We start from the raw sequence: 137,218 nt of genomic DNA on the forward strand, positions 1-137,218 counted from the left end.
CCAAGGACAAGGAAATGGGCTGCTTGGCAGGAATTGACATTGGCCAAAGACAAGGAAGCAGGCTTCAAGCAGGAATCTGACATTAGGCTAGAACAAAGAAGTAATTTCAGACAGGAATCTAAATCTTAGGCTAGAACAAAGAAGTAATTTCTGGCAGGAATCTAAATATTAGGCTAGAACAAGGAAGTAGGCTTCAGACATGAAAATGACTTTGGGCTTGGACAGAGAAGTTGGCTCAGATATTTTGGTCATTCTGATAAGCCCTTAGAAACAGTGATCACACCGGGCGGTGGTGGCGCACACCTTTAATCCCAGCACTCGGGAGGCAGAGGCCGGGGGATTTCTGATTTTGAGGCCAGCCTTGTCTACAGAATGAGTTCCAGGACAGCCAGGGCTATACAGAGAAACTCTGTCTTGAAAAAACAAAAAACAAACAAAAAAATAATAGAAACAGTGATCACAGGAGTGTTCATGGAATTTTGTTTATTGTCTTGCTTGTTTCTTGACTATTTGCATCTATTGTATTGCTAGTCCCTCAACCTAGAACTGACCTTAATATTTGCATGTAATTAAAATGATATAAAAGGAAAAAGGAGGAGGGGGATATGATGGTGGGCTCTAGGGAGGGGAAATGGGCAAAGAGGATGACATCTGAAATGTAAATAAATAAAATATCCAATAAAAAATATTTGACAGAGCTGAAGAAAAGTCTCAGCACTGAAGGGCACTTGCTGTTCTCAAAGAGGATCTGAATTCAGTTCCCAGCACTGACATGGCTTCTCACAACCACTAGTGACTCCAGCTCCAGGAGATCTGATGCCCTCTTCCAGCCTCTGTGGTTACTGCACACCCACCCTACACATATATGCATGTAGACAAAATACCCATACACATAAAGTAAGATAAATAAATCTTTTGTAAATCTGAAAATGTTTCCCAAGAGTAGTTTTTCCAAAAGTAAAGGTACTAACAACCTTTTATTCAGAATTTTCTCCCAGTTCTCCCAACTATAACCAGTTACTAAAATAACAGAGTATAACACAACACTATTCATCTCCTAACTTGAACATGTCTATGCTTAGAACCTGTTTTTGAAAAGCCTTTAATTATTATGTTTTCTTTTTTTTTCTTTTTTCCCCCCTTCCCTTCACCCTCTCACTCTGGCCTTGCTTGCTCTGGCCCAAAGGTTTTTATTTATATGTTAGATGTAAGTACACTGTAAGTACATCAGATCTCATTATAGATGGTTGTGAGCCACCATGTGGTTACTGGGATTTGAACTCATGACCACTGGAAAAGCAGTCTGTGGTCTTAATCTCTGAGCCATCACACCAGTCCAATTATGGCGTCTTCGATGGTGTACGTTTTGCATCTCTGTGAATACCTACTGCCTGCCAAGCCCAGAATGCCCATTTTGTATAACTTGCTATAACATAGAAGAAGGTAGGACACATGGCATGTTCTGGCTTTATTACCTGTAACTGTTCACCTGATTCCAAATAATTTTGCCTGTTATATGTTCTGATATGGCCACCAGCCTAAGGGGGTCAGGGATTGAATTGTGGCAGTTTGAATAAAAATGCCCTTCCCCCCACCCCCAGGCTCATAGGGAGTGGGACACTTGGGAGGAGTGGCCTTGTTGGAGGAAGTGTGCCACTAGGGATGGATTTGGGGGGTTTCAAAAACCCAAGCCAAGCCCAGTGTCATTCTCCTTCTGCCTGTGGATCCAGATGTAGAACTCTCAGCTACCTCTCTTGCACCATGTCTGCCTGCATGCTGCCATGCTTTCAACAAGCTCAATGATGACGATGAACTGTAAACCAGCCCCAGAGAAATGCTTTTCTTTGTAAGAGTTGCCATGTTTATGGTGTCTCTTCACAGCAATAAAACACTAACTAAGACACCTATGTTGTTATGCAGTCTGTATGCATCTGCTCATGGTTTGGACTTTTTTTTTTTGAACTAGAAACTCAAGTGTTTCCTATATATTCCTATCCCAGAGTCAGATGCAGGGCTAGTTTATGAGTCTGAATGCACACCATAGCAGCCAGGTTGTTCAGCACCACTAGAGTTGTATAATTTCATTTTCTCTAACTAATTTTAACTGTAGTTCAGTGTCTACCAGGCTGGTGGGAAACCCTATTTTCAATTTTATTTGAGGAAGTTCCTTCCCTTAGATTATGCAACAATTGAGGAAGCATAGAAGTATAATATTGAGAAAGGTCAGAAAGTCCTTTAGGCTTTGATTCATCTTGATAATTACATTTGCTTATGCTTAAATCTGCCTGATAGCTTGAAAGATCCTCCATTATGATGAGGTTAGAACATGCTGATCCCAGAGACCAGCCTTCCTTATATTCTTTCCAAAATGCTTAACAGGGTAGACCATAGGTCTCTGCCCTCACATATACAAACACACACACACACACATATCACACTACACACATACCACATATACACACTGTATACACTGTACACACATATACTACACATACATACTACACAAACACACACCCATCACACAACACACCCTGCACATACACACTACACACACATCACACACACAACCACACTGCACATATATCTCACATACACACTACAGAAATACACATACACACATTACATAAACACACATTGCATATACACACTATACACACATCATACACATACCCACGCAGATATTCCTCACCACACACAAATCACACACATGCCACACAGAGAGATATTATGCTCGAATGTGTGTACACACACACACACACACACCCATGAACTTATGATCTACAAAGGCCTTCAGAAGCCTGCCTCCTCACTCTCCCCAGCTTCTCCCCCAAACACCATATCTTTTCCATCACATTAGGAAGAAAGGGGCCTAAAAATTTCTCAAATTCATTGTTTTTAATAGCTAAGTAGTACTTCATTGTGTAAATGTACCACATTTTCTGTATCCATTCCTCTGTTGAAGAACATCTGGATTATTTCCAGCTTCTGGTTATTATAAATAAGGCTGGTGTAAGAGGAGGTCCTTGTTCCCTTGAAGGCTGGATGCCCCAGTATGGGAGAATTCGAGGGTGGAGAGGGGGGAGTGGGTAGATGAATGGGGGCACATCCTCATAGAAGTAGCAGGAGGGGGAATGGGATAAGGGGTTTCTGGGGGGGAATGGGGAAAGAGGATAACATCTGAAATGTAAATAAATAAAATATCCAAATGAAAAAAACAAAGGAAGAAAGGGGCTAGAGAGGCTGGCTTGGTGTAACTTTAGTCCCTAGGGACAAGATCACAAAGATGTTGTCCTCACATAAAAATGGGGAAGGGGAAATGCAATCAGGAAAGGCTCTCAAAGGCTGACTACATGACTTTCCTAAAGCAGCTGAAACAAGATACAGATGAATATTTGCCAGCTGAACACGAAAAGTTCAAAACCCAGGTTCAGGTGGTCCAGGGTGGTTGGTGAGTACTAACAAACTCTCTAAGTGGAAAAAAAAAAAAAAAAGCCCAAAGCACCCTCAGTCTATGGTGCTGACAAATTTCCATGGTATGAATGCTTCCGTTATGGGTAATTTTATTTTTATGTAATTACTTTTTGTTTTGTTTTTGAGACAGGGTCTCACTATACAGCTCTGGCTGTCCTCAAACTCACAGAGATCTGTCTGTCTCTGCCTGAGCGCTGGTACTACAGGTGTATGCTACCATGCCCAATCCCCATTACAGCTAATTAAGCCTCTGATTTGCTTGCAAATTTTCTGAATGCAAACCCCTAGGAACTCTTTGACTGCACAACACTGATTTTTTAAAAAAGATTTATTTATTTATTTATTTATTTATTTATTTATTATACAACACTCTGGCTTCATGTATGCCTGCAGACTAGAAGTTTATTATAGATTATTATTTATCTCATCATAGATGGTTATGAGCCACCATGTGGTTGCTGGGAATTGAACTCAGAACCAGTGCTCTTAACCTCTGAGCCATCTCTCCAGCTCTACAACACTGATTAAACACTTGTTAAGCCCAACACTTGCCACAATGCCTGTTTGACTAAAACCCTCACCCAAGTACATTTCACCTTCGAGATTCCATAAATATTATTTATGGTCTTAGACATTTGGTCAGGAGAATTCAGTATAGATGCATAACAATCATACAATGTTCTCTTTGGGTCTTAAGACATTTCTTATGCCATGCTGTGCCTGTCAGGGCTCTGGCTCTGGAAGGCTATCAGCCTTTGGTTGCATTGGACTGCTTTCCAGCTCTGAAGGACATCTTTATTATAATTCTTTGTAAGCATGATACCTGTCACTCTGGCATGTGGCTTTTCAGCTCCAGCTGTGTAATATTTAACCGTTTAAATTATCTAATATTAATACTTAAAGACACAGAGGCATACACTGAGGTAAAACCTGCTAGCTCAGTGAGGTAACTTTATTCTCTTAACTAATACAAAATGTCCACTTACAAGCCGAATCCTACAATTAGCAATCTCTTTCTATCTGTGTCATTCTACCGAGCTAGTCTACCTTTCTCTTGAGCTCTTCCATTTCCCAGAATCCTGTTTTACCTGTGTCCTCTCAGCTGCTCCCCCTCTGTAGTTCCTGCAAGCTCAAAGAGAAAATCCCTATCTCTTACTCTGTACTCCTTCCTTAAATGTTCTTCCAAGCCAAAAGAGAGCATTTTCCTATCACAGATCTAACTGCTTATCAAAGAAATCTCGAGCTCCTCCCTACACCCTTGGCAGGCCGAACAGTCTTGGTGGGAAGGTTCCAAACCAAGTCAGGAGGGACCGAACCTTTATGGTGGGGTAGCTCAAGGCCACCCAGCTCTATGAGGCCAAGGCCACAAGACCTCTCTCAAGGATGTTGCCTTAAAATAGGCAGAAACTTTCCACTCTTTAGCATTCTTATCTATTGAAGCTTTTCAAGGCACATCCAAACTGCCTCTCTTCAGGACACACCTAACTGCACCTGACATCTATTTAAGCTTTTTATATTTTGCTAACAATTAGGTTTTATATGTACAATAATCAAATATCCTAAATCAGAGATGTATTAGAGATGAACATGCTTACGTGTAAGAAGGCCCTTCAGACGACTGAGGGAGAGTCAGTCTTACATAGTTTCTTTATGTTCCTGTGAGTTATTTTTAAAATGAAAAGGAAAGTGGCTCTGGCTGCTTTTCCTGTGAATCATCTAAACACAAGGAGAGTGAGTTAAGGAGTGCTGAGATCTAGTCCTGGATGTAAGACCTAGTCTTCTAACATCTTGGTTAGGGACCTCTGGGATATTTCTTAGCTCAATGGGTCCAGATATACAGAGGAATTGTGTTGCAGAGTGGATTAGAACAGTGTTGCCTAGCAGTTTCCTGCAATATAAAAGCTTTCATCTTGGAGGAAATCTTAAGGCACAGTGAAGCAAAAAAATTCATCCTATTGGGACACTCTTTAGCCTTAGCAAGTAAATATCTCAAAGGTTTCAGGAAGTCCCTAAAAGTGAGCAGATATACTAGATTCCTTCCACTCCAAGTATATATAAGTATTAATGATTGTTGAGAGATCCTCTCAGACCAGCTGAGCCACCTTGAAGGGGCTCGGACCAGTAGGGCAGAAGATGGTGAAGACTCAGACATCTGAACTGCCTGGAAGAGGCAGATGGGGCAGGGCTGTCTGAAAAAAGCCAAGACCAGCCAAGCTGCCTAGAAGATGCTCAGACCCACTGACCTGCCCGTGGGCTGTGCAGTGAGCTCCAGGTTCCTAGCTTTTTGTGACCTGTCACCCATGGTGGGGTGGGCTTTGGATGACACAACTGTCTTTGGGTCACTTCTGCCTGTCAGGAACCCCTCATCCACATTCCTGCAAAAATCCCAATAAAACTCATTGGTTCAGAAAGTCGGACTTGGTCCTTACTTTGGTCTAGTGTCAGTTCCCCGTCTGGGGTGAGAAGATGTTTGTTCATGTTTCCTTAGGAATAGTGTCACATAACAGTCTTTCTCGTACTTACTTTGAGATTTGGGTAAGACTTTTGGACTTTGAAATTATAATGGATGAGGAGGAGGCCTAGTCACAGTGACTATGTCTGGCATGTGAGGCAGACTGGGCTCACTGAGGACCAGAGAACAGACTGGAATAGACAGGAGGGCTCCCTGGCCAAAACATTAACATCCTAATGACCTACTAATGCTACCGTCTGTGGCAAAAGATATGATTAAGGGCAGAAACTTGAGATGGAGACATCATCCAATCATGAGACCCTCAAGTAGGATACGGAAGTGGAAGGTAATAGATGTGATGATGTGTAGAGGTGAAACTGCCATCGCCAGCTTTGGAGATAGAAAGGGTCAGTCAGGAGGCTGGGGAACTTCAACCACAGTTCCTACCCAGAAACTACAGAAAGGGACAAAGTTCTGATTAACGCCATTAGACTGTTAGACTTCTATGACAAGAGCTGATAGCAAGCTGTACATCTGCATCACTTTAGGCTATTATATATATTTTATATATATCTTAGTGTATTCCATAGTATGTATATGTATATTGTAGCCATAGGAGAAAAGTAATAGCATCTAATATACTAGGCCTTGCTTTTCAGAATGAATAATTGTGTTATGCCCAAGTAACTTCGAATAATTTTTACTATGGGGTAAACATTCAATAAATATTAATATCCATCTCAAAGTTGAGAGGCTTAATGTAAACACTTCTGGAGTGATGGGTCTAGAAACTATTTTCAGAGAAGCTTTCCAAGAGTCCCAAGATTGCCTACTGCAAGATGACAAGAGACATTGTAAAGAAAACTGGTCTAAACCTGGGGCAGCAAACTCAAATGTGTATGTAGACTAGGCGGGGTAACATAAATAGAAACAGGTGAGTTGGGGCTGCAGCAGGCTGGAGTCATGGCCTTTTCAGGAGGAGACCTCCGCTGAGCTATTAGATGCCAATAGAAGTGCACTCCACCCTGATGGTGCGAGGTAACTTCACGGTTTGAGACGTTAGAAATCTACCTTTAAAACATTTTCAGTGTTTAAATGTTAGATATCAAACCCCGTTTGAACACGTGTAAACAAGGACACACATTTTCAGGCAAGAGTAACCTTGTGTTGATATTCTTGTCAATTAATGAGAATAAGACGCTGAAGTTGCTGTGAATGTAGCTCCCTTGGCCTTCGCAATCCTGTATCACAGAAGCATCTTTTAGGATGGGGACGATGCTCAGTGGTGAAGTACTTGCCCACCATGCAAGAAAACCTGAGTTTGACCCCTACCACACACCACACACACACCACACACACACACACACACACACACACACACACACACACTCAAACCAAAATATCTTTTTCACATTGCTTCAGTAATTTATCTAAATCTAAGAAAACGATTATTTATATGATTTTTTTAAACATATGCATCAAAAAGGAAATGTGTAGTTCTTCTCAAATCCAGTTTTATTAAAGTTGTTTGGCAATTGTGGTGGCAGCTCAAGGTGGAGGCACACATTACATATGAGCTCCAGTTTTTGTTTTGCAGGAGGGCTGGGTACACGCACGTTTCTAACCCGCTGCCGTTCACTACCAAGCACCAAACTGCTATACTCGTCCCTAGTCTCCACGGCATAGCAATTTGTCAAATAGGGTTGAAAAATAAAAACCCAGACTTGAAAAATTCTTGTCAAATATTAAGAACATACAAGTATATTAAAGATTTCCACACTTAGACTTCCAGGTGTGAGAACAGACATGTGATAGTTTATGGTTTCTTATTTTTACTTATTGATTATTAGAGTTCAGAGACCAGAGTGTTTCCTACGACTGAAAAAAACCCCACTGAAACCCCCCAGTAGAGTTTCCATGGAATTAGAGGACAGAAGAACCCAGAGCAATGTGATTTGACCATTAAAAATCAAGTGACTTTTTCTTTAGTGGGATTTTTTTTCCTGCTCAGGGCATCGTTTGCTTCCTTAGTACACATACTTTGCAGTAGAACCGAGCATGGACTTATTTAACTGTGTAACTGGACAGCAAATGGTGGGTGGTCTCTCTGTCCAAGGTAAAACATTCAGAGGACGTGGAAGCAAAACTTTGAAGTGCTTAGTAGGCCTTAGTTGTTCTCCAGTGAACCTGAAGTTGGCTGTAAGAGAGGAAATGAGAAAGCTGTGTAAGAATTTTTGCACAGGGCTTATAAGCTTGTTCTAGCTCATCAGTTCTCAGCTTATGTATGGGTCATGGCTCCCACCCCCAAAGACCATGGGAAGACTCATATTTACATTATAATTCATAACAGTAGCAAAATGACAGTTATGAAGTAGCAACAAAAACGATTTTATGGTGTGTGTGTGTGGGGGGGACGGTCACCACAACAAAGGGTCACAGCAGCACTAGGAATGTTGAGAACCACTGCTCTGAGTGGTTTAGTTTTCTTTTTTTCTTTTCTTATTTTTTTAGTATGTATGATGCGATTTATTTATTTATTTATTTATTTATTTATTTATTGTGGTTTAGTTTTCTGAGCAGAATTTGAAAGCCTGACCTTGGCAATGTAGCCTAATGGCTTTCTTCTTGTGATAAGAAAATCTTTTGGAATTCTGAATGTGGAAGGCAAAACAGGTCAATAAGATACCTGAGGATTGAAGCAGCCTATTTCCATGTACTATTTCTTGACAAGTCTCCATGTACTTCATTCATGACTAAATGAAGCCCCTTCCAATTTATTTCATCAATGGCAGAAGACTTTCCTACCATAGTAATATTGGTTGCCCTATGGGGGGGAAATGCTTGCTCTTCAAGAAGGATGTCTTAGCATATCCCAGTATATTTGTGGTCTAAGAACATCACATCTCAATGAAGTGGCACATGTGCCAGTCAAAACACAGGCTTCAGACAGTCTAGAAAATGCAATTTATTGATGTCCCAGTAAGCTAGTTTTCTAAACATTGTCATATTAGTGAGAAACAGGCCAAATAAAGACTTCATTCCAATTTTCCAAGTGAAGAAAACATTTTCTTTAGGAATGAACATATATATTGAAGTTCCTCAAAAAAAAAAAAAAAAACAAAAACAAAACAAAACAAAACAGTCTTTGTATCTAATTTAATTTTTAAAAATAAATTATCTTCAAGGTTTAAGAAATAAACAAGAGAGACTGGGCTTTTATCCTGTGATCTTATCCAAGAATATCTTAGATTTATGATATTTAATTAATGCTTATTATTTTTATTTTTCAAATAATATGTACTTGTGTGTAGGTATTTGCATGTGACTGAAGGTGCCCCAGGAGGCCAGAGGCGTTAGATTTCCTTGGAGCTGGAGTTAAAGGCAGTTGTAAGCTGCTGCACATCCATCTGGGAACCAAATGTAGGTCCTCGGCAAGGGTACCATTAGCTCTTACCCACTGAGCCATCTCTCCAGCACATTAAATAATACTTACATCAATAAAAGCCTACACACAGTGCACTACTGCCAACTCCTGAGTCATGTATTTTTTTTAGATTTATTTTATGTTTTGCTTATATGCATGTATGTGTACAATGTGCATACCTGCCCATAGAGATCATAAGTGGACATTGGCATCAGGTCTCCTAAAAATGGCGTTCATAATGATGTGGACCCCATGTGGGACCTCTGCAAGAGCAGCAAGTGCTCTTAACTCCTGAGCCATCTCTCTAGCTCCTTCTAAGTCATTTGAACCCAGGAAACTGTACTTACGAATGGAGTCCTGATTCCAAATTTGCTGTGGAATGTCATGGTGACTTTGTTTTTATGCCCTGTTCTTTGATCAAAGGCATGGCACGTATCGAAAGGTGGACTGTACAAGTGCAGGCTCACGGCAGGCTCTGTGTGACTGACATTCTCTACTCGATGCAAGCCAATGGAATCTTTACAGACAAAAGAGGAGAGAAAACAACGAAGGAATCAAGACGGCAGCTGAAGGCCAAACGTTCGTAATCACCCACAATCTTTAATTGATATTGATGAATACGGAATGAATGCACACTAGACTTAAACTGCTGGTTATATATAGTAAGTGCCACGCAGGAATCGTTCCTGAGAACTCTCTCACATTACAGTTACAGATTAAAACAAGAGCAAATAAAGTAAGAAAGGAAACATTCATAAGAACTTGAAAGCTTAAAAGATAGTCTCATTAAGAGAAAGAGAGAAAACAAAATTCCAAACCACTCAAGAAAAAAGCCACCCCCCCAAAAAAAAACCCAAACAACAACAACAAAAAACCCCAACCCTATAATCTGAAGTTCTTAACTAGCTCAGGAATAGGCAGTACCAGGTTCTGGAAAGGACTGAAGACTGGGCTGAAGACAACTGATTGGCTGAAAGGCTATTTAGGAAGTAGGGTCTCGAAGCTCATTTCACCATTTCCCTCCCCTCCATGCTCCCAAGCCCAAAAGCCGGAGATTTGCTAACTAGAACCAGAAAGAATGCAACAGCAGGGCTCAGGACTGGTAGATACCATGTAAAAAGCAAGTGAGTGAAGCCACAGGCTACACACAAATGCCAAGAGTCCTGCTTTCCTCACCAGCCAAGCACCATCCAGGATTTCTGTCTCCAGGCAGAGATGGAAACATTCTGCCTCTTGGCCTCTATTAAAGGCCTCTGCCTGACCCTCAGAGAGAGAACCTGTCAACAAGTCCCATCCTGTGTTAAGGGACACCAAGTAAAGTTTTTTTGTCCTTGGATTTTACACATGAGCACACAACAAGTTAGGATCAGAAGTCAGAGAGTGGCCTTGAGCAGCCTGGAAAAGCAAGTTACAACAGGAGACCAAGAGGACCTGGAAAAATCTATTAGCATCCCCCGGAGACAAAATACCCAGAGGGGAGAGCAAGAAATCGAAGGGTTTTTGTTTTTCTTTATTTATTCCTGGAGAGAGTGTGTCATCCAGACCATGGTCACTTTGTACTTCTGATCCTCCTTTCCCTATCTCCTAAGTGCTGAGCTGGTTTACAAGGGACCCGGGGACGGAAGCCAGTACCTGGTGCACACATGCTAGGGAAGCACCAGCTGAGCTACACTCCTGGACTTGAAAAGGCTTCTCAAAAGAGAAGGACAGTGGGGTGTGGTAGTGCACACCTGTAGGAAATGCTGAGGAGGCAGAGGCAAGAGGATCGCCAAATAAAACAAAACCTCAACAGAAGGGCTGGCAGAAAAAGTTGAGCTAGGCTCAAAGAATAAAAAAAACCAAAGATTAAAATAATAGGGAAGAGAAAAAGATCAAAGGGGAAGCTCAGGAAGCTTAATATCCAGACAAGAGGCCTTCCAGAGACAGACCGCACAGGAGCAACAAGAGGCCTTCCAGAGACAGGCCACACAGGAGCATGAGGAGTTTTTCTTGTGTTGATTGGCACAAGTCGACTGTCCAAACTGAATGGAACCAAGCAGCTGGCTGAACGAGGTGTCCCTAGGTATCCTTATTACTGTGAAACAACATGGGACAGAATAAAGGCAACACGTATTAAGATTCCAGATACTTCCAGAAGGTCTTTCAGTGAGAGGGGTAAGAGTCAGAATGACAAAGGACTTTGAATAGGAATAGGATACACTGAAATGCAAAGATACAGACTTCTGAGGGGCCACAATCCACACCCAGCTACTTCACCTGTCAAGTGGTAAGATTTGAATACAATGCCTGTTGTTTTGTTGTTTTTAAATATTAGGAAGTCTCAAAAATTTACTGTCCATGCTTCCTTTCATGAAGAGACATTGGAAGATATGCTGACCCAAAAAAGGGTGTGAAGCAAGAACAAAGCAAGCACAAATCCAGGAAATCAGTTACATCACAGGAAAAAGCAAAGAAAAGGCGTGGATGATATCAAGGGGACTCGTAGCTTGACTGTGAGCCTGGCCTAGAGAAAACCAGTCAGGAAGAACTATTTCCAGGGAGATAAAAACAAAAAATACAAAACAAAACAAAAAACCCATGTGTTTTCCCTCTCTGTCTCTCTCTGTGTCTCTGTCTCTCTCTCTCCCTCTCCCTCTCCCTCTTTCTCTTCTTCCCTTCCCTCCCCTCCCCTTGGCTCCTCTCCTCTCCCCTCCCCTCTCCTTCCCTCTCCCTTAAAATAGTCTTTCATGACATGGTCTGGCTGTCCTGGAACTCACTCTGTAGACCATGCTGGCCTCAAAGTAACAGAGATCCACCTGCCTCTGCCTCCAGAGTGTTGAGATTAAAGCCATGCACCCCTATCCTCTGCCCAATGCACCTTTTTTGAGACAGGATTTCTCTGTGTCTCCTAGGCTGACACTGAAGTCATAGTGTAGCCCTGGCTGGCTTCAAACTTGCAAAATCCCTCCTGTCTCAGCCTCTTGAGTGCTGGAATTACATGGCACACCAAAACTTTGTACCAAATAAAACCAAGATGATCTAGCACCTGTTGCTGCACAACTAGATCTAGTTACTCATTCTTTAGAAGAACCCAGGGCTCATACATGAACCTCACTGTTCCGAGTCTGAGTGCTGTATCCCGGTCTCTTGTTCTTTCGTGTGCCTGGTACACCCTGTTACAGTCTTACCTCACCTTTCTTGATGACTTTTATCAAGGTCAGTTAGCCAAGTCCTGTGAACCTTCTCTCACTGGAAACAGGCTCCTGTTCCAACTTGCCTCTCACCTCCACCCTATGCTGTATAGGAAGGTTGCTACCAAGTGGGTAAAGACATTCTGAATTACAGTTCTGCTGATGGGGAAGAGCTCACCTCTCCACTGTTCCTGGAGGCTCATATCTTGAACCTGTTTATAGCCTCCTCCTAACTCCTGTCCAACCCCATCTTCCTTCTTCCTTTCTATTTGATCCTACCCCTTCCCCACCCCATTTCCTCAAGGTTCCATTCTCTGCAAGGACTGCACCCTTCCCTGGACTGGGAACCTCCCTCTGATCATATCCATGCCCACTGGTGATCTGTAAAACCAGAGGTTGGAAACTTGTAGCTTTTAATTTATTTGAAGAGTAATTAGTCTACAAAAATATTCAATATAGCTCACCTCATATCTTACTGATTGGCAAAAACTAACATTAAAAAAACAGAACTTAACACTTTGTTGGAAAAAGAATCAGGACAATCTCACTGGGTTGGCAATGCTGCTGTCCTTTTTGTATGCATCAGGTCCTTACCAAAGCTTTTTCACCCCAAATCTGCAGCTTCCTCCTTCAATTTACATGATTGGCTTCTGAACTCAAGATCCCTGATAAAGCTCTTTTTCATATCCAATGTACATTCTCAGAGACTCTCATTCCAACCAAAAGTAATTATTCTAAGAGGCTTTTAGCGTTATTGTGCTATGGTTCAGGTGACAAGTCTGTCCTCATAACGGTGGTGTGCCTCCTACACAGCAACCCTCAGCTATTTGAGAAAATAAAAGAAAATGTCTATGGAGGAAACCACAGCCTCTCGTGATGTGAATAGAAGAGAAAACGTTTCCCATCCAGTCGGATCTCTGTAAGCGATCTGCATTTCTAAACTAATAACCTAACAAGTTTAAGCCAAGAAGCAAGGCCAATTCTAGACTTAAGATATATGAAGGAAGTACTGTGCTTGCCAGAGAAAGACTGTAATATTTTATTTTATATAAGCAGGACAGCATCCTTATTAAAAGCATATGTTTGGACCCAAACTGCTTGTTTGGATTCAAATACTGGCTCCACATTTAAATCCTGAGTGACTCCAGACAAGTTATTTAATCTTCATATGTACTGGCTGCCTCATATATAATTGAGAATAAAAATTATGAATCTCATATGTTTCCATGAATCTTTGGAAAGTTATGATCCTTCTTAGAAATAGAAGTAAATGCACTGCCTCTCCTGGGAAGCATTTGGAGCTACTCCAGATGACATGTAGGAGAAAGAACAAATTCTTGGTAGAATATCTTTAAGTCACTGCCCAACAATATACATTACACAATTTCCCTTGAGAAAAGTCTTTTGGTGTATGCTGTATGCTGTTTAAAAAAATAGGCACTAGCTAATGTTCTTAATCATTTCTAGAACATGTTGCATTTTCTAATACAAACACACTGTATGTTTCCCAATTAGACATAACTCTTTTGCATAAATTCATATCCCTCTTTCTCTGTTCTAAGCTTGGGCAGATAAATGACTTCCCAAGGAATGGTAATCTTCATGCATATGTTTTGAATGAATGAGTCCAACCCTACTTTTAGGTTTTAGAAACCCATTGCATTTAGGCCATTTTCCATCAACATGCATAGCTAAGAGTTCAGTGTTTCCCACACCCTCATAGACAAGAGTATAGAGTGTTACCATTAATGTAGGCACACTGGTTTTCCCTCAAGGTTCTTTCAGACTTCTTGATCATCTCGTTGGATTTTTTGTCAGGCCAGTCAAACAATGTCTCCTTTAGATTTCCTTGCAGCAACTTCAAAAAGCAGTGGGAGTCCGTGTGATCGTGAATACTGCTATATATACACAAGACAACGGATGAAGTCAGTGGCTGGTCCAGCACCCCATCGGTTGTCCAGCACCCCATCGGTTGAGCTTAAATGGATACACTGTCCAGAAGCTCTCTGGACCTAGTTCATTTCAGATGTTACTTAAATCTATAAATTTCCAATTCAGCATTATTATTCTGGGCACAATAACAACACATCATGCATATTAAGGCATGTAACTTACAGCTTTGATGTAAACTCCCACTGAAGAGCAGCTTACATTTTAAAAGTGTTGTCACAGTAACATGGTAACAAAACACGAACTCAGAAACCTTTCCTTTTATTTTTGTTTCCCCAATACAGATTTTTGTCTGTTTGTTTTTGGTTTGGTAATTTTTTAAAATAATATTTGCTTTGTTTACAGTTGTCTTGGAGACACAGCTTCATTATGCTGCTAGGACTGGCCTACAATTCATGATCTTCCTGCGTTAGAAGGGAAGACTGCAGGTTTGCTGGGATTTCAGGTGTGACATAATGCCCAGAAAAAAAAATGCAGTTTTTAATAACTCGTTTAAGCTGAGCTACAGTTTGATAAAGAATATTAGAAGTGGAAGAATGCTCGAAGAGTGTGTGAGGGCTTGGATTCTATCTCTGCCATCACACACAGACACACATTCAAACACACTAACACACACACATACATATACACACTCAGGGAGGGGTTCGTGAGAAAAATTTTTAAAAGAACAAAGTAACACATCTATAATAATTGACCACTTTGGAATCATTGAATATTTTATGTTTTCCCCATAGGGGTTTCCTCTTTTCTTCTTTGTGTGTGAGGGAGAATGTGTATGTGAGTGTATGCATGCTTATCCTGAAATTAGGTATTCTTAGTATTAACACCTTACAGACTTGGAGCTGCCTACCTGTGATGATCTTCTGATGCTGGTGGGTGAATGCAGACTGTATATTAAGTAGAAAGTATTCATGTGATCTTAGAGCAAACAGTATTTAGGTATTCGAAGTCATACTAGCTGCAAGAATGATTAAAATACCTAAATGTATTTAACTTTTAGGATTTACATCATGTTGAATTCTGCTAATGTCTTGACGTACCACAGAAGAACTGTTTCCTGAGTCCATATGCTCTAACCCTAGCCTTGCTAATCTGTTTTTTAAAAATACTGAATGAATGAGTGCTTCCCTACCCCATTTCACCAACTGTTCATTTCAGCATTTGCTCCCTAGAGATCTAACATCCTAAAGCCTTGCAATTTTTCATTTCTTTTCTCTCATCAAAAATGAGTTTGGGTTATTTTTTGAACAAAATGTGGTAAGTCTTGTTTAAAAATATACTAATATTCCAGCGGTAACAAGGCTGACAAATGGACGAGCTACAGACAAGGAAACAAATGTGAACGCTTTAGCATTTAAATTCCTTTCTTGGTAAAGAAGTTAAACAATAAACTAGAAGTAGAAAGACTTTTTCTGAATTTCTGACATGTTTCTCTATCTCCAAATCTTGCCGGGTTGGTCTTTGGTCCCACAGTTGTTGACATACCTCACACACTACAAAGGTCAGGGTTAAGCAGGGTTCCCCAAACCGGTTAACTCCATAGTAGACAGAGAGGTTAAATTAAGGTGAGCAGTTTCTTCCTTTGAAATAGTACTCATTTGGGAAAGGGTCTTGTTCCTGATTTTTATTAATTAATTAATTAATTAATTAATTGTGTGTGTGTGTGTGTGTACACAAGAGTTCTTTCTCTTGTGAGAGTTGGTTCTCTCTTTCTACTCTGTGGATTTCGATAATTGAACAGAGACTAATTATTCTTGGTAGCAAGCACATTTACCCACTGAGCTGTCTCACTGCCCCTGGGGTCTGGTTTTAATGTATATGGTGCATACTTGAAACCTCAGCCCCCATGCTAACTTCATGCTGAGATTAGGGGACAATATAAAGATAGAATTCTAAAATGTGGATTGCTTGTCTTTTCAAAGTTCTTGGTTAGCCTGGCAGTGCTTACTGCTTGTATGCTGGGCCAGACACTATAGGAAATACCTTGACTGGGAATGGTGTGCAGCTTGGCATTAGAAGGTCGAGTGCTCGCTTAGTGTACAGAGACGTGCATTTGATTCTCAGCATTGCAAAACATCATTTTTTAAAAAAAAATTTACTTATTTACTTTTGAGAGAGTGTCTTGGTCCATAGCTCTTGCTGTCCTATACCATAACTTAGACTAACTGAACCCTGAGGTTATCAAATAGCCATTTAAAAACACATTATAAGAGCAGTTAACAGTTTGAGAAGTTGAGAAAACGTGCAAAATAGAAGTGTGTGTACAACCTCAACTTCGTGAGAACGTGTCACAAGCACATATTCGCTTTAGCGTACAGTACACACCAAAATGTGACTTCATAGTAGTGACATAAATTAGGCTTTTTATAACTACCCCAAAGTCACAGACATCCATCTGCCTCTGCCTCTTTTGCTGGGATTAAAGGTATGTGCCACCATGCCTGTCCAAAACATAGATTTATCTAAGAAAAGAGAGTAGGAGGAATACCCAAAAGAATTTCTGGAATGAGTGAACTGTTGCTACGTTACCTGCCATGCCCTTCACCCCAGCACAGAATCATCAGATTAAACTTCCCATTTCCTTGATCCACAAGGTTTCGAGTATACCTAAAAAAAGCAAATATATTCCAGTTTGAATCTGTCGGCAGAGGTAAGTATAACAAAGTATCATTTAGTGTATTATTACTAATCATTATAAACAGGGATCTCATTTAACCCAGGCTGTGACCTCACAGTGTAGCTGATGACTTTAACCTCTGTTGCTCCTGCCTGCCCTGCAAATGCTGGGATTCCAAGCATCTCTATTAGGTCCAGTCTTACTTTCCACTTTCTGTTTAGTAATCTTTCATTCAAATGTAGAAGTTCAATAGGGCTTAGGGTCTGTTCTTGTAAAGAATTATTAAATATTTAATTAAAATTTTATTTTTTAAACTTATTTTTAATTAACCAATTAATTAGTTTTTATTTCCTATATTACATTCCGACTGCAGTCTCCCTTCCCTCCTCTCAGTGAAATGCAAAACAAAACAAAAAACAAAAACAGCAACCAAAAAACTAAAGCCAAACCAAAAAAACCAATCTTTCACTTTTTTAAAACATCCAGAACAGGATAGATCACAGAGCCATAAGACCTCATTTAAGCAAATCCATTTTCTCTCATCACCAACAGTTCACACCCATTTAATGTTATTGCATATTCCAGAATTAAACCTATAGTTCAGTTTTGCTCACACAGCCACCTGAAAAGAAAGAGCCCCAGCTTACTTCCTTAGAACCCATCAAATTTTGAGCTACTTCAATATGCATTTTTTTGGTCTTTGTTTTTGAAACAAGGAAGGCATTATTATTAAAAAGCAGGACTCAGCCTCCAGATGCATTTCCTGGAAATAGAAGACACCATTCAAAGGTCCACTTGGTCTCGTGCTCTTGGGGTGGAACACCTACCTAGCCTGCATCGGAGCACAAACCCCAGCCCTTGATAAAATCTGAACACAGTTTTCAAATTCAAAGATCAAAACAAATGAAAACTGTCTTTAAGAGCTGAGTTTTGACTTCTCTGCATTTTATGCCTTTTTTTCCCGGTCCAGGAAGAATGACGGGACCTTTCTGAATTTCGAATCACTCACTGACTTTACTGAGGCAGTAGCTCCGTCTTTCCTATCAGCAAGAATAGATAAGAGGGGAGAGATAATGCAAATTTCATGTTTCTCCATGTTTATCAGTCCAAACTAATAAAAAGTAGCATTCTCAGGGAAGGTATTTGGAAAGCCCATCCCGACTCCAGGAAAGAATGTTGCCATTGTGTGGGGCATTTTCCCCATTTCTAGTAGCTAAAGTAGGCTTTGAGGACTGAGGTTTCATTAAAGGACTGTTCTAGAATTCTGCCCAGTTTTACTACTAAGGCGCTGACACAAACGCATTCGAAAGCACTCATAAGGAAACGTTCTGCACAAATGAGGCGAGAGCTGAAATAAGACCCGTAACAAAGGCTACATTAGGTCAGAATACTAAACCTTTTACTATTATAATTGGCAGGGGAAACAAAAAGTCCAAACCAAAACAACCATCTTAAGGATACTTGAGCTCTCAAGTTGTAATTTGGTCCAAATGGTTCCGTTGTTAGCATCTAGCCAGCAAAGCCGGCTGCTTGTGACATTCATTCTAGACTGCCGTTTCTAAGGGTAAGGAAAGGCTTGTTTGTTCACTTAGTCATCTGTTACCTCATGCCCTCTGGGCTGCTTTCCTCCAGTCTTGTCCTCCCTACCATCCCCCAAGCTCAGGGACAGGTGCTTGCAGGATATAAGTCCCCAGAGAGTTGCTAAGGACTATAATATTCATTATTATTATTATTGGTTTTTCAAGATAAGGTTTCTTCATGCAGCCCTGGCTATCCTGGAACTCTCTGTAGACCAGGCTAGCCTCAAACTCAGATCTGCCTGCCTCTGCCTCCCAAGTGCTGGGACTAAAGGTGTGCACCACCATTGTCCAGACTATTATTTTCTTTTTAGCTATTTGTCTCCCTTATATTCTAGCTCCTTATGACCTAAGAGGAGGCTGTACACACAGCCTTTAAATCATAGTAAGCAGGGTTCCTGTACAACACAGCACTTCTCCAGAGGACTCAGTCTGGATGTACTAGAACACATATAGCCTTGCTCCCAGTCCCCAGATCACATATAGGAATCCTTCTAGGCACTAAGGATGGCAATACCATAGGATTCACTCCTGTTCACCCATCTCTCTCTCTTCTTACTTTCTCTATAGCCCACCCATATCCCATTCAGGATTTCACCTTATCTTAATGAGCTGTGCCTTGGGTCAAACAAGAAGTCCTTGGCAACGCCATTGTTCTAGAAGCAGGAGCTGCGTGTAGCACACCTGATTACTTTTGCTTGGACAATGGCATATCTAGCCAGATATGCTACTATAATGAATTTCTTACAGGCCTAGAGCAGTGGTTCTCAATCTTCCTAACACTGTGGCGCTGGAATACAGTCCCTCATGCTGTATTTTTGTTTGTATTTCATAAATCTAGTTTTGCTACTGTCTTGGATTGTGATGTAAATATGTCTATTTTCTGATAGTCTGTGAAAGGTTCGTTCAACCACCAAAGGGGTTGTGACCCACAGGTTGAGAACCACTGATCTAGAGGCAGTTGCTTAGCAGTTTAGAACCTATTTTCCTAAATTGTGCATGTGCATTGCATAGTAGAAAGTGCAATCATAGAAAATTGGAACAATATGAGATTTCAGCCAAAAATTAATTCCAAATAAACTGGAATGTGAAATATATTAGTACCTGACAGCACTTGCCTGTGTCATCACAGACTTCATAGCAATCTTGGTTCTTTAAAAAAATTATTTATTATTAATGTGTGCATCATGTGTGCATTTGGGCATATGTGTGCCGTGGTGCTGGTATGAAGGTCAGAGGGCATCATTTTGGAGGGTTTTTTTGTGTTTGTGTGTGTGTGTGTGTGTGTGTGTGTGTGTTTTTCAAGACAGGGTTTCTCTAATAGCCCAGGCTGTCCTGGAACTCACTCTGTAGACCAGGCTGGCCTCGAACTCAGAAATCCGCCTGCCTCTGCCTCCCAAGTGCTGGGATTAAAGGAGTGCGCCACCACTGCCTAGCCTTTTTTCTTTCTTCCTTCCTTTCTTTCTTTTTTTTTTTTTTCATTTTGGAGTTTTCACGTAGCTCAGGCTATGAGCTGGTTTGCCCGGCTCACCTACCTCCACCTCCCAAGTGCAAGCATCATGCCCAGCCTCTACTGTTTTTCACGTTTAAAAATCTTTCATTCAGATGTAAAATCAAAATAGCAAATACTCAGCAACATTTCTTTATGTAAATGTAAGCAATCCATCTTGTTAGTATGCATATTTGCTTTAATTTTTAATAAATGATAAAATTACATGTATGCCAATTTAAAAAGAAATTATGGTTGACTTCCAGGAAATATTTTATTTTATACAATATACAAGGAGCTATGTAAAAGATTTTCAGGCCAAAGGGGCTGCAGGTGGCCCTGGTTCAGTGTAGGCTCCTAAACAATAACAGGGGAACAGATCTTGTACGGGGTGCTTAACTCTTTTCAGGCTGGTCTTTGCTGGTAAAACTGAGATAAGAACAGCTTTGTCTCTCTCTCTCACTAGGCTTAATGACTGAAGGAGCACTTGGCCCACAAACTGGCCATTACCTGCCAGCATGTAAGAGCTACATACATCAGGTGGACCTTTGCAGGACCCCACCTGGAACTGAGTGACCAGAATCAAAGGAAATTGTTTAGGATCACTTCCCAAACGCAAAATGCCACCCTCTTTGTCCTTAGTTTTTACGACTCACAAGTCTCAAAATACAGTTGACATGGTCCTTTCTGACAAAACTTTATTGTATATGTTACATGTTAAGAAAACATGATATTCAAGGAAAAGCCCAATTTTTCGTCATCCTTTCCACCAGCCAGTTTCTGCCTGCTAGCCTCTCTAGCAAGCGCAAGCACTGAAGCTTGCTTTCTTCCCTACACGACCTCTCAACCTTCAGGTGATTACATTTTCCTCTGGCCCCAGAGAGCTGACGTTCATTTTGACTTAATCCCTAAGTCAAGGCTTCAAAGGTCCCAGTCTACCAGACACCTCATTCAAGCAAGCCCGAAAGTAGCGGTCGGTCTTTATTTAGTTTCCCCTTCCAGATTCTGGAAAGCAAGGGCAAGAGAGGACCAAAGGTTTGGGGGGGGGGCCTGCAAAAACCACGATGTGCCCATTTTGCAAAACTTGACAGTAGGTGAGCCAACCCCAAGTGGGGCGGTGAAAAGTGCTTGGAAGAACTGGGTGGTAACAGCTGGCAGAACTCTGTTTTACGTTAAAGCATTCCAGGGTTGGTGGGTTAGGAAGGACTGACTTGGGGTTGTGTCTCCTACCACCACTCTTCTAAATGTTTGGTAGGGTGATCTCCTGGAGAGTCCTCTGACCTTCTGCAGTCAGTTCTAGGCGGCTGCCCTGCGGGACCTCTAATGTGCCAGGTGACGGAGGGGTCCCCGTAGTGCAGTGCCAGCGGCAGCTGCAGAGGTGGGGTGTCTCTTGTGTCTGACGCTGGGGGCCAGGGTGGTGGGGTTTTGCGAGCTACAGAGCTGAAAACCTGAGAGGCGTGCAGGGATGGGGTAAGGGCTCCCTTTCAACCGAGGGGACCTAGCTTTGCAGAAGTCCTAGCGCGCTCACCTGTATTGATCGAATTTGGCATACAAAGCCCACTCGGCGGGATTGCTCTCGTAGGCTTCCAGCACAGCCTGCACCTCCTCCACATTGACTTCGTCCCCCGCGAAGAGCTCGTGCAAGATGCGGATGAGGTCGGTCAGGGTCCGGGGCTTCAGCAGCTCGGTCCGTTCCATCCCCGCAGGGCTAGGGCGCGTCTCTTCAGGGCAGCTGCGGAGGACGCGAGAGCGCCAAGGGCCCCCGGCTGCAGGCTTGACAACAACACACACCCGGGACCCCGAACACCGGGGACTCACCGCGCTCAAAGCTCTCGCAAGGGTATCAAGGGAATAGGAGTTACGGGAGACCAGCCTAAAGCCCTGGACTAGTCAAGACCAAATCTGAGGAATCCGCCCTCCCGGGCCCTTTTTAAGCTCTTGGAGTCATCTAGAACGTACCAACCGCCTTCAGGGGGTGGAGTGAGGCGAGGAAGAGACCCGAGAAAGAGGCCGGAGGTGGAGCGAGCCAGAGGGAAGGCTCTGGCACAGCACGACGTGTGCGCGCCAGCCCTCAGAAGCCCCACTGCTGCCCTTGCTTCATACTTGCGGTGAGCCTCGGGCAATTTCTCCCCCTTCCTTAGCGGCGGATTTTGGCCGCCCATCCCAGACCCCACCTCCGGGGCTTGGTTTTCAATACACGTCTGTGTGTTTTAGATCTCTGTGGGAGATGCTGAGGAAAAGAAGCCCATCTTCTAAATGCAGCTCAGATGCATGGGGAAAAGAAATCAACAATGGGATCCATTCCCAGGCTAGAGTGACTGTTCTGTGAACCTAAATGGTCCACATATGTGCCCCAGGCTTGGTGAAAATTAATCTTTGAAAGTCACTTTTTAGCTCTGGCTGACTGGCTGGTAGGAGACCAGGTCGGTCTTAAACTCAAGATCTGCCTGCCTCTGCCTCCCCAGGGCTGTTTCTTCCTCCTCTTCCTCTTCTTCAATGTAAATTGTACAGTAGTGTATTGATTAAATTTTGACAAAGAACACCTGAGTTTCTAGTAAGAGTGCCTTCCAGGTATTTTGCTTTGAAGCACTGCCTGGTAAAGTCTATCCACCTTAAAGAGCTGAAGGTGCTAAGAGATGGTGAGAACAGGCCTTTGGGTGCTGCTGGGTTTGAGTGGCGGCAGTGTTTGCCACTGTGCAGTCATTTAAGAAGATCCTAATTAGATGATTTCAATTCAAGGCACATACACATAGCAAACAGGTCTATGTCCTGGCACTTAGCATGTTTTGGGAACAGCATAGATTACATATGGTTGAAAAAATCCTAACAGACACAACTCCAAGTACATATTCCTTCGTTCTATTATTAAAGGCATAGACTTCGGCATCCCTTGTCCCCGTCACTTCACAGACATATAACATGACATTTATTTGGGTTGCATAGTTTCACTCTGGAACACCTCTGCTTAATGTTATATCGTGTATGTCATTAAGGAAAACCATGGCTGTTGGGAGACAGACTGGTCACAATGGCTTAAACTCCTGTAATCCTAGCACTTGTCTGGCAGAGGCTCAATTGTAGTTTGTGGACAGCCTGGGCTATATCCTTAGGCCACGTCTCACAGCCCAAACAAGCAAACAAAACAAACAGAAAACAGAAAAACCAAAGCAAACAAAACACAAGCGGAACACCTTTGTAGAGTGTTCTGGAGAGTGGTTAGTAAAGCATCTGGGATCAAGTTAACATGTAGTTCTAATTGGTCACTCAAAACTTATTCTTGCCAATGTTTGTCTTTGAGCCCATTTTACTTGATATTTGGAATATAAAATTAAATTGCTGTCTTTGCATTTTAGCTTGCTTTATGTCCTAAATATTAAAAAAAAACCCTATGAAATCCTTAGCATAAACTATTTTAAGGGCAGGCATGGGATATTGTACTTGTGTCCTACAAACTCCATGTGCTGCTGTGCCTCTGCACAGTGACATCAAGTGTGGCATTACTAGACTTGTACCCATGGAACCTTGAAAATAGAAACTGAAGACTCACTTCCCTAAAATTGCATCTCAGAGACTTTACGTAGTCCAGTCACCCCACCACTCCCAGGCTCCCCGAGTGTTATAATGTCACTGCTAAAAATTATTTAGGCAAAGACCAATAGGCAATGTAAAATAGTCTGATAAAATTTCCTGAGTGCTAGACAGACAGCTCTACACAGTCCTCAAAAGCTACTGGGGAAAGAAAACAAATACGGTATACATATTTAGTTAACTTTTGATTTTATGTGATAGTAAGTTATTCTGATAAAAATGTTTCAAAGTTTATTTTTGATTTCATAGAGGTAATAAGCATTATCTCGAATGAATACCAGTCAACAATAATTCAACAGATTTCTCCTGTTAAATGTCTACCATTATGTTCTTTCAGTCACCTCTTACCAGGCAAAGCTAGAACAGATCTTTTCCCTTCCCAACTGACATCGTTCATAAATCAGTATGTCCCAGCTTTCAAGGTAAGGTGCTTTCCTAAGCCTGTACTGTGCATAACTCACTGTCATAGCACCCTGTGAACTATTATCTGCATTAACTCACTGTAAGGGTGCTGGGAAATGGGATGTCCAGAATTCACATTCTTGGGCAGAAGACAAGATGTGACCAGCACTGTACCGTGTTGTTCCACAGCATCTACTCTGAAGCACTCTAGGGCTTAAGAGTTAAAATTGAGCCAGGTACAATGGTGCACAACTGTAAGCCTGCTGCCCAGGAGCCTGAGGTAGGTCAGCGTGAGTGACACAGCCAACTTCAAAAGCAGAACAACAAAAAAAGGGTAGCACTTCAGGTTTTCAAGGTTTTTCTTTTGATAAAAAGATACTTTGCTATCCTCACCTTTGAAAGTGAACACTTGGAATCTTTATATACTTCAAACCTTGTAATCCTCTTAGACATGTCATTTATTAGAATATTTTTTTTCAGAGGCATTAATTTCATGTTTTTTTTTGTTTTGTATTTTTGTTTTTTGTTTTTTTTTGAGACAATCTTATTCTGTAGCCCAGTCTTAAACCTTCAATCTTCTTGCCTCCACTTCCTCAATCCTAGGTAAGAGTGCAACTAGCATTGTGTGCCATGTGTGCTTCTGGATGGAAATCTTCATGACTCCCATGGAGCTGGGTGAGGTGGTCTATCCTTTCAGTCTCAGTACATAGGAGGCACAGACAGGCACATCGATCTCTGTGAGTTCCAGGCTAGGCAGATCCACATAGTGAGACTCAGTCTCAAAAAAAAGTTTGACATAAAATGTGTAAGGAAAAGGTTAAATGTTGGCTCAAGTAATGGCTAGACTAACAACACCACCAGTGACTGTTCCACACTTTTCCTGTGATAGCATGAAATACACATAAAATTGGACACTATTTTTCAACCATTAGCTTGGAATGCTTTCAATTTGGAAAACACATGAGGAACACTCAATGAATGCTGGAGATGCAACCCAGCAGAGCCTGTGCCTTGAATGCACAAGGCACAGAGAAGGATCCCCAGGCTTGCAAAAATACAAACTAAAATTACACAGAGAAAAGAAATGAGGATTGGGATGAAATGGGAAACTTGGTGCTGCTTGGTTTCCCAAGTCAGCGCCTCTGATACAGAAGCGACAGTGGGAACACACTGAGTAGGGCTCTAGAATCTTTTTAGGATAAGTTCTTTTGCAGTCCAGTCTAGCTGTGGACTCCCAGGCCAATCCTCCTGCTCATGCTTCCTGAGTGCTGAGATCACAGGTGTGCAACACAATGCCCTAGGATGAGGCTGAGGAGTCATAAATGAGATGACTGAAAAGAGTTGAGACTAATCTGCTCACAATTTGTAAAACTGAGTCCCTGCATGATTAATTTTAAACTATGCATATCCCCTAAGTCCTCCGGTCTGTCAACACAGCTGCTTTCTAGATTACACATTAACTAGAAATTAGGTTCAACAGTCTTTCCTCCAATCACATGGCAAAGACTTGAAAATTGTCAAGCCTTTTTGCCAACTGGCTGCCCTCTACTGGACACTTAAGATCATTGCACTTTGTTTTACAAAGCAACACATAAATGTTAATATTCTACATCCCAAACAGAGGTCCCCTGAATAAGTTAAAAAACTAAATTATCTCAAAACACAAACCCTTCAGTACATTAGTTTTTATCATGGAATAAACACAGTGCCAATCCCACAAGTAAATAACTTCAGTCATCCTGAGACCCCGTAGTACATACGGAATTCCAGCCTCCTTTCTAATCTTGGAACAGGAGTGTGTGGGAGTAATGGGCACACCCTAACGGCAATCTCTCAGGATGATTTTATGGTGACACAAATCTCATTCGTTAGTCTATTCACTCTATGATGTTTTCTACACATAAACACAAGTCATCACAGATTCATGCTGAATATTTGATAGTCATTAAGTCTCTTCCCACAGCATCGAAACTTCTCTGATTTTTTTTCTTCTGTGAAAATATTAAGTTGTTCATTTGTGGCTCATCCCCACGCCTGTGATTTGCAGTAATGTAGGACCAGTTTACCATCACTGCCAAAACACTACAAAAAAGAAAAAGACAACATATCAAAACACTGATTCTGTTAGATTAACAACTGGGTTGGTGAGACAGCTCAGCAGTTAAAGAGCACTGGCTGTTCTTCTAGAGGTCCTGGGTTCAATTCCCAGCAACCACATGGTGGCTCATGTCCATCTATCTGATGCCCTCTTCTGGCATGCAGTTGTATATGCAGACAGAGCCCACAAACATTTAAAACAATACATTAAAAAAACCCAAAAACTAACATACTACCTTTTTCAAAAGATGTCTCTTCTTATCACATATATCAATATTTATAAACATTCAACCAAACCAGGGTGCCTTGGGTATGGCTTAAATACTTTCATTGCCTTCACAACCTCTCCAAACATGAGGTATTTTCAGCTCTTTCCCAGCAGTGCTAGCATATCTATTACTGATTATTGCCAGGAAGCAACACTGTTGAATAAATAAGGTCATTTTAGTACATTTTAATCAAAGTTTTTGGAGTGCTCGACTATAGGCAGTAATGAATAATGCAGAAGTGATAGAGTAGACAAAATTTCTAAAATTTTCTAAGAAAAGAAAAAGATGACTTTTAAACAGAACATATTCCTTGACTGTTTAAGCTTAACTTATTAAGACTTTACTCTGAAGGTGTTCACAATATAACAGAACAAGATTCTCTTTCTCCATTGATAATTAAGATGACATGCTATCTGTTAAAGATGTGAATTAATAACTCACACTATATAATAGACATGGCACCTGTAGGGTGAGGTTACTCACCTCATATAGAGTTCCAACTTCTTGGTCTGGGGAAGGGGCAAAGGACTGATTCACATAAATAAACTATAGGGAAGAAAGAAAAAAAAAATGGATTCAAAATGGTATCCTAAAATACAAGTCTTTGTTCCCAGCTCTTTGTAGCTAAGACACTTTTAAATGATGTGTGTGTTTGTGCCAGAGATGTATTGACATGGAGTGTCTTTCTTGGTGGCTCTCTTGCCTTATTTTTTTGAGACAGAGCCTCTTTCTGAGTTTGGAGCTCATCTAGTGGCTAGAGAGGCTACCCAGTGAGATCCAGGACCTACCCATCTCCCCCCAGGCCCTGAGGTTACATATACAAATACGGACCCCAAGTTTATGTAGGTGCTGGGTCCTGAACTCAGGTCTTCATCTTTGTAAGTGGAAGGCACATTATAGACTGATCTATCCCCCCAGATAAATACATTTTAAGTAACTTTTCACAAATAGTTTTTGAAAGGATATTCAAAACACTCTACCAAAATGCACAGGATTACCAATGAGTTCAAGTCCAGTCTACACAGTCAGACTACCTCAAAAGAAGAAAAAATCCCAATGAATCAAAATAAAGGATAAAATTTCTTCTACTTATTTCATATACACAGGTAAAAATTAACATGTTTGACATTAGGTATTTTCTTTGGGTATCTTACATACATTTTTCTTTCTTTTTGACCTTTACTACTTTTGAAAAATTTCACAGGTACCAAACTTCAAGCTGGACACTACTAGTATTAAATTACTTGCAGTCAAAAAGGATTCATTGTTCCAGACTTTAATCTGTTTTAAACTGAAATATTTCTAGTACTTAAAAAATTCCTAAAGCTATTAAAGCAAAAGGTCACAGTACCAGAGATGCTTTTGATTGACTTTTTTTTTTTTTTTAAAGAAAATAGAAGGAAAATGGAAAGCAAAATCCAACATTCACCTCAAGATCTAAGAATAAAATATTTTAGGCTTAACAATCTTGTTTTTCTCTCTCTCTCTCCCCCCCCCCTCCCCCCCCCTCTGTGTGTGTGTGTGTGTGTGTGTGTGTGTATGTATGTGTGTGTCTCTAAGAAACAGTATGTTATTTATACAACAATAAACATGGGTTAATTTTTTTCTCCTTCAGTACTGAATGAGGCAGTTAAGAGTCCTGGCCCTAAATAACACTTCAAAGGCTATCCTATGTATATGAATGGTACTGAAAATAAAAGTATTTGTTTCTCACAGGACAACTCAAAAGATAATATACATACCAAGTAATAGATAATGCCAAGCATAGCTATGTGTTTTAGTGATGATTTATTACTGAGGGACTACATAGCACGGCCCTGTAAGATCCTTCATGGAATGTACTGTTTTAGTTTGTATAACCATACTCTAAGATGTTCACATAACAACAAAATTGTTTAATAATGCATTTCTCAAATGTTTCCATTGTTAAATGCTGTGAGTGCTTGATATGCAAGCACGAAGAGTTGTGTTCTATGCCTCATATACTGCACAAAAAGCTGAGTATGAACATGCTTGTAATCCCAGCACTGTGGAGCTAGAGACAGGTAGACCCCTGGGATTTACTGGCTGGCTAGACTAGCCTTCTTGGTGAACTTTAGGCCAATTAAACTGTCTCAAACAAAACAAGATGAATGGCAAACAAAGCATGGCACCTCAAAGAAACAAATCTGTTCCTACAAACACCACCCCAATGAAGTGCTTGTCATATACTACACTGAAATAGGTAGACACCTATTAGTTCTTTCACAGTATGTGAAAGATATATTGTTTACCTGAGAAACAGGGGAACAAAAGTAATATTGAATCAAAGTAAATTAAACCCCAAACTTGACTAATATAAAGAGACTATAATGCTCGATGACAAAATATTTTTGCATGACTATTCAGTGACATTTTGAGAAAAGTAATTAAAACCCCAAGCTTTAAATAACTTTCCTGGACAGCAGTGATAGTAACAATAAAGATACTGTTAAGGGCCATTGAGCTGACTTGACAGGTTAGTGCAGTTTCTGATGATCAGAGTGAGAGGTATTTCCAGAAACACGGTGGAAAGAGAATCCACTTTCAAGGAGTGTCCTCTGACCTCTGTATGCACATCCCAACCCAAGAGTCTTAAAAAGCTTGAGATAAACATTAAATAATAAAAAACAACTTTCAGGTAGCAAAGTGAATCCAAATGTATCTCATTCCAGAGCTTCTCAAACAATCTTCTGATACAGTACATAGATCTCACCAACAAATGAGAGGAAAGGAGAGAACAAAAGCAATGTGTAGCTTTGTGTGCACATGTGTTACCCACGGCTGCCTGGATGCTATTGTGACTTTTTATAGGCAATCAATCATTACTGTCTTCATACCAACTGTTCTGTGGCCACCAGTTTAAGGAACTTTTTGATGAAGTCAATGAGTCCTTGGATGGTCCGAGTTCGCTCCACAGCCCATTTCTTTGTTTTCATTATAGGCGTGTCTCCTACCGCCTTCAGCAGGATGTCAACTTAAAAAAAAAAAAAAAGACAATTGTACTGAAACAAACATCTGATGAGAATGTGACAACCAACAGTTCGGAAAGCTTAAACCTTTTATCTTCATAGTTCATGTAATTAGCACTCTGGAGCTACTACGTCAGAGACATAAAAGTATTAGACTCTTTCCACTATTTTCCCCCTCGATCCTACAAAGTTCTCCCTATAGGATTAAATTTTAAGACACACTTTAACAAAGCAGCATTCTAAAGATAAATAGAACTGGCCTATGACACAAAACAATACCCCAACAACCAAGAGAAACAAATCCCGCACCCTTTCTCCCACCTAACTGGTGGTAAAAGTAGGGTGAAGGTTCAGGTGATCTTGCTGTGGCCACTGTGACGTGGCATACCTTTCTGGAGAGCAATATGGTAATATATAACATATAGATACACTTGACTCAATAACATACTACTTAGAGTCTTAAAAAGTTTGAGATTCATAAAGATTCACTTAGAAGGATGTCACCTTCATCAAAGCATATAGTTTTACAGGATAAAGGAGTAAATTTATATACTCAAGCTGCACACGTAGATGGGATAAAATAAAGTATGAGATACTTTATGACAGAATTTATAAAGAAAAGACACATTCCAAACTGGGTCCAAACTGTGGCTCTGTCATTTGTTAGAGCTACAAACTTTGTAATCTTTCACTCTCAAAACCCTATTAACACACCTACCTCCTCACAAAGTAAGTTAATGTATATACACAACAGTACCCAGACCATGACTTATAGTCACTGAGATTTAAGATTACAACATAGCTGTTTGAAAACATATAATAAAGGCAGCTAATAGTTTAAGTTGACAAAATGTACAAAATAAAAATCATGTATATGCAACCTCAACCTCATTGACAAAGTATTACAAACGCATACTCATTTTAGTATTGATATACATCAAAATATTTTCATAATAGTGACATATGGCTTTTTGTAAATACCAATTTTTTATACTTAATTTTATAATAATAAAAAATTATTATTATTTAAAAAAATACAATCAGGGGCCCAAAAGAAGTTTCAAAGACTCAAAAAAAGATATGTGAGCCAAGACTGGTACCCTTAATTAAGGTTATATCCCTTTAAGAGATATCTACAACAGCCCTCAAAGAGCTGTACTACTGATACCACACTTGCTCCACTCGTTTGTATCCACAGTTGGGGTCAAGTTATCCAAATTTTCTCCTGAAGTCAGGCGTGGTGATATAGGTTTTTAATTCTAGCCTCAGGAGGCAAAGGCAGGTTGGCTGGTCTACACAGCGAGTTCCAGGAGATCAAGTTTCCTCCAGAGATAAAATACAGGCTCCTAGAACATATGATGCAGCTTATCTTCCTAAAGAACAATCTAAGTATCTTTTCATTATTTGGGGAACACTGGATGAGTTAGAAAGGAAGAAAGATGATTTTTGTTAGCCTATCTTTCATACCTTGGTCTCCAGTTCCCTCAACCCCCTGGAGCAATCAATAGCTCAGTAGCAATTAGGTGCCAAGTTGTACTACTGAAGAAAGAAGAGCCAGAGGGCAAGAAGCTAGAGAAATGTTTATAATAATTACAGTTGTAGTCTCCAAACGATTTGCTTATAGCTCAGAAGCCTGGCTTCATATTAGCGTCAACTAGAGAACAGTAAATATACACAGCAACCAAACTGCAATCTTTTGCAAAATAGGATCTTAGCACTAGTATTCAAAAGCTTGGTTAGGAAAGCCTGTTAATACTGTGCCACCAGGGCCCTTCTCATCAAATTCTCTGCAAAAGAATAAAAACAGGAATTCAATCTGTGTTAAAAAAAAAAAAAAAGACAAAAAAGTAAAAGAAAATATAGATCCAAATAAACAGTCATCTCAGGCGGTATCTTGGATTATGGGTCATTTTCTAGTTCTTGTTTTCTCTCTCTCTGTCTCTCTCTCTCATACAGCAATCATCAGGATGAAGGACAATTTTGACTTACACATTTATATTTTTATTTGTTTATTTTTTGAGGGGGCACAGGTTGGCCTTGAACTTAAAGATCTGCCTTCTTCAGGCTGGTGAGTGCTGGGATTAAAAAATGTACAGCATCACCCAGCCTCTGGTCTCCATCTTAAAGGAAACCTCGGAAAATCAGCTCCATGCAGTTACCTGAAGAAAAAAAACATTGGGACCGTTTTTTTTTGTTTTTGTTTTTAAAGTTAACAGTGGTGGCTCCTTTCTAAATATTCATTGTAGTACACTATGAATACATGACAGATTTCCTCCAAATGCAAAGTCAGACTTTTTTTCTTTCTTTCTAGTTGAGCTGGGGATTGGACTCATGGACCTTTTGTAATGATCTACTACTGGGCTCCATGTGCCTGCATCTCCCAGCGTGCTGGGAGACAATTCTCCTCCCAGGCAGAATAAATAAGGTGGTGAGATTAAGGGGCAGAGACCACACCCAGATCTACATTTTACGTCTCTGGAAGGAGAACAGATAAGGACAAGGTTTACTTTTTCCTTAAAATGTGTTTATGTGCTGATTTTTCTTATAGTCAACTCTAACTCCACAGTGTTCAGTGCAAGTTAATCTGAATTTCCTTTACTTTCCAGTGGCAAGCGCAACCCTAAGACAATACAGAGGTTGAGGACAACTAGTTCAAGTAATTCAATGATGTACGTAAGACATGAAAAGTTCACGAAAACGTAGCACCTATACCTTTAGTTTTCCCTTAGCATTCTTCAGTATCCAAAGCTCCAGTTTTTTGTTCTTCTTGTTCTAAAGAATGAACCCCTAGGGAACTCGCCCGAATTCGTGGACTGTTACTGGTTAACCCTGTCACCTTACATTTTTATTCCAGTAACCAGTCTTATGTTAAGTACCTGGAGCTACTGAGATCCCACTTGGCTCCTGCCTTCAAAGCCCAGACTCTGTAAAAGGTGGGAACGATGGGGAACTCGGGCATCACCCAGATCACCTAAGCACTCAAAAGGCGTGAAGACCAGTAAGCACTTTTGTGAAACCCGAACAGGAGCCACACCGTTACACACTGTTACTGCGTCTCCATACCTTACAGGAATAAGTCTGTTTTCTAAACCTAATGTTTCCTGCGAACCATGATTTTGAATCTACGCTGACCTTGTAACCCCAGGACCTATACATACCCACATCTTTGTCTTGCTAAACTCTCGTGGTTGACTCCCTTTCCTCATGATGTATCTTTGCACTTACCTACCCCACTCGTGGCCTTGAGATCTGAGTCTCCTACTCTTCTGTCTAGATGCTAACATCCAATTATCTTGGCAGTTGTTTTCAATCAACTCTAACCCTTCCCCATAAAAAGGACCTCAAAAGCCAGTGAGGGGTTGCGCTCTAAAACCCCGATTTAGGGAGAGGCAGTCGTCTGGGCTGTCCCTCGTGCAATTCTAAATACAGCTTGGTTTCATCAGACAGCCGTGTAAATGCCCCCGCCCCGGTCTAACAATTTTGCTCAATTCTAAGAGTAGAAAGTGCACCTCTAGGATGCGCCCTTCTTTAGCTTTTGCTTCTTTACGGGCCATCACTCATGCCTCCGCCCACAAACGGATGTTGACATTACTTTTTTTCTTGGTGTCTCCGGGAGGTTCCTCGGTACCGGGCGAAACGGCAGTCGAAGACGGGGGCTCTGGGGTGGCTGTTTCCGGGGAGAGCTCCGAAACGCTCTCGCCGCCGGCCGCGGCCGGAGCCGCGGGGAGCTGCAGCACTGCCTCTGAGTCTTCCGACATCTTGAGTCGATGGCGGAAGTGATGTAGCAGCGTAAAGGGGTTGAGCCTTGCTACACGAAGCGTCGGGAAGCAGGTGGGACCCGGATTGACAGTGAACTTTGGGATGTTTAGAGAGCAGTCCATGTTGGTAGTCTGTTGGAAACACGGCAGTTAACGAAGTATCGAGTGTCATCTAGTTCAGGCGAGTTCTGAAGGGCTTCCGTGACGAGCCTCCGTGAGAAACCATGTGAACACGTACCCCTCCGGAGAGTTGGCTGGCCCCGGGACGCTTCCGGTTCCTTTTGGCCTGCCCCGCCCAGGCCCCGCCTCCAGGCCCCGCCCCTCGGCGCGGGAGCGCGCGCGCGCGTGCGGGAGGGGGCGGGTGGGGAAGCAGCGGCGACAAGCTCCCGGAGGCGAGGCTCGCGCGCCCGCCCCCGCCCTGGCCTCAGCGCCCACCCGGTCGGCCCGGCCCAGCCATGATCAAGGCCATCCTCATCTTCAACAACCACGGGAAGCCGCGGCTCTCCAAGTTCTACCAGCCTTATGTGAGTATGCCCCTGCCGCGGAGCCGGGCGAGGGCGAGCGCCGGCGCAGGGCAGCGCCCAGCGGCTTCCTCAGAACGACCCTCGCGCCGCCGCGGCCCTCCCGGCGTCCGACTTCTCGCGCCGCTAGCTGTCAGGTCGGGCGGTGGGGAGCCGCTGCCACTCCCCGCCGGCCGCTCGCCGTCAGTGGGCGAGGCGGTCTCTCCGCCTCAAGGGGCGCTGCCCACCTACCCGGTACCTCAGCCCGGGTACCTCAGCCCGGCCCCTCAGTCCCACACCGCGGCCGCGCTGCTGTTTCCTGTCGGGCGACCGCAGGGGGTAGTCGGCGCCCAGTCCGGTTCCCGGTCCCACTCGCCGCAGCTCAGGCTGGTCCGGGTGGACTGCTTTCTGTCGTCCGTGGACAGATGGGCTACCGTGTCCGCCCTAATCCTCTCCGAGCTCAGCAACTTTGGCTCGCCGCACGCCCTGGCCAGTCTGTCCAAGGTTTCCATACGGAAGTATCGGAAGCCCAGTGTGACTTCCAGGTGGCTATTGAAAAAAGAAATTAAGCGGGGGCCCTGACGTTTCTCTTGGACTTTTAACCTACTATATGAATTTACTCTTGAAATAATTGGCAGCATAGGTGGTTGACCCATCAGAAAGGGATTCTGTATCTGGGAAATTAAACGAGTTCATTTTGTATGGCTTTTCTTTTTAAACCGGAACATGTGGACATTTACCCTAGGTTTTAGTTTAAACCAAATAGCATCTGTGAAAGTTCTCTTCTAGAACTGTGAACATTGTTTAATATTGCTAGGGGCAGGTGACTTTAAAGTCGCGAAGATAATTTTAAGCGTGTGAGGAGAGGTAATATAGGTTTCTATGCCTTACCTGAGGGCAAAACTAATACCTAGGTCATATACTGAACTGTCATTTGTAGGGTGAATGGGAGCTGTGTAGATGTTGTGCTGTCTTGGGGCGTTTTGCTTTTATAGCTAGACATGGACTTTCAATTTAGTGTTGAAAACGTGCCAAGACCAACACTTTATGTGGATGGCCCCAGATGGAAATTATTCCTGCCATTAAAAATGAAACGTGAAAATGTCAGTTTGCCTAAAGTGATAATGCAGTCTGTGGAGGTGTTGGTTGAAGTGAGAAAAGGAGCTGTCTCATTTCCTTAAGTTGCTTTGCTTTCCCTAATGACAAAGAACACTTTGCTCTACTTTTGTGTGGGTTTTAGTGTGGTATAACTTAAATGTTAATGGTCTGTTTAAAAATTCTAGATCATTCTTGAATCCAAAATAACATTCGAGTTGTTCCTTCTGAAGAAAACAATGGCATTAACTTGACATCATTATCTGATTATCTAAAATGTTAACGAGCCCTTGTTGAATCCTATGCAGGTAATCACTGCATAGATAGAATTAAATCATGAAGTATGAATTTAACTTCAAAGTCTAGAAATAGAACTATCTTTTCCCTTTAGCTGTTAGGTAGCGGTGAAAGCCCGTGTGGGAAAAGGCAGTTGAGGGACCCGTAGAGGTACTGTTTTGGCCATTGCCTGAGTGACAGTGCTGCTGGAGGTGTGAAGATGGAAGGTTTTTAGAAAGTGTTCTGGCTATGTAGAGGTGGTGCACCAAAAACCATTTCTTTGTGTCAGTCTTTACAAATTGGATTTCCCCAACCTTGTGCTAAATTGTCTCTCAGAAATAATTGAGAGTAATTTATTTCTTTGCTTCCTGTGCTAGACTGTAACCCCTGTGAGGGCAGATAGTATTTTTCATTTATGTATTCCATTGTCAGTCTGTCATGGCATGTGCACTGCATGTCTGCCACATGTGGGCACTGTAAATGAACAAACACCTTCTGCTTTGTGGGTGTAACCATAGCTAGTAAATAACCTATATGATATTTCAGGTTTTAGTAGTAATAAGTGATGTGGAAAAAATAAAGTAAGGCAAAGTAGAGAGTGTGAGGATGGAAATTTTAAAATACTTCAGCCAGTTACTTTCTCACCAAAAAGTAATTTTTAAGCAAAGTGTTGAATGTGGTAAGAAAGGTAACCTTGCAGAGAAGTACCCAGGGGAAAGGGCATTCCATGTGGAGGATGCAAAAGTTGAATGTTTGAAGAATGAGCATCAAGAATACAAGCATTGCAAACGGAGGCTGTTGGGGAAGTAGTTTTTGGGTATGGCATTTGTTTGTGTAGGTCATTCGAGTATAACCCTTTTGCATTGCCTGAAATTCCTTTCTTCGTGAGATGTCTAAAATAGAAATTTGTTCATTGCCTAGCCTCAGACACCATATTTATATTTTCTGAAGGAATTTACCTGCTGCTATTCTTATCTTAGAATTTTATTTTTTATTTTTTAAGACTTATTTATTTATTTTACTGCTATTCTTGTCTAGAATTTTTAAATTTTTTAAAAAGATTTATTTATTTATTTGATGTGAGTACACTGTAGTTTTCTTCAGACACAACAGAAGAGGGCGTCAGATCCCATTGCAGATGGTTGTAAACCACCATGTGGTTATTGGGAATTGAACTCGGGACCTTTGGAAGAGTAGTCAGTGCTCTTAACCACTGAGCCATCTCTCCAGCCCAGAATTTTATTTTTTACGGTATGGTAGTCTGTTTCACTGCCCATAATTCCTCAGGATATCTTATAGATTTTTATAGAAGTTATAATTTAAGTATTTTTGTGTTACCTCCGGCAGTCAACATTGAGTCTTTAATGTATTAAACTTTTTTAAAAATTAGTTTTTATTTATGTGTGTGTGTATGTGCATATGTTTGACATGTCTGTATATACTGCATGCATGCAGGTGCCTGCAGAGGCTCGAAGGAGTGGGTTCTTCTGGAACTGGAGTTTCAGTTGGTTGTGAGCTGCCTGAAGTAGGTGCCAGGAGCCAGACTGACTCCTGCAAGAGCAGTAAGCATTCTTAACCCAGCAGTCTTCTCTAGCTCTTGTAGTAAACCAATGAATTGCTGTTGAATGCATTACTTTGGGATAAAATTTGGATTAAAAATGATTTGTTAAATTTCTTTCCAGCTGTTAAAATCTAGTCCTTCATTAAGCAGAGATTTTCTGAATCTATGTATTTAGCACAAAAATACTGAAGTTACTAAAGTAACTTTACCCATTCCTGGGCTAGGGTGAAGGAAGCCACTAAGATGTGTTCATCAGGGCTGGCAGGATGGCTCAGCTGTTGAGACCTTTACTGCCCAGCCCTATGGCCTGAGATCCCTCCATAGAACCCATGTGCTGGAAGGAAAGAACCACTTTTTCATTTTGTCCTCTAACCCTTTGGTGTCTCCCTCACACAAGTAAGTTAAGAAAATGTTCCTTTTTTTTTTTATTTATTTAAAAAGAGGTATATATTCAGTAAGACTAGCAGTTTCAAGTTAAGTAAGTTAAACAGTATTTAGGGATATTTCTAGGCCAGCAATTTCAAACCCTGGCAGGATGCTGAGGTCTGAGCTCAACATTTACAGTTAATACTAACAGTTTGAAAATTGCTTAACTTTAACATGTTTCCCTACTACGATGGGTTTTTACTCAATGTTTAGGCTTCTTCAGGTGGTTATCTCTACTCCTTTGTAGTGTAGATGTTGTGCTGTAATAGCCTTGGTCATACCTGTCAATGAGTGTGTGTCATTTGTGTCACATGAGGTAACACATGTATTTTGCTCGTCTTTGGTGAGCTAAAGTTTTGGCTCATTCTGCTAGAATCAGATACTAAGAAAGGGTGGACTCAGTACTTCCCTCCCCCTTTTTTTTGCCTTCTATATCTTTGAGATTGTCACTATAGAAGTTCAGAATTCGTGTGTGTGTGTGTGTGTGTGTGTGTGTGTGTGTGTGTGCATTTTATCTTTCTAGGGATGCTTAGCCACAGTAATCTTGCAGTACTGACTTTTAATCTTAATTTACGTAGAAATTTTTAGTATATTACTGACACTTGAACCAGAAGTATTCTTACATAGCTATTAAGCAAGAATGCAACAAAACCTCCTTGAACTACATGATTTCTGTTTTATTGGTAAGCTATAACATATTCTTTAGTGAGTCATGTTAATAAAGTGGAAATATGTGAGTTGTCATTGTTTCTACAGATATTAAAGATTACCACACATTTAAAGTACAAGCAAGGCATTTCTAAACTGTAAAATGCATGAGTTATCTCACAGTGTCCTTGTAACTTGTGTTTAAGTATTGGGTTGTTTAACAACTTCAGATTCTAGAAGGGACTCAGTTCTTTAAGTCCTTAAAATATAAAATAGGGGATTTTGAATGTATAGTTTGTTTTGTTTTTTTGTTTTGTGAGACAAGGTTTCTATGTGTAGTCCTGGAACTCACTCTGTAGACCAGGCTACACTGGCTTTGAACTCAGAAATCCGCCTGCCTCTGCCTCCCAAGTGCTGGGATTAAAAGCGTGCACCACCACTGCCTGGCTTATTAGTTTCCTTTTTAGTGACTTAAGAGTGTTGCAGGTAAGATAGTTAAATGCATTGTTTTCCATCTCTCTTACTTTTTCCCAGGGCTGGGGTGAAACCTAGGGCTTTATGTATGCTTAGATGTGCTGTACCGCTTAGCTACACCCCAGTTGTTAATCAGTGTGGCACCCAGCTGTATTCCCAGTTCTAGGGAAGCTGAGGCAGGTGGATCACTTAAGCCCATAAATTGGAGTCTAGACAACATAGCAAGATCCTGTTTCAAAATTCAGAACAAAATGAGATTGAAAAGGTATAATTATCAATGTTTCTTGAGTATTGGCATATCAATACATTTTATTACACATCTCAACTTTTTAAAATGATTTATTTGATTTTATTTTTTATATGCATTGGTGTGAGGTTATTGGATCCCTTGGAACTGGAGTTACAGACAGTTGTGAGCTCCCAGATAGGTGCTAGGAATTGAACTAAGGTCCTCTGGAAGAGGACTTAACCACTGTACCATTCTCCCCATCCCCCACATTTCAACTTTTTAAAGAAAAAAGATTCCATATGATTTATTTTTTAAAATGTTTTTTAAAGATTAATTTTATGTGTAGGAGTGTTTTGTCTATATCAATGTATGAGCGCCATGTGCATGCTTGGTACCTATGGAGATCAGAAGATGGTAGCATGGTGTTAGAGATGGTTATGAACCACCTATGTGAATTCTGGGAACTGAACCTGGGCCTCTGTGATAGCAACAAGTATTTTTTTTTACCACTGAGCTGTTTCTTCAGGCCCTCTACATGGTTGTTTCTCTTTAGTATTAATTAGAACTCTTTGGGTTAACTAACCTGAGTCTTATGAGATTGACACCAGGCACTGTTTGAACCTGGTGCATATACATACATGTAGACAAAACACTAATATGCATAAAACCAAACAAATCTTAAAAAGTTTTAAAAAATAACCTCATGTTACTGTGTTTCGTTGCATTGTTGTACTTTACACAGTAGGACTGAGGAGATAGCTCAGTAGATACATCAATCTTCTGCACAGTTCCTGCAGGTTAAGTAGTACAGAGCAGTGGATGGGTTTCAGCGCAGAGAGTCAGTGACTTCTTTATAGAGAGCCTCTTGATTTCTTTACTTGACATAAAAATTAGTTATCCAAGGGCTGATTTTCCCCTTAAAGTTCAATCCAAAGTGTTTTGTTCCTGAAACCTAGAATTTGTCCCTTGCCCTACCCCCTCAAAACAAAAGAAAAAACCAAACCAACAATCTGGCTAGACATTCCCAACCAAGACCAACAATAGCTTTCTTTCATCGGGATCCAAGCTCGGGGCTAATAATGAACATGGAAACAGATTAAATGGTATTGTTAGAAAGCTGGAAAACAGGAATGTGTGCTGATTAGCAAACTAAGGGTCTACTATTGTCTATTTAAAAAAGAATCTTATTGTGAGGGTAAAGAGATAGTTCTGCAGCTAAGAGCTTGTACTACTCTTCCAGAGGTCCTGAGTTTGTTTCCCAGCTTTATTTGGTGACCGACAATCGTCAGTAACTCTATTTCCAGGGATCCAGCACCTTCTTCTGGGCTCACCAGGCACTGTTTGAATCTGCTGCATATACATACATGTAGACAAAACACTAATACACATAAAACCAAACAAATCTTAAAAAGTTTTAAAAATAATCATGTGTTACAGTGTTAAGTTGTATTGTTGTACTTTACACATGAGGACTGAAGAGATAGTAAATACACTGATTGCCGTGTAAGCATGATGACCTAGATTCAGATCCTGAATATTTATGTTAAAAAACTAAGTGCAATAGTATGTGCCTCTAATTCCAGAATCAAGGAAGTAAAGACAAGAAGATCTCTGGTACTTCCTAGCCAGCAATTTGAATTGAAGAGGAAGCTGAGTTTCTGTGAGAAACCCTGTGTCAAAAATTAAGGTGGAGGGCTAGAGTGATGGCTCAGGAGTTAAGAGTACTTGTTCTTGTTGACTTCCAGTTATCCATAACTCCAGTTCCATTGATTCAGCACCCTCTTCTGACCTCCACATGCATAGGCACACACATGCGCATGCATGCATATATATATGTGTGTGTGTGTGTGTGTGTGTGTATGTGTATATATATGTATAAAACATCACAAAATATAAAATAAATCTAAAAATGATTTTTAACAGAATTGAGGTGGAGCACAGTTAAAGACACCTGATGTTGACTTCTGACCTCCAGATGCAGGACCTGGCATATATGTGTGTATGTGCACATACACACATGTACACATTCATAAACAAAATGCATTGATACTTATTAATGGCAGATTAATAGTTTGCATGTTTTTTTCTTTGTGTCTTTTTGTTTCCTTCCAGTGCTGGGGATTGAATCCCGGGCTTCCTACAGGCGCTACAGGTGCTTTACCAGTGAGCTACATCTCCAGACCTTGATTTTCTCAGACAGAGAAAACTGTGTCACTGAACCTGGTCTTGAACTCATGATCTTGCTGCCTCTGCCTCCTTGGTACTGGGTTAGATGGCATGCATGCCCAGTGTACTTCATCTTTCTGCTGCTGATAATCTCAGTGATGGGCATCTAGAGGGTTTGGTTCATGTACAACTTGCCTATTAGGATAAATTGCAACTATTCTTTCCTCACCCATGCTGCTTCATCACTCTCCCCTTCCCCAGTGTTTTCAACTGAAGTACAAGTAAAAGACTCCCTTCACTGAAGGATCAACCAGCTCCTCAAAGGGTTTGTAGTGTAGGAAGAATAAAAGGGCATTTCTGGTTACCAGGAATTTACCGAGACTAAACCAATGCACCTCTAGAGTTGAACCTTAGAGAGGAAGAGCAACTTGTCTAGACTTCTTTCCATTGTACTCTTCTTCCCTTCCCTTCCCAAATCCTAAGAGGTATATTGTTTTAAGAACTAACAGCATAATGTAAAAACAAGTCTCACCACTCAATGAGTTTACATTCTGGTGATAGGAATTAATAAAGTACATGTGATTATGGCTAGTTAGTGAAGACCATGACAATGGAAGGGGGGGATAAAGACTGATGGAGGATGGTAGAAAGGTACTAGAGTAGATAGGTTCATCAGGGAAAGCCTCTGAGTGCCTGACATTTGAGAGAATGAGAGGAGGGAGTTCAGGAAGAGACTGTACCTCAATACGAATGGTAGGGAGCAACCTAGGAAGACCCTGTCCTCAACCTTGGGAATATGCACACATCCATACACACACCACACATGTCATTTAAAAAAACAAGACCCTAACTGTTCTCTAAGGTATATCATGAAGAGGAACACATACATCAATGGCTGGCACAGCATGCTAATCCTAAGGGTATACAATAGTGGCACAGATACCTTGGCAGTAACCAGTAGCTTTCTAACTAAAATTAAGGCTTACCCAAAAGTGGGAGACCATGCCTGATATTGAAAACCTAGCTAACTACTTATTTCTACTGAAGTCATGGTTATTGGAAGAGAATCTACCACCACTAATTTACTAAACCTGCATAATTCCTAACAACAGTCTATAAACATTTGTCCTTATAAACACAGATAGTTATAATCTTTATCAAGGAAACTTCTCTTTGCAATGGAGACTATTAAAGAAAACCACAACCAATCAAAATGTGCGGCCCTGTTCCAGTGGATAATCTCCAAAACACTCCCACTCTAAAGGTCCAGGGAACATTTCAGAAAGATTATAGGAGCCAGGGATAAGGGAATTTGCTGTGAGATTATATTTCCTAGGAATATCAGAAGCTACACCCATACAGTCTTACAACATGATTATGCAGATGTGAGCTTGAAGGAGGACACCAATGAATTCCCAAACCAGACAGAGAAAAGAGCCCATGGGGCTTCAACCCTACAGAAGAACCAAAAGCAACAAAGGAAAACAGAACAAGAAAGGTTGCCTTCCCCAGGCAAAAGCACAACCAAGTGGTTGTCCAGTGGCAAATGGTTAGCCCCTAAAATATACATGCAGGTAGCATTATACCAACTGAACAGGCTATATCTAGGAATGTATATGTATATACATGTACTTGTATGTGTATAATAATAATAACTAGAAACTGAGTTTGAAGGAGAGCAGAGAGGGGTATATGGAAAGATTTGGAGACAGAGAGGGAAGGGAGAAATGTAATCAATTTGTAATCTCAAAAATAAAATAAGAGCCTTTTCTTTGTTCCCTTTCTCAAGGTTTTATCTGGTTTAGTACTTTCTGGTTAAGTTTTCATTTGTAGAATGATCTACAAATTCTGATATTGAGAATAATTATAATATTAGGAATAATTATTTAGCTCTCTCTTACAACATCTGAGACACAGTCCCTTAGAGCTATCCCATATTTCTGATTAGATCACTCTTGAGTGCCCACATCAGTGTTTTATATAAATCGTCTTAAGCTGAGCTGTGTTGTAAACTTCATTTAGTTTTTATTTTCCTTCTGGCATTTTATCTTCCTGGAAGATAATTGCTTTTTCTTTGAACTATTTTTTTTTAATTTACTTATCTCTAATTTATATCTCTGCCAGCATGTGTTTAATAGTTCCTTGTTTGTGAAGAAATCTCTCTTGGAACCTTTTGGCTAGCATCAGTCTGCACCAGTTGCCTGGCAGTCATATTTGGACTTTGTTGTCTGAGGGATTCCTCTGTCCTATTTTCTGTGTTAGATCTTCAGTTGCTTGATTCTTTGTCTCTTGTCTTACCAAGTGGGAGCTAGTAACTTCTTGATTAAAATGTAACAAAAAATAGATTTTATGAGACCTTACAGTTCTTGGGAGCTGTGGAAATTGAGGATCCCTAAAACCTCCTTTGTAGGATGCCCTCTAAGAAGTAGGGATGTCACCACACTTCTACTTAAACTTTCTAACAGGAATCCCTTCACCCCACCTTGATATTTATTGTTGTAATTTATTGATCTTAAAAGACTTCTCTTTGGTCAAAGAGAGATGGTAGAGTTCTTCCCCATCTCCACTTGCTGGGGTCCTGTGGGGCCAGCTGCCAAGAGGAGCCTTCCTCTGCTTTCTATTTCACTTATCTCTCTTTCTACAGTGGCCCCAGGTTGGGTTCCATTCCATCGGCAAGTGCCTCCAGAGGCATATCTATTTCATTTAATTGAAGTTGGAAGGGGATCGTGTCCTACTTTTTCCAGAGCCAGGGAGGGATATGGGCACATTGAACATACTTCTCTAGTTTGGATACATTCAGGTTGGAGCTGCAGCTATGCAGCAGCCTCCCAGTGTCATAGAAAAATCATTTATGTAGGACCAATCCACTCCATTCAGAAGCTTTAAGAATTTATGTACAGAGATGAGAAACTATTACTTTATGATCTTTTCATTAAAAGTTTGATTGAAAAATAAGATAAATAACATGAATTTAATTGTTGACTTTTTCTACCTAGTTGTAATTAGAAAATAGAATTTTTATGAAGCCATTCCTTTAGTATTTGTTATTCATCCTTTTGATTTTATTGTAGTTTGATTATGTTTTTAAATACAAAGTCTCACTGTGTAGTCAGGTTATCATCTGACTTTCCATTTAGTCCAGGGTGACCTTGAAATTTGAACCATCTTGCTTCAGTCTCCTACATATTTGGATTACAGGCATATGCCACCATTGCTTGCAATAGTTTTGTTTGTTATTTGTAATGTATGTGTCATTAAGCAACGTTTAGTCTTGCTTAATTTTGGGTTTTATGCTAACAGAATGATTATGTATCATTATGATTTATCATTATGCTACTTGCTCTTTGTATTCCAGCTGTGGACTGAGGTGTATCTATCCCAAATCCAATGTTGGAGCTCTAATCCCAATGGAATGGTATTAATTGGGAAAAAACTGAGTTTAGATGAAGGCATGGCAGTGGGGCCATCTTATGGGATTAGTGTCTCTACAGAGAGCTTCTTTTCTCTGTCTTTGCCTCATGAGGACCAGTGAGAAGGAGCTGATGCACAGGCTAGGAGAAGCACCTTCCACCAGACATGGCTGCTGGTATTCTGATCTTGGACTTCAGCATCCAGGACTGCCACAAAATAAACATGCTACTTAGGCTACCTGTCTGCATGTGTTGTCATGACAGGTTGATCAAGGCACTTTGGTTTCTCACATTATGATTTGAAAATTGAAAGGTGTAAGGGTAAGAGAATATCACAGTTTTTCCATTGTGTGAATGGAGGAAATGTGAATTAATTCAACTTTTTAAAGGGTCATTTTATAACTTTTTTATTGGACTTATTAAGAGTTTACATGTATACCATTGTTGATAGTTGTCTATTGACCTCAAAAAAACTGGTTTCAGAGGGGATAGAAGAGTATGAGGAGTCAAAAATGTTGATAAGTGGAACTTGTGACATGGCAGTGTCACTTACCCTTGCACTGATGGCTGAGAGTTTCTCTGCATCGAATTTTTGCTGAATCTTACACCTGTGCTATGGTGGCTCCTTAGAGTGTTGACATTGTTACTTTACCTGATTGTTGCTGAATTACTTTGAGGCTTAATATCTGTACATTTGTTTATGGACCATGATATTTCCTTTCCTCTGAAGTTTTTTGTTCATGATTTTGCTTATTTTTTTTAATGACTTGGGAAGCTAGTTCTTTTTTACTGGGATGCGAATTGCTTAGTTGAGTTTACAGAATATCTACTGAAACAGTTCTTGAGTTGGGGGCCTGTTTAAATAAAGATGAATATGTTGGACTCATAGCCTCAATATTTATTTTCTAAAGTTTCAGTTTACCTGCCAACTTCAAGTTTCTCTATTGTCCCCACACTCAAATATAGTTGATGATGTTTCATGAGGTAGCCAATGTTACTTCCCTGCTCAGTTTAGTCATTTGTAAAGCAGCAGTCTTTGGTTAGCTGATGTCTACTTTCCTTTTTTACAAATGTATCTGACTGTTCTGTTTCTCATTTGGTTTTGAAGATAGAAATAAGTTACTTTCATTGTAGTAATAAACTATAATGATTTTTCCCCACTTTCATCAAAAACTGTTAGTTTTTGCTTCTGTAGTTTGCATCTTTTTTCCAAGGACCCTTTCCTCCTTTTTCAGATTAAAATTACTATCTTTTATTTTCAGAATGTCTTAAAATACTGTTAAACCTGTAAACTTGATGTTAATACATATGAATTATCCTTCCTCAGAGTGAAGATACGCAACAGCAAATCATCAGGGAGACTTTCCATTTGGTATCTAAGCGAGATGAGAATGTTTGTAATTTCCTAGAAGGAGGATTGTAAGTACAGCAGTTCATGGGTTTTTCTAATTTCCAGTGTATGATGACAGTGTATATTGCTAGCCAATTTATGATGAAAATTCCTCATTATAATGAATTAAATTAGGCAATTTCATTGCTACCACTTGTAGGTATAAGTCTAATCTATTCACTTTTTAAAATATGCAATCTTTCTAAAAATTTTATAGTGTTATTTTATATAACAATATATTCATATAGTAGAATTCACTTATTATAGGGAAATGTACATTTTTAAATTACTTTTCCTCTCCCAGTCTTAGTTCTTTCCCCCAGTTTCTTGTCTATTCCTCTAGAAAGTACATATTATATTTACTGACATATAAAAATATAGCCTTAAAGTATTTACTTATGAGATCACATTTAATGTTTATTTGCATGTTGCTTTTTTTTGCTTAATATTTTGTAAAGTTTTATCTATAAGTCCATCTGGAGAAATGAAGCCTATCTAGTTAAGGTGTGTGCTGGCTGCTAGTCCTAATGACCTGAATTTGATCCCTAGGAGCCGTATAGTAGAAAGAGAGGACTTACTCCTACAAGTTATCATTTCTCTCTCCCTCCCCCACCCCACCCCTCTCTCTCTTCCTCTCCCTCTCTCACATTCTCTTTTTCCCTCTCACATTCTCTCTCTCTCTCTCTCTCTTTCTCTCTCTCTCTCTCTCTCTTTCACACACACACACACTCACAGATGTAATAAATTTTTAAAAAATATGGAATAGCATTCTTTATAATGGCTATTATATTCCTATGGTGAATACACGTAAAAATTCAGATCATGTCTTTTATTTTATTATAAACAGTGTCATTTTCAATTATATCTATGTATCTATGTAGCACTAGCATAGATTCAGCCAGTAGATGTTTCTATTTTTAAAATGAAAAAGGATATCTTGCTAAACTAAGTAAATATTATAAATGTCTTTTTCTTTTTCATTGTTTGCAACATTGGTAATCAAACCCAAGGCTTTCTGTATGCTAGGCAAGTGCTTTTCTATTGATATCCATCCCTAATTCTAAATAAATACTTTAAAATGGATTCTATTGAAAACAATTTACCTCTAAATATTTCTAGAAATACTTCCTCCCCAATTATATAATTAATGCACTTAATATTTTCTCATTGAGAATTAAAGCTAAGTATCAGCTAAGCCTCATGAGTGATAAGATGCATATTGTAAAAAGAAAATAATTGGGGCAACAGAACCCATTTTTGTCTGACCATACATTGTTTTTTAATCATGTGGAAAGTTTATTTGCATATCAGCAGCTACCTTGTTGTTTGCATTTAAAAAATATTATATCATGCTGCACTTAACATGTAATGCATATGTATGATTTGTAGATTTTGCTGTTAACCCCCTCCAGACTCTAATTTAATGGCTGAGGCAGCCACTTGTGTTTCTGTTAGGTCTCTGTAGGAATCTGGTTGTCTTTGCCATAGATATTGCTTCTCTCTCATCTTTGTATTTTATCTCACAGACTTCTTCACCTTGCATGGTGCATTGCATGAGGTAGACTGTGAGAACAAGACTGATACAAAAGGGCCCTGTTTGGATGGAAATTATACTATTATACTTTGAAATTGAGATTCTTTCCTAACCGTATTTTAAAAAATGGGAACCAACTACTGTGCCTATCTGTTCTTGTTATGGCTCTGAATCTGGCTAGCCAGTACACTGGGTCAGATTGTTCAAATTCTTGAAACTTCATTTTCTTCTCCAAAGATATTTAAGAAGGTATCAAAAATTACCAATTTCTGTTTGTAAATTTTACATACTGTATAACACCTCTGTACTGTCTAGTGTTAAGTTAGCTTGACAAAAACTAGAGTCCTCAAAGAGGAGGGAGCCTCAATTGAGAAAATGTCTCCATGAGATCCAGCTGTAAGGCATTTTCTTAGTGATTGATGGGGCAGGGGGACCCAGCCCATTGTGCATAGAGCCATCTCTGAGCTGGTGGTCCTGGGTTCTATAAGAAAGCAGGCTGAGCAAGCCAAGGACAGCAAGTCAGTAAACAGTGTCCCTCCGTGGCTTCTGCATCAGCTCCTGCCTTCTGGTTCCTGCCTTGAGTTCTTGTTCTGATTTTCTTCAATGATGGACTACTATGGAAGTGTAAACCACCTTAACCATTTCCTCACCAACTCGTGTTTTGGTCATGGTGTTCATCAAATAGAAACCCTAACAAAAACAGATTCATACATGAATTTGTATCAATATTAGACCAGTTTAAAATGAAACTGTATTTTCAAGGCCAACTGTATACTTGCCTTGCAGAGATCCTTAGTTTCTCTGAGCATTAATGGCTACTTTGTAACATATTTTTCAGAAGCATGGTCTTCTTTTAAGACTAAACCAAACCAAACCAAAAAAGCCTACAATGAAATTGCTGATATGCTCATTTTGCCCCTTCAGTAAGCAATTGTAATTATTGTCATAACCAATCTCAGAATATTTAAAGTGTACATAAACACTTTTAAATTAAACCCTGTATAGACAAGAGTAACCCAGCATAGTAGGAATCCTTCATTTTTATCATGCAAGGTCATTTCTGCTTTTGCTCTTACAGGACAAGCAAGTATATGTACTTAGAGAAGTAGTTTCTATGTGTTTGTGAGTTTAGTGTTATTTTTACGGAATAGGAAAAATGTCACATCCTATATTGTTGAGAATGTTCTCTTAGTTTTGGTTGTGTTTAGCCTGGTTTTAAATTATGTTAATGTTGAAGTAGTCTTGAGAAGGTGAATTTGCTTTTATTAACTTGACTATTATGTACCTAAGTATATTTGGAAAAACATAATGATGCTTCAGATGATTCCTAAATTATTTTTAAAATGCTAAATTCTAAATCAGTATGAATATATGAATAAAAGAATTTATGAAAATATTGAATATTCATTAGCATGTCATTCTTACATTTAGATTTAAGAAAAATGTTTTTGGAGAGCATCTTGATGCCACATTTATTTAAAGCTTAAAAATACTTTCTTTTTTTTCTAGCTGATAATCAGTCTTAAGCTGTGTGTTTTACTGTGACCTATGAAGTTATATCTTGTAAGCACTTGCACATGCCCTGTGATCTGGTTTCTGCCTGTTCCTTTAGTCTCATTGTTTACTAATCTCTTGTTGTCTCCTAGCCTCACATCTCATTGAAAGTGCATATTGTCTTGATGAAACAGACCTTTTCAGTCATTGCTATCTTAGCCCAAGGTGCTCCTGATCAGTCTGGATATTACTGTCTCTCAGTGTCCATTCTGAATTGGGAACTCCATGGATATGCTATCTTTGTTCTCTGTGTTGACACCCTCCCCTACCTGTTAACTTTCTTGACTCTTTACCTGCTATCAGTGCCTGACACACAGTACTTACTCAGTGAATACTTTAATGAGTAAACTAAAATTAAGCACTGGTTTCTTTTACTTGACATTTCTGAAGAAAATTGGTATCATAATTTACTTAGTTTTGTTTTTATAAAAGTTTTTAACAAATATGATTTTGTTTGAGCTAATGAAATGTTCTACATTTTGTTTCCTACACCATTTCAATTATTTTGTTTTGTCATTTAGATTAATTGGAGGATCTGACAACAAACTCATTTACAGACATTATGCAACATTATATTTTGTCTTCTGTGTGGATTCCTCAGAAAGTGAACTTGGCATTTTAGATCTAATTCAAGTAAGTTAACAGTTGCATCTTACTACTATTAATTAGTTTTTTTGATTCTGTTTTTATAAGCTTAAGATTAAAATTTTATAAAATGATATTTGTTTGATAGGAGCTGTTCTATTGTAGATATTTGGTGGGTATGCTGTGACATAGTACCACATAAATTAAGTTAGGGGAAAGATTTATTTTGGTTCACAGTTGTGGAAATTTCAGTCTGCCAGCTGATCCCATTGCATCTAAGTCCATTGCAAAGGAGTAGCATAGTGGAAAAAAGAGCTTGGTAGAGGAATGCTGCTGGCCCCATGGCAGGTGGGGAGCAAAGAGGACAAGGGGCAGGGACAAGATAAACATGTCAAAGACACCCCCAGTGACCCCTTCTTCCGACTATGTTCCACTTCTTAATAGCCTGTTTAGCTATGAACTTATAAGTAGATTAATTCACTTAGAGAGACAATCCCATCATGATCCAGTTCAAAGCTTGTCAAAGATTGTAAAAACTAAATTGATTAGGACTAATTAAAACTAATTTCATCATGCCTTCTCTGTTCATGAGAGTTACTGCAAGGAACCCAAGACTGTGAATCTCTCTGCATGTGTCTAAATCTGACCTAAAGACTTAACTCTCCTGAAAAGCTTTTGTAATATCTATAGAACTCATCAGTTATCAGAAAACTCTTATTTTGAATCTTACCTGTTAATGTTGCTTCAACACTTTAAATTTTGCTTCTTCTTCATCATTGCCTTCAACCTTCACAAGTAACAGTTTATGTGTGTACCTTTTGTGTTTACCTTTTCGTATCATTGAGCCTAGAGATGTTCTATTTGTTTCTTCCAGGATATTTTCTTTTAGAACATCTCCAGATTTTATCTCATGTTATCAGACTAGCCATCTTCCTACATGTTTAGTTGTATCCATCTCTGTCTATCTCCCATTTTGGAGCTTTTGTCAACAACTGTAGAGGGTTAGAGATTAAACTGTAGTTTAAAGGGTAATGGCAGAAGATGAGACAGGTTTCTTGCATTACTAATAACAGAAGCATTATCCACAAAACAAAACACCCCAAACCATGCTAACATTTGCTTGCATTAGTTCTCAGTTCTAGAAGGGTGCTGTGAAGGAGTCAGGTGATGCCCGCACCACAGTAGATCCGATCACACAGGGGACAGACCTCAGAGTTAGGGAGCTGAAATTCTTTATAATGGGTGAATCATGTCTGCTCTGAAAAGGATGGGGTGCTCTTTAAAAGAAAAGGTAAGCTTATCCTTTTCTCTTAAGGAAGACACTATTTTCCAAGGCTGTTTGTCAGTGTGACAGACTTGAAAAAATAGTCCAAGACACAGATAGCAACTGCCTCTGTTCCCAGGATTCTAGAAACCTAACGATCTGTAGACTTTTCAGAGTTGCTTCTTACTCAGTGACATTCAGTAGAAGACTGAATGTGTGATGGGCCATGGGGGACTTCAGTGTTCACATGTGTACTGTTCAGTAACCTCATGTCTTCAAACTTGGAACTACATTCCTTTAGAGCTTTGCCTTCTGGCCCAGCTTTCTGTCATGTCTCATTTTTATACAAAGTACTAGTCAGTCCATAATTTGTTTCAATTTCTTCTCTCAGCTGCCCTTTTATCTCTCTAATTTACTGTTTCTCTTATTCTAGGTCCCTCAGGTTTCAACATGTCATTTTTTCATTTTCCCTGATCCTACTGAGGTCTGGTTTGTCCTTGTTCAGCTTGGATTCCATGGGTAGTCATACAGTGTGCCTATGCACTTAACTCCTAGCCTGTTCTCATACATCTCAAAATATGTAGAAGAAAAGCACAGTCGTGTTTCCTGTCCACTTTGGATCCATGAGCATGGATCTCAGGAAGTCCTTAGTGCTGTCCACTGATTACAGTTCATCTCTGTGCTCCATCTCTAACTCTAGCATCACTTCTCTGCAGTCTAGCTAGACCTTACTTCTAGACCATCACAAGCAAAACTGAAACAGTCAGGAGAGAACATGGCAGGTTCCTGCTATCTACCTGCCTGTCTACTGTGTGTTGTATAAATGCTGCACTCACTGTGCTGCTAGCTGAGGAACTAGGCTGTTTGAGGTTAGCTTTCACTTCCTCCTGCTGCAGTACTCCTCACTTTATAGCGTTTGTATCCTCTTCTAAATCACCCCCTCAGACAGTACTGCACTCTACCACCTTCGCTCCCTTTCTACCTCTGTCTTAATTTCTTTCTCTCCATTAATATCAAAATATTTTGGTACTGAAGGAATATCTGAAACCGTTTTTGCTCTCTTGCATTATTGTTGAATGGCTGATTTTAAGGCCCAATTTCCTGCTGGACGTCTCTGCTTGGGTATTACATGAAGATCTCACACTGAGGTAGATCTAAAATTTGTATTTCCTGCAGTTTTTGTCTTATCATTCTAACAGCTGAACTCTTCAAGTGGATGAGTCAGAACCTGAGTACTTGCTTGTTCTTGGGTCTTACTCTTTGTGTTCTTCTGCTCCATCTTAAGCAAATCCTTTGCCTGACCTCTTATTTCTTCACTTTGGTCCAAGCTACCAACTTTGTCTGTATTCTGGCAGTTTCCTGACTGGTCTGTCTCTACTGTTTTGGGTCTTTATTTGATGCACCAGTCAAATGCCGTTGTAACATGCTGCATCTCATATCTTTTGTTCTAGACTCTTCATAACTCAGCTTTTATTGGAGTAAAAGCCTTATTTGTCATAGGCTACCCAGGAACCTATGTATTCTGACCCCCTCCTGTTGTTTGTCTTCTGTCTCCTCATGTGCTTTGCCTCTTGTTGATGCTGCAGGCATTTGCCTACTTCAGACTTTGTACTTGCTGACTTTTATACCTCGGATGTTCTTTCACTTGGCAGGCTCCATTTCATTCTTCCAGATTTTGACTAGAAACTACCTTTTCAATACAGAATTCTCTAGCCATGTTTTCTAAAAATCCCCTCTACATTTCTAACCATTGATCTGCTATATTTTCCCTTTCCTTAGCACCTGTTATCATTTTATATGATGCTTTATTATCATTTACTGCTAATAGAATAAAAGCTCCATGAGAGTCTAGAGTTATTTATTGACTTATCTATCATAACTATATATTGCATTGCATTATTGCTGATTTATCTCATACAAGGAATAGTAGGTCTTCAACAAATAATTGTTTGATACATGAAAAAATGAACAAATTTAATGCTCATATACTGTATTTAGTATAAAATAACTGACAATAAAGCCAAAAAGTTAGTTAGAATAGTTATGGAAAGTGTAGTTGTCACTACATGCTATTGACATTTCCTTATCTGAGTTCTTGATTTGCTAATTATGAGAAGCATTAAGTCATATATATGTATATAAAATATGTGATTTTTATATTTTCATCTTACATGCCATACCTTCTCTAAAAGCTAAAGAGAAAAAGAAGAAAAAGAAAAGTAAATTGCATTCACAATTGTAGTTGTAGGCCAGGGAACAGGTAAAAGCACTTGCCTTGCAAGCCAGCTAACTTGAGTTTAATCTGAGAACAAAATCCACATGGTAGAAAGAACCAACTCCATAAAGTTGTCCTGTAACCTCCACACGTGTAGCTGTGTGTGGTGTGTGTATAAACAATAATAAATAAAATTTAAAAAATAATTATTACAAATAATTTGTATTGGATCAAGATTATCAAGAAGAAGTACACAGAATTTTTTTCCTTTCTGAATAGTACACAAATAGAGATGTGGCATCATTAAGTTGTAAGCTGGGAAACGCTGCATGTAAAAGGATTTGTCAGATGAGGTATGGTTTTAAATCTGCAGGAAGGAAGCATCCTTTGATTTTAAGTGAGAAATTACTAAGTAGAAAGCGTAATAATAAATTCTGAGTGACCAAGCTTAGAAATATAAATGGCAAGACTAAATAAAGCTTTTGGTATTGCTTTTGTTAGTAAAATAAAAACAGTAAGTGCCAGTGGAGCTGTTAGTATACCACTTTACTCTTAAACTTTTAATGCTGGTTTTCTTCTCTCTGTGTTTTTTTTTTCCTTTTTTTTCTTTTCTTTCTTTCTTTCTTTTTTTTTTTTTTTAAAGAAAGGATCTTATGTAGTCCTGGCTGGCCTCATACTTATTATTCAAGGTCAGGTTAGCCTTGAACTCAGAGATCCGGCTGCCTCTGCCTCATGAGTGCTGGGGTTAAAGGTGTGTGCTATCACACTTGGAAAATAATTCTTTTTGTTTGTTTTAAGATGTATTTTAATTTTATGTATATGTCTGTGCATGAGAGTCCTCAAGGAAGCCAAAAGAGTCAACACTCTTGCTCACCAGAGGCAGCTGTGGGTACCCAGTGAGGATTCTGAGAACTGAACTTGGGGCTTCTGAAAGGATTTTAGGTGTTCTTCACCTCTGTTCTATCTCTTCAGCTTCCATATCTATAATTTCTTACACTGGTTTTTGAGTACTGAGCAGGTATCAGTTACATGAAGCCACAGAGTGATCATGATAAACATTTGTTGTGTGTCTGTCTCTCTCTTTTTCCCGCCATTGCTTTCATCCTAAATTATTGGTGGTGGTGGTGGTGGTGGTGGTGGAAAAATGATAATTTTAAGATAAACATATAGGATAAAGTTGATTTAAAATAATATTTAAAACTCTAAGCAGAGACTTCAAAGAAATTTTGAGCTTACAGTAACTATGATTCCAGATCCTCAGCTATTTGTCTTTTTACCTCTCACGACCACTTGAGTCAATGTTTTGTTTCTCTGTATACTTTCCCAGTAAAGAAAGAGATGACAGGTCTCGGTTTTATATGACTTGGTAACAGAGAGGGAATGTCAGAATTGTATTTTACCTTGCCTTCTAACAGTTCATTATTACACTTACTAATTTATTTGATATATAATTACAGTTTTACTCTAAAACTACATTTCTATAGAAAATAATTTTCTGTGGTTTCTGTTTCTCTGTTGGCTATTCTTGGCTGAAGAGAGTGGTAGACATATGCTACATTTAAACTTTTTAAATTGCCTTTCTAGCCATTCATTAGTAGTCTCTAGAGTTAAAACGAGAGAAAGAACTCATTTAAAGTTCAGTCTGCTTTACTGAGGAAGATTAAAATGGATGTGAATTTTTTTTAGAGGTAAAGTAGTACTCTGTACTTGTGTACTTGGGTTTTGATGTTGTGGCCTATCTAAGTGTTCTAATAGGACAACTGTAATGTCTCGGAATTAGAAGAGGAACTGTCAAAGGACAAGAATTGTACAACATAACTGAAGTGATTCTATTACGTACTTTAGGAAAAGGAAAGTGTCTCTTGTGTCTCACTAATGTTTTTGGCTTTATTGTTCAAATATTAGTAACTTGGTGGTAATGGGATTTGAATTTTGTATTTTTTATTTTTTGTCAGTGATTAAACCCAGAGCCTTCCATGTGCTAAGCATGACTCTTAATGGTGAACCATGTTCTACGCTGATAGTTTGTTTTGATCAGCTAAAATGCAGAAAAGAGTGTTTCAGGAAAGTTCTATCACTTTGATTTTTATAAAAGTAGACTTAGAGGAGTTGGAGAGGTAGCTCAGTGGTTAAAAGGTGTTCTTACAGAAGACTCAGGGTTTGCTTATGTGTGGAATGTATGTCATTATGTCACTTACTTGAACAATAGCTCTATTTGTTTGTTTTTATTTGCTCATAAGTTGATAAAAATAAATATCCTTTTTTATTTAAAATATTTTTTATTTCTCTATTTGTTTCCTAGACAGTCTCTATGTAGTCCTGACTGTCCTGGAACTCACTATGTAGACCAGACTAGCTTCAAACTCACAGAAATCCTCCTCTTAAGTGCTGGAATTAAAGGCATGCACAACCACACTGGGCCCCTTTTCTAGTCTTCATATGCACTATTTTGTTGTGATGACCTAGCACATATAATAACTGGCCTTAAGATTCTCTTCTGTTGCCAGGCAGTGGTGGCGCACACCTTTAATCCCAGCACTTGGGAGGCAAAGGCAGGCAGATTTCTGAGTTCGAGGCTAGCCTGGTCTACAGAGTAAGTTCCAGGACAGCCAGGGCTATACAGAGAAACCCTGTCTGAAAAAACCAAAAAAAAAAATTCTCTTCTGTTGCTGTATGTGTACATTAGAAATGTTTAAATATTAACACAGTAAGAATAGGAGTTCATTAAATATTAATGTTGGGTCATTTGGGTTATTGATAAGCAGTCATACTATCCGCAGTTTGTGCCACACGGATAATGGAAACACAATAATGGATAATTCCAAATTGTTGCTGTGGTTTTATATACTACATTTAGCACTTACCACAGCATTGACCGGGTTCATTTGTAATGACAAAATTGAGTTTAGTTAGGAAGAACCATGGTGTTGGACTGTATGTTTAATTTAAGCTACATGTGTAACATTGGCTATGATTACAACACTGCTAGACTATTTTTCTGTGATTATTTCACTTACAGATGCTGTGCTAAATTAGAGTAATATTTATGGAGTTACAAAAGCTCTGTAGACCTGTAAAAATTATATTTTGTCTGTAAAATTGTAGAGCTGATAGAGTGGTTAGAGAGGTCAGTGAATTCAAGCAGTGTGGTATCTTGCATCTAAGTGTTCAGGCTCTTCCATGTACTAAATATATAACATTTGACTATAGTTTTCTTTTAATGGGCAAATAATGATACCAAATAGGTGTGAGCATTGAAAAGACATTCTGTATAATTTCTGTGATATTTTCAGTTAATACTTTTCATCAAATCATAAAATCTATAAGAAAGGAATATAAAAAATGACTTACTTAGTACACAAACTGAATTGATGATTCTTTTTTCAGTCTTATTTTTAGAAATATTTATACATCTTTCCCCCATATGCTGTATAATGTCTTGGGATGAGTTTTAGAAGGTGGTGCATTTATATGATAAGAAGACTTAGCTGGAGAGATGGCTCAGCAGTTAAAAACACTTACTAGTCTTACAGAGGACCTGAATTGAGTTTCCATCACCCACATCAGGTGGCTTAAATCTGCCTGTGGCTCCAGGAGATTAGACACACTCTTCTACTCTCCCAGGCGCTATACTCATGTGCACACTCACAATTAAAAATTGAAATCTTTAAAGAAAATAGTGGGCTTAATTAGAGCAGTTGATAAGCAAAGAATACTGAACTGAAAAAGATCTGCTGGGCAGTGGTGGCATACGCCTTTAATCCCAGCACTTGGGAGGCAGAGGCAGGTGGATTTCTGAGTTCGAGGCCAGCTTGGTCTACAGTTCCAGGACAGCCAGAACTACACAGAGAAACCCTGTCTCGAAAAACCAAAAAAAAAAAAAAAAAAAAAAAAAAAATTCCTAATGGAGGAAGGGAATGATGCCCTTTGGCCTCCATTCTGAGCAGTCTAGAGGGGGTGTTTCAGGAATTGTTTCAGGAAGAATTTGCCTCCTACACTGTTAGACAAAATATTTTAAATTTTCTGTTTTCAGTGTGACTTGTTTCTCGTGTGTGTGTGGGGCGGGGGGTGCGGGTGTGGGTGTCCGTATATTTGTGTGAACATGAGTGAATGTGTGTGTGTATATAAACAAAATATTTTTATAAACACTTTAAGTTAGAATTGCTCAGATTCCTAAACTCTCTTTCCGATCATGTTTCTGTGGTCGACATGTCTACTTAGAAGTGTAAAGATTACTTAGATTTTACATTCTCCTGGCATTCAGATTTGGTAAAGTCTACTTCCCTAATTTATATACTGTATTGCCACCTCAGTCACTTGAAGGTGTCATATGATGTTCTACCAGGTCGATGTTTAGAGTCACAGTGTGGTCTTAGGTCTTAGCTAACACAACAATTGCATGACTTCAGGTAAATTACTTAGCTTTTTTCTTCTTTTTTTTTTTTTTTAATTTACAGATTTCTTTTTGTAACTGTTTGAGCATCTACCTCCCTGGCTGCATTTATGCTAGAGCTACTGAATATAAGCAACCTGTATTCGGGGTAGACTGTAAAGCATGTATCATTACTACATCTAGTAACTGAATAGGCAGTTAGGCAAGACACTTGGGGCTAGAAACCACCAAAGCTTATCTTCTTTGATCTAATGAAGATTTCAGAAAAGCATGAACTTTTGTTACTGTTTGTTGTTGATGATTTGGCGTTTAAGGTAAACTTGTTGTTTCCTAGTATAGAATAGTTGGTTTTCAAGGTAATAATTGAACATAGAGGAGAGTGCCCTTTGAACTTAATTTAAAAAAAGAAAAACTTTTCTAGAACTTCAAAAGTATTAGTACATTTACTGAATGTATGTACCTGCACATACTTCAGATGTGCATGCCGTGGCACATGTGTAGAGATCAGAGACAACTCGCAGAGGTTCTCCCTTTTTACCATGTGGTTTCCAGGGCTGAGCTCAGGCTGTCAGATTGATTTATGGTGTCTATACCACTGAGCTTGCTTCCTGACCTTTTAAAGATTAAGAAAAAAGAGTTGAAATTGTTTTGTACTTGTAAAAGAATGTCCTACATAGTATAAAGACTTCTTTTATGCCATATGTGTCCACATAGCCCCTCCATTTAATATCTTCTGTCAGTATAGTATAATTATTAAGATTAGGAACCTGGGAACATTAGCCTGTTTCCGTAATCCTAATTCTCTGGAGACCAAGCAGACATATCTTGAGTTCTAGGACAGCAGCTTAGCTGTATAGCAGACAATGTCTCCAAAAGTAAAAAAAAAAAAAAACTAAGGAAATGAACATAGATACACTACTTCTATGAAGTCTGCACATCTTGTTTAAAATTTGCCGGTTGTATTTTTAATATAGTTTTTTTCCTCAGAGATGGATGGACTTAAGCCTTTAGTCTTCATGTTCCCTGAGTCTTACTCTAAAGGTTCCTTGTCTTTGTCCTTCATTTCTGGTTCTTCATACTTTGGTCCTTTGAGGAGTGCTGGGCAGTTAGTTTGTAGACTACTGCCCACTCTGATCTGCTGATGTTATAGCCTCCTCAGTGCTTCCTATAAGGATGAAGGATGTGCCAATTTATTCATTTTGTTTAGAGCATTTACTCTAGTCACTTGGTTAAGATAGACCAGGTTTGACTACCATGAATTCTGTTTTCCTTTGTGCTCATACGTATCTTACAAAAAACATTTAAGTTTATATAATTATGTAAGCTCTTTTGTGGTATGTATTTGTTCATTAGTTTTAGCACCTATTGACAATTTTTACCAAAAAACATTTACTTGGGTTTACCAAGTAGTGATTTTACCATCATGATTTCTTTTTTTTTTGTTTGTTTTTTGTTTTTTTTTTAGCTTAAATCCTACTCTAGGAAAACAATTGTAAATACTTGTTACTTATCTTCTTTCTTTTATTTTTTTTAAGTCACTACTGAAGACATCAGTGTACCATATTTAGTTACAGGTGGAAATGTATCTTTCAAGGCCTAATGTCATCTTAAAAAATTAACCATTTAGGAGCTTAAAAATAGTTTTAACAGTTTCTGTCAACATATTTTTTTTTCTTTTTGAGGTATTAGGCAATTCAAATTTTGAAAAAAAAAATAAAATGTTTTTATGTTGTTGTTGTGTTGTTCTAGAGACAGGGTCTCCTGTAGCCCTGCTTACCCTCCAATTTTATATATAGCCAGAGCTGAGAGTTGAGCCTAGAGCCACATGCATGCTAGGTAAGCAGTTTACCAACTGAGCTACTTGCCCAGCCCTCTGAAAAAATGTTCTCAAGAGTAGCTTTTATACTAAATTATTCAGAGGCCTCATTAATTTTTAAATTATTATGTAGTGTATTACTTACAAATTAAAACTAGTTGTTTCTTAAAACTTCTGAAGTTCATGTATAAATCATATTAAGTGCTGTAAGTGCAAAGTGTGTTATGTACTACATGTAATTATGTTATTGAGCTCCAGTACTGCAGGCAGCTGTCGTACCCAGACACACAGAAACTCAGGTTAATGGAAGCCAAGGTAGCACTTAGCATGGGTGAGTAGTAACTGAGGTCCATTAACATAGTACCATGAAGAGATAGGAGTGACTGTATCTTAAACTGAATTTGTTTAATATATTTTATATTTAAGCACTTAAATATTTAGGCTTCTTGAAATTCTTGAATTTTCCTTAATGCAATTTTAAAAAACTAATGAGTTACTATGACTTAATTTATCTTACATAGTCAAATAACATATTTATGAGTGTAATCAAGTTTTCCTTATTTCTCATCTTGAGTTGTGTTAAATGCACACTCAGCATCTCCAGTGTTTCTAACGTTGCCATCATTAGCACGTGGCTGTCTGTGTCAAGGTTCATTCACTGTCCAGTGCAGAGTCCACTATACACTGAGTTAAATGCTACCTGTACTCCTTAAACCCCATGCTTGGAAGATTCTGAATAGCATACAGAAGGTTAACTGTTGGACATAGTGCAGATACTTTATTTACAGCTCTCTTTAATTTGATTTGTTTTCATTTCAGTCTGTCTTTCTTGGTTTTATTATACATGGAGTATTTTTAGTGATAATTCTTGGTTTTGGCTAAACAAAACTGTATTTCTTAAAAACATCTACCTGGTAACTAAAGAATATTTTTTTATGTCTCTTGGGATATTACAAGAATTCTTAGATTTTTGTCTCCTATTCTTCTACTGAGTAGACAGAGACAGAGAGAGCTAGCAAGCCAGAAAAGAGAGAGGAGGGGGGGTGAAGAAGAGAGGAAGGGGACAAGTAGAGGGAGAGAATATGACTGTGACTATGAGTTTGGGACAGGGACTTTCTGTGTCTAGGCTGGCCTTGAATTTACAGTCCTTCTCCCTCAAGTCTTATAAATGCTGTGATTATGCTGTATGCCTCTATGCCTGACAGTCTTGTCTTGTCCTTTGTGTTATTTTAAGACAGAATCTCACACAGTAGCCCAAGGTAGCCTGGAATTCACAATGTATTTCATACCGGCCTTGAACTCCTGACAGTTCCCCTCCACCAGCTTCCTTAGTGCTGTGATTACAGGCATGTGCTAACATCTAGCCCTTCACATTGAATAAATGTCAATTTAACTTTAAAATATAACTTCAATTTTTACTTAATTATCTGTAGATTCAAACCAACTGGATTAGTTTCTGGTGAATTTTACTCAGAAAGTTCCTAAATGCAGACAGAAAATCCTTTCTAAACCTTGAAATCCTAAGAGGTCTGCCACATAAGTGCTATTGCTTGGGGATAGTTTACAATGATAATTTTTATATTTCCTTGAGCACATTTTTGTTTACCTATCTGTATATTTTAACAGGAACCAAGATTGTCTGTAGTGTTTTCTTTCATGAGATATTGTTTTAAGCACTTGATAGTTACTCATTTTATTATTATAACAACCTTAAAATACAGGAACCATTATTGTGCCAAAGACAATGAGGCTTGACAGTAAGTAGACTGCTCCAAATTGCCAAGTTAAAGGCAAGGCTGGATTTTGAGTATAGACAAGTTAATGCTTGTGTTCCTAAGTGCAGTCAAGTGCCACACAGCAGCATTTCAACTGAGTGCATGACAGTTGTCCCATAACAGATCTTAAAAAGTTCTTATTATCTAGTGGGATCATGACCCTTATCAAATCTGTGGTAATGTTCTGTGTATAGCACATAAGTATAACTAGACCCCATAGTGTTACAGTTTTCTCTCTGTTGCTGAAGGACTCTGACCAAAAGCAACAAAGGGAGGTTACGATTTATATTACCATAGAGGAGGATAACGACTGGACTATAAAAAAAGATTAAAGATAATTTAAAAAAGGATTTATATTAACTTATGGTCCATCATAGAGGGAACTCGAGGAGAAACTTGGATCAGAAGCCATGGAGGACTGATGCTTGCTGTATTGCTCACTGGCTCATGCTGTTACCTTTCCCACCTTCCCAGGGAATGGCCCTACCCACAATGGACTGGGACTTCATATATCAATAAAAGAGAATCATCCACAGATATGTTCACAGGCCAATCTGATCTGAGAAGTTCTTGAGAGTTCCTTCTCAGATGATTCTAGGCTGTGTCAGGTTGACAGTAAAAGCTTAGGTAGGACAGACACTGAGTAACAACTGTGCGACTCGTTATTCATTTACTAGACTGAGCACATCACAGATACTAAGTAACAACTGCATGACTAGTTATTCATTTACTAGACCGAGGACATCATACCACACTTTTTATTGTTTTACAGTACACTCTTATCTCTTTCTTTCTCGAGTTTATACAAAACAGCATGTTGTGCTCTGTCAGTACCAGCCTCAGAGATTTAGTGCTTACTATGCCCCTTAACTGGATCATTTTCTCATCTGCCTAATTTAGTCTCCGGGGATTATACTACCACATTTAGTGTGTCCAATGCTGGAAGTCAAACCCAGGGCTTTGTGCATGCCAAGCAAGCACTCTACCAATTGAGCTATGTTCTCTGCCCCTAATCTTAAATTGTTCATTTATCAGAGCACTAGGAATAGCAGTTTGTATTATCTCTATGTATAATACAGCCTAAGTGTGGTAGGCTGTGCCGTTTCTGTGTAAATACATTATATGATGTTTGTCCAATAAAAATCATCTAATATTTTTTACCCAGGACATATCCCTTTATTGGTAGGTAGGTGGTGGGAGATTCTAAGTCTCTGAAGACTAAGCTGTCTCATAATAGATTTATTTTGGCTTTTGTATGATGGACTTTGAGATTTCTTACTGAAGGTGAAACACAAGAATGTTCTTATAATAAAGGAAGTAGGGCCCTGTTTACATGTAGATATATCACTTCCTGATTATGTCTATCATCATTAAACTGAGGGGTTTTTTTGTTTTGTTTTGTTTTGTTTTGTTTTGTTTTGTTTTTTTGGTTTTTCGAGACAAGGTTTCTCTGTATAGCCCTAGCTGTCCTGGAACTCACTCTGTAGACCCGGCTGGCCTCGAACTCTCAAACTCAGAAATCTACCTGCCTCTGCCTCCCAAGTGCTGGGATTAAAGGTGTGCGCCACCACCACCCGGCTTATATTTTTTTGAAGTGAAAGAAATTAGAATATGATTCCTTCAGTAAAATAAAGCAATTTATCTCCTGGCCTTTGAGTTTCTTAAGGGCAGAGGTTAAGTTTTTGGTTGTATATTCTTGTATGTAAGTAGCTATGCACTATATATGCACCTATTATATTGAAACTGGATCTAAACTTTTTTATCATTTTAAAAAAGTGAGACACAAGGGGGTGCTATTTACCATATCACTTCTAATGTTTGACTTATTAAAAACCATTCTCCTTGAGAAATTATAATAGTACTTTCATTATTATTTGTGGTCCAGGTTAGAACCACCAAGGTCCTTTGAACAACTAAAAAAAAGTCTTTTTTATACTTTTGCAGATAGTTTTATGCTAAGTATGTAACTTGTGGTCTCTGGGTTTCTATTTATATTAAATTTTCTAATTATATTAAGTATTTTTTGCTGAATGAAAACATTATTGAATAGCTTTTTGAAGAGGGTTTGAATTTTTCAGCCACACTTAATGTTTGAGTCTTAAGAATTTGTTTCATAAACAAAGACCACGTAGTTATAATGAGCTTTTGTTGTTGTTCATCTATTGTCCAAGATTTTCAGAGCTGATACTTGTATCAAATATGAGAGCCACAATCTGTGCCCAAATCAGATCTCACCACCTGTCCTCAGTAAGCCAATTACAGGTGCAAAGTAGAAAAGGATTTCTTTTGCAGGAAGGACATTGACAAGAAGGCCAGAAAGATGCCCTGAAGGGCAAAGGATGTATGCATCTAAGCAGTTCTAGTAAAGGTATGGCCGTGCAACTGTTAACCCATTCTTGTCTGGACTGAAGTCTCATTCTGAAAGATAGTTTCATAAGCTGTTAGAACTAGGTGAAGTCTCTTTCTGGGAGACTTCCCACTCTGACTGGTGCCTTTTTCTTTCTCTGAACATGAGATTACTAGAGGAAATTCTCATTTCTTTGGGGTTCATTGTTTCAACAATCTGATAGATTGAGAGATACAGAGTTTCTCTTTAGAATATCCTCTTTTCTGCCAGGCCAGTTACCATGTGGTTAAGTTAAAAAAAAATCACACAGTCTTGTCAATGGGAGCATGTAGTTACCTTGTCTCATTTCTATATTAGTACTTACAAGCAGAATTAGATTATTCTATTACTGTTTTAATTTTAGAATCATCCCATGTTTGTACATCTATCCCAGGTACACAATATTGGCTGTCATTTGTTAGCTTGGGTCTGATAACTGTGCTCTGAAGTAGTTTAACTAAAACTTTCCAATAATCTAGAAAGTGAGTAGTCCTATTATCATTTTACAGTTCTGAGACTAGAAAGAAGTTAAATGATTCTGAAGGCCATAAAGTTGGATAGCAGCAGAATAAAAATTTGAAGCCAAATCTTAATGATTTCAAAGCTTCGTTCTCACCATGTCACACTGTTTATGTAGGCAGGCTGTTTTATGGTCTGTCGTCAGTTCTCCAGTGGCACGTGTAGCGGTCTTAGGAACTTTGTCTTCTTTACCCAACATTATCTGCACATTAAGTAGGTTCATCCAATCTTTTGTAACAACAAGTAAATGAAGGAAAGCTGTTTGTATACCATCCTCACCAGAATAGTTAATCTTTTGGTACTAAAAGCAGGATGACTACAGCATGTAAGTTAAAACCACAGAACTAAGGCAGGTATAAGCATGCCAGACCACTAAACATGTGCTTCTGAGTCATAAGTCTACTAATGATTTAGGACTAATCAATTAGGAGACTCATGAAAACCAGTTCTAGATAGTTGTGATTTAAAAATATTTTGTTTTCTTCTGGAAAATAGTTTTCCTGTCCTTGATTTAGGTAGTGGTTTCTTAAATTGAGACATGTCAATAACAATAAGCTGTAAAAGAAAAAAAATCAGAAAAATCAGACTTTATGGTAAACACTACCAGGGTAAATAGCAAGTCATCATACACACATAGAGATACACAGCATAAATAAAATGTAGTCATGTGAGTAGAGGAAATTGTGTCTATACTGGGTTTTAAAGAATAAGCAAATGTTCTGTGAGTAGAAAAGGAAAGGGTAGTCCTGCTGGTAGAGATAGCACACAGGTTGCTCTGTAAGATGTGTCACATTGTGGGTCTGTGTGAATTGCATGGTTATAGCAAGGGGACTGCCATTGAGAGCTCTTTCTTCACAGAGTCACCTGTGACTAGGACAGCCGTACACTTCAGTTTTCCTGTGGATTTCTCAGTTATATTCGCAGTTCCAGGGTGCTATCGTATTGTAGTAATACTGCATACTATTTTAGTAGTCGTATTTATAGCTTTTTTTTCTTTTATTTTCTACGTTGCTTTAGTATGCAGGATAAATGGTATGGTCACTGTTATATGAAGGCTGCTTCTGAGAAGGGTATTTACTCATCTTAACAGGACTCAGAATTATCATATACTAATGGTTATTTATATAGTGAAATAATATGGAGTAAAATAAAGACACGTGAAAAATTAATGTGTAAGAACAAATTGTAAACTCTCAGACCCTTCCCATAGATACAGAACATTCAGTTCCCCCAGGAATACTTGATGATGTAGTTGAATCCAGGAAAGCTCATCTTAGTTTAGGGTATTGAGGACTTTTATTAGGGGTTAGTTACATAAATTTGTAGTGCTTGTGTGGCTGACCTTGGTTATGTAAGTTAAAAACCCCTAGGAAAAAAAACAGGTGTGGGCCTAAATCATATTTTTAACACAGACTGATAATCTGTTCAGATTGAAAAGGTAAGGCCCAATAACTATATGTGTTCCAAACCACTTACTATCAGACAGAATATTCTAGAAAGTCAGAGCTTAGTTGTTAGGAGCTGACCAAAGGCAAGTCCTGAAAACAAGTCATTTTGGGTATTTGTGTTCAGGGTTTGAACCTGTGCCTACTGAGGTAACTTCATAAGGCATATAAGTTACTCAAACTCAGTTCAGTCTGATAATGAGGTCTTGTTCTTTCTCTAATATCTAGTGGTCGTTTACAGTAATTTCCTAGTTAAAAAGAACCGGCCACATTAGATGTGAAAGAAACTTTGACTCTGTGTTCATTAAAACTATCTAATAAGCTTTTATCTAAACCCTTTCCAGAAGGGTTATGTGAATATTTAAGTGACTTTTTAAAATTATAAATAATGGTGTTGATCATATTTAATTTTAGAAATTGTCAGAAGTTTGTTTGATATACCAAAATATAATTTACCTGAAAGTAACATTTTTCTTTGTTTTGTTTTTTTGGTTTTTTGGAGACAGGGATTCTCTGTGTAGCCCTGGCTGTGCAGGAACTCACTCTGTAGACCAGGCTGGTCTTGAACTCAGAAATCCACCTGCCTCTGCCTCCCAAGTGCTGGGATTAAAGGCGTGCGCCACCACTGCCCGGCTTGAAAGTAACATTTGTTTTTTATTACAGTTTTGAATGTTCAAAAGGAGGTTCTGATAAAAGAAGTTTTTATATAATAAGGATTCCCTGCCTTATAGCTAGTAAGTTTGAATGCACTTACCTACTTTTCAAAAATATCTTTTTTTTTTCTTTTCCATAGGTATTTGTGGAAACATTAGACAAATGTTTTGAAAATGTCTGTGAACTGGATTTAATATTCCACGTAGACAAGGTACTGTTTTGTTTTTTATATTTTCAACTATTTTACTTTTTTTTTAGGAAGAACATTAATTTGCATTGTCAGAGTAAAATGGCATTTAATGAGCAGTAATTTTTATTCTGTTCAGTTATTTTTACCATGAACCAGACCATTTTGCTTGCATGAAAATAGAAAGACTATATATGCCCTAGAAGAGTTTATATCTAGAAGAGAAAATGGTATGGGCATAGTATTAGTAGAGACATAGTTGCCTCTGCCTGGGGATCTGTGATTGGAGGAAGTCATATTTAAACTGGGTTATAAAAATGAATAAAAGTTCTATGAACAGAAACGGAGGCCAGAAAAGCAGAGAACTAGTGTCAGAAATAACATACAGGCTGTTCTGTAAAGAGGGTTTGGTTTTGATCAAGAGGATTGATTTTGCCTTGCATTTTGGACTTTATTCTGAAGCAGTTTACTATTTTAAACAACTTTCTCTTGGCAATGTTGTTTTGTTTTTATGTGTTTGGGGGACGACTTTTTTTTTCCTGCAGCATAGAAATTAGGTCTGTAGACATTGAGATTTAAAGCAAGTGAATTAAGAGCTTGTTGGAATAAGTCAAAAGGAAATTTCCACCAAGGGAAGCTAAAGAAAGATTTGGTCAGAGTTAATGGCTATTAAAAGCTGAGAAGGAAATTTTGAGATTTAACCAGGAAGTAAGTGTGTGTGTGTGTTCGTGTGTGTGTTGTCTGCATGTGTGTGTGTGTACTATATGCATGTGTAGTGCCTGCAGAAGCCAGAAGAGGGTATCTGATTGAATCTCCCAGAACTGGAGTTACAGACAGTGTGAGATGACATGTGGGGTGCTAGGGGTTGACCCTGGGTCTTCTGAAAGATCAGCCAGTGGACTTCATCTCTGAGTCATGTCTCTAGCCCTGGTTGTTATTTTTGAGAAAGAGTTGATTCACACGCTGGACAAAATAGAGTGAAACATTCATTCAATGTTATGTTTATTTTGTGAATTGTTTTCAACAATTATGAATTGTTTATTTCTGTGGGTTTTCCATTTAATATTTTTGGACCAAAATTGACTTCAGGTGAATGAAACTTCCAGGAAGTGATAATACAGATGAGAGAGAATTCGGTAGTTAATATTTATCACTTATTTCAGTCACTTTTACAGATTGTTCTATTCAATCCTTTCAGTAATCTTGTGGAGAACTAATATTATCTCTGCTTTCAACTCAATAAACTTAAGACCTACGTAGGTCGTATAATTACCTGAAGTTCGTAGTGCTGGTGAAAGTGGATTTTGAGCCTTTATTACAAATTATTTCATTAGTTTTTAAAACAAAAATTACTGAAACAAAAACACTTTTTGCAGTGACTTGTCTGTCTATATTAATTTTTTTCTTTTAGGTTCATAATATTCTTGCAGAAATGGTGATGGGGGGAATGGTATTGGAGACCAACATGAATGAGGTCGTCACACAAATTGATGCACAAAATAAACTGGAGAAATCTGAGGTAAGACGGGAAAATGCTCTAGTTAGTGAGGGTTCTGAGCATGACCAGCAGCTATTTACATACGACTTTGTAGCTCTCACTGCTTGTCCTTCAGTATCAATCTTTAGGTACAGCTGGAGTGCCTGCCCATTCAGTTTCAGGAAATGAGTATGCACATTTTAGTATGTCAAAATGTCCCAAGACTGCTAATCTCCAAATAGCTTTATGTATTTCTTTAACCACAGTAGTAGCTGCCTTCAAATACGGTTTTAAACTGTTTCTGGAGGGGGAAAGGAGAGGAAATAGAATTGTTCTGAGGAAGTCATGTTTTGTAATAGATGTTTTGTCAAACTACATATTGAGACAGAGAGATTCAGCCCCTTAATCTTTTTTAGATCCTTCCCAGAGGTCAATAACAAGTTTGTTAAGTTCCATAGTTTACACATGAACACATACATTTTACTGTATTCTGTAATGGAAACATGTTTGTGGCTAACTCTGTGCTGTGAGATTCAGCCTCCCTCAGAATATGCTGAGTAAGGATATTTACACTTCACTTTAGAACTTTATTCACTTCTCTCAAGAGCTTCAGATCACTGGCAGGTGCTGCATCTGGACTGTTTAAGTTCACCTTGTCTTGGTGGCTGCTGCTTATGGTACAAGTTTAGAAAGATGAGCAGTCTTGATACCTTATTCAGTATTATATTTATTTGAAGACACTCTTACCTATTATTTGAGACAGAGTCTTACTGTGTTGTCCTGGCTGGCCTGGCATTCACAGAGATCCACCTGTCTCTGTCTTCTGGGTATTAGGATTTCAACACATGTATTACCATACTCAGCCCTTAAGGGTACTCTTACATTTTATAACTCAGACTGGAAATAAAAAAACAACAACAACAACAACAAATACATTCACATGATTATTAGTGGAAGTTCAGACACTTGGTCAGTTTCAAGTCAATATTACTATAAAAGTAGTAGGATTACTACACTAAATTAATTTACAGCAGGTGAGTTCTGAAAATACCTTGTTCATATTTAAAGTTCAAATAGAAGAAAATGTGGGATATGAGCCATAAAAAGTTGAAGCTCCTTATAAAATCACTTTCCTGTGTTTTAAAATAAAGGTATCTTCCATTTCTCCTTAATCTCATTCTGCCATCCCTCTTGGTTTCCAAAGGAGACACTTATGATGGGAATGAAGAGCTTCAAGACAGGACTCATAAAGTTACTGTGTATTGTATATGCTCTACCACCTGTTCTTACATTACTGACTTTAGAAAGTAGAAAATATGCAGTATATTATTAGAAAAAAGTTTTGTGTTAGATTAAGAAAAAGAACAGTGTTATTCAGTATATTTATTTGTAACATTATTTGGTACAGTAAAAGACAAACTATCAGCAACTTGAATTTATCATTTAAAGTTTTGAAATGTTGACTTGAAATACATACAAATTTTTCAGCATTGCTTCACAAAACTACATAAGTACAGTGTTTAAATGCCAAGGCCATAATAACATAATGCCTCAGTGGTTGGTCTAAACTATAGAGTTAATTTGTGAACTCTGTAATCTGTAAACACACACTAGTCACATGACTGGTTTTTCACATTTTAGGGACTTATTTCTTATTAGTGATGGTCCCTCCTTTCCTCCTCTTTTTTTCCTTCCTTCTTTTCTTCCTTTCTTTTTTCCTTTTCTTCTGTTTCCTTTTGTTCTGCATAGTGTTTTGTATAGTATTTGTAAAAGTCATGAGTAAGAAGTAAATTTTGGGTTTTTGGTTTTTGATTTTCAAACAGACTATATTAATAAGACAGTTTTTTTTTGTTGTTGTTGTTTTTTACCTATGGAGGGTAGCAAGATGCAGAATTTACATTTTTGGTGGGAATGCTATAGTTTTGTAAAATTACTATGCAAGCATATTCTTTCACAAGTATAATCTTTTTTATAGTTTAGAATATTGATGAATGCTTCTAATGGTCATCCTCTGGCCATGTTTTAATATATATAATCAGCTGCTATCTTTTCTCAAATTAGTATTTTTCTATGTGCATGTACTTTGCAAGAAGGTATGGTTTAACCAGATAAGGATTAAACCACCAAATTATGTTACATCCTATTTCTCAAAATAGTGTAAAAATTATATTGACTTTGTTGTCATTTTCAATGTTTGGAAGACCACACGCTAAAATCCAAGTCTTCACATTTTCATATTCAAGTCTTCAAGAATTCAAATCTTTAATTTTTTTAGTTAACTTCAGGTATGTAGACCTAACCAGCCAGATGCCTCTACAGACTAATCCAAAATTATTTGAGAGTAAAGTATTAATTTCTTAGTAAACTCCAGTTAAATTATTATAAAGAAAAAATAACAAGGAAGACATAACTAAAATTTTGATTGGTAAAAAGAACTGATCATATTTTTAAAATTCTTATGAACTATTTTAGGATTATCTTCTAGCTTTTGAAAAATTACCCTGAATATAATTAACTTATGGCTTTTAAAGTATTTATCTAGGTTACCTATTTTAATAATTAAATATGGTTGACTATTTTAATAATTAAATATGGTGACTTTGAGGCAGTGAGTTTCCAGTGATGGAAGAGAGTGACCAGTTTAATTCCTAGTGTCTAGACAGGTAGAAGGACAGGACTGCCCCATCCTGAAGGAAGAGAGAGGCAAAGGCATGCACAGTGTATTTTCATCTATTGTGATCTGATAGGAAAAAAATGGTTTATTGTCTCTTTGGGATTTGGGGAAAGGAGGGTTTAACCTGGGAGGTTGGTGGGGTTTCGGGAAGCTTGAGAGTCACCCAGTAATCTGCCAGGGAATAAAAGGAATTCTGGGGGTGGTAAAGGGATGGGGTGGGAGACTTGTTGGAATTATGTATTTCGTGTTATTCTTAAGGGGGATAAATGGATCTGAATTTAGTTACTACTTTTTAAGTCAGTCCTCCTTTTTCCTGAACATCCTGATCTTTCTAGCTCTTTCCATTCTTCTCTCTTACAGACCTTTATCTTTCAGTCTCCCAGACAGGACAGGTAGACAAGGTATTGCTGACTTTGAGAAAACGTACTTAACAAAGGGAAAGCAAAATGATGTCGAAGGCAATTACTTTTTAGGCCAGACTCAAAAATTCTTTGTGTTAATGAACCCATATAGTCCCTGTAGCCTATTTTCCATTCTAGTTTCTCCTTGTAGTTTCTCCATCTTTTATTGGATGTAGTGTATTTTACTAGTATATCATTGGCGTCATGTTTGTTCTGTTTTGTCTGCCTGCATTGTAAAAGGAAACTTTTAATTCTTTGTTTTATTTTTTTTATAAAAACATGGTCATTTAATTGAAAAATTACATTTGTAGAAATGACAATTTATTTATATATAAAAAGTTAATTTTGAGCATCCCCTTAGCAGAACCAGTCTCATTTTAACTCTAGTGATAGATAGATAGATAGATAGATAGATAGATAGATAGATAGATATGCCTGTATTCTTTTTTTAAAAATAAATTCTACATTAAGGTTCTAACATAAAATTACCTACTGGGTCTTGGAAGCTGTGAATTTGAAACCAAAAGCTGAACCTTTTGAGTTTTCATATATAGTGGGGAGCAGTGGAGGTTTAGAGTGATGACTGTTACATAGTTCAATGACTAAAAATCCTTTCCTTGTAAATGGTTTTCAGTTCCAAAATCTTAACAGAATTGTTTTTACAGTTTTGACCTACTGGTGCATAGTGGCTAACAAAAAGACTAAACTTTTAAAAGATGAATGAGATCTAAAAATAAAATTATATATACCAAAATACTAAACATTCAAACACATTGGGTTTATAAAGCCTGTTGGAAGGATAGGAAAAGTTTTAAATAAACTCCTAGATTTACCAAACTAATTTTTCTTGTTTGTGCTACACACATACACAAACCCACACTCACCCACTTACCTTAAAACATACATACAAATACACATACCTTTGATTGTTTCATAAATTAGCAGTGAATTACTGTTTTAAAAGCCTTATGGTGGTGATGATGATGAGCACTTTTTGTTTTTTTTTTAATAAAATCACTTTCTGAAAAATAATTAAAATGGTTATAAACTTCCAATTGAAAATTTCCAAGTTAGCATAATTGACTCTATGGGAGACAAAGTGCTCTATAAGCTAGCAGTTGTTACCTGTCCTGACTGGCTAGAACAGCCTTCTGGAGAGTCTGGCACTGTTCTTTTGCCATGACATCACTAGTCTGGATGGGCTTGAGAAGTAGTGATGCATAGTAATAGGTTTATAGTAAGTATAATTTATATCTTAGTCTGAGATTACAGTCTATTATGTACTTCAGAGACAGTTTTTGGCCCCTATATTTAAGTATTATTTTCTGGTATGGAAAATATCTAATGACCTCTTCCTACTAATTACCAGCAGTTTCTATGTTCCAGTAATTACTTGTATTAAAGTATTTTCTAACAAAAGAGACAATAGCCACTTAGGTCTTTTAACTTTTAACAATTACTAAAACTAGTAATTGAGCTTAAAGAAATTAAATGTATCTGTTTCAAAAGAATTAAGGTAGAAGTGTAGGAAGGTTAGCACATGAGTTGGTACTTTCCCCTTAACTTGATAGGAACATTTACTATTTTACGAAATTAATATGAGGACTCTTGAGGTCATGTGCTATGCTCAGAACTACCTATAATCAAATCCTGAGTGTTATTTGTCTGCTGTATTTATTTCACCCAGGCAGAATCTCTGTCACAGATTAAAACTGTGGGGCCAGGTGTGGTGGCACACGCCTTTATTTCCAGTACTTGAGAAGCAGAAGCAAGCAGAGGTCAAAGTCAGTCTGCTTTTCAGAGAGAGAGAGAGAAAGAGAGAGAGAGAGAGGGAGAGGGATTAAAAGTAAAATTGAAGATGATATGTAAGTTGATTTTTTTGAGGGTTTTAAAAGCTTTTGAAATTTTGCTAAAGTTGCTTATAAAGTGCTGTAGGTCCGGCTCACTAGATTGTCATCAGGATGTCTAATGCATTAGGAATTGTGACTTAAGCACCGCCTTCAAAGCAGGAAACAAGCCTGTCTTGTCTTGCTTGGTTTGTTTGTTTGTTTGTTTTGTTTTTTGAGACATATTTTGGCAATATAGCTCAGGCTAGCTTTTAATTGAATTCTGGGATTGCAGGTGTGTGCCACTGTGCCCTGCAACAACAAGGCTATATAAATTCCCAAATTAAAAGTTAATCTGCCTCCCATTAAGAAATTAAAAGATTTGGGATTTTCTGTTTCACTAAAAAACAATGTTAATTAAATTTAGTTAATGATGTCATTGTTTTGTTAATGATTTTGAGTCTGAAACCATTTAATACCATGTTTGTTAATGTTGGTCTGTTTGATTTGGCTGTTAGGTAAAAATTACTAATGTTCATATAGCAGTTTCTAGAAGAAAGGGTAAAGAAAGACTTCAGTTTGTATAGGTTAATCCAACTACCATCTCATAATACTATATTTCAAGCTTGAAGAAAATACTTCAAGGTGGTAGGATGGTATTTTATACATTATGAAATCAGAAGTACTATTAATTCTGTTTCCCTTCAAGAAAATTGATTACTGCATGAGGAAAAGGAAGTTTTCAGGTTCTTTCAAATATATTTTAGCAATGCTGCTTTTTCAGTTTTGCTTGCACATATTTTGTTTATTTTTGGGTCTGGCAATTTAAAAACAAAATCAAAACCAAATCATATCCATCCATTACTATCTTTGTGATTCAGGTGCTTGAAATTCCCAAGAGTATGTCTGTACAAGTCTTCTATCTGTTTGGCCTCATTTTGGTATACCTGCAGACTTCATTTTGTTTTCTTTCTCTTAATTCTGTTAATTTATTTAACCTCATGGGAGAGAAAACATTGCCATTCTTTTCTCTATGGTACTTCATTCTTTCATCCAGTTCATACTCTTAGCTGCTTTGGATTCATATATTTGTTTTCGTTAGTGGAGTGGCCGCTGCTTAGCTGCCATGGTAGTGCGCTGGTATAACCGATGGAAACAAGTTATTTCTCCAGTACAACTTCCTTCTTCTTATTTTTGCTTTGTGTCCACTATGCAGTCTTAAATATTTACCAGCAATGCTGTACTGTCAAGAATATCTTATTTTTTACATTCTAAAATGATATATTCCACTAAAAAGTGAGGTGAACTTAATTTCTATAAATGTTGCTGTTGAAAAAGTTGTTAGTGAAAGTTACCTATTTGCTTTGAGTACATCTTCAAAAAAATAAGCTTAGCCAAGATGAAAATTACTTTCACCTGTGTCAAAAAACTGATTTCCTAACAGGAAATTACCTTTTCCATATTTTATGTTTTAGTAAAACTGTTTCAGACTTACAGTCACTGACGTCTGAAAATGAAATTTAATTTTTGTTTTGGTGTTATATGAATAACACAGTCTTTTTGTTTAAGTTATAATTTACCTTCAAACATCTATAATTCATGTAAACTTTATGAAGTGATCAGTAGGCCTGTTATTTTTTTATTTATGTTCTGCAGAATCTGATCTCTTTGAATATTAGCTTAATTAAAATTAAAATATATATTTCATTGTCTACTAGCATTTACTTTCCTAGTATACCTACTACACAAAAGCATTGAACATGCTTGAGAAATAATTTGATTCTGCTAATTCATCTGCGTGTTCTAAATAGTTCCCATCCTCTGCATGTCTATGGCTTGCTGCATATGTTTAGAAGAGGTCTAGATTGTCGCACTTAGAAACTTGTGGTTTTGCATAGCACTATGTGGCATATAAATGCTATTGACATCAGTTTCTATGGTGACTTTGTATATTTTAATTAGTGCTAAGAGTTGAAACTATCATTGGTCACAGAAATAGTTTAATGAAATGTAACAGGATGTTTTCTTTTACTTTGCCTGAGCTTAGCTATAGCACATGGTATTAATAGAAAACAAGACTTCACGATAGTAAAAAATAGGGCTCCTCTTTATAAAAGTAAACTATCAAATGAGCAAAATAAGACACATTCTTTCTCAATAATAGAATCTTTTAATAATCTATACCTTTAAAATATTTACATTCAAATACTTTTCCATAGTCACCTTTTTATATGTAATCCTTTATGGAAATTCCACACTAAAATAGTAGCAAGTTGATCTGGGAATTTGAAAATTTACCAAATCCTTTACTTGGAAAAATTATGATAGTTCCAGATGCCTACAACTTTGAGATAATTTCTGTTCCCTTGCAGACAACATGCTTTTGGGAAAGGAAAACTTACAGGATTGTAACCATATTTGAACTAAATTATTTGGTCCTGAGTCATTCTAAATTTTGATAGCTAGGACTTTTACTTGAAATTATCAACTTAAAGATCCTTTTGAATATGATGTATATTCAGTTATATTATTCTGAAGATGTGATATTTAGTTGTATCTTTAACATCTTTGGGTGTGGGTGGGAAGGAAGTGGGGTATACATACCATAAGCTTCATTGTTTCAGGTAGGTACAAATGAAGAAGTCAATCAAATTTTCAGTCTTGCATCAAAAACAGCCTTCATTAAGTTACAGAAATTGAATTATTCCACCTTATCTGGACTTGGGTATGGAGCTTTCATCCATTATCACCCATATCATTGCCTGTGTAGACCATATCAATTATTAATAGTTTTACTAATTTTTCTATTTCCAATCCTAAATTGATAATCCATGGCTTTTATTTTATTGCTTAACAATGTTTGTATCCTTTATTCAGCAAATAGTTTACACTGGCCTATTTTGTATCAGTCAAGATTTTTCTCAGGTAACAACAGCTTTATTATTATTATTATTTTAATTAAGAGAGGTAGGATTACAGAAGACAAAAACTTATATTATTTAAAGAGACTTTAAAACTATTGCTTCAAATTTCATGGATATTTTCTTTTCATAGATGTAATTGATCAGAGGGGAAGGGTTTTTTTTTTTTAATTGTTTTTTGTAAAACAATGCCACTGAACTCAGATGTATTTGTTGGCCTTTGCTTTTTATATAGTCTGAATTTTTAAAAAAACAATGAAATCTTATGGTGTATGTTAAATCTTGACAATGAAGCCTATTAATAAAATTCAAAAGTTACATATATTCATTTTTAAGTTTAGTTTTTGTCAAATTATTTGACAAATTATAAATGTTCCTACTAGAGGAAGCCTAGTGTTACACACTAATGGTAATAACTATAAATTTAAAATTGATTTCTTTACATAAACTATTCTCTCTCCAAGTTTGTGTGGTTGAAACTTGACTTGTGTTATTGAGTCTACTTCAGATGACAAAGCATGTGAAATCATTAGATTTCTTCTGGTGACTTGCTCAGGAGAGTCTCCATGCAGTTTCAGCTTTGGGCAAAGTTGTTCTTTTTAGGCTAAGGCTTCTCTAAAGGTGTGATTTTTTTTTTTTAATTTAGTGTTTTAGACCTTTCTTAGAAAAGTTTGGAAGAGCTTCCACAGTATTACAAACTTCATTGTTTTGAAATGTAAAGGTAGCCCTGAATAAAGAAACTAAATAATTACTATTACTTTTATTTTACAAACATATATTGGTGATAATTTCCATTTTAAAATAAAAATAAATCTGTCATGATTGTTTAAGACATTCTAATAAGGAAACTAATATAATCACTCTTCAAAACTCATCACTGTTAAAATTGAAGCTAAAAATTTAGGCTTTATGTGAACATTGTGTGTGGTATCTGGGTAGCACATATAATTCGTACTTAAATTTTTCTTTACATTGTTATTGCATGTATTCACTATATTTTCTAATGTGTCAACTGTTTTCTCTTTATAGATTAGTATTTCAAAGTAACCATCTCATACTGATTCAAACTACCATCTGCTCTCTAAGCTTGTGATGTGAAAACCTTTATCATTGTCTTCCATTGCTAAGTTTGTTTGTAATGAGCTACACCTGAGTTGTACATTTTCTTTTTCTTTTATTTGCTTTCGTATACAGGCTGGCTTAGCGGGAGCTCCAGCCCGTGCTGTATCAGCTGTAAAGAATATGAATCTTCCTGAGATCCCAAGAAATATTAACATTGGTGACATCAGTATAAAAGTGCCAAACCTGCCCTCTTTTAAATAAATATTAAAAAGGCCACTCCCAGGTAAAACCCAGAGGGAAAGTCATCTAAGTTTACCATGCAATTGTTTACCAAAAATAGAGGAGGAGAGTCTTAACTTTGCTCTTGGATTTAAGTCAAGGTACTGTATAGAAGCTGCATAAAATCAATATGGAAGTTCAATGTTGCTTTTCTTGCTCAGTGATTTTAAAGAAATTGACTAGTTCCCGTGTGATTTTTTTTTCCTTTTCTAAATTGCATTCCTATGCCCTCATAAAGGCATGCCTCTATATATTGGCTATTACAGTATTTCGAAAAGTGAGATGTTTCTTTAATTATGTACAACCCAAGATGTTGATGTTTTGTATGGATCACAAGTGCAGCATTCTCTAATTCTTTCTGCTGTTTGTCACAATTGTTATTTAAAGAACCAAGTATGTATTGCATGAAAACATGACCTTTTCTTTAGTTTAAATAAACTCCAAGGTAACTGGACTTCTAAAGTACCTTTCTGTTTTGCTTGGTATCTACTTTAGCAATAATTTTTTTTACAACCTTCTGACTCAACAAAGTAAATAAAAGTCTATTTTATCACTGTTAAGCAGCTGTTAATGTTGACTTTTTCAATTCACACTCATGTTTTTACTCCTCAGAGGCTCACCGAGTCATTCAGAACCTGCTGTGTCACAGAGATCCAGTGATGTAGCTCAACATGTTTATTTTGTATGACTTAAGTAGGAGATTGTGTGTCTTTTTCAAAAGTGTTAAAGAAATGTTTTGTTTTTCTATAAATACCCTTGCCTTAAACTCTTGGCCTTACATTCTTGCCCAGATGATGAACAGTGATGTCAGCAGATAGCTGTTTGTAAGATTGCACATAGAGTTATAAAGTCATAGCTAAACCAACTGTTGAATCTTGATTGGTTGGTTTTGCCTTTTGAGTTCTGGCATATGGACTAATTTCTTGTTGGCTCATATCTTCACGTATACTCTTCCTTCAGGAACTTAGGGTTCATTCCCTAGTTAGACCATGGTTTCCATATAGTTCTCTTTCCAGACATGTTTTCTTTGAAGCACTTCTTCAGATTTGTTTTATATATGAATTTTAAGAATTCTGTAAGAAAAAGAAATCACTTTTTTTCAAGCTTTGTCTCATTTATTTCACCACTTTAAGCAATAAGTCAAAACAACCTGTTATTAATAGAGTTTTCCCCCTACATTGAATTGTATTTATTTCTATGTGAAATCACAGACTTTATCATATTGAGGTAAAAGAAAATTGACTCTTCAGTTTTTGCAATTCCACCAGTTCTGAGATGGTAAAAAGACTTAGGGGAAAGCTGTACAAGTGGGAACTTGTAAAGGGAGGGTGGTCAGGAAGAGGTAGTAGTGAACAGCAGAGCCCGTATTCAGGGATGTGCTTAGGATCATTGAAAAACAGCAGGAGCCAGTAGCAGAGTGAAGGAAAGATAGAAAGGGTTACTGAATGTCCCTGATATCAATCTTTTAGAAAATGTCATCCTGAGTGAGGTAACTCAGACTCAAAAGGACATACATGGTATGTACTCACTACTAAGTGAGTATTAGCCCAAACAGTACAGAATACCTAGGATACAATCCACAGAACTCAAGAAGATAAACAAAGCTGAAGGGCCCAAGTGAGGACGCCTCAATCTCACTTGGGAGGGAAAGCAATCACAGTAGGCAGAGAGATGGGGAGGTGAAAGGGGGAACAGGATCAGGTATGGGGGGTGGGAATAAGAGAGAAGCCCTGAGGGCCATTGAAAAGAACGGAAATATGCAACCTGCAGGGGGACAGGGAGGTGGTGGGGGACCCTCTAGAATACACCAGAGACTTAGGAGGTGAGAGACTCTCAGGACTCAAAAGGAGGGACCTTAGATGAAATGCTCAACAGAGGAGAGAGGGAACTTGTAGAGTTCACCTCCAGTAGAAAGACAGGGCATCAAGTGGAGGGAAGGAGTTGCCATCCCACAGTCAAAAACACTGACCTGTTCCTGTCTAAAAGAACTGCAGAGACAGAAATGGAGAAGAGACTGAGGGAAAGGAGGTCCAATGACTGGCCCAACCTGGGATCCATCTCAAGGGGAGGCGCCAAGGCCTATTACTGATGCTATGATGTGCTTATTGACAGGAGCCTAACATGGCTGTCCTCTGTGAGGCCCAGCAAGCAGCTGACTGAGACAGACTCAGTTACTTATACCCCACCAATGGACTGAAGTCAGGGACCCCAGTGGTTGAATTAGGGAAAGGCTGGAAGAAGCTGAGGAGGAAGGCAGTCTAATTTGAAAACCAGCAGACTCAACCTAGACCACTAAGATCTCTCAGACACTGAGCCACCAACCAGGCAGCATACACTAGCTGGTCCCAGGCTCCTGACACATACACAGCAGAGGACTGCCTGGACTGGCCTCAGTAAGAGAAGATGTGCCTAACCTTTGAGAGACTTGAGGCCACAGGGAGTGGGGTGGGAACATCTTCTTGGAGATGGGGAGGGCGGACCAGGAGGGGGTAATGACTGGATTGTAAAAACATGAAAGTAATTTGGGTTGTCATACCAACCCAATAGGTATGACACTTTGTCATACCTATATTTAAAAGATTTGGGGAAGGAAATGAAATTATTGGATAAATAAAAGGCCCTTGGTTTGTCACGTGGAGCGCCACTCCCTAAACTTCTTTATCTCCTTCCTTAATCTTAGCAGGCATCCCCCGTCTTCCATTTTTCTTAATATTTACTTGGGTTGTAATACTTTTGAAGTTTAAGGGTCCTCAAAGTACATATTGAAAAAGACTCATACTAGTGCCCTAGTTGGCCTGGTGCTATGTAATAAAGTAATATACAGTTGGTAGTTTATAAATGGCAGAAATTTATTCCCACGGTTTTGGAGACTAAGACATTTCAGATCAAGACATCAGCATGTTTGTTTTTGTTGGTTTTGTCTTTGTTTTTTATTTTAGTCTGGCAAGGGCCTTGGTTTTTTTGGTCCAGACAAATACCTCTTAGCTGTGTCCTTTGAGGATAAATGGACTAGCTAGCTCTTCAGGACCTCTTAAGGGCACTAATTCCATTCGGTTTTTTGGGGTTTTGGTTTTTCAAGACAGGGTTTCTCTGTGTAGCCCTGGCTGTCCTGGAACTCACTCTGTAGACCAGGCTGGCCTTGAACTCAGAAATCCGCCTGCCTCTGCCTCCCAAGTGCTTGGCCACTAATTCCATTCATAAGGGCCTCATCCTCATGACATAATTACTTCTAAAGGGCTCCTTTATACGTTTGCATTGGTAGTTAGCATTTCAACATAAGAGTTTTGAGCAGTATCTTACTTTCTTTGAGCTGCTGAAAACGTTCAAAGTAGCTTATAAACAAGTGGCACTTGTTTGTAATAGATTTGGAAGTTTGCATTTAAGATCAGGCCTTCAGCATATTTGTTGGTAGGGGACTGGCTTATAGGTGCATAGGGGAGGAAAGAGCTGCAAGGTCATAGCAGATGTTACCTGTCAACTCTCTAGATCACGGATTCTCAACCTTCTTAATTCTGTGACCCTTTAATACAGTTCCTCATGTCGTGGTGACCCCCAACCATAAACTCATTTTCATTGCTACTTCATAACTGTCATTTTGCTACTATTATGAATTGTAAATATCTGATATGCTGCATATCTGATATCCGACCCCTGTGAAAGTGTCATTTGACCCCCTCAAGGGGGTCATGAACAGATCATCTTGGCAAAAATTAGCAGAGTTGACTTACGTCCCGTGGTAGAGATGATTGGGGAGCATGAGAGAACTCTCATATTGATACCTGGGTTGTGATTTAACATTTAAAAAAATAAAATATAAAGTTCTGTGGGAAATTTTAATGAAAAATAAACATTTATAAACATACCTTGTGGCACTTTGTGGTGATTCTGAATTCCTGTGTGTCTTTTGTTTTGATTTTTAAAATCAAGATCTATGTGTCCAGTGTTGGCCTTCATGATCCTCCTGTTCGGGCCTCCTAAGTGCTGAGACTACAGGTGTGTCTCTCAACTCTTAGTTGATATCCTTTACTATAAATACATTTATTACATTCATTTTCCTCCAAACAAAATAGTACGTGAAATTAATTGCTTATCTCTAAGAAAATGGTTAGCGTAAGTGCTATGTTAGTTTTAATAGCTAAAGAGTATAATGACCCAGTGTCTGTCTAGGATTACCTGAAAGGCCACATTATGTCCATACCATGCTGTTCTCCACTGCCAGAAAGAATAAAAAGGTCCCCAAAGATTGCCAAGAAATAGCCCGTAGAATACACTGCTAGGTGAAAAAAAGGAAGATAGGGAAGTAGACGTATGGTATGGTATGGTATGGTATGGTATGGTATGGTATGGTATGGTATGGTATGGTATGGTATGGTATGTGTGTGTATGTATGTATATATATATGGGCTTTTCAGGAAAACTGTATGTAGGAAACTATTGAGAGGTTATTATGAGCAGTTGGGTTACTTGATGTTGAAAGAACTGAGAGGTCCAAGATCTGCAGCATCAATGATACAGGGCTCAGGAACAGCTGATCAGTTTTCATCTTAGGAAAGGAAAAAGCCAGTGATGTAGTTCAAAAGTAGTGAGACGAGGAAATCTCTTCCTTGGGGCCAGCAGGTAAGCCGTAATATATCAATTATCTTTAAAAGAAAGTGGAAAATTCAGGGCTACATAGAGAAACCCTGTCTCGAAAAAAAACAAACAAAAAAAGTGGAAAACATATGTATTTTCCTTTTTTTTTAATGCAAGCATAAGTCACACATAGTGAGAGAAAACAGGAAATTGAGGCTACAAGTAAACCTTCTCAACATTGTTTTCAAACCATTTTATATAGTTCTTAGTCCCTAAAAGTTGAAATTGAAGCAGATAAACTGATTTATGAAGTGAGCTGGTAGTATTACTTCAAGAGAACAAATACTTCTCATAACTTTGAAATACTTGGCCATGCATGACTATAGCCAAATAGACCTGTGGTCCCTCTCTCTAACTGTTCTTGTGAATTAGTGTTAGTGCATTTTCTGAGACTATGGATAGGAGTTCCCATGTTCTTATTTAATTGATGGATCTATTCCCTACATCTTGGCCCTGGAAGATGATAGTGAACTAGTGAATTACTACAAATTTCAGGTTGCAGCCCAATTGTAGCTATTGTGTCAATGTGATATGTGTTCGAGAAGATTAATAAAACCATGGTTTGTCATATACATACATAATTATTACATTTGAATACATACATACATACATGTTGAGGTTTGTCTTTTGCTATGTATTGTGCTATTGCTACGTGTGTGTATGTATAACGAATGCTAATACTGGCTCCCAAGGCCTGGTTGCCCACAGGAATGAGATAATCCACACATACAACTTGTAACTTTGGTCCTTAATTTAAAGCTTGGTTAAATAAAGATGCTGACAGCCTATAGCTGGGCAGGAAATAGGTGAGGTTTGGTTCCCAGCTTGGAGAGAGGGAAGAGAACATGGGGAAAGGAGAAAGAAAACACCATGGGGTAACAGTCTTAAAAACATGGCCATGAGGGTGGCCAGTTGGAGTTAAGAGCAGCCCAGGTGGAACATGGGAGGTCATATTGTGGGGTTATTGGCAGGGAGATAGATATTCATAGTAACGTAGAGGGTTGATATCTGCCCAGCTCCAGTGCATTATAAGCTTATTATAAATATAAAAGTTGTGTGGTTTTTATCTGGTAACTGAATGACCAAAGGCAGGGTGGAAAACCCCGGTTTGAGATTAAATACCAAGTACAACACATACATACAGTATTGATCTGGTAACTGCATTCCGTGTGTGTGGTGTACATGTAAGTGTGTAGGTGCACATGCATTTAGAGGGCAGAGCAGTACATCAGGTGTGTATCTTCCCGTCACTCTGCCTCATTGTTTTAAGAAAAGGCCTCTTTCTAAGCTAGAAGTTTACCATTGCTGATGTCATCCTTGCAACCATGCCTGACTTTGTTTGTGTTCTATTTTTATTTATTTTTGCTTTAATAATGAACTGTTCACAAAAAAAAAGGTGTGAGAGGAAGGAGGGATTTAACTTGGCTGATGAAAAAAAATCAAGTAGGGATGACATTTCTAGTTTCATAAACAGCCTACAAGTAGGAGAAACAAACGGAAAAGTCACACAGGTGGAACCAAAGAGCAAACCTGATTTCTAAACTCTCCTCTAAAGACCTCTAGATAGCTTAGAAGATAGTGGCCTCTAGTGGACAAGAAAGACGGTTGGTTTTCATTTCTTTGTTCTGATGATGGATGCCTCCATGGAAACAGTCAATTCGTGTGTTCACAGACTGTGAGCTTGCTCAAGACCTACACAAGTTCAAACAAGGTAAAATCTCAGCACAGAGAACGGGAAGTGGGCACAAAGTCTTATCTTTATTCAAGAAGCTGTTATTGATGCCCACCGTTAAAGGGAAAATCAGTTTCCTCCAAAGGAGTATCACTTGAGTATACCAACCACACTCCAGGCCAGGCCCCATGCCAGGGTTGTGCAGCAGGTTCAGGCTGTAAGGGGTTCTTCTTCATGTACCATACTCCCCAAGTGCCTGGTAGTATAAGAGCTGCCAGAGATGGGAGAAGGAAGCTACTGTGTAGTGGTTATGGGTATGCCCCATTGGGAGAATCCAGCACAGGATTTTACAACCAAATCATGCCCTGACAGGAAAAATGCATGTGGAAAACAGTTCTTTGGGTATCTTAGTCCTGACTGGCAAGTCCCTGTGCATCTAGAACAGAGCTTGGATTTTTGTCAAGCTGACAGATCATAAAGATAAATATTGCTAGCAATAGTCAATAGTAAAATAGAAATGGTACATGTGGGAAATGATGGGGCAGAGGGCACAATAAGCTGGACCAGTACTGACCCTAGTTTACTTTATACTGTTGACCAGTACTTTTCCCTTAGCTCCTGAGACTGGGAAAGGAGAAATCCTTCTAATGGCTAGTTATACACATGGACATCAATGGAGAGGTGGGGCTGGAGGTGTGTGTGTGTGTCTGTGTCTGTGTGTTTGTGTGTGTGAAGGGATCCCTCAGAAACCAAGAAATCATTACTGGCATAGCTTGTGTGATAAAATGCATTTTGATTATTGTTCTTTGCTACAAGGTCATGACAGAGTCCATGTGGGCACATAGATACTGATTGCCTTGTTGCTGTTCCTTTGATCTGGGAGGCCCTTTTTTCCACATGGCCACTAGCCTGGACATGATACCCTATAAAGGTGGATTCACATTCTCCAGGGTTAAATCAGTGGCTAAATCAGTGGCCATTATACGATGCCATGTTCCAAATAAGTATACCACATAGGCCCCAGGTACCATAGGGAGAAGAGTGAGTGGTCCCACTTCTATACACCAGTCTTCTGGTTTACAGCTCACTGGGTATGGCTTCAAAGTCAGATATTAAAAATCAGTCTTTCTCTTGATCAAGAATTGGGCATAAACCTGATAATATTGTTTATGAGTAAGAGTAAAGATACCCACTAGGTAACTACACACATCAAAAGATTTTGGAGATGTACATTGTGTCAGAAGTAGCTTCTATCATAGATGGCTCCATAAGAGTTGATAGAATTGACATCAGTCAAAACCACCCTGGCCTCTTCCATTTCAACCCACTCACCTTTCCATTCCGTTCACACTGTAAAGAGAGCCAAGGCAGAGCCAGGAAGAACCTTGTACACCATGCCCCAGGATTAACTATAGGCCTCAAGACTCAGATGCTCACTGTGGTGGTGTGAATAGGTCTATAGGCTCATAGATTTGAATGTTTGATCATCAGAGAGCGGCACTACTTGACAGGGATTAGGCAGTGTGGCCTTGTTGAAGTAAGGATGTCACTGGGGGTGGGCTTTGGGGTTTCAAATGCTCAAGCCAGGCCCAGTCTCATTCTCTTCCTGTTGCCAGAGGATCCCAATGTTGAAAACCCTCAAGCTATGTTCTCCAGCACCAAGTCTGCCTGCATGCTGTCATGCTTCCATCATGATGATAATGGACTAAATCTTTGAACTATAAGTAAGCTCCAGTCAAATGCTGTCCTTTATAAGAGTTGCCATGGTCATGGTGTCTGTTCACAGCAATAGAACATTGATCTGCTTTCTGGTCCTAGCATGGGTCTCTTTTAAAACAATCCTTCTAACTCTGGGTTTTCAAGTCTGAAGCAGGAATATCAGGGGTGCTTATTGACGTCAGTCACTGGGATGGCTGCACACACTAATCCACAGAAAGTACTCATTGCAGTGCCGTGCATGCAGCAGTGTTCTGGGTAGTGGGGGGGGTGGTTGTTGATGATGATGATGATGATTTGTTTTGTCTTTAACATGTGTGCCACTGCTTCAGAAACTCCATATAAGGATTAGGGAAGTGTTTTTGTTTTTTTTGTTTTGTTTTATTATGATTATTTTGAGGGGTTTCTTCTGCTTGAATATTTTCTTGTTTGTTTGTTTCAAGACACAGTTTCTCTTTCCTTCCTTTCTTCCTTCCTTCCTTTTTTTTTTCTTTTTAGAGACAAAGTTTCTCTGTGTAGCCATGACTGTCCTGGCCATTCTTTCTCTACTCTGTAGACCAGGCTGGCCTTGAATTCAGATCCCAGCTGAAATGTTTTCTTCAAAAGCCTTCCTTACCTTACTAAAGCTTCTGAAATTTGGGTTGCTGAGACCACTCTTCACCACAGGCCAGCCCTCCCAATGCTGGGAAAGGGGCTGCGTACCACTACACAGAAATTCCGATCATGGTGTTTTCTCAGCAAAGTTGTTGTTTCAGGAGGCAGGGATTGTAACGCCTGTGTTTGAAGTCTTTGCAGCGCATCCCCCATTTCCTGGCAGTTGTTTTTTATTGGTGCTTTCATGTTCACATGGAAGCAGAAGACACACTCCTACCCAGACTTCAAAACAGTGACACATGTGAGATGTCCCCCCTAAGTGGAAGCTAAAATACACCGTTTCCAGAATCAAGGCATCATTCACACCACTCCATGCTCCACCGACCTGAGCCCAGGGCACTGGCTGTATGCTCATGGCTGGCACCTGCCATATAAAACTGCCCACAGAAGCTCTAATTAGATGGCACGTCCTAAACATATGGTGTATTTATACTGGTTACTTGTAGAAATAACAGCAGCCAGATACTGACTAGTCCTCTCACCCTTAAGCACCTTCTAGTGCCCAACAGCAAGTCACAGAAAGTTTAAGACAAAGTTATCTTTAGAGTGAAACCAGCCATACTGCATTAGAAAGCAGAAGTCAGTCTCCTATATATTCGCACAGTGAGCCTGTGCCGCCTGGGCCCTGTTCAGAGGAACCAGTTATACATCACATCTGGTCACAGTAGCCGTTTGCCATGGCCAGAATCACCTGCTTTGCAGTTTGGCAAGACTGAATGGAACACATTGCAGGTGTGCTTGTCTAGCTGTGACAGCAACAGTCTAGCATGGGCTGTCTCTTGGGCATCATCTTGTCACCGTTTTCATGAGCTTCAAGAGAGACTGAGTGAGCCCTGTCTCACATGTGGCTGCAGTCTGTGACACCCTGACGGGGCTCCAGATCCACAGAGGCTGTAAATGGGTATTATGTTAAGCCCCTAAATTTGTGATAATTTATTATATGGCAATGCAAAATGAATTAAGGCTCTCAAGGCTCTCAAGGCACTCGGCAAGGCAGAATCTGAATTATACTATAGTATATGGCTATTAAGTTGAAGTGATTTAAAATTCAGGCAACAATACAAACAAATCATGAATTTGATTTTTGTTTATTGAAATAAGCATGACTCAAAACTGCATGATGTATGCTTTCATTTATATGACTTTCTGGAGAAGACAGGAGGACAGCAATGAAGAACATGACAGTGTCTCTACCAGAGCTTGGGACTAGGGGAAGGGACTGTCTCTAAAGAACAACAGGAGAAAGCTGGGGGAGTAAGCTGTCCTGTGTTGCCTTGTTGAGCATCTTAGTGCGGATGCTCATTTCCGAGTATTTGTCAGGTCCACAGAACTGTATACTATAGAGTTAATTTTACCCTATACAAACTTCAATACAAAATAAATGACATTAAAGGAATTCTTTTGGAGTTTTTTGTTGGGGGGGAGTTGTTGTTTTTGTCTCATGTTGCTTTGTTTGAGTTTTTTTTTAACCTTACTGGTCCTTTGCTTGTACATTATTGTTTCAAATTTTGAGTGTGTATGTGCGTGTGTGTGAGAATGTGTGTGTGTGTGTGTGTGTGTGTGTGTACATTTCTCATGTTCCTTTGCTTAATATTTTCTTTGGTTTTATCCTTGTTTGTCTTTTTATTTGTCTGTTTGTTTCCATAAAAGAGAGAAAGAAGGCCTGGCATTAGAAGAATGAGGAGGTGGGAGGATTTGGGAGGAAATGAAGGAGGGAAAACAGATCAGAACATATTGTTTTTATTTTCAACTAAAAATTATAAATTAAAAATTATAAATTGCTTACTTGGCATTAGGAAGTTCTGAGCACTCTGTGTCTCATAGATTTAGAGTCCAGTCAGGAAAGCAGTATTTACACTAGGTATTTAAAGAGTACTATAGCTGAGTTCCTGGATGTCCCCTAAAGCCCAAAATATCAAAGGTTTAGTCTCTAGCCTCTGGTACTACTGCAAGTGGATGGAGTTGTACAGATGATGCCTAATAGAGAAAAATCATTAAGGGAGTGCCCTGAGCAGATGCCCTGATCCCTCCCCCTCCCTCCAGCCTCTGTGATCTGAGTAGCTTTGCTCCCTCTGCACTCCTTGCCACAACCTTCCACTGCTCACAGGCCCCAAACAGAGCCAGCCAGCTGTGGGCTAAATCCTGAAACCATGAGCCAGACTTAACTGTTCCCCCATTAAGAGTATTTTGTGTCATCGAAGTGACAAGAGTCAGATGTAGGTAGACTCTAATCTCAATGGGTCCCTGAGCATGTGACTATTCTTGATAACCTACAACCTTGACACTGGTGTGGTCACTAGCCAGGGCACTGCTCCCTGCCTCTAATCAGCCTGTACAAAACTGTGGATGGAGTTTGGGTTCCAAATCCCTCATTCCACTTCCCATTCTGTAAATACTGGAGCCAGGACTCTCTAAACTGTGTTTCAAAGAATCTCTTGGCAGCTAGCTCCCCATTTGTACACCTAAGACTGAGATTAGAGGGTGGGGAGGGGTATTCCTTCTTGCTTTTTCTATTTCTTGTCAGCTACCCAAGCAGCTGCCAGTTCTTTCCAATTCTAATTAGGTGGGATTTAATATAGGTGATAGATTAGACAAGCAGACAAGGACTGAGGAAACAGAAAGGCAGGGCTAAGTCGCTGCTCAGATGCAGGACCTGGTGCTGACCAACTGCTGGCTTCATCTCTGAGTCATGTCTAGAAAAAAGTTAATCATCAACAATTGGAAAGAACTGGCAGCTGCTTGGGTAGCTGACAAGAAATAGAAAAAGCAAGAAGGAATACCCCTCCCCACCCTCTAATCTCAGTCTTAGGTGTACAAATGGGGAGCTAGCTGCCAAGAGATTCTTTGAAACACAGTTTAGAGAGTCCTGGCTCCAGTATTTACAGAATGGGAAGTGGAATGAGGGATTTGGAACCCAAACTCCATCCACAGTTTTGTACAGGCTGATTAGAGGCAGGGAGCAGTGCCCTGGCTAGTGACCACACCAGTGTCAAGGTTGTAGGTTATCAAGAATAGTCACATGCTCAGGGACTCATTGATGCTGTACCCTGTTATCCAACATCATCCTTAAAGATGAGCAAGATGAGAAGACTCAAGAAGGCAAACAGAAATTTTGCAGTAGTCGTTTCTAAGAGCTAAAGTTACGGTCGCCACTCCTTCAAGATACAATGAGAGAAATATGGTAACTGAAATCTGCTTGTCCGGAAGGTTAAGTTTATTCAGGGCTTAGGCATGACTTACAAAGCAATGGTACTGACTCCCTGACATAAATGTCAAGATTTTCTTTTAATCTCACACTGTATACCTGCTCTTATCTACCCCATTTCTTATAAAATTATTTTTACATGATTGTGCAAACCTTAGAATGTGTTCCTGAAGCTTGTCTGCCTCAGAGGTCCCTTTGTGACTTCTCAGCTTCGGTAACTACAAATGAGATTCTTGATGTACAGCTTCAAAGCATATTCATGACACAGTGATCCACGAGAATGCTGTTAGATTTCCCCTTAAAATTTGTAAGTAGTGTACACAGGATCCATTGCTCAATAGAGAACCACATTGCCAAATGAAATGGTCTGTTCTCCTCCCTGGATGCTTCTGTGAAGATGAGAACACTCTCAGAGGAGGATTTATTGACTCACAAGGAATGCTCGCTGTCCGAAAGATTAGCTCATCGTGTAACAGCATGGCGGATACAAATTTCAGCTGCCTTGGAGGTGCTAGTTTGTAATCCCAGCACTTAGTGGCTGGAGGCAGGAGGATCATCGGGAATTCAGTTTACATGTACAGCACGGACAGGAAGTTGCCCTGTTCCTCTCTGGTTTGATGATCATCACTTTTCAACCCCAAAATCAGTATTTACTGTCAAATAGAAACAATTTGGTAGTATCCTGTCTAAAGAGCTCATCCTCCCTGTTTACAGATTTACTTTTAGTGTGTTTGTGTGTGTTCGAGTAGGTATGACTTCAGATGCCCTTGGTGGGTCAGAAGAGTCACATCCCCTGGAGCCTGAGCTGCTCCTGCAGGAAGCTGTGAGCTGCCTGAAGTGGATGCTGGGAACTGAACTCAGGTCACCTGGAAGAGCAGAAAGCATTCCTAACCAGAGGCATCTACCCAGCCTCCATTCCCTTGGTTAACCCACTTTCATGAAGTGAAAAAATTATAAAATAGCAGAAAGAAAAAGCACCTACTTCAAGGCTACTCATACCTGGATGGAAGTGAGGAGACGGTGAACAGGGCTTTCAGGATTGTAGCTACAGGGAGACAGGGATGGGAAGAGTGTTGTAATGCAAACTAGGCTCTGAAGATGGGCCTCTTGTTGGGTCTGTTGAGCACATGGACACATTAATATTGACTATTTGATAAATGACATTCATCCACTGTTGAGTTGTCTGCCTTTGCCAATTTGGAGAAGGGGTCAGGGAAGAAAGACTTAGAAACCCCTTGGCTGTTCCAGTGAAGTGTAATCGAACAAAGCATTTTACACCACAGTTCTTAAAACTCACAGAAATTTACAACAGAACAGAAACAAAAAGAGTCTGCCCTCCCTCACTACCCCCCCCAAAAACACTGAAAAACAAAACAAAAACAAATGACCTTTCCATCTTCCATAACATAAAGTCAAGGTCAAAAGTTCACGCCACAAACTCCAATGGGCACTTGAAATACTGCAATCAAACTGGGGAGGAAGACGAAAGCTAACCCTGCTTTCTAAGATGTTTGGCTGAAAAAATTTTCCTAAAATCAACTTAAATGATGAAGAGGTCTATCTAGGAAGATCTCTGCTTATTTTGGTCAGACTCAAGAACGTGGCTTGCCCAGGAGGAAAAGCAGAGAAAGTTTCTAGGCAAAGCTTCCCACCACATAGGAAAGCAAAGCTGCCTGCAGGCTCTGCTGATGTGTCACAGCCATCCCATCTGCTTGTGGCCCAATGAGATCCCTTCTGCTTGCTAGCCTAATAAGATCATGTGAATTTGACAACTCTCCACTTAACAAAGAGCATAGGGCTTAAAGCTTAGGCCACTGTGCTGCCCTCTGAACACCACAACTAACGATCACCCCTCTCCTTTCCTTCTTCTGGTTGATATTAACCTGAAACAAAGCTGAGGGCTACTGTATGACCTCCCCATCCCTTTTCACCCTTGGCCCCAGCTGACAATAAAGGACTATTAGGACAGAGCAAGCAAATACTACCACCGAAGGGAAGAGAGCAGAAAAGAGGAAAATGCACGGGAAGACACACAGAAAGGAATTCAGAAGCTTGAGAAAAGCATCTGTCATTTCAAAGGGAATTTGGGATATGTTGATTTCTCTAAGAACTTAAAGAATTCACAGGAATATTTAAAGAGTATAAGACAAGGAGATAAAAGGGCCCGTAGGACTTGATAGAGATGAATGAGAAGAAACATACCATAGAAGAGTCACAGAAGAGATGAGAGAAGAGCAGGAAGAGAAAGAAAAGTAAACACAAAGCTTGGGTAAATCTAGCCTTGAGAAGAATGCATACATCATAAAAATTAATTCAAGAGACACGAGGATAGTGTCGTGAGATTGCTTAGAAGGCAAGGGCACTTACTGCCAGGCCTGACCTCATGAATTCAAGTCTAGGGGGTCCTGCAAGTGTTCCCTGACTTCTGCTTGTGTGCTATGGCATGTGTCCCACCCCCAACACACTAGATAGATAGATGGATGGATGGGTGGTTGGGTGGGTGGGTGGATGGATGGATGGATGGGTAGAGTAAAGGACAAGGCAGAGATGGGGATGAGAATCAATGATATGAATGAATGATAGCTATGTTACTGGAGTCAGGCTCAGGCTCAGCCTCAGTCCTGTTAGGTCCCTTAAGAGCCAGGCTCGGCCACTCTCTTTAAGCAAGTAACAGTGAAAAGCAGAAGGAGAGTAAGTCAATGTCACTTTAGGAGAAGGAACAAAGAAGTCTCGTGGCTGCTCTGATTTTCCCAAGTCTGTCTTCAGGGTCCTGACCTGTACTTTAGGTTTAAATAGAAGGCAAGAGGTAAACTAAGCAGTTCCTGGTCAGGGTGTGGCCCTGGCAACAATCACCTTGTTACCAGTCTCTCCTACAAGGTGATCTGAGAGGTTATAAGCCCCTTTCCTCACACAGGTGTTCCTTTGACTGGCGCTGGCTGAAAAGAACATCTTTCATCTGCACACCAGAGCAGAGATGGCCAAATATCAGTTTCTAAAATTAGGTTCTGTGACCTTAGCATCTTAGTCCTGGATCTTGAATTTTAGCCTCTTCATTTAGCAGGTAATGAATGGGAGAGGGCCATCATACTCAGCCATAAAGAAACTTGACAAAATTGCATGAGCCCGGAAGTACTCATTTTGGAGGACTGGTTCCATGCTGTATTCCTTTAAATGTGCTCTCCATGTGTGTTTTTAAAATTATGATTTAGTGTATTAAAATTAAATTCACATGCAGCTTTTCAGAATCCGTCTAAATTTAGCGAATACACATTCCTGAAATATCAGTATACAAGGCTCTGTGTGGGACACAGTGGGGATTGCAAAAGTGGCCCCCAGCTCTTCTGTCATGTAATGACTTTCTCTAAAGTGTCATTTATTCTGAAAATTGAAGCTCCTCAGTAAACATACAAAATAAGGTGCAACAGTTTTTGAAAAGCATAAATTCAACGATAAACAGCAAAGGCCATCAGGAGAGTCTGGTTCCTACCAATGATGCATTTTTTTTCTCTTCCATTCTTTTTCCTATGTGCCAGGGTAGAAGCCCACAGACTATAGACTAGTACAAATCAAAACTCCAGAACAACCTAAAAAAAATCAACCAGTGGACAGAAAATATCCTAATGCTTCTATCTCCTGTGGGTTTCATTTTGGGTATCTATTATGTGGTGGGCATGTGTACAGGTGTTTTAATTAACCTATGTGACTAGCCCATGTTTTCAGGAAACCATGCACTCGGGGATGGAATGAGACTGAGTCGCTTGCCCCCTCAGAGAAGCATGCTGAGAAGATTGTACTGGTAAGGGCAGTATGAGAACCCATGGGACACTCTCCACACTGACTGTGGGAATTTGTTTGCCACAGATGATCACAAACAGCCAGATTTCTTAGGGACTTAGTAAAAACAAAAAATCCATCTCTGAGACTAGGAATACAAAAAGGGAACATGATACAGACCTTAGTTTACGGAAGCAGAGTGACTCTTTGCAGGTCAAAGTCCGCAGAGTCTGTAAAGGACTGTGAAATGAAATACAGGCAAAGGAGTGTGAGCTGGGGAGAGGTGAGTGGCATTGCTCACACCATATCAGTGGTACCTTGAGACACTCGTGGTCATGGGAAAATTTAAAACCACAAACTTATAGAAACCAAGTAAACAGGGATGGCAGTGTCATCCCCATGAGACTCCAGTGTAGCTAAGTGTGGTAGCAGGCTGAGATAGAAGGACCAGAACTTGGAAGCCAACCTTGGCTCCATTGGAGGTTCCAGGATAGTCTGAGCTATGAGGTGAGACTCCAGAACCCTCATTTCTCCAAACACAGACACCTAGCAAAGCAGAACGCTGATCTGGTTATAAATAACAAGATAACATCCTATTTCTATTCCATGCCTTCCCCTAACTGTGGTTTCCATGGTCCCATCAGACCTACAGTGTCAGCATTTTTTTTTGGGGGGGGGAAGTATCTATCTAAATTCAAGCTTTAAAGTGATTTGGGGGAAAAAAGCCCAAGTAGAAGAAAAACAATACTCACTAAGAAAAACAACTTCCCGAAGGAAGAGAGAATTCAAGATGAATTTGGATTTGTAGGATTCACGTGACTCTGGCTGGGAGAAGAGCATCTCTTGCCATTTGGCTTGGCGGATCCTCATGTGGAGGCCAGAAACACATGCAGCGGATGTTGGAGCTGCTTCCTGGAACTGTATGGCCATATTTCCATCCCTCAGGACTTCCCAGCATAATTGGATAGGAGCTCAGAACTTGTCCTAGCCTCTGGAGCCATGTCCACGCTCACTCACAAGTGACCATTTGGAGCATGCTGTCTCCCAAGGGGCTCAAAAGCGCATCATGTTCCTGGCAGGCCTCATGTCCTGATATGTCCCTGGCAGGTTCTGCTCCTTCTGGGAAGACCTCTTATTACTTTGTTTTAGCCTCACCCTTCCCCTCTTAATTCCTGTCAGTCAAACATGTTCTCCTCACAATGCAGAGTTCCCTTTGGAATTTGCTAGAAAGGGTCAGTCAGTGCATAACTAACATTTATGGGCCTGGTCTACAACCACATGCTCTCAGCAGGCAGGAAAACTCAACAGGCTACAGAGAAGTCGATGAAACAGCCTGACTACCTTAGAATTCACAAACATGGACATCTAGAAACCAAATGGAAACGCATACAATTGTCAAAATTGAGATCTTAGAAGCATGCAAACACTGACATCACTTGTGGAAAGGGGTAGGGCAAAGTTCCAATTGTTTTTTAAAAGAGTTTGTTCTCAGCTCACAGCTGAAAGAGATGCTCACTTCGGTTAGAAAATGGCCTGAACCTTTAGGCCAGATCCTGCAGCTCAAATCTGTCATCACCTCTCTGCAGCTATCTGGGACAGAGTTAAGAAGCAGACTGTGCTGTGACTTGAGATGTCTCAATTTATGAACCTGGCTCCTCCAGGCCCTTTGTCATGTAAGCCATGCTGAATTAAATCACTTGACATGGCACTCTCCACCACCCCTACAAGGTTATAAAAGGTAGACCTTTGGTTGTCACCCTTGTTAAAGGCTCTGGAGACGAGCTTGTGGGACATTGCTCTGAAGGATGGTCACTAAAGAGACTTTTTTCCGTCCTTCACTATCACAGAGACTGTCATTCTCACGTTTCTAACCTTCAAATTTACATTGACTAAGATTGACTAAGATATTCAGCAATGTCTATCAGTCTACCTCTGAGTTTGCTGCTAAGAATCAAATCATATCCCATGTTCGGGATATCAAATCTGAAAACACTTGTGGGCCAAGCCTGTTGTAAAAATAAATGATTCATTTCTTTTCATATTAAAATTTCCATAAACCTGACATTCTTCCCTCTCAAATTTTACCTTTAGTGATGGTGGGTGTAAAAATTTAAATATGATACTACCTCGTCAAAGAAAATGTGCAAAGTTACTAACAGCTTTAAAAGTGGCGTTTGCACAGTAAGATCATACAGTTAGGTACTCATTCCCAAAGTGCAAATGTTGCCATAATTTAACACTGTTCTTTTATTCCTTTTCACAAATTAAGCATTACATATGATTGAAAAGTACACCCAGGGCCTTTACTGTGTTCCAAAGCCCCTCCCATTCTATTTCCTTCTGATGTTAACCTGGACCTCATATCTAAGAAGTATTTTCATGTTGGCTTTCTTTACAGATGACTGCTGTTTATTTACTATGTTTAACAACTTCCAAACACTCTGGGAAGCTAGCACATGGGGCAAAGAGTTGACAGAGGTGACACAAGTTGTTAGTCCCAGCATCTTAGGACTGTGTGTCTTACAGTAGAAACCCTGTGCTGTTACAGCCTATTAGCTAAACTGCTACTTAAATTTAAGGACAGTAATATTTCATATCAGTTCTACTATACCAGAGTTCCAATTTCTTTATCCAATTTGTTTCTCTTCAAGGGACCCAATCTTTTCCCAAAAAGCAAGCTGTAAATACAGTATTAGGTCTCTGTTTCCAATGTCATGGTCTAAGCTAGCTATGCAACTTGTAAGCAATAGGTGTCTAATAAAGAATGGTTGTCAAGTTACAACAAATGACCCTGAATAAGCTTCCTGTCCTCCAACCCTGGTTGAAGGTAAATGGAATCTTTAACTCAAAACTTGCTCCTCTCGTTTCATTTCTTTTTAAGTATGAGGCTATGACTTCCCCAGGACCTGCCACCCATAATTAGTATGACTATTTGTAAGAAGTTGCATTGATGATAAAATAGATGGATAAAATGAATAGGTTTATACTCAACTGGTAAGTAAGCACTGCTCCAAACCTCCAAGTGTTCTTCCTCCCTGTACCAGGTCTGCCCCTGTGGCCCTAGACCTTGTCCTCTTCTGTTTTTGTTGCTAGAGATGCTGTAACAGAGTACCATCCATGAGCCTTTTCCAGCAACAGACCTTGTCCTACAGTTCTGGAGAATACCCAGAAGCCCAACATCAAGGTGTTAGTTGGATCATACCCTCTGGTCCTGTTCTAGAATTCTCTCCATAGTATCTGTCAGTTTGTTGGCTGTTTGTAGTTTTCCTTAGCTTATAAACCCATTGCTCCATCTGTTTTCATGTTCATGTGGTGTTCTAGTCTATCCTACCCTTTTGAAATACTGTATTTTATTATTTTAAAATTATGTGTCTAGATGGGATGTGTGTGTGGGGTGGGTGGGTGGATGGGTTTGTGCACAGGAACACAGCACCACAGAGACCAGGGAAGAAAGTGCTAGAGCCCCTTAAGCTGGAGTCTCGGGCAATTGTGAGCTACTTAAAGTCAGTGCTGGAAATTGAACTCAGGGCCTCTGGAAGTATGTGCTCTTAACTGTTGAGCTATCTCTTCACCTCCACTCATCCCCCTTTTGATAAGCACCAGTTATGTTGTATTGGGGGTCTACGTTACCCCAAGATGACCTCCTTTTAACTGATTACATCTGTAACAACCTTATTTCCAAATATAATTAAGTTGTGAAGTACTGGGGTTTGGAACTTCAAGGTTTTAGAGAGACAAAGGGTAGCCCATGCATCACCTCACAATTAGAAATGAACAATTCATACAATAGGAGGCTCATAAACATTCTGATATGCCAGTATGTATGATGTAGCTGTTGGTAAGTAGTCTACCATCTTGTTCCCAATAAGTTAATTCTCTGTCACTACAGAGCATTGACTGACTTCACAAAAGCATGTACAAATCTTTGTGTTCCATATTTGGATAATACAGGGAATGTAATAACAGCATATTAGAAGCTCTGAGCCAGTGACATTCTCAAAATTCCACTTTAATATTTTACCAGCTAATGAATCCCAGAATATCAAAGGAGTCTCACTACTATCCTTCTTAGAGGATAAAGAAAACCAGGACGGCAGGACTAACGGTGGTGTGCTAGAAGCCTCTGAACTCTAGTTCTGTCGTGGCAAGCTGAAGTAGATTGAAAGTGGTCTTCCTGGGTTATGTTGGGCTGTCCTTTGTGGCCTTTCTCTAAGACCAGCATCCTGGATCCCACACCACTCTGTTTCTAACCCAGCCATTAATCTTTAATTCAAGTGGAGCTAGTTCTCTTGATTCTTCCTGGTTAAGAAGAGACATCCTTTCAAAGGAAGGACCCTGTTCACAGAATCCTGAAAGGAGTTATGGCTTCAGGAAGAGAAAGGATATAATAAAGGAGACCTTAGAGTGCAAACATCTGGACAGCTGTCTAGGGCCTGTGCCTTGGCACACTAACATCCTGATGTTTTGATGAGTGCTCTTGATCTCTTACTACTTCCTCTGAACCTTGTGCTGGATTCTTTAGTGAGGCTTCCGTTTCTGTAACGTGGGAGTGGGTAGGGCAGGAGAAGGAGAAAAGAAAGTAACAAACCTCAAGACTTCCACAACATCTGGTAGCCCTGGTAAGTCCTACCTGCCCCTTGGGTTTTGCTTCATACATCAAGCGTGGGCTCCTTACCTTCTGGATGAGGATAGTGGATGATTCTAAACAAATCCCAGAGTCCAGTGACTCATGGCTAATGATACTCCAGCATGTCCAGGGAGAGTAACAACAGTGGACATCAAAGAATGATCCTGTTCTCCTTTTCAAATATGAGGGCCCAGTTCTATTTCATGGATAACTACCCCAGAACTTTCTTCTTCAGATGGAAGAAAAGTACCCAACCTGTGGCAGGCACATTAGCTACAGAATGTGTCTGGGTCAAAGCAATTGCAGGACTGTGAGTGACATTTGAACATAGGCTTCACTGTAAAAAGCTCTGTGGGTGCATTGCATTGGTCTGGTAACAATCTACTTGTAAACTGTCCCACTTGCTACAATAGATCCACTTTGGTTTCCTTTTGGCTTAGTTCCACTCTGCCCCCAAAGTGCTCCCAGAGCACCTCTCGTAAAGACACATCTGAAAGTGCTCAGAGGTGTTCAGAGGCCAGATGTTTGACTGAACACATGTTTCCATAGCAGACACCAGTACCAGATTAGGGTTAAGGACTTTGAAATATTCCTTGCTCTGTATCTTATAAGGAAAACAAGAAACACAAACACACTTGATAGTTCCAACATTTTGAGTAGGGAGCAAAGTGACCCTGGGTACTCACCTCTGCTCTTAGTTTCTTGATTTGAGTGAAAGGTAAGAGATAAACCCACATGCATTAAAGCTCAGCTTATAAGGGGATCTGGAAAGATACAAGAGTGATCTAGATTCTTGCCTTTGAAGGGAGAGGGTTGGCTGAGCAGATCTTGTCCACACAGCAGAAGTCCCTGAGGTCTAGCTTCACTACAACATCTGACTATGACAGCTTTCTTTGTTCTATGGGAAGTTTGCCCTTCTCTAAGAAACAAACCTTTAGTCTGGATTTCCCAGAGTGGGCTCTTAGGAAGGAGTTGGGGGAGGCTTTACTAGACAGTGTAATTGTGTTGTGTGACACTGGTCACCCCAGACAGAGAACCAATGACAGACCAAAGCATGAAAACTACAGACATTCTACTTGGTGAACCAATGAGTTTTATTGTGGTTACTTACATGAACGCAGGTGAGAGACTACAGGAGCAGAAATGACTCAAAGACAGCTGTGTCCCCAAAATCCCACCCCAGCCTGGGTGACAGCTCACATAACCTGGGAACCTGGAGCTCACCGCACAGCCCACAGGCAGTTCAGTGGGCTAGAGAGTGTCCTTCACAGGTGGCTCAGTTGATCAGAGGTTCTTCCAGGCAGCTCGACTGGGCTCTGATTCTTTCAGTCAGCTTGGCTGACCTCCGTTTCTTTCAGAAGGCTTGGCTGATCTGAGGCCCTTTCTAGACAGGATCCCAGCCAGGGCAGAGTCCCTTGGCAAATCTGGGAGACACGGTGTCCTTGGAGTTCAGTGTTCTTGAAGTGGGATCAGCCATGGTAATGCATCTGGAGGATGTACATGAGACACCATGAGGGAATTCAAGTGTGGGAACAGTGCTGGCCTTAGACCGCGTTCTGTATACAGCTGAAAATCTGCAGCTGGACCCTGAGGGTGTTTCCTCAAATGTCACATGTAGAGGGTTCTTCTAGGTGTGGCAAAAAGTCTCAGACTGGGCTACTGGTGAAAGAATATAGAGAGCGGACTTTCCACATTGAAGAACCTGCTTTGTTGAGACACGTGTTATCTTATTATATGGTCATGTTGACCTTGATTTAGAACAGACTGGGCATTTTCTCATTCATCACAAACATCTCAAAATAAAAATAAAATTTTGTTAGTTTGAAATAAAGTAAATAAATTATTGTCAACATGATTGAAACGTAAATATTTCCTGCTGTGAGTTGTAGGTAGCAGTAGAGAAGATAATATAAGTGTGTATGAAACCCAACAACGTAGACATTCCCTCGGAGAAAAGTTAAAATTATATGAATCTTTGTAGTCACCATTTTGTCTTTTTTCTGTGACAGAATGCATAAAAGATGTACCTGAAGAGAAGACAAATTTATTGTGGTTTTCAGTTTAAAGGGAACAATCTATTTCTGCAGGGAAACCATAGTAACATGGCCTAACAAGGAAGCAAAGAGACCTTGAGCCAGATGACTTTCAAGCCTACCCTAGTCACTCCCTTCCTCAGCTAGGTGCTACCTCTGAAGAGCTCACTATCTCCATCTCCTCAAAACCAGAATCTGGGGATCAACTGTTTAAAGACATGAACCTGTGACGAACATTTCACATGCAAAACATAACAGCTTTAATTAGACATTATATTAAAGTTAAATTAGTTGTAAAAGTAACAATAACAACAAAAGAAAGCATGATCATGGGCCACAGAAGAGAACAACATAGGAGAGCATGAAATCACTGTCTCATTGAGAAATTCCATGACAGTTGGGACAGCATGAAACCACTGTCCATTGAGCAAGTCCATGATGGATGGAATGTCGTATTTGAAACTCATCTCTCCATCGAACGCTTCTCCTAGCCTCTTTCCCAAGAGTGTTCACACATTGTTATTACAGTCTCCTCTTATTCCATCTACCAACCTTCTCCAGATGGTCACTTATTAGCACCTGCCAACCTCTTACTATTATTGCTCTTTTGGGGCCTTTATAATAAGGAGTAGGCAAGTATGCAATTTAAATCAGATGAGTTTGAATTTTTCTTTTTCTTTCTTTCTTCTTTTTTTTTACAGTAGATTGTGTAAAATGGTCTTCATTTGTTTTTATTTATTTATTTATTTTTTCAAATCGTAATTTTTACTTATTCACACAGGGGTTATAAACACAAAAAGGCAGAATGTGGGGAAGGGGATGACACTGGAGTGTGAGTGTTCAGGGGGAATACAGATATCTTTCAGAACAGGGTATCGGCTGGGTGAAGGTTCAGGGGACAGGTAACTATGACTCTGCCTATGATTCACTTGTCCTTATTTAAGTTGGTATTATCCGCCAAGGCTACCTATTTACAAGGTCTATGACTACTCACGCTGGTAAATTTCCACAAAAGCTGCCTGTTTACAATAGCTTATAGCCATCTGTTTCAATGTTTTTCCACAGAGACCCAAGACTTGGTGTTAGTATACGTGTATGGCAGGCCTATTGCTGATTTTAGGCCAATGGCCGATTTTAGGCCTTCAATGTATAAGCAGGGCTGCCCCTGACATCTCCTGATGTCATCTCCTGATTCTAATCTTGTGAAGGTGGGGATAGAGGCCTGACCTCCAGTAATTGAAGGGGACCTTGTAATGGCTCCAGTCCCCCTGTTGTTGTCCAGTGAGGCAGAGGGCCATACCCATCCCGATGTCTTTTTCCTGGAGAGGGGATACTTTTGACATCAACCCCTATGCAGTCAGGCTTGTCCCTCAGGGAACCCAGAGAGATATTTTTAACTTTTATTTATATTCCCTTGCAGTGCTTAGCCTCGAAGTCTAAGCAAGAATTCAGATCGCCAGTCAGAGGGGGTTCTGGGTGGCCCCTCTCTGCTTGGTCTAGGGGCTAATGTATCTGAATAGGTTTTGCTACCAAATTATTTATCTGTTGTTTCACAAAGTTAGTCAGCTTATTTAAGGCCCAGGGACCAAAAGAAGTAAGCAAAAATAACCCAATTAATGGTCCCAAGATGGGAAGAAGTAGGGTTGACAACCATGGAGAGGCTGAAAACCAATTCTTGTACCAGCACTCATCTTTCTCTTTCCTCTCTGTCTTTTCTCTGGGCCTTCTCTGACCTTTTTCATGCTCTCTTTAACCCTCCCTGTCTTGTCTATATAAAGGCAACATTCTTCTTTAAGGGCTGTACACAATCAAGAGCTGTACACAGCCTTTTTTATTGTAAAAAAGTAAATCAAGTCCAATAAAGTCTTTTGCTATTTTAGGAGGTCTCTTCATACAGCAAAACGAGGGGTTTCTTGAGATTAGTGATGTCAGTCTCTAGCTGTTTGATGTTCTTGTCAATGGCCCGTTGAAGGTCTGAGTAGTATAAGTTCGGAGGCCAGCATCTGGATTAGAACTTCTAACAGCAGACATCACAGGTGATTCATTTTTACCTGGAAAGAAAAAAGAAGGGAATTCTCAGGGAGATTTCTCTTCCCTGGATGTCAATTGTTATTCATCTTATTTATGGTTGGGCCTGGCTTTGTGGGGGTATCTATTTACTTCATTAATCTTTTTGGTAGCCGGTTAGCTGTGCCTTCCTTGGTATCAAATAGGCATATCAATCCTCAGCCCTATAAGAGAACTGGATCTGGGCCATTCCCTTTAAGGGTAAGAGGGTCCTTCCACATAGCTGTGACATAGTTTTTATTGGTCTCGGGGATGACAGTCAGCAGCATATTTGTCATGAGCTTTCAGTTTTAGAGAGTTAAAAGTGAACAAGGCATGATGGAGAGTATTTCAGGGGGACTCCTTCTGGGGTGGTACTGTTCCCCCTCTTTTGTTTTTAAAGCCAATTTTTCAGAGTTCTTGTAAAATCAGGGCAGAAGCACCAACAGCCGCTCCTTCTACACTCAGAGAGTCATGAAGACACTATTTAAAGAAATATAAATCTATATTAATAATCTCTTTTATCAAAGGACTGTTATAGCATAGCCAACAACTAGTCAGACTATATAATATATCGATTAATAATAGCTTCTTCTACTTTTTGTGAGATTACCTCGCTTTTGTCAATTAATTGTTGAGGGAAATTAGGATTTACATCTCTCTTGAGAATATTAAACAGAGACTTAAATTCTTTTGTGGAGAGCTTAAAATAAGATCTTAGCCAATTAGCATCTCCTAGAAACTTTTGAAAATAATTTGAAATAAGTAAACTCTCTTTTTTTTCCAGACCTTTTATCTGTTTTTTTTTAAATTGGATATTTTACGTATTTACCTTTCAATGTTATCTCCTCTCCCATTCTCCCCTAAAACTCCTTATCCCATACCCCTTCCTCCTATTTTTATGAGGGTGTGCTCCAAACATCCTCCCAGTCCCATCTCCCTGCTCTCGAATTCCCCAACATAGGGGGTCCAAACTTTCAGGGACCATGGCCCTCCACTTCCACTGATGTCTGATAAGGCCACCCCCAATTACCTATACAGGTGGAGACATGAGTCCCTCCCTTTGTGCTCTCAGGCTGCAGGTTTAGACTTTGGGAGCTCTGGTTGAATCTTTTGATACTCCTTCTAAAAAGGACCAAAGCACCCACACTTTGGTTCACACATTGTTATTACAGTCTCCTTTTATTCCAACCTTCTCCAGATGGTCACTTATTAGCACCTGCCAACCTCTTACTATTATTGCTCTTTGGGGGCCTTTATAATAAGGAGTAGGCAAGTGTGCAATTTAAAGCGGATGCGTTTGAATTTTTCAAGTTGTAAACTTGAGCCATTTAGTGATAGGTCTCTTCCAAATGTAGCTTCCTTCCTTCTTTGGAAAGCAGAGATTCAGAGAGCTAGTGATGGTCCAGCAGCTAAAGATGTCTGCTTTGGTGGCTGCCAAGCCAGTGAATAAAGTTCAATCCCTGGATATCCTCACAGTAGAAGGAGAAAACCCTAACTTTCTCTTTGAGGGGCGTTAATCACCAGCTCTCCTTAGATTTTTGTCTTAAAGAACTGAAAGCTGAAAGAAGGAAATTCCAGGAAAAAAAAACTCACAAAAGTGTGGTGTTGATACACAAATATAAATATTTGAGAATCAAAACAAACAGTGTTACAAAGCATTTGGAATCCCTGAAAGGAAGCCTGCATGGGGATGTAGGGGGATGTGGACCAGGCTGCATCCGGTTGGGTTCATGATGTGAGTTCTTGGTATTTTAAACACTTGCAGTTAATAACGGGAACATAGAACTTTGAGAAGTCTCGGGCAGCGCTGACATGCAGGACAGTGGGTTTGAGCTAAAGCGGGGATTGCTGACATTGTTCGTGCCAGGACCACTGACAGAATTCCAGTGGGGCAGGGTGGAATGGGGGCCTGTGGTAACAGCATCAAGTCATGAATGAACTGCCATCTAGCCCCCTCCAAGGAAAATGAAACGCTTTTTTTTTTTTCTGCTCTAAAGGTTGGTGGAGTTGGCATGAGTTTGATCTGGTCCCAAAGTGGTTTTCTGCCACTCTCAAAAAAATCCAGGTCCACAGTTGGCAACCTTTGAGAAGAGAAGGGTATTCTCACATTCCTTGCTACCTGCTCACTTTGCTAATCCACGTGGACCCTTCAGTGACAGCAGAGTCCACATGAGTAACAGCTGGTACAGTACTTAAACCAGCATCCTTTGCCCGTCTTCCTTCTTTGCCATTCCGCTGGCCTTTCCTGTTGACTCACCCGACGGCCTTGGCACAGTCCTGGACCCTTCCTCTACTCCACTTGCCACTACAATAAGCTGACACATCCTGTTGACTTAACAAACAACAAAACCACAGCTTTATTTATATACAACATATGTACTTTACAATTCACCCACTTAGGACGTACAGTTTAGGGGCTGGAGAGATGGCTCAGTGGTTAAGCATTCTAGGGACCTGAGTTCAGTTCTTAGCACTTACACTATCTGTAACTCTAGGGGATCTGATGCCTCTTCTGATCTCCTTGTCCATGTACTCCCACCCTCACATATACATAATTACAAATAAAATAAATCTTTAAAAGGTAGAATTTGATGATTTTTATTTCCTGTAAAATTACCAATACGTGAAACAATCAGCACTGTCAACTTAAAAATATTTTTGTCGGGGATGGAGAAATGGCTCATCGGTTAAAAGCACTGACTCTTCTTCCAAAGGTCCTGAGTTCAATTCCCAGCAACCACGTGGTGGTTCACAACCATATATAATGATCTGATGCCCTCTTCTATTGCATCTGAAGGCAGCTACAGTGTACTCATATAAAATAAATAAATTAAATTTAAAAAAATTTTGTCATCCCAGGGATAAACTCTGTACCCTTTTGTTCCATATTCTACAATCTTCCCTACTCTTCTCACCCCCAAGCAACTATTGGTCTATCTTCTGATTCTATATATTTGGTTATTATACATTTTCATATGAGCATAATTATTTCATATGTGGCCTCTTGTGACTGATTTCCTATCTGAATGTTTCCAAGATTCCTTCTTGTTGTAATGTGTAACAACACATTATTCCTTTTCATGGCCAAGTAATATTTCATGATATGGGTACACCAGATTTAAAAATGCATGCATCAATTGATGGATCTTTAATAGTTTTTAAATAAGTGATGTTATATAATCTATAATGTTACATAAACATTAACTTATTTTGATTTTTCTTATACATATATCTAGCTCTTATGAAAACTAAGTCTACTCAATTGAAGAATGCCAAACTGTTTCCTAAAGCAGCAGCATGACTCTGAGGGCTTCAAATTCCCCAAATCTTCTCCAACACCTGTTGTTGTCTGACATTCTGATTCTACCTAACTGGTGTGTGAAGCACTATTTTCCTCTTACATCTTTTACTTAGACATTTTGTCCTTTCCCACTATTGGTGGCCTGATCTAGTACTTCACCTCACACAGAATTCTGGGTCCTGCTTTATATTTCCTAGCCACTTACTTTTCTGCCACTCCTGGTGGATTAAGGTTGGAACGTAGGAAGAATTCTGAAGCTTCTAGAGGAAATTGGATGAATACATGAGTTAGGACAGCAAGATTAATTTTATGTAGATTGCTACATTAGTAGGTCCTGACTGTGGATAAGACCAGAGTCATTGCTTTTCCATCAGCAGCTATCTGACAGGGGCAAGTGCTGTTGTTTGCCTCTGAAGCTCTCCTTAAAGCCCATTTGCTAAAGGATTGATCCCCAACAGGTAGCTGCTGAGAAGCAGGGCCCATCTTTAAGAGGTGAGACCTAGTGGGACACCTTTAGCTCACTAGGCTTATCCATTAGAAGGAGTTGGTAAAGAACCCTTTCTGTCTTCCAGTTCCTGGCTAGGGGAGCTAGTGGTTTTCCTCCATTGTGTGGTGGCACATACAATATACCACTACCCATGATATGCCATCATAGGCCCAAGGCAATAGGACAACCAATCATAGGCTTAAACTATGAGACCAAAATAAATCCTTTCTTTGTAAGCTTATTATCTCAGGTATTCACAGTGACAGAAATCTGATTACTACAGAAAGGCACATGATTTCCCTATTGGGATTTCCTTCTCTGCCCCAAGGTCTTAATGATGTCTATACATAATGACTATGATACAGTTAGAACGTGTGACACTTCCTAGCATGTTTCTTTGCTCTTGGGTTTGGGGTTGAGGCAATGGTGTGCTTGTCTGAGATGGTAGACTAGTTGATTTGAGTTAGAAAAATCTGTGCTCCTTGATTTTTTTTTTCATGAACGATTGATAAGGTGGGCGTGGAGTGTACCAAGAAGTGGGATGGGTGCCACAAGTGGGAGTAGTAACTGAAAGTGGAGTGTCAACTAAGACGGGTCCTTATCCTTACGGTCGTAAAGAGTCCCGTACATAAGACCAGGCTTGAACAACTAACGTCATATCAGAAGATCCAAAGCTCTAGGGCAAGGATGATATCAACTTGGCACAAGGCTGGGGAAGTCAAAGGCACAGAGGACTTTAGAGAGAGAGATGTTGGTGACAAGGCTGATAAAACTTGGCAATTGATCTAATGTAAACAGTAACAAAGAAGGAGGGAACAGGGAAGGCTAGCCGTTGGGTGGGAATAGAGATACCTTTTCCCAAGACAGGGAACCCTTGAAGAGCAGCAGATACATAGGGTAAGAAGAGGTCAGGAGAGGGAGAGTTAGACCAAAGGGCCTGGGAGACAGTCAGGATGTTGAGATATAGGGGTGTGTGTGTATGTGTGTGTGTGTGTGTGTGTATGTTTTTAACCTGGAAATGACATTTTTTTTTAAATCAGAAAGAGGTGGTACAGAGTGAGAAGAACAGGGCCAAGGCTAATTCCTGAGCAACTCCTATACTTAGTGTATGGCTAGAAGGCCAAGTACAGATACCAGCAAAGAAACACCACAGAGGCACAGAGGAGCTAAGGAGTGCTAGGTCCAGAGCTCAAACAGGAGAGAGTGGTCCATGGTGGGGGATGCTAAAAAGACAACAAGCAGAGTGTGGACTTGACTATGACTCAGCAACATTCTGCCTTCTGGTTTCCTCAAAATGGGAGGTCTCAGCTTCTGCTTCAGCGCTATGTCTGCCTGCCTGCTGCCACGCTCCCCCACTGTGATGGTCTCCAGCCCTCTGAAACTGTGAGCCCTGAATTAAACCCTTTATTTTATAAAGTTGCCTTGGTCCTGGTCTTTGGTTAAAGCAAGTGAAGAGTAACCAAGTGTCCTACTATGTGGCTGATTTTGGAGAAAGTTCTGTGGACTGTTGAGAACAGTGAGTGGAGTGCTCCATCAGAACCTGTTAAGTCTGTTTGATTTTATATCATTTGACTCTGAAGTTTCTCTGGTTTTTTGTTTTTTGTTTTTTCCTGGATGGCTTGTCTGTTGGTTAAAAAAAAAAAAAGGTGTTCAAATCACCCTGTCTTTGTATTGTGCTTAATTTGTGAGTCTTTAGAGGGTTCTTTTCTTAAGAGAAAGAGTTTTGGCTTGGAGTTTGAAAACAATGGAAGGCATAGTTAAGAAGGCAGCTGCTCATTGAAGATCTGAGAACCCATTGTTCAGAGGTGCTAATGGAAAATGAAATCCTCAAATGTATTCTGTTCCTGTAAAAGGAAGCTAAGTAGTATTCCTGAGGTTTGGGGAATAATGAACGAGGTATTGAAAATAAAACATCTGCCTGTTTTCTTATTTCCTTTCCCCTGTTTATTAAATTATTATGAAAATACGTCTGTGCAATACTCATGGTTTTTCTGTTTCTCCCTTAGGGTGTATTACCTAATTTCCCTGGTCAGTTAATACAAGTATCTCTCAGTTCCATCCACAATGAATTTATTCTGAGCACTTTGGAAGATTGCATGTTTTATCTTAGTTTGCCAAAGTAAACAAAGTCTCTAGTTTCTCTAGAATGATTCAATCTACCAAAAAGAAGTCGTAACGTCATGTGACAGCAAATTCGTGTTTTTCAAGCAAAACTACCTTCTACTTTAGTGTTTTCTCAGTTGGAAGAGAGTGGTGTATTTAAAAGTAAATTAAATTAAAAATTGTTCTTTGACACTTCCAGCATGTGTGTGTGTGTATGTGTTTCTTCCTGTTTTCCTATTCCCCTGGTGTGTATGTGTGTGTGTGTATCATTCTAATTATTTTCACCTTCCACCTTCTCTTACCTCTCTCCTACCCCTGTCAACCCCCCTCTTCTTCCTTACAAACTGTTGTCTCACAGTCATATCTTTTTGTTTTTCTTTGTGATCATGGGCTTGGAACTATGCACTAGAGGCTGGTGGCCTCACCAATGGGTACACAGCAGAAGACAATGACTTCCCCTCCAGTAGAACCTTTCAGTAACAAATAGTGGGGGAGGAGTGGGTAATTGGGCTTCATAAGCCCCTCCCCCATCCATAATGATTGTTCATAGGGCTGGTCCTCTGCAGGTCCAGTGCAGGTAACTGGGACTTTGGATTAGGAAAGCAGTGAGATGCTTTATTTAAGCAGGGCTTAATGGGGCCATCCATTAGTAGGAACGTGAGAGACAGGCGTGTTGAGGGTGATTTGAACTATGGGAACCTGGCTTAGATTTGAGAAAATAATTTTAGTATGTAGACTGCTCTTGGGATATTTTGGCTAAGAATGTGGCTAGTTTTTGCCCTTGCCCAAAATGTTTGCCTGAGGTTAAAGTGAAGAGTTATGGAATGAATAAAGGAAATCTCAAAACCATTTAGTATAGACTCTGTCCTGTCATTCATTCTTATGAAGAATGTTTTAATGAAAAGGAGCAAGCTGAGCAAGGAAAAATACAAAATATATAGTTCAAGAAGAAAAGGGACAGCAGGAAGTGGAATGAAGCTAGATCCTGTGTTTAAGGAGGTACATAGATTAAAGATATTAACTCGAATAAAGGCAGTGGTGACTCAGGGCAAGATCATACCCAGCTAAGCTTCCATTTTGTGAAAAGGAATTAAAGACCTAAAACACATTAGGTCCAGGTTTGTGTTAGTACACACCTTTAATACCAGCTCTCAGGAGGCAGAGTCATGTATATTTCTGAGTTCAAGTTCAGCCTGGTCTACAGAACAAATTCCAGCCAACCTTAGACAATGAAGGAAACCATCAAAAATAGAAAGCTGGTGAAGATGTAATTGAACAAGGGGCCAGATTCCAGCCCCAGCAAGCAGAACTTGACCGCTTCAGCCATGCAGTCTGGCTTTAGAGTCTAGGATAGAAGAAAGGGGTTGTGGAATCTCCCTCCACTACTAAGGAAAGCTGCTGTGTCTTTCCCTTCATGGAGGCTCAGAGAGGCCTGTGTGAAGCTGTGAAGGTGAAGCCTGGATTGCCTTTGAGATACCAAGAAGTTAGAGGTGCCAGGGCTGTGGGGTACCTGGTATTTCCTCACTATGCTCCCTTCCCTGTGCATTAGATGTTAGAAGTATGTGATCTGTTTTTTTTTTTTAATTTTGATTTTGTAGGAGACTCCAGTTATGAATCTCAGAAGATACTTTGAACTTGGGACTTTTATACATTGTTGGGCTACAAGCCTATGGGAGCTGGGAGTGGAGTGTGGTGGTTTGAATAGAGATGGCCTCCTAGTCTCATGTGTGTGAATGCTTAGCCCATAGGGAATGCCACTATTAGGAGGTGTGGCCTTGTTGGAGTAGGTGCAGCCTCATTGAAAGAAGTGTCACTTTGGGGGCAGTCTTTGAGGCCTCCTATGCTCAAACTATGTCCAGTGTGGCAGGCACAGTCTCCTTTTGTTGCCCGAGGATCTCAGCTCCTTATTTTTTTTTTTTTTTTGGTTTTTTGAGACAGGGTTTCTCTGTAAAGCCCTGGCTGTTCTGGAACTCACTCTGTAGAGCAGGCTGGCCTCGAACTCAGAAATCCACCTGCCTCTGCCTCCCAAGTGCTGGGATTAAAGGAGTGGGCCACCACCCCCCAGCTATCTCAGCTCCTTCTAAAGGACCATGTCTGCTTGCCGCGGCAACATGTCTCACCGTGATGATAATGGACTAAACCTCTGAAACTATAAGCCAGCCCCAATTAAATATTTTACTTTATAAGAGTTGTTATGGTCATGGTGTCTCTTTACAGCAATAAAACCCCAACTAAGACAATGATCTTATACTTCTTATCCCCCTGCCTTTACTTTCTGAATGCTGAGATTGCAGGTGTGTGACACCATGCTCAGTTTATACTGTACTGGAGGTCAAACACAGAGCTTCATATATTGTTGGCAAGTATTCTACCAGCACTGCCACATTCCAGTTTAGCATTCTGTATTTTAATACCACAATGAAAAAAAACTTGGCTCTCTCTCTTTTTTTTTCTGTTAAGTGATTTCTCAGGTGTCTGGGCCCTTGGCCTGATCTTGCCATAAGGTATCTTTCACAGATGAAGAACTGAAGAAGACGAACAGCCCTTCTTGAAGACAGAGTCTCCCAGACTCATTGTTGGAGGCTTGTTCGCTATAGACATTTGGTCTTAGAGAAATTTCATTTTTCTATATGAGACAAACATGCCTTAAAAATAGTCTAAACCCTTCAGCTGTGGTCAGGCTGTGACTCATGGATGTATGCAGTCCAGGATAGTTATGAATGCAGTCCAACAAAAATAATAAGCTTACTTAAAACATTATAATATTTCTTTTTCCCAAAAAATTATTTTGATAACTTGATTGCATGAACTTTGACAACATGGTTTTGCAACACTTTATTTTGCAGTTTGAGGTTACTTAGCAGTGGTGGGAGGTAGGAGTGGAGGAAACCAGATGGACAGAGGACCAATCAAAGTGGACAGATGGGCGGTGTCACCTTCTCTTTGAATACCTATGTGTGTTGGCCTAACTACTAGTCAGTACTACCTACTGAGCCCTCAGCTTCACTGTTACCGTTTACTTCCAAAAGGACCAGCTTATTTAGTGTCCACACCTTAGATACCTAGCTTCCTGCACATAGAGGATCAAGCTCTATGTTATTTGCTGTGCACTGCTGGTAAAGCTTCTCTAAGGTTGTCTTAATGATTGTGTTTTTAAAGACCTTTGTATGTATTTTAATGTCTCTACTTCATAGATGTTGTCTCCGAGGCCCTGAGATTTGGAGTTATTGCACATTTAGCTAGAAAACTCTTCACCTGAGGATTGGAATCCTGATTGCTAGATTTCAGATCTTCCTTCATTACCTTGCAATACAGCCTCTTTGCTATCTAAATAAAGCCAGGGATTCTTAGGAATAAGTGTGCAAAGAAGTGGAATAAAGTTGCAGAAGAATTTGGTGGGTATAAGGAAAAAATCTTAACCCTAATACCAATAAGGTTAAACACTATACAATAAAGCACTATAAATAAAAAGGAGAGGTTTCTCCTCTTTCAATTAGAGAAATTTACTATTTTTAAATAGTAATGCTCAGCACTGTTATGGGTACAGATTGGTAGCCCAGTAAATTAGCATAAATGGGGAGATATTTTGCTGGTGTTCCCTTTTGCTGGCTGCTGACAGCAGACATCAGCTCTCACTGCCTGGTCTACACTACGTATTGGACATTTAAAATCCACCCTATTGGTAGGATGCTTGCCTAGTATGCTCAAGGTCTTTGGTTGGATCCCCAGTACCACAGTACATTTTAAAATATATATTTTTTCTTCATATTAGAATTATTTATATTGTTGGTTGGACTTTTTGTCAATGGATAGCTAGAAATGATGGTTCAAAGGGACGCCCCAGTGCTCACAATTCCTTATGTTAATGTATTGGGGTTTTCTAGAGTAACAAAACTTAATAGATTTAACTGTAGAGGGAGGATTTGGTAGAGTGACTTACAAGTTGTAGTCCAGCAAATCCAGTGATGGTGCCTATGAATGGAAGGCAAAAGAATCTAGTAGCTGTTCAATCCACGAGGCTGGATGTCTCCTCTGGTCTACAGTATATGCTAGAATCCCAAAGAAGGCTCTAATGAAGTATGAAGGAAGTGTATGTAGTGAAGGAGTGGACTCGCTAGCGAGGTGAAAGCAGGCAGGCAGGCAGGCAGGCAAAGAGTAAAAGCTTCCTTCTTCCATAACTTTATAAAGCAGTGACTAATGTGTTTAGGACTGACCACTTAGGATTGAATAAGTTTAGCAAGCTCATTCCTGCTATCCTCTCTTTGTCTGTTTCTCTCTGTCTCTCTCTGTGTCTATCTCTCTCTGTCTCTCTCTCAACACTATTTTATGGTCTATAGCTCTTTCTCTATGGGCAGGCTCAGCTGGTGCTGTCATTGTTCAGGTCTCCTTTTAAGCAGACATATTGTTGCAATTTCATGGGTGTAGGTTTCCTGTCATATCTAGAAGGCATAATCTTGCAACAGATTTCTTGGCCCTCTGGGTCTCATAATCAATATTTGTTTTATATGTATCAGTATTTTCACTGCATGTATGTAAATACACTGCATGTGTACCTGGTTCCAGTGGAGACCAGAAGGGGGTACTTACTGCTCTTGCAGTGGACCTGAATTTGGTTTCTATCACCCAAATGGCAAATCACAGTCTGTAACTCTAGTTCCAGTGGATCCAACACCCTCTTCTGGCCTCTGAAGGCACCAGGTACTCATTTGGTGCACAGACATTCATACAGGCAAAACACTCACATATGAAATAAAATAAAGAATTTAAAGACATCATGGAAGAGATAATATACACAAGGACTACCCAAAGGTCCATATAACAGTGTTTGAGATAGTTACATGACTCTTCTATCTACACTCAGGATGTAGTCTCCTCAGTCATCTTCCATCATATTTTGAGGTAGAGACTTTTTTTAAAAAATTTTATTTATATGTATATGGTATTCTGCCTGTACGTATCCCTGTGGGTCAGAAGAAGGCACCAGGTTTCATTACAGATGGTTGTGAGCCACCATGTGTTGCTGGGAATTGAACTCAGAACCTCTGGAAGAGCAGTCAGCGCTCTTAACCTCTGAGCCATCACTCCAGTCCCCTCAGTTATCTTTTTTTATTCAAATTTCCATAAAAACTGGCTGGAGGTAGGATCATTTAAAGCAGAGTTTTAAAAACCAAGGTTAGTTTTGACTGGATAAATTCCAGCAGAATTATGTTCCTTAGGGATAGGAGAGAGTTTAAGAATGCCAGATAGAAGAAATACTTATTGTGGAGACAGGGGAAGATCTCTGTTTTCAGACAGACCTTAACTGAAAGAGGCTCAAGGCCAGCCAGTGAACATCCTTCTTATAGCAGGCCCTTCCATCAACCCCTGCCCAGATAGGAAACAGAATTGTTTGGAAGAAGAGTCTTCCATACTATACTACCTTTTCACACTGTGGGCTCCCCTGGCTGCTTTCAGAGCTGAGGTCATTCAAAGAGAATTTTTAAAAAAGGCTTAACAGCATGAGATTTCCCTAGCATGAGAATCTCATTAATTTATGAAGATGCAAATGGAAGGAGCTATTTGATGCTTGCTTTCTTGAAGAGCATCCATCTAACTTAGCTGACTGAGAAGATCAGGATGTTTAATACCAAGACTGAAAGGTCAGATGTTTCAAAGAAAATCAAGCTGTGGGCAAATGGTTTAATCAGTAAGAGTTTGGCCTGCTGTAATATTTGAAGGCTTTCTTCACTTCTCAGGAAAGTCCATCCGTGACACAGAATTGAGCTACCTAAATATCACATGCAAATACTGCTCAATGGCGTGAAGAAGGGCTGCTATGGCTGTGGGCAGTATTGATTTTCCAATAGAAATAGTCAAATTCCTGACTTCGGAGTGAGGTTAGCCCATTGGTTTTAGCATTTAAACAAACTCTGAAAGCCTCTTCCATAAAAAACCTCTGTCATAATATTTGCCTGATCTTATTGACTGAAATATGTCAGGATATACAAATGTTTGCTGTTGCTCCCAATAATCTGTAGTTAGAGGTTAAGGTCTTTTAATTTAGGATTAATGAGAAAATGTAAGTTTGACCATCACCTCATGGGGATACAAATAGGAAAGAAAGGAGTGAAAGCACCATTATTGAAGATAATATGATTCTATACATAAAAACCCTAAAAAGTCCACCAGAAACCTCATACAGCTGATAAACACATTCAGCAAAGTGGCAGAATACAAAATTAACACACACACACACACACAAAATCCGTAGCCTTCTGAGGTATAAACAATAAAGATACTAAAAAGAAATCAGGGAGATACTAGCCTCAAAAAAATCACGGCATAAACCAAACAAAGGAAGTGAAGAACTTGAAAAATAAAAATTAAAAGACAATTTTAAAAGAAACTAAAGAATATACCAGAAAATGGAAAGAGGTCCCATGCTCATGGATTAATAGGATTGCTACTGTAGAGTGGCTATCATACCAAAAGCAATTTATAGTTTCAATGCAACTCCTATCAAAACTGCAACACAGTTCTTCACAGAAATTGAAAAATATTATCCAGATACAAATCCTATAAGCTACAATATATACTGGTGTAATAGTGTCACAAATGTTATGGAAGCAACCAAGCACTTTTTAAAATTGGATTTAAGGGCCATTCCATGAGATGGACCCTATATCTGATTTGGTTAAAGTGGCCAAGAACCTGAGTCTAGATAAGTCAAGGGCCCTAGGGGAAAACATATTACTATTATTCTGCTGAGAAAACATAAAAATAAAATGACTCCTAATAACATATTTGTTATACCTATAGATCTATGCATCATTTAGTGATCATTAAAGAAGCTTCTTCTTGCAATAAACAATAATCAACACAGAGATTTACAACTGGACAATGTGCAGAGAGTGAGAGACTTTGATCCTTAAATGGGATGCCCCTATACCATACTCCCTCCCCCATGGCTCCAGGATCTATGTGGAAGAAGTGGTGAAAAAATTAGCCAGTCACAGGTCATGGATGACTCTAAGGAAATAGAATCTTCCAGACACAACAGGATGCATACATATATGAATTAAACTAAACAAAACTGGGACAGTATGCCCAGGACCTGCCCAAGTTCAAACCACACAAAATCCTAACACAGAGAAGAGGAAGTAGATACAAAGTCCCATGTCTAACAAGAAGGTGTTTGCAATTATTCCCACTGGGACAGGGAAAACCAGTTTTCTCCATTGGAGTGTCACTGAGTATCAACCACATTCCAAGTCAGGCCTCATGACCAGTGGTGGCCACCATAAAGCAGACTCCATGGCTGGTTTTAGGGTGTGTGTGTGTGTGTTGTTTTAGTGTTTTTTACTGGATTTACTTGTTTTTTTGTTGTTGTTGTTGTTTTGTCTTGACATTTTTGTTTTTGTTTTTCGAGACAGGGTTTCTCTGTATAGTCCAGGCTGACCTGGAACTCACTCTGTAGACCAGTCTGGCCTCAAACTCAGGAATCCACCTGCCTCTGCCTCCCAAGTGCTGGGACTAAAGGTGTGTGCCACCACTGCCCGGCTGACATTTTGTTTTTGAGAGAGAGAAAGAACATGAAGTTTGGTGAGGAGGGAGATGGGAAGGATCTTAAAGGAGTTGGAGGAAGGGAAAGAATATGATACAAAATATATTGTATGAGAAAATCTAAGTCCACTTACTTACAGCCACTAGGTTTTGACAAAGAGGCCAGTAACACAAAATATAATGATAAAACAATACAAAAATAGCATCTTCAACAAATGGTGCTGGCCAACCTGGAAAGCTACATGCAGGATAATAAAACCAAGTGCCTATTTCTCACCCTGGACAAAACTCTTCTCAAAAAGAACTCAACATTCTGAGTCTTATGAAGGATAAAGTACAACATTCTTTCACAGGAGAGGACAGGTTGAGCATAACCCCAGTAGCAAAGGCAAGGCCAAAAATTGTCAAATGGAATCACATAAAACCAGAAGGCTTCTGTATAGCAAAAGGTGAGTGAAGAGGCAGCTTGTAGAATGGGAAAAATATTTATCAGCTGTACATATGAGAAGTTAGTAAGTAGAATATACAAAGGAGAAAAACAATAACAAATCCCCCAAAACCTAGACATTAAGAAAAACAATTGATTTTAAAATGGAACAAGAAAGTAAATGAATGTAAATGGCTGAGAAATATTTTTTAAAATGTTTAGCATACAACCAAAGGACTCTATGGTACCACAGAGATACGTGCTTACCCGTGTTCATTACTACTCCACTCACAGTAGCCTGGAAATGGAAACCAACCTAGATGTCCTTCAGCTGATGGATGGATAATGAAGATGTGGCTTGATTATACTATTGAATATTATTGTTATCAGAAATGAAATTGTGACTGTCACAAAGAAGTTGATGGAGCGAATCATCCTGAGTGAGGTAACCCAGATCTAGAAAGACAAATGTTGCCTATTTTATCTCATTTGCAGATACTAGCTTTGATCTTCAGATGTGTATGTTTCATTTGGGACACACACAGAGGTCAGGAAATTATTATGAGGCCATGGAGGGGGAAATTTCAGTGGAAGCAAGATAAAATGTAGGAATATAAAATGAGAAACAGAAAGGGAGTTAAGTAGGGGGGAGGAATGAGAGGGCAGAGTAGAAGAGGAAGTACAGGGAGGGATACTCTAGACCTTTTTAAAAAGTCATCTGGAAATGTACTGCTGCAGAATCTTCCTAAACTAAACACATGAACATATAGAAAAGGAGTTTAAATGGAGTTACCCAATAGCAGGGGAATATACCCCCTGTAGAAAGCACAGGCTAGCAAATAAAAAGGGCAGCACTAGTCAAATAAGATATCGATAGATTGTTCTCCCAAGTTTTGTGCCACCATTGCTTAAGCATATCTTGAAGGCAGAACTCCACTGTAGATCAAATGGTTTGTAGCTGTGTTTACGTTTCTCCTTTGGTAGCATGCAAAGCACCTTTCCTTACCAAAGTCACTAACACAGGGATGTAGACAGCAGCTCAACTCCATGTCCAATGCGTTGTGTAGCTGTTGTCTTTACAAAGGACCATCACTTTGTGGAGAGCAACCTACAGCCTTAGCAACAGTCTGGGTTTTGGGGGGCGGCCTTCCCAATATCTGATTTGACTTAAGGCCCACTCTACAAGATGGTACCCACACTAGAAACTGTTTGAATGGCCAAGAACCTGAGAAGTATACACAAGCCCCCATCCCTAATCCTGAAGCTGTCTCCATTTGATAAATAAAAATTTAGTTCCTCCAAGGGAGTCTCACTAGGGAAACACACTACTCTTAAGTGTAGGCTGCTTGCCCAGTGGTAGAAACCAGCAGAAAGCAAACCCAATGGCGGAGCTTTTCCTTTCCTTTACATTTTACCTTAACTTTAATTTAATTTTTTCTTCTCTCTTTTTTATCCTACAGGTCCTTTGTGTATGTATTATGGCTTCCAGTTTAGTGATTTATGGGATTTCTGAGTGTGCAGACAGGTGGGTCTCTGCGTCTATATCTGGTTTTTGTGCCTTTTCTTAGGCTCTTTTCCTTCTTTTTGTCTGTTTTGTCCCATTCTGATGTGTTAGCTTTTGTTTTATCTTACTTTATCTTTTCTATCCCTTAGAAACATACTTGTTATCTAATGAGAGACAGAAAGCAGCTGGGTCCACATGGGAGGGAGGCGGAGAGGAATGAAGCTATGGCTATTTCTCTGAGTGCTCTGCTCTTCTCTGATGCTGTTCGACATTCTGTAAACTCTAGGCATCTCTGTCTCCTCACATTCTAATACAGAAAGTCCCATTAGGTAAGAAACCAAGGTGATACTTCGTTTGTGTTCAGTCTAGTGATAGTCCTACATCAACTATTGTTTAATATCTGAGAACAATTGTTGTATACATTTATTTCTGGTCATGTGGTTGATTACCGCAGGGTGGCAAGTTTGGCTCCACTTGCTTTACCATGTTTACGAGTGAAATTCTAAGGCCTCTGCAATTCTTACACATGGGTCAGCTTCTGTCTCAGTGAGATGTCCTTCAGAATACTTTTCTCAAAGTTCTCAAGTTCCCACTGTTTCTGGTGGCTGATATCATTTGGGGAACTAGGTTCATTTTGTTGGGGTACCCCAAGTGTAACTGAGAATACACGGCCTCTCTCCCTAACCTTCGTGTTGCACGTGGGTTCACTTAGATGCCAAAGAGGCACTGAGACAGGCATATGGATGTGATAGTAAGTGGTAGATACGGTGTTTCTGCTACATGATTATGTGAGGCCACACTTCCAAAAAGATGCTAACATGCTAACTTAATGTGGCTCTTACATGGGACATGTTGTTCTCTGATCTGTCATCACTCTACCTCAACACAGCCCCTTATCCATACACAGAGCCCTGCTGCTAATGTTGACACTCATAGTCCAGTTGTGCTATGATATCAAAACCCAGGGTCAGAGTGGTGGAGCAGGCACTATGTGAAGGGCACCCAAAGCTTTGTTCATTGCCTCCACTGGCTCTGTGCTAAATGTCAGATGGTCCTCATTGGTGGTGCATGGGTTTTGTCTGAAGACTCTTGGTACTGTTGTTTGGGCACACGTATACTTTATGGGTATGTTTGGGAGAAGAATTGGTGGAGGGTAATACGCCCCCTCCATTAACTTTTTCTTTCCTCTGCAGCAGTGGTTTTTGACATCAGAGTCTGCTTAGCAGATACCCATACTAGGGCTCTGCCTGGGACTAATTACAATAAAACCTCACTAATGGGACTTAAGCATCATTGTAGAAGATTCCTGAGGAGTTTCTGATTGGAGCCAGGCTTGAGAGCTAGTGTTTAGTTTTGGCTCACTGGGCTGGTTGCGTGTAGCGACTGCAGAGTTTAAGTTTCAATGTATTCCAATCTTGGACCTTCAGGCCAACATGTATAATATGGAATCTTAGATGAGCACATTAATATCTATTAATTTTGTTCAACACAGTCATATGTTGGCCTATGCCCTGAAATACCCATATATATCCTTCAGATTTGCAAAGAAATCTTTCAGAAATGTAAAGGATCTAGGGACGTGCCTTCTCTTCTTGGGAAAAATCTTATGCGGAGATTTTGTGATACCATTTTGATCCCAAAAGCAGCAAGAATTAGTGTGGAGAAAGCATGAGAATCGATATTCCTTTTCAAGGCAACTAATTCCAGGTAAGGCAAAGATTTTTCCTACAAAAGAGGGCTGTCGTAAGTGGAACAGAAAGCTGCATCCACCGGTAAAGGATGTTCAGGAGAATCTGATGGTTCAACGTTCTTGTCTTTGTCGATGTGCAATATTCCCTGTCTCATCATCCCAGCCCTTCTGAAGCATCCCTTGCCTTAGTATCGAAGGCCTGCTAGAGCTGGACACTTACCTTGTACCGAAACTCTAGGCCTAATCTACTCCGTTTCAACCTTGGAGCTTCTTTAAGGTGGCCATGGGTATTTCCTGACTGTTCACTTGTACTCTGAGATGAGAATTGAAATCCTTGAGTTTGCCATTTTCTTTCTAGGCTGTCTCCATGGTAATCAAAAGTCATGATACTTTACAGTCTTACAGTCGTCATTTTCTCCATGATAGACAAATTATATAGCCACTCAATCTTCCAGTCTTTTCTTTATGCCTGTCGTTTATCCTCTCACCATTGGTGAGAGTTTAAGCAGGCACCATCTATGAGGAGGGCATTTATAAACTCTTAAAGTGGTTGAACTTCTAGGTATGATTGAGACAAAAAGTTTTATCGAATGCATGAGGGAGAGAACAGCCAGAGGCTTCTAGAAGAGTCCAGGCTAAACATGGCCAAGAGACTGAGCTGGACCGTGATAGGAGAGAGAGGGTGGTTTAGTTAGGGTTCTACTGCTGTGAGCAGACACCATGACCAAGGCAACTCTTATAAGGACAACATTTAATTGGGGTTGGCTTAAAGGTTCAGCGGTTCAGTCTATTATCACCAAGGCAGGATTATGGCAGTATCCAGGCAGGCATGGTGCAGGAGTTGCAGAGAGTTCTACGTCTATCTGAAGGCTGCTGGCAGAATACTGACTTCCAGGCAGCTAGGACAAGGTATTCAAGCCCACGTCCACAGTGACACATCTACTCCAACAAGGCCACACCTAATAGTGCCACTCCGTATACAAACCATCATAGAGAGGGAGAGGGAGGAAGGAAGAGAGAGGGAGATAAAAAAACAAAAACAAGAACAAAGCAAAACAAACAAACAAACAAAAACAAACAACAAAAAAAACAAGAGGGCAAAGAGAAGAGAGGACCAAGAACCAAGAGAGCATGTGGCCAACATGGCTGGATTTTTTTAAGAAAAGAGAAGCAAAAAGCAGAGCTCAGGAGCTGGAGAGGTGCAGAGTGGGAGAGGGGGAGAGGCTGGGGTAGGGGTGAGAGGTGCCAAGGAACCTGGACGGTGGCCAGCGTCTGCCTTTATATGTTACATAGGCCCCTCAGTTAGCCATTTGTCCCGGGTTTCTTTGACTACAGCCATACTCTATTGGAGTCTATTTCCTGGAACAATTCCTTATGAAATTACTGTGTCAGGTCCCAAAAGAAAATGAACGGCAGAGCCATGGCTTAATTGAAGAAAATTGAATAAGTGGACTAATCCGGGAAGTATGGCCAGAATTGAGGGAACGAAAAAGAAAACATTACCCAAGCAAGGACCAGCAGCATTGAGAAACAGTTACCTCATCAGACCCTGAGGATTGCCAGAACCCCCGAGGAGGCGGGACTGTGGATGGCAGCTACTCAGTCTGAGCTGTGGCCACAGGGGGGTGCTGTGTTCACAGACTCTCTTAGTGGGCGGCCAGGGAGAGTGAGTCAATTGGCTTCTTTTTGGTTCATTGCCTTCTCACCATGGTACCTCCCGCTAGTCAAATCCAACTGGAGGCAAGGTTCTAGCAGGCCAGGTAGTGCGTTTTGTGTCTCATATCAGTAAGATTCCTGGGTGGAAAGTAAGAATGGGGGATGGAGAAGTTTGTTGGGGATCTCAAGGGAATGATTGGGCTAGGTGGAGGTTAGGGCGGGAACTAGAATAATTAGCAACTCCCCGAAAAGTTCCTTGAAGCAGGGACCAGTTTATCTTAGCCTTGCCACCTATGAATCTACTATGGAAGCTGGTGGGATGCTTGTGATTATGAGAATTGAAACAAAACCAGACACCAGAACAACCCTTTTTGTATTATCCTTGATCTTGTTTTGATTCTGTTAAGTCACAGAAAAGCTCATTAGTGAGGAAGTAATAAAACCAGGAAGAAACCCATTCACTTCTTGGCCACGCTTTCTGTTCTCTACTTGGACGCCAAAACCTTCCACCTCTATTTTTGTATTCCTGTCTTGATTTACAGTTCTGAAACCTCCCTTGATGCACACTAGGGGCAGTTGCCACTTATAGCACCTCCTCAAACCATTAGGAGCTGCACTGAGTGGTAACATCAGGATAGGAGTGGAAGGTATACCCAACAAGAGTGACACCCTTAGCTGAACTTCGTTGGTTTTTAAGTTACATATAACTCTGTAACCAATGATAGTGGCCCAGAGTACCTTCATTCATTATTACAGCATGTTCTCTGAGGTTTAGCTTCTTCTACTCCCCCCACCACCATGTGTGTGTATATATGTATATGTATATGTATATGTATATGTATATGTATATGTATATATATATGCATATATGCATGTGTGCATGTGTGTGTATATTATGTATGTATGCATGTATCTATGTATATCTCACTTTTTTTTTTTTTTTTGGTTTGGTTTTTTGAGACTGGGTTTCTCTGTGTAGTCCTGGCTGTCCTGGAACTCACTCTGTAGACCAGGCTGGCCTCGAACTCAGAAATCCACCTGCCTCTGCCTCCCAAGTGCTGGGATTAAAGGCGTGCACCACCACTCCCCGGCATATCTCACATGTTGAGCAAGCATGATGGTATTAATATTCCTTCAAGTATGGCAAAGAGTCTAACTTCTTCTGGTGCCTACCATTTCCTTTTTCCCTTCACTATATGTCTGTCACACAACACTAGAGATAAGCAGACAGGCAGCTTTCCCTGGAGTTTCTTTGGAGATATAATTCCTTACAATTGGAATAGGAGCAAGAGAGACTTGTACACAAATGTCACTCCCTAATGGAAAACACCAATCACGCACCTTCTGTCTCTTCCTTTTCTGGGACCAAGTCACAGGCATGATACTTATGGTCCATGTTGAACATGACTGATTGATGATAGCTATGGAAAGCCTGCCTGCTCGTCTTAGATATTCAACCTACCACTGGATTGTTATTTTAAAAAGCAATCGATCTAGTTTGAACCATTGTTTGCTGGGATTCCTATATGTGTAAACCTTAATCAACAAGTCAATATTCATTTGGCAGCAACATAGGACAACAGCAAATCAAGAAGCTTTGTCTGAGGTATTCTTCTGCTGCCTCAATCTCCCATCTATATAAACAAATGATTAAACAAGATATGTAACTGAAAATAAAGTTTTACTTGATTTTGTGTAGAAAGATGGATAGCAGAACTTGGGAGGCAGAGGCAGGCAGATTTCTGAGTTCGAGGTTAGTCTTGTCTTCTGGTCTACAGAGTGAGTTCCAGGACAGCCAGGACTACACAGAGAATCCCTGTCTCAAAGGGGAAAAAAAAAAGATGGATAGCCGAATGGAATAAGTGTATATCTAACACATGACATTTGTATTGTTACCTAAAATGTCTACTTTTTCATGTGTTTTCTTTTTTCTGGTTTTAGAGAGGTTTTCATATTTGTGGTTATCATACCAGATTGTGTGCAAGATATTTCAGAGAAGAAAACAACCACGACTGTGTCCTCTTTTTAGAAATAATCTTATTTTAATTGTATGTGGTCTGCCAAAGCCAGACTACATATTTCCCAGTTTAGTAAAGAGTGCTGATTTAGACAGAGTTTATTTCCACTTTAAGTACATTAATTCAGTATTACTATCTAAAATAGCACATCAGTGTTATGTCGCAGCATACGTAAACTTTTTGGTCACATGAACGCCATTGTTCAAGTGTCTTTGCTGTGGTGTTATGTGTGATGTTGCATTGACACCCTGGCCATGGTTTCTGTCTGTGCCAAATGCCTGTAAACACGGAAGAGGAGAGGAGCTACATGCATGTGTTATGAAACATAATAATTTCAAGTACAATTTCCCTCAGCTCATTGCTAAAATATCAAATCAGCTCAGGAAAGAATAAAAATGATACCCCTGGGAGCCAGGGAAGAAGGATCTGTGAGCAAATTCATTTTCTGTAAAAGCCTGATAGTCTGAGTTCAGATCCCTAGAACAGCCAGCTGTGGTAGCACACATCTGTAATCTCAGCACTCTTATGGTAAAATGGTGTCTTAGTTAGGGTTTTACTGCTGTGAACAGACACCATGACCAAGGCAAGTCTTATAAAGGATAACATTTAATTGGGCTGGCTTACAGGTTCATAGATGCAGTCCATTATCATCAAGGTGGGAGCAGGGCAGCATCCAGGCAGGCATGGTGCAGGAGGAGCTGAGAGTTCTACATCTTCATCTGAAGGCTGTTAGTGGAAGACTGACTTCTAGGCAGCTAGGATGAGGGTTTTAAACCCACACCCACAGTGACTCACCTACTCCCAACAAAACCACACCTTCTAATAGTGCCACTCCCTGGGCCAAGCATATACACACCGTCACAGATGGGAAGAGGAAACAGGAGAATCACCCGTAACCTAATGGACCTGTCAGAATGGAATATGAAACAAGCAGATGAAATAAGAGAGATCCTACTTCAAATTAGTAAAAGTTGAGAACCAACTCCCCAAATCTGTCATCTGACCTCCACACACATGCCATGGCATACATGCACTCACACTCACATACATATAACACACACACACACACACACACACACACTGTCTCCTTCCCTCCCTTGCTCCCCCTCTCTCTAAAAAACAAAACAAAACAAAAAACAAAACAAAAAAACAAAAAACAGGCTTTAGGAGCAACATCTGTTAGCAGCATTTTAGAGGAATCTGTAGTTATTGCTAGATCTATATTGTTATAAACAGAAAATCTTCCTACTTAGAGATAAGAAACCATCACCCCATCTTTGCCACAACTAACTACTTCCTAGGTCAGTAACAGGACAGTTTGTAGGAAAGACTTATAGGTGTAAACGGGTTTATGGGAAGACAGGGTTCAAAAGATAAATACCCAGTAAACACGAAGAAAACTGCTTGTCTTGGCCATCAGAGAAATAAAAATTAAAACTATATTACAATGTAGTCAAAATGACTATCACTAAGAAAACAAACAGCTGGTCCCAGAGATGCCCCACTGATTTCTGCTCTCACCCCCAGCCCTCTCCTGCCCTCTCCCCCCACCTCATCACCACCTCCATACCCCTCCTCAACCCCTCTCCCATCTCGTTCCCTCTCTTCATCCACCTTTGATGACTATTTTGTTTCCCTATCTGAGTGGGATTCGTGCTTTCTCCCTTGGACCCTCTTTATTACCCAATTTCTTTATGTCTGTGAATTATAGCATGGTTATCCTGCACTTTATGTCTAATGTCCAATTGTAAGTGAGTACATACTATACATGTCTTTCTGGGTCTGTCTTTTCTCATTCAGGATGATATCCTCAAGTTTCACTCAGTTGCCTGCAAGTTTCATATGTCTTTGTTTTGATTAGCTGAATTGTATTCCATGTATAGAGATGGACCACATTTTCTTTATCCATATTTCCATTGAGGGGCATCTAGGTTGTTTCCAGTTTCTGGCTATTACGAATAAAGCTGCTATGAACATAGGTGAGCAAGGTGGGCCTCAGTGAAGAGGAGGTGCTTAGTCCTGCTGTGACTAGATATCCTAGGATAGGGTGGTACCCAAAGGGAGCTTTCTCTTCTCTGAGGAGAAGGGGAAGGAGTAACTGGGGGGGGGGGTGTAAGAGTGTGCCTGGGAGGTGAGGTGAGGGTGGCTGTGATTGGGATGTAATGTAAATAAAAAAATAAATTATAGGAAAAAGTAAATGTAAATGTAAAATCACAACAAATACAATTATTTATATAAAGGAAAACAAATAAATAAAAGTTTGAATTAAAAAAAAAAAAAGAAAGCTTTTGGACTGGGATATCGTGAGGACAAGATGAACCTGCTACTGTCTCCTGGCTTATGGTGAGTCCTAATGGATTCGCCACCAGAGGATTTAGATTTAATACAGATACAAGATTAGCATTCTAGTTGTTGCACCCCGTGATTGAGTTACCATTATTTCTGAACTAAGTTTGTGTGGTGTTTCCCTTCCTGGGGCAGTTCTACTGGGTTCCAGAGAGAAAGATCACTGCTGTGCTTCATAGACCAATGACTGCTTCCTTGCCTTGGCAGTTTGCATTTTTTCTGATACTACTGAAGCCAGGGCACAGGATGACCACTTTCAGGTTAGATACAGCTCAAACCATCTGAGACATATGTCCTAAGTGTGTGGTGTCTTCAGCAACAAGGGCTTGCCGAAAGATGTGCCACAGATAAGGATAGCTATCACTTCCAGTCAAAGAACAACAAATGGAGGCAATCTCAGAAAACTACAACTGGACACAATACAGAGATCAGCAGATCACGGGAGCTCAGCCACAGTGGATACGTCTATATCACAGCTCCTGCATCTATGGCTCAGGGCACTTCCCAGAAAAGGGGGAAGAAAGACTGAAAAAGCAAGAATGCCAGGAACACTACTGTGAAACAATGCCTCCTAAAAATGGCTTCATAAACAAAACCAGAACAAAAAAATAAAGAAAGAAAAAAGAAAAGAAAAAAAGAAAAGAAACAGCAACAAATGCTGGTGAAGATATGGGGATAAAGGAAGCTTACAGACAGATAATGAGGGCACAAACTGATCCAATCACTATGAAAATAAGTATGAAAGTTGATCAACGGCTTAGGACTACTGTGTGACCCAGGTCTGCCACTAACATACCAACATATTCGCGTTTATGGGAACATCATTGGCTCTTTGTGATAGCCCAGGATAGATACACACTTTTATGTATAAGGCTAGATTTTAAGCTCTGTTCGTCCTACCTCTACTTCTCATGTCCTGGGACTACAGGCCCACAACACCAAGCTTATTGAAGCACTATTCACAATAGTTAGGTTATGGACTAAGCCTCCATCAATAGATGAATGGATAAAGAATATATATATCTACACAGTGGAGTTGCACTCAGTCATAAAGAAGAATTAAGTTATTTTGTTTGATGGAAGATGTATGTAACTAGGTTAAACAAAAAAAAGTCAGATGTCATCCACCTTTAAAAAAATCGTTTTGAGACAGGATCTCTCACCAAGTCGCTCTGCTGACTGTTTAGTGAGCTCCAGGGACCTGCTGATTCCTTATCCCCAACACTCTGTTCACAAAGCACATGCCACCAGGCCCCATCCTTTTGTTCAGTCTAGGATACCCAATCCTTGGGATTAGGTAATTGGCATTTAGTGTGAGTCTCCCAGCATGGTAAGTCCAATCCAGATTACGTCCTCATAGATACAGTTAGAAGTCTGCCTCTGACAGGGCTCTAAGTTCTACCAAGTTGATAATCAGTATTACTGCAACACTTGTATATCCATCTATAATAGATTGAAATTGTTGGATATGATTAGGTAACTATGTAAGGGGTAGAAATAAATCCAAAGCTGAACACACTGTTATGCAGGAATCTTACTAATGTTAGTAACATTGAGCTGAAGGAATCAGACATCACAGAGTACACTTTAACGTTCTATTCTAATTAAAGTTCAAAAAGAGCAAAAGCACCATAAATGTCCATATAGATGGAAGGAAAAGAAAGATCATAGAGTAGGTGGATATCATCAAATTAAAGAATTGTATTCGGGGTAAGATTGCTTATAATTCAGAAGTGAATACTAGGGAGTTTCTGCCGCACTAAGTACCTACATTGAAAAATAACAAATAAACAACCTAATGATGCACATTAAGACCTTGGAAAAACAAGAACAAACAACACCCTCCCCCAAAAAAGTAGATACAAAGAGATAATTTAAAAAATCAATTAAATAAGGATGAAAAAAATACAAAGGTTCAATAGAACATGTTTTAAAAGATTAACAAATCTTTAGCAAAACTAACCAAAAGTAAGAGAGGTGCTTAAAATTGATAACATTAGAGATAACAAGTGAGAAATAACAGCAGACATTTAGAAAGTTCAGGGAATCATAAAGACATATATTAAAAACCCATGGTTCATTAAACTGGAAAATTATAAAGAAATGAATAAATTTCTAGGTGTATGTGGCTGGTTGAGGTTAATTCAAGGTAAAGTAAACAATTTAAACAGACACATAATAACCAGTGAGATAGAAACAGTAATTAAAAATATTTTAATAAAACATCCAGGGGCAGGTAGATTATGCATGAAATTCTACTAGACCTTCAAAGAAGATCTAATACCAATATTCCTCGTTATTTTACAAAATAAAAAATGAAGGAACATATCTGATTTTTCTTTTTTATAAAGCTTAGTATAATCCTGATACCAAACCAAAGATCCAGCAAAAAAGAAAATATTATACTGTCTTAATGAGTCCTAATACTATAATAAAATATCATGACCAAAGTAACTTAAGAGGAAGTGTAGGACCCCAAAAGGCTGCTATGCCCTGGCTGAGCCTTTCCGTATGCTGGTGTCTACTAAGTAACATTCTGTGGTTCCTCTAGGATCAAAACATCCTGACTAAGGCATGGTGCCCCAGGAAGGGAATTTACTCTTGACATCCTATTGCCCCCCAAGTTGAGTTCCTGTTTTTTCCTGAGCTTGTGTTTTTCCTTCCCTGGCTTGGTGTATATATTGAACCTGCTCAGTAAAGGCATTGGCATTCTTTCACAACGGATGACCCGAGTCTGAGTATTCCTTTAATCCCCCAGGCCTACGCCCGAGCTCGGTACCGCGGGCAGCGCCGGTGCTGTCAAGGAAGGACTTATTTGGCTTACACTTCTATATCACATGGAAAGAAATCAGGACAGAGACTCAGACAAGACCTGGAGGCAGAGCGGATGCAAAGGCCGTGGAGGGGTGCTGCTTACTGACTTACTCCTCATGGCTTGCTCAGCCTGCTTTCCAAGACCACCAGCTCAGGAATGGCCACCGACAGTGGACTCAGCCTTTGCACGTTAGTCATTAATTAAAAACATGCTTTACCGGCTTACCTATAAGCTGATCTTCTGGAGGCATTTGCTTTCTTTAAATTTATTTCTCCTTTTACTAAACATAGATTCTTTCTCATGTAATATAATCTGAATAAAGTTCCTCCTCCCTCTATTCCTCCTAGTTCCTTCCCACCTCCTTTCCCATCGGGATCCACTCTTTTTTTCCTCTCATTGGAACAGAACAGACTTCTAAGAGATAGCAAACAAATAGAACAAAATAATATATAGTAAGATAAAACAAAACCCACCATATCAAAGTTGAACAAACCAAGCCAACAGAAAAATAGAAGAAACCCCCAAGAGAAGGCACAAGATTCAGAAACCCACTCATTCACACATTAGAACTGTCAAAAAAAAAAAACCTACTAAAACTGAGAGCGATAGTATATTTGCAGAGAACCTGGTGCAGACTCATGTAGGTTCTATATTACTAGTTCAGTCTCCGTGAGTTCATAAGTTCCCTCTGTAACTTTAATTTTTTTTCAAATCCTATTTTAAATGATGGTTCTTAAATGCTCTAACCTCCCTTGTAGCCCACCACCCACCAGAGATAGTGGAGAAGAAGGATACCAGGGAAGTGGACCTGTTTACAAATGGTTTTTGGAGACACTCCCGATGTGTTGACAATAGTCAGGATCAGCTGAACACGGGTGATAGCATCTGATCAGCTGAACACGGGTGATAGCATCTGCAGTGAGCTGGACTGTCTTGTGTCAATCGTCGATCACGAACGTACCCACAGGCTGGTCTGGTGGGGGAAATTTTCTCAGTTGAGGTAACTTTCCCCTCGATGACTCTAGCTTGTGTCCAGTTGACAAAGACTAAGCAAGATACATGAGGAGCTAGCGCCTTTTCTCTCCCTTAGGTTGTCTCATTACTCAACAGCATTCACTTTAGAACATCCTTATTTATACTAATGTGTCCAAATGTGCTCTCTCTACTTTTACCTAAAATGGTTTCAGATGTTCAGATCTGATACTGAGACTCTTCATTTATTTGAGTTGATTTCTTTGCAGCGTGAGACATAAGGGTAGAGCCTCATTCTTGTACATGTAGATATTCAGTTTCCCCAAAACCATCTGTTGCTGTGGCTATCCCCCACCCGATCTGTCTTAGTTAGGGTTTTGCTGCTGTGAAGAGATACTATGACCAAGCAACTCTTATAGAGGACATTTAGTTGGTGCTGGCTTACAGGCTCAGAGATTTCAGTCCAGTATCATCAAGGCAGAAGCATGGCAGTGTCCAGGAAGGCATGGTGCAGGAGGAGCTGAGAGTTCTACATCTTCATCCAAAAGGAAGCCAGGAACAGATTGTTTCCCACGTGGCTAGGAGGAGGGTCTCAAAGCCCATCCCCACAGTGACACACTTCTTCCAACAAGGCCATACCTCTTAATAGTGCCACTCCCTGGGTCAAGCATATTCAAACCATCACCTTTCTCAGTGTGTATTTTTGGCATCTGTAAAAATATCAGATGGCTTTAGGTGCATGGCCCCATGTCTGGGTCCTCTCTTCAAAGCCATTGATCTGTCTCTTTTTGTTCCAGTACAATGCTGTTTCTATTGCTTAGAGTTACTACTCTGTTGAATAGTAGAACTTGAAATCAGGTATGGTGACATCTCCGCCAGTATCCTTTTTGCTCAAGATTGCTTTATTGATCCAGATTACTTTTTATTTCTGTATTAATTTTAAGTTTGTTCTACTTCTTTCAATGATTTTGTTTTTAATCACATTGCATCTGTATCTTGAGTCCATTTACATAATTTGTAACCTTTTCTGATTCATTACATACTGAATCTTCCCGAGTGTCTGGGGTAGAGTGAACTTGATCATGGTGAATGGACTTTCGGATGTGTTCTGGATTTTGGGCATGTGGGTATTGCTGCATCTACGTTGATCTGGGATCAGGCTGCAGTTTCATCCTCTTCTGCTCCTGTGCTTTCATCTGGTTTTGGTATCAGGGTAACACTGACTTCATAAAAATATTTCAGGAATGTTCTTCCTGTTCTTAATTTATAGAACATTTTGAGGTACTCTACCCTTAGTTCTTCTTTGAGATTCTGGTCAAATCTTCCAATAAATTCATGTGGACTAGCACTGTTTTTAGTTGGGAGATTTTAAACTGTTGCTTCAATGTCACTGCTTTTTATGAAGCTTTATTATTTTGCACACATAGGTGTAACCTATGAAATTAATAGAAGAGATGGGTAACTCTGAGTAGGACCAGAATCTTTGTATTCTCTGAATTAAGTTAGTATAAATTGAAACCAGTAATATCACTTAGAAACATCAAATATAATGTCCCTAATAATCTCAAAGGCAATATCTATAGAATGTGCACATACAAATTAGAAGGAGCTGGCCATTGTGTCTATGCCTGTAATCCTAGGATTCTCATTCTCTCTCTTTTTGTCTCCCTGTCTCTGTCTTCTCTCTGTGTGTCTCTGTCTGTCTTTCTATCTCTCTGTCTCTGACTCTCTTTGCCTCTCTCTGTCTGAATGTCTGTGTCTGTCTCTCTCTGTCTTTCTGTCTCTGTCTCTATATATCTCTCCATGATTCTCTCTGTACCTCTGTCCATCTCTCTGTCTTTGTCTTCATCTCTCTGTCTCTTAGTTTGTCTTATTATCTCTGTTTCTATTCCTGTCTCTGTCTGTTTCTCTGTCTGTCTGCCTCTCTCTGTTTCTCTGTCTCTGTCTCTGCGCCTCTCTCTCTCTCTCTCTCTCTCTCTCTCTCTCTCTCTCTCTCTCTCTCTCTCTCTGTGTGTGTGTGTGTGTGTGTGTGTGTGTTATTAAAGCATCCTCTCTAACTGTACCCAGGTATTTGGCAGTTGTGCCTTAGCAATCACACTTTAGCAATCTGCCCTAGCAAGCGGCAGAAGTGCCTCCAGATCAGTGCTTATCTAGCCTAGGAGAGTGAGGGTGAGAGGGAGAAATGGGGAGGGTAAAGCCAATGTAGTTAATTAATTTATTAGTTGATCAATTAACTAGCTCAGTCACAAATTCCATCTGATGACTTAAACCCTGTGACCTTAGATCACAATCCCAGCAGTGTGACTGTGAAGGTAGAGAGGGAGCTTACTTCTCATCTCCACCCAGGATCTTCTGAGAATCAGGCACATGGTCACAATTATTTTTAAACATGATTTTCTCTTTTCTGAAGAAGCAAAGCCAACCAAGGAGCAGGAGACTGGCCCACAGATGACAGGGCATCTTTACTAGTTTACTGTCAACTTGATTTCTACCTCCGCGTTTTAGTGGCGTTGATTTGATTGATTTCCGTTGGAGGAAGGAGGAGACACACATTTCCCTCGAGGTACAGTGCCGTCCACCCTCAACTGAAAGGATTTCATCATTGGTAGAAGTAAGGACAAAACAGGAATACTAATCCCGGGTTACAGCTGCCAGGCAGAAGCTTTTCCACTAACAACTCTGGAGGGGAAAAGATGTTTAAAGACTGGATACTCTGAAGTACATCTTCAGCCGTCAACAGATCTTAATCAGGGCTTTTCTAATTCGCCCAGCTGCTTGTACTCTGGTGCCTGTAGAGCCAAGGCAGAGAACCCGCCCAGACAACACAGGCTAAATAGCAAACAGATGCCTGGCGTGCCAAAGAACTCTTTAGTCAGGGCACCGCCAGAAAGCAGTTCAGCCCCGGAGAGATAGCTTTATCTTCTTTGCTTGAGATGATCAGATTTTATAAGCAGGAGTTCCCTTTTGCCTTGTGAGGAAGCAGAGACCCAAATCCTGCTCTTGGCAGTCACGGACCTAAGCGGAGGCTTTCGTCTGTCTACTCGCTTCCCTCCTTTCCACTCCCTAGGTATCGCTTTTTGCTCCCTGTTCCCTGCTTTTGTTTGTTTGATTGATTTGCTTTGATTTTAGTCTCCGCAGATCCAGCAAAACCCCTAAGCTCACGCTTGCTGTCTGAGCAGCGTGCATAGCCAGTTTAATCTGGATGCGACCTGGGGACATCAACTTTGGTTCAGATGTTTGTTACAAAGGCGTCTTGGGTTGCTCTTTGCAGTCTCAGTTTAGGGAGCGTCTTCAAAACCGCATCCTACCCTCTCCCTCAGGGACCTGACTCTTACACAGCCAGTCCCACTAATCCAAAACAACAAACAAACAGATAGACAAACAAACAAACAAACAAACAAAAACCTGTGGATGACGTCCAGATGGGAGCTTGGTTTGACCTTGCCTCCCCGCAAGGACCAAACGGGAGTGCTCCCTGGTGAGGGGTCCGCCCTTCCTCCCAGTCTTTGGTGGGGCGCGGGTAGGTAGGCAGGGATCTGGATCTGGTTAGGGGAGGGGAAAACCATGGTCCTAGGCGCTTTCTTCAGTCCCGGTCTTCTCAGGCTCCAAAGAGGAGGAGGGACACAAGAGAGGAGGGACTGGGAAGGAGTCCCATCGGTGCACATCCCGCCCTGGGTTTAACCCACACCCTCTGTCTCTAGTCTCCGATCTCTCCTACCCCCGTCTCCGGCCATGAGCCCCCCTTTCAGCTCCGGTGTCTATGTGAGCCGCAGGGTAGCCCTGCTGCTGGCCGGGCTGACGGCCGTGCTCCTGCTGGTGCTAGTGGCTCTGGCTGCCTTGTATGGCAGCTGTGCGCACGTCCAGTCTTCGGAGCAGGATAGCCCCCCGGAGGAGGACTACGAATGGTGGCCTCCCGAGGACTGGGAGTGGGAGCAACGAATCCCCTCACATGGCCCCACGGTGGAGACCTCCCAAGACTTGCAACCTCTGTCGGGGCCCTGGGATCATCTGCGCCTGCCTCCCTGGCTTGTCCCGCTTCACTATGATCTGGAGCTGTGGCCCAGGCTGCAGCCACATAACCTGTCCACAACGAATTTGACCTTCACGGGTCGCGTGAACATCACTGTACGCTGCACAGTGGCCACCTCGATATTGTTACTGCACAGCGTCTCTCTGAATTACAAGCAAGTGGAAGTGTGGGGTCCTCTGGCCCCGGACACTAGGAACGCCACTGTAGGCCGCGTGCCCGTGGAGAATGTGCGGTTTGCACCGGACATGCAATATGTGGTGCTGGATCTGGGCCAATCCTTGGATCCAGGTAGCAGTTATGAGCTGAATTTCGACTTCTCTGGCCAGGTGCTTCAGGAAGTCTCAGAGGGGCTCTTTCTGAACCTCTACACTGACCAGGATGAGCTCAGGTAAGGGATTATGTCCCGGTCCTGCATGCAACCCCACCCGCCTGCAGTGTTCGTCCATTCGATGCATTTTCTATCCTGAGAAATACATTTTCTCTTCTAGAGGTGAAGGCTTTCCTTCTTTCCCCTCCTTTGAAACTTTGCTGGGATCGTTCATTGAGACCCAGGTCTTTCCTCTGGTAACTTTTCAGTCTGGTAACTTTTCACTTCTGCCTGTCCAATTTGCCAACATTGAGGTTGTTTTTAACCTAGGAGTTTTTCGGTTTTGTTGTTGTTTTAAGAAAGCCTTTCTCGGGCTGGAGAGATGGCTCAGTGGTTAAGAGCACTGACTGCTCTTCCAGAGGTCCTGAGTTCAAATCCCAGCAACCACATGGTGGCTCACAACCATCTGTAATGAGATTTGATGCCCTCTTCTGGTGTGTCTGAAGACAGCTACAGTGTACTACTCATAAATAAAATAAATAAATCTTTAAAAAAAAAAAAAGAAAAGAAAGCCTTTCTCTATCCGGAATATTTGAGCCTTCTAAACAAATGATTCCGTTCTTAAAGATTGGTACTTGGATCAAGAACTGCTACCAAGAGATCCCAGAAACACACTTGTTTGAATCTACTCCCCACCAAAAGGATCAGAACCATCCAGTGTTTCTGGCCTCAAAGTTGGGAGAGGCTAGAAGCATCTTCCCGTGCTCTAAGATTCGCTGCTAGGAGCTCTGAGCTCTCAGCTTTGCCCTGCCCTGCCCTGCTCCACCCAACCCGGATAGCACCCCCACAGCAGGGCTGTCTGTTCCCATATCCTTTTCTGTGTGTTTTCTTTTACTGAACTTCAGAATAGCAATTCAATGATCTGTCCCGCCGCCCCCAGGGCTCTTGTCTCCTTTTGCTGACAATCTGTGGCATATGATGCGTTCTACCAAGCTTCTGAGCCAGACCTTTCTGGGATTCCTCTGCTGGGATCTGATCCCACAAAGCTGTATATATGTTCTTCTTACACTCGCTTTCGGTAATTTCTCTGACGGGGTGTTTCCAATCACTGCCCAAGAATTTTCTCTTGCAGTACTCTGAGGTCACACTACTGAAAAGCTGCCAATTTTGTGAAAATTAGCAAATAACTTCATTCATTCATTCACTGGAGGAACGTTTGTGGTCGGCACAGATTCGTGTATATTGCCCTTTATTAGAGGAAATGTTTGTGGATACTGGAGTGGGGGTGGGAAGACAGGAACCATATCGAAGTATATGCTAAACCACCTCTAACAAATTTTGTTCAAAGTTTCAAAGGTTTTAAATAAGTTTAATGAGCCCCTTTAGTGGATACACTGTCTTAATCTTTAGAGGGCAATGTGTTCACTTTTCTTCTGTCAATGAACTGATTCTTGAAAAACAACTTGAAATTTTCTCTTAAGAACGATGTGAGAACCAAGTTATGCTACACCAAGAATGGTTTGACATAACCGAGCCTCAGTCTTACTGATGAAAGAGCTGAAATGCAGGGCACATCTTGCAGAGGTTTCTACTGTTCGTAGGTCTTGGCTTGTTTGCTGGACCCTTCCTTCCTTCTCTCCTGGTGGGGAAAGCTAACCTGTCCTGTCTTTCATTATGTCCAGGTAAGCTAACATGGGAGAGGAGAGACCCAGTCCATTTTCCTATTGTACCAGTCAAGATGAATCAAATTTTCAGAACACCAAAGCCCAGAGAGAGTTCTAGAATTAGAGTTTCTGAAGAGCTATTACCAACAAGTTGTTCTGCCTCTGCTTCTAGACCCAAAACAAAAATATGTTTGAAGCTGGGGGTCACAAAGAACCTGTACCGAATGAAGGCTGGTGGTCCAGGAAACTGTGAGGGCTGAGCGGGCCCTGGGTTTGTCTGCTGAGCCTGTCTCTGCACTTCCCTGAGTCTGGTCCTCCATCCCTGGAATAGATACAATTAACAGTCAATGTTAGAACACTGTGACAATGAGATGAGGCAGGAGAAGCCTGTAAGTGAACAGTGGTGCAGGCTAGAGGGAGGTCAGCTTAACCTAGGCTCCTCGTTATCCAAGCACGGAAACTGGAAACTGCCAGGTTCTGGTGCATAGGAGTCTAAGAAGGTTGTCAGGTAGGAAAATGCAAGGGCGTGGGGAGTGTAGAGGGCTTCAAACAATAGGTGCAAAGTTTCATAAGATGGTATAGACGTTCATGTAAGTTACCAAGTTGAGGGTAGTCTGTTCTTTTCTGTTTTTCTTTCTTATTCAGTCTTCTCTCATACATTACATCCTGACCACAGTGTCCCCTCCCCTCTCTCCACCCAGTCCCCCTCCCTACCTCCCATCGTCCCCAGATCCATTTCCCTCCAAAGGGCAGCTCTCCCAGGGATATCAACCAAACATGGGATATCAAATCACAATAAGACTAGGCACATCCCCTCATATTAAGGCTTGGCAAGGTAACCTAGTAGAGGGGAAGGGTCCCAAAAGCAGGCAAAAGAGTCAGAGACACCCCCCCCACTCCCACAGGAACACCAAGCTAAACAACCATAACTTATGCAGAGGGCCTAGGTCAGACGGTTCATGCTCCATGGTTGTCGGTTCAGTCTCTGTGAGCTCCTCTGAGCCCAGGTTAGTTGATTCAGTGAGGCATACTCTTGTAGTGTCCTTGACCACTCTGGTTCCTACAAACCTTCCTCTCCATCTTACAAAGGATTCCTCAAGTTCCACCTCGTGTTTGGCTACGCGTCTCTGCATCTGCTCCTGTCAGTTGCTGGATAAAGCCTCTCTGATGATGATGTTAGGCTCCTGTCTACCACTAGCCGAGTATCGTCAGGCATCATCTCATTGACTTTTAACCAGTCATGTTTGGTTCTATGACTCTGAGCTATCCAGACTCTGATTCCTGATCCTCCGGGCACTGTCAGGCAACTGCTCATTCTTATGATATGGGTCTCGAGTTGGGTAAGTTATTGGTTAGCCACTCCCACAAATTCTACATTACCTTTACCTCAGTGCATCTTGCAGGAAGGACAGATTGTAGGTTGAAGGGTTTGTGGCTGGCTTGGTGCCACTGGAAGCGTTGCCTCGTTATAGGAGATGGAGGGTTCAGGCTCCACATTCCCCCATTACTAGGAGTCTTTTCAAGGGTCACCCTCACAGAGTCCATGGAGTTTCTATTGCATTAGGTTTTTACTTCACCACCAAAATGCTCCCCTCAGGTCTAGTTGTTTTCCCACTATGCTCTTCCTCCAATCCTCCAATCTGATCCCGCCTGTTCCCATCCTTCAACCTGTCCCCAGTCCACCTGCAAAATCTATTCTATTTCCCCTTCCCAGGTCTGCAGGAGGCTAGAGGATGGAAGGTATTGGCTGGATAGCTACACCATGCCAAGAATAAAAATAAATATGATGGTGGACACTATAGAAATGACTGCCCAAGATGGCTTCTAAGGGAGTCTAGCCAGGCTCTGGTGAGGAACTGAACATGTAGGAGCCCAGAAGAGGATATTTGCATCATTGAAAACCACTGAGCCTTGGTTATTGTGAGGGAGCAACTCATGTCACACCAGACCAGAGAATGCAGTCACATGGATCTGGCCAGGAGGCGAACTCTTCTCTTTTTGAAAATTCTCCTCTTTCTTTTCCTTTTTCACTATGACATCTGGGAGTAGAAAGATGTATCTTAGATTTCTTTTTTTTTTTAAAGATTTATTTATTTATTATATATGAATACACTGTAGCTGTCTTCAGACACACCAGAAGAGGGCATCAGATCTCATTACAGATGGTTGTGAGCCACCATGTGGTTGCTGGGATTTGAACTCAGGACCTCTGGAATAGCAGTCAGTGCTCTTAACCACTGAGCCATCTCTCCAGCCCGTATCTTAGATTTCTTATCCTAAAGAACTAGTAAGTCCTGAAAGAAGTTTGGGTTTTGAACTGACTTTCCCCGACACAAGACTGTTTTACACAGTGACAGTGAAGCTCCTCTACTTGATGAGCTTCCAATTTTATTTTTTCTGTGTCATGAGTGACAATATAGATCTCAGAGTGTGAAGAAATTGATTTAAGACAGTTTGTTTTACACCTCTGAGTTCTGGAAGGTAAATTTTGGGTGATAGCCTACCAGTAGCTCATCACCCAGCCCAAACAACTGAGTTATAGCATTGTTTTGTCACAGCTTCTAAGCAGTTATTGAGAACTCCATAAGACATTGTACTACCAACTCTGCTTGTACAAGTGTTGCTGACCTTTGGAATTCATTGCAGAGGATGGATATTATGTCCCTATATAGAAGCTCACTTGTTCAGTTGGTGATGGTTGCTTCATCACTAAAGCCTGTGGGATTTTTTTTTTATTGTTGTTGTTGTTTTCTGGTATCACTACATGAGTCAATCAAACATTCTAAATTCTAGAATAGCTACAACTTAATTCTGGCCATAAGAAACCTTTTATGAAATACTGTCCTGAGTGTAAAGTTAGTCCCATTAGTCTTGGAGTACTGGACATCATGTTCTGTTTCTGTTCCCTGAAGATGAGCATACAGATGTAAGAAAGGCAGAGTCTAACTTTGTGAATAATTTTTTAAATTTTGTTTTTGAAACAGGTTCTTGCTGTTCAGTTCAAACTGGCCCCCAAGTCACTATCCTCCTGCCTCAACTTTCTAAGTGCTGGAATTGCAGGCATGCACTGAGGAAAACAATATTTAAAACAATGCCAGCTGCTATGGTCACTTCCTTCTGTTGTAGCATAAATAGACTTTTGGAGAAAGAGTTTTTTTTTTTGTTTTGTTTTTTTTTTGGTTTTTCGAGACAGGGTTTCTCTGAGTAGCCCTGGCTGTCCTGGAACTCACTCTGTAGACCAGGCTAGCCTCGAACTCTCGAACTCAGAAATCCGCCTGCCTCTGCCTCCCAAGTGCTGGGATTAAAGGCGTGCGCCACCACCGCCCGGCTGGAGAAAGAGTTTTTAAAGAAGACTTATTTATTTTTATTGTATATTCAAATGTTTTGCATGTTTTAAATCTATGCACTGTGAGTGTGTGATACCCATGGAGGCCAGAAGAGGATGCCAGATCCCTTGGAACTGGAGTTGCTGGTGATTGTGGATCATTGTGTGGGTGTTAGGGGTCGAACACAGTAACAAATGCTCTTTAACCACCCAGCTGTCTCTCCAGGAGAGAGAGAGAGAGAGAGAGAGAGAGAGAGAGAGAGAGAGAGAGAG

General features: G+C 40.0%; 4 protein-coding genes across 5 annotated transcripts in view; 2 read left to right on the top strand and 2 right to left on the bottom strand.

Moving 5' to 3' along the window:
• Nucleotides 1-7,415: 7,415 nt before the first annotated feature.
• Nucleotides 7,416-22,197, bottom strand: Cdo1 (cysteine dioxygenase type 1). Its single transcript, XM_028777142.1, has 5 exons — nucleotides 21,679-22,197; nucleotides 16,997-17,074; nucleotides 14,261-14,415; nucleotides 9,695-9,864; nucleotides 7,416-8,120 (listed from the first exon to the last, which is right to left on the bottom strand). The coding sequence occupies exons 1-5, from the start codon at nucleotides 21,846-21,848 to the stop codon at nucleotides 8,091-8,093; spliced, it is 603 nt and encodes a 200-aa protein (XP_028632975.1). The 5' UTR covers nucleotides 21,849-22,197; the 3' UTR covers nucleotides 7,416-8,090.
• A 1,713-nt stretch (nucleotides 22,198-23,910) lies between these two features.
• Atg12 (autophagy related 12) lies at nucleotides 23,911-33,504 on the bottom strand. 2 transcript variants are annotated; one of them, XM_028777144.1, is made up of 4 exons: nucleotides 33,089-33,504; nucleotides 29,365-29,501; nucleotides 26,990-27,052; nucleotides 23,911-26,222 (listed from the first exon to the last, which is right to left on the bottom strand). In XM_028777144.1, exons 1-4 carry the CDS (start codon nucleotides 33,375-33,377, stop codon nucleotides 26,163-26,165), a joined length of 549 nt encoding a protein of 182 aa, XP_028632977.1. In that variant the 5' UTR covers nucleotides 33,378-33,504; the 3' UTR covers nucleotides 23,911-26,162. The 2 variants fall into 2 exon arrangements, with proteins under 2 accessions (XP_028632977.1, XP_028632978.1); XM_028777145.1 differs by lacking the exons at nucleotides 23,911-26,222; nucleotides 29,365-29,501 and having other exon boundaries at nucleotides 26,991-27,052.
• Nucleotides 33,505-33,508: 4 nt separating this feature from the next.
• Ap3s1 (adaptor related protein complex 3 subunit sigma 1) lies at nucleotides 33,509-77,499 on the top strand. The gene is made up of 6 exons (XM_028777143.1): nucleotides 33,509-33,778; nucleotides 45,367-45,458; nucleotides 49,039-49,150; nucleotides 65,709-65,780; nucleotides 67,168-67,275; nucleotides 76,250-77,499. Exons 1-6 carry the CDS (start codon nucleotides 33,710-33,712, stop codon nucleotides 76,376-76,378), a joined length of 582 nt encoding a protein of 193 aa, XP_028632976.1. The 5' UTR covers nucleotides 33,509-33,709; the 3' UTR covers nucleotides 76,379-77,499.
• Nucleotides 77,500-131,351: 53,852 nt separating this feature from the next.
• Lvrn (laeverin) overlaps nucleotides 131,352-137,218 on the top strand; it is a 53,035-nt gene continuing 47,168 nt past the window's right edge. Inside the window, exon 1 of the mRNA XM_028777223.1 lies at nucleotides 131,352-132,037. Within this exon, the coding sequence (XP_028633056.1) occupies nucleotides 131,352-132,037 (686 nt within the window). The remainder of the gene's footprint in view (nucleotides 132,038-137,218) is intronic.

Source organism: Grammomys surdaster, unplaced genomic scaffold (genome assembly GCF_004785775.1).
Source record: "Grammomys surdaster isolate TR1022 unplaced genomic scaffold, NIH_TR_1.0 278, whole genome shotgun sequence".
NCBI lineage: Eukaryota > Metazoa > Chordata > Mammalia > Rodentia > Muridae > Grammomys > Grammomys surdaster.

Bases quoted from the DNA above. Each gene is read 5' to 3' on its own strand.
- Cdo1 (XM_028777142.1), bottom strand. From the start codon at position 21,848: ATGGAACGGACCGAGCTGCTGAAGCCCCGGACCCTGACCGACCTCATC. The intron at 14,416-16,996 runs GTAACGTAGCAA...GTGTATATATAG, and splicing joins TGGGGTGAAGGGCATGGCAG to CAGTATTCACGATCACACGG. The intron at 8,121-9,694 runs GTAAGTACAGTT...CCTCTCTTACAG, and splicing joins TTGGAATCAGGACTCCATTC to CCAACTTCAGGTTCACTGGA.
- Atg12 (XM_028777144.1), bottom strand. From the start codon at position 33,377: ATGGACTGCTCTCTAAACATCCCAAAGTTCACTGTCAATCCGGGTCCC. The intron at 29,502-33,088 runs GTAATGTCAACA...TTTTTTTTTAAG, and splicing joins CGGAGACACCAAGAAAAAAA to TTGACATCCTGCTGAAGGCG. The intron at 27,053-29,364 runs GTATGAAGACAG...TCTTCCCTATAG, and splicing joins TGGTGGCCACAGAACAGTTG to TTTATTTATGTGAATCAGTC.
- Ap3s1 (XM_028777143.1), top strand. From the start codon at position 33,710: ATGATCAAGGCCATCCTCATCTTCAACAACCACGGGAAGCCGCGGCTC. The intron at 65,781-67,167 runs GTACTGTTTTGT...TTTTTCTTTTAG, and splicing joins TAATATTCCACGTAGACAAG to GTTCATAATATTCTTGCAGA. The intron at 67,276-76,249 runs GTAAGACGGGAA...TTTCGTATACAG, and splicing joins ATAAACTGGAGAAATCTGAG to GCTGGCTTAGCGGGAGCTCC.